Raw genomic sequence first — 143,262 nt, 5'->3', positions numbered from 1 at the left:
TTTATTTTATTATTTTACATTTACAATTTTTTTTTCCTGGGGACCCTGTGATACCCCATTGAAGAGCCGTAGGCTGGAACTCTTAAGATCTCACTGTTGGGTTTGTAAGGCCATGTTACTCCTAAATTTCTATCTTGTTCAAAGAGAAGATATAAAACAAAGTTCTAAGCTAATCGAACTTAATGTTCTCCTTTTTTAAAAAAAAGAATCGATAAGAGAATCGATAAAGAATCGAATCGTTAAACAGAATTGAAAATGGAATCGGAATCATGAAAATCTTATCAATACCCATCCCTAGTTGTTGGTGTCAAAAAACTAAGATAGTACCACCACAGAAAACTTAGGATGATTCAGTGACTACGGGAGGGGCTACTGCAAGAAATATAACACAGACTGACACATGCAGCACACAGATTTTGTCCAGGGCAGCTATCCAGCCATAGTAATTGCTCCAGCTTGTGTTGTGCAGTGCTAACAGGAATGTGGACTAGTTGTTAAAAGGTAACAAAGACAAACTTGTTCTGCAACTGTGGAAAAGACGTCTACATATAGTTAGAGTGAGATGAGGTGACCAACCTTGGGAATGATCCAGTCTTTGCGTAGGGGTGTTGTGGTTTTGAACACACACTTTGTCCAGGCAGAAATGTTTCCTGTGCAGTAATAGGCGTCACCCTTAAACACCAGCTGGCCCTGGCACTCCTTACAGGCCTCGAGAGCACCAAAAGCCATACCATCGGCCAGGCTGTCAACCACCTGCAAGTCCAAAAACATTCGTCATCAAACAGAAGAACAGCAGCACTCCTCAGAAAATTTTAGCTTTAACTGTATTCATGAGCAGTAAATATAGCATCATCTCCTTTCCAATATGCTACGTTAGACACAAAATACAACAAGCTTCTCTTACATTGGTCTCTCCAGAGGGAACTTCCTGGCCATTTGCAATCAGCAGCTCCTTCATATCATTGGCTGAACAATGTTTTCGCAGCTTGTCCTTAATTCCCCAAATAAGCTGGCTTTGATTCTGCAGAGAAGTGCAGCCAAGACACACACAAAAACAAATTAATGCAACATCAGAAATGATCAAAGTTTACTCTAACATGTGAGAAATAACATTAAAAAGTACCTTTAACTGTTCTTCTAGCTTTTTCTTCTCATCGTCTTCTTCTCTCTTCTGTTTTTTTGACGCTCCATCAACATCATCAGTTTTCCGCTTTCTGTGAGGACAAACATAACATTTCTTTAAAACTTTTTTTCCCCAGTTAGTTCAACAAGGACAAAAGGAAGGTGAAAAAACATCCAAATTAGCTTCCTAAATGAGCCTCAGAGGAACACAGGATAGCAGTCAAGATGAGGAACAACAAGCCTGATTCTGACACCTTCAGTCATTAAGCAGATCCAATTGGGCCTAATCAGTTAATGGACACACACAAACGCAAGTTGGTACATGTCTGCACAGCCCCAGGTGTCAGTGTTGATATCGTGCATTCTGCTCTGACGAGGAAAATGCTTTTAGCATCCTGGGAGAGCAGACATGCACACGTGTTTCAGTTAATGACCATCCAAGTCTCAGACAAACCTCACTCATCAGACAACAGCTGAATCTATGGGGAGGAGGAGGACGGGGATGGGGCTGCATATAAATCAATGTGGTAATGCGTTTCAGCATGTTTGCTTTTTTTCTGAGTGAAGACAGCCAGTGAAAGAATAATACTGAAGAAGCTTTTAGATTCTCTGCTAAAATCATCGTAAACAGATCCGAGCTGCTGCAGATGGGTGAGTAATTTTCCTTCTTTAATGCATTTTATTACCACTCCAAGTTTGTTTTGCACCTTATTTCTCTTTTTAGGACAAACATGGAGGCCACCACAGCATTGTTCCAACTCTACACTTTCCAAAAAACAACAAGCAACTCCACCCATCTGTTGCCCCCTTTTCTAAAAGCTTTCCAGAACTTTTCATCTGCTTCCATTTCTAATGCCTCCTATTCAGCGTCGCCTCCACCTGAAGACTTGGTGATTTCCTCCAACGTGACATACATGGCGGCTGAGCTCGTCATTGCCTTTTTCTCCACTACAGGAAATCTACTGGTCTGTGTCGCTGTGGGCCTCAACCGCAAATTGCGCACCGTCACCAACTACTTCCTGGTCTCGCTCGCAATTGCTGACATTTGCGTGGGCGCAATCGCCATTCCCTGTGCCATCCTGACCGACATTGGCATGCCACGCCACAATCTCTACCTGTGTCTTCTCATGCTCAGCGTTTTAATCATGTTCACCCAGAGCTCCATCTTCAGCCTGCTGGCAGTGGCTGTGGAGCGCTACGTCGCCATCTTCATGCCGTTCCGATACCAGGTCCTGATGACGCCTCGCAACGCTGTGCTGGTGATCCTCGCCACATGGATTCTGGCGTTTCTCATCGGACTTGTGCCTCTGATGGGCTGGCACAAGACGCCGCCTGACACGGGCTACTGTTTCTTCGTCCTTGTGGTGGACATGACCTACATGGTCTACTTCAATTTCTTCGCTTGCGTGCTCACTCCTCTGGTGATCATGTTCCTCATCTACGCCCAAATCTTTGTCACAGTTAAGCAGCAAGTGCGGCGCATCACATCTGAGCAAAGCGGCAGAGGTGACGGACAAATCAGGACCGCGGCCAGCATGCGGCGAGAGATGAAGACGGCTACTTCTCTCTTTCTGGTTCTTTTCCTCTTTACAGTCTGCTGGATCCCACTTCACATAATCAACTGCTTCCTGCTTCTGTGTCCACGCTGCTATGTACCTCTTGAGCTTCTGCTCACAGCCATCATCTTGTCACACGCAAACTCGGCTGTCAACCCTTTCCTTTATGCCTACACCATGACGGCTTTCAGGGACACATTTAAAGCTATTTTTATGTGCTGCAGGACAGTGGTGGACAGAGAGGCTTTAACAGCAGGGATCAACGCTAGACCTGATCATAACTTTAATCCCAGGCTTCAAACCGAATAAATGATTTTGGCTCACCCCTCAGATTTGACAGCAGGGAGCCTCCTCTTGAGCTCTTCTTTGTCCTCTGCCCGCAGTGCATTGAATCCCTTCAGCTGAGCGGCGCTATACTCGGGCTTGAAAACCAGCTCCTCCCTGCGGCTCACGAAACACGCCGTGTGGTACCAGCGGTCAATAAGACCCAGCTGTGGCTTCTCTGGGTCCACAGTTTTCTTAGACACACGAATCTGATCCTGGAGGTTCAAATGGATCAAATATTTATGGGAAAATGACAAAGTTAACTCACCAGATAATTAAATAATTACATTTAAACAACAGTTTTCAGACAATAAAAGCAGTCCCAAACCTTTTCTATTTTCTGCTCACAGCCTTTGCATGTGCTGCGGTTTGACTTGGCGTATTCCACAGCAAAGTCATTCAGCGTCTTCTCGCCTTTAGCGCCACCCTTCTGGTCACCTTTACCTACGAGATCAAAAATTGAACATATATATCTTTTTATAGCTGGTTCAGTTATATGTAATAAAACATATATCATGATGAGTCTACAGATGTATAGATATATGTAAAGGGTAAATCTGAGTTATGTCAGACCAACTACAATTGAAATAGCTGTCAGTTGTTTTCATTCAAATGACCAACAGACTCAGTGTTCAGCTCTAAATAAGCCTACCAAAGCTTCACCTATAGTCTAGTCATCAGGAAACCATTTAAAATGTATAATACAGTCTTTGATTTTCTTTCCAAAGTCAACAACTACTATAAATCCTTGTGACTGAGCAGGTAATTATGTTATCCTCTCATGATAAGGGCATTTACACTAAAGAGTGAAATTACTTTATGATTTTTCTTTGCTGTTGCACTGATTGATTCTTTGATGAGGCAATGTTTAACCGCTGCTTAGTAACACTGTTACTCCTCTGATGGCCTATTATAACTAAAAGAAGCTTAAGATAACATTAATTAGGTCGTCCAACCATTTCCACGAGGGGTCACAGCCTAATAAAACTTAAGTACTGACCTCCTGCGGCGCCACCGCTTTCAATGGCCTTTTTCACCTTCTGTTGGTCATCCCAGCGGAGATCAGAAAAACCAGCGATATCAGCGGTGGACTGAGCTGATGCTCGCTGCCAGAAGCAGGAGAAGTGGTGCCAGTGGGGGACCTTCCCATCAAACATGGGAGACTGGAGAACAAAAAACAGATGTTTTACTTTACAGTGTAAAGCGTCTCTAATTGCTTCTTCCAGCTCGATGGTTATATGATGCCTCAGAAGGGTAATATTTTCCTGCCAGACTTATTTAATCATCTCTTTTCTTTACCAATGCCATGTTATGTGTAGGGCATTCAACCCATTTATTACATGACACAAAGATACTTTGGAACTACTCTTAAGTTAAATCCAGGTTGCGCAAAATTTTGACAAACAGCCCATGGCTTTGAGACATTTTTATGGACATCAGTATAAAAAAATAAGATGTAAACATGTTGTTTTCTAGCAATGTTAGTGCCTGGGCAGGTAACAAAAAAGACAGCATGTATAGCTATGAAAATTGAATAAAGATAAGATAAGATAAGACTTTATTGATCCCACAACGGGGAAATTTTTGCGTCACCTCAGCTCAGGTACAGATATATGAAGGAAATACAAAAATACAAATAAGTACAATCAATGAAAAAAAGTAAGATAATACACTATATACAATGGTAGCATACACAGTATGTGATTATGGATATAGTTGGAAATATGGAAGACAAACTAATAAATATTGTATATTTAGGACATAACACATTTTTTAAGGTTTATATACAAAGATTCAAAAAAAATATTTTTCTTCTTTTACTAAGGCATACTTTATACAATGTGTAAACTAAAGTGGCTCAAGAATAGAGCCCTGTGTGACCCCTACATTCATAAAAAAGGTGCATGAAGTGCATAAAAAGTACTTTACACTTTGCTGATTTGTATGAATTACACAGACTAAATGTGGCAGGTCTTTAGAGAGAAAAGTTGAGTGACCCGAGAATCCTGAGCTGTTCCCATCAACCATGAGTAAACAGGCAGCCACATAAGCAGCTCTCCGACTCTTTAAGTGATTACCTCTCTGTGGGGCAGCAGCGGTTTCCACGCAGTGGTATTTCTGCTTCTGTGTGCTGTGATTTTTTTTTCCCTATTATTTGTCTTCTGGGGTAGACAAACTCTGAATATCTGCAGCCTTCAAGTATAAATTAAATTAGCTCATGAACTGCAAGATGCATAATAGCCAGACAGAGACAAAAAGGATCCGCGGCTCTTTGTGATGGACAGGAGTGCACAGACAATGTCAGCCATTTAAATGCTAACGAGGGCCTGATTCGGCGCAACTGAAACCACACCATAAGCTGTATTTTCCTACTCTCCAGTCTGCTCCTACCCATCCACTACACCCGTACAACAGCCCGCATGCTTTACTCAGATAGCAGCACCCAAATAGCAAGCCAGTTAACGGAGCGGCTTTGCCTCCACGCGTCGCCACCTTACCTGCACCATGATAGCCATCCTCAGCGAGTCTTTAGCTATGTTTTCTTTGCATTTTTTGCACGACGCGCGGCCACTTTTGGCGTATTCTACCTTGTACAGCTTGTCCTCTTGTGAGTCTGCCATAGTTGATTTATTTCTTAAAATAAAACAGAACTACACAAATTCACCACGAGCCGAATAACTTTCTTCGGGTGACGAGAGACCGCAACAATCGACGCACTGGCAGAGAGATGCCCGCGTGCCTGCAGAGAGAAGAGTCACGTGGAGAGTTCTCACTCCGTCTCGGTTTCCCACCGCACCAGCGGCTCTCTCATCTGGGAAAACTACAGCTCTAAACTCGCAATCTCAATCCCATTCTTCCTGAGTGAGATATGAGCGAGTGAAGGTGACAGTATGCTGCACATGCATACATCTTTAAGTGTGATTTTTAAGATTTAGACATTGAAATTTGGAGTTTAGCCTCTGAAGTAGAGCCTGTGATGCATAGTAATGCAGATAATATCGGTAATAAAGAGGCTATATCATTTTTTAAATCACTGTGTATGCATACAAAATGTTTGCCCTGTGTAACATTAAGGCCTTCACTCCGGACCTGTGGTACCGGACCTGTGTGCTGTGGTACAATGATGTTTTCATTGTTTTCACACATGTTTTAAATCATTTATCCTGCAGTAATGTCCATTTTGGCATTAATAAAGTACCTACCTACACTAAAGACCAGAACTGAATTAAGATCTAAAGGAAAATAATTCAAAACTTTATCAAAATGACACAAAATCCATTAACACATACCTTAAAAATTTAATTACTAAAACATGCAATTGAATTGTGTAAAACTAAAAAACAACAGCAACAACAAAAAACAACAACAACAAACCCTTTACAGCTTTGCTTAGATTTGCATCTTGACTTAAGAAACACAGAAATTCTCTTCAGTACTATACAAAATCCAACAGATACATGAAAAACACTGTGACTATTAACATTATTATGATTAATGTATAGTATTATTATGTTTATTATATGATTATTATGATTATATTATTATTATATGATTATATTACTGTTATGCTTAAGGCTTTTATAAAGGCTTTTTATAGACCATATATTTATATTTGATTAATTTTAGAAAAAAATGTGAAAATATATTTCTGTCCTATGACAACAGTGAAGCAGCATTCAGAGAGATGATGTTACAGAAGGAAAGGAGTGTTAGATACTAGATGAGCTAACTTCTGTAGAGATTATGTTTATTCTTTTTCTGTGAACCTTCCGGGTGAACCATCTTTCAAAATAGAGCATCAGTGAGCCGGCAGCAGAATACCCGCGCTGGCTGCAGACAGAACTAATGGAGTCAAGAGCAATCGTCGTGACTATCAAAGAAAGGAAGACACACCTCCAAGAAGAATACACCTTGAAAAAAGAGTTTAATAAGAGTCTCGTGTCATTAACAATTATTAATACAGAGTTAAAAAATTAAAAGCACCCAGCTTTATGGCAACAATTGATTCTATTAGTGGAAACTGGACTGGTGTGAATGTTTTTGTAAAAATTATATTAAAAAAATGAAGTAAAAAGTTTTGCTGATACAGACGTACTATTCGCTGTGAACATTTCTATACTGTAACAACAATTAAACGTGTCTTTGTTATCTATTTAAAAACTGCACAAAGTCCCATAGAGGAGCTTAACATTAATATTTAAAGTTAAAAGACAAACAAAATAAAGACTGGCGTGAATTTGTGTCAGTTTGAATCAGACCTACAATGTAAAACATTCCTACATCTACACCTACATTCCGCATCTTTGTTTGATTTTGATTTTAATAAATGATCAAGGTAAAAAAAAAAAAAAAAAAAAAAAAAAAAGTACACCATTTTACATATCTGGACATAATCACTCTGGTTCTTAGTTAGGACCGAAACTTAGGCTGAACAACAAAATAACATCAACATATGACATATTACACAGTGTCGTCCACAAAAACTAAGCCAAAGTGCAGAAGCTGAGTGTGAAAAACTAAGTGCACTCTTACTGTTTCCATAGGAATTAACAGAGTAAGTAGCAGACAGGTCCTGCTAATTAAATGCACTTAATTAATTGATTGTCAGTGAGTATGAGCACCTATAAAGAAGTAGAACTTTTGGCAGTTTGATGGTCTGCTGCATTCAGGTGTGTGTTAATGCCAAGGAGCAAAGCAAAGGCTGCCTATCAGTCCGGAAAAGTTTATAAAGAAACTTACAAACAATTTGATGTCCATCATTATATAGTGAGAAAGCTTATTCTCACTATTATAATATCTTTTGCTATAATGCACACCATCATATTTGGTGAATACATAGCATATCAGCACATGCACCTCATACTAGCTCTCAAGCACGGTGGTGGAATTGTAATACTCTGGGCTTGTTTTGCAGCAACAGGACCTTGCAGTCATTCCTCTGTATACCAAAGTATTCTAGAGTCACATGTGAAGCCACCTTTGTGACAGGGAAAAATTGTTATTGACTCATTGAACAGAAAAATGATCCCAAGCACAGAAGCAAATCTGCAACAGAATGGTTGAAAAAAAAGAAAAGAATCAAGAAGTTGCAATGGCTCGGTCAAAGACCAGACCTTAACTGACTGAAATGCTGAAAGAGAGCTGTGCATAAATAAACATGGGACTCTCCACCAATTGATCTTAGAAATGAAGAAGCTTCACGGATGAGAGGTGAAACTTAAAGGAGTCCACTCGCTTTTCTTTCCAAGCCCCTTGGATTACCACGACCTGGATGACTGAGGACCTTCACATAGATAAAGTTTTACAGAAAACATTTACATCAAGTTATTGCTGCTAAATGTGGTTCTACAAGTTACGGAGGTGGACTTAGTGTACTTTCACACACTGCTTCTACATGTGGTGTTCTACATCCGAGGTTGTATTTCAATGCTTTTAAGATCTTGTAAGGATGAAATTATATTTTTTTAGGTCCTAACACAAAGAACCTTAGTACTGACAGAGGTTGTGCTTTCTTTTTTTACCATGACAGTAAGAGGGTTACAGTGATATGTGAGGTGTTTTTGGCATTAAAACTGTTTCAGTGTTCCTCTTCTGAATCTCATAAATTCAGAACAACACTGACTCTGACAAGACAGAAAACAAGAAATAGTGGCTCAGTGGAAACTATGCAAATACAGTATTTACAAAAGTAAACCAAGCAGCAATCACTTTATAAATAAAGGGATTTTCTTTCTTTTTGGATTATGTTGCATGAGTGAATTATACTGACCAAAATCTCTTTAACGCATATAAAATTATTGGATATAAAGTAGAAATAATGCTTGACTTCACAACATAAATGTACTAATTAAGATAATACAAACAAACAAACAAACAAACACCATTCTATATTGGCCATTTGTAGTCTAGGAGAATTTGTACTGAGAGGTAGTGTTTTGCTTGGAGGTCTGGAGTCTTGCTGATGTGTTATCCCAGCAAACATAAAGACATGTTGGCTCTTTCTTTCTTTCTTTCTTTCTTTCTTTCTTTCTTTCAAAACAACCTTAAAATCAGTGCTTATAGTGTGATATAGATATGGCAATAATAGTGATGAAAAAGCACTTTGCACTGCTTACAACATATTTGTGAAATGTAAGAGGCCAGAACTTTGATTAAATAGCACAGTTAACTCCTAACCAACTAAAATTCAGACCACATACCACTCGGTGTGTCATGCAAAGATGAACATATGGGTCCAGAAGTCAAGAAATATGAGCATGGATGATTTCCTATAAATTCCTATTAACCTGTCCAAAATTTGCTTGAGATGCCAAAAAAGATGGGCATGATGCAGTCTTGGAAGAAATAAGAATAAAGGCTTAAACAGGATTGGGCTCCTGCCACAGGTAGCTCAGTATTTTGTCTGTGAAGCTAATTCAGTTATGGCAAAGCATTAAAGGAATATGGCTGCAGTGTGTCCTGGCCTACGTGCAGCCATTTGACCCTGACAGTCTCCTCAGCGCTGCAGTCTGGAGGGAGTCCGGTTGAACCTCCCGTTGCCCTCTCTCATCTTCTCCTTGTGTCTGGCCTGGACGAGACTGAACACCACCTCTGCCAGCGTCATGCGTCCTCCTGTCTGCCCTGCCAGGCGGCCATCTGTCATCTTACTGCGCATGGTCCTGATGAAATAGGTGCGGACTTTCCCCTGGTGCTCACTTACCTACAATGAAAAACATAGATCAAAAAGTGAAGATGTGTATATTGTCACAGTTAGGCTAAACACAGAGGTTATTTTACAAAATTTGTATGATAATGAAGACTTTCTCAACATAAATTCGCTGCTGGCAACATGTTTTTATGCTTGCTGGATAACTGAGATGGTTTATCGAACAGAAACCTCTAGAGCAGCTAGTAGGATCCAGCCAAAGCAACACATTATGAATCACCTGAAACTCTGAGGTTTTTGTATAAAATGCTTCTCCCACACTTAAAAAATGCAACATAATAAAATCAAAATGAGATCAAATAATTCCCCCCCTTCTGGAAGTCAGAATAAAGTTCCTAACTCCGAAGATGTCATTCATTGATTTAAGAGCCATACCTTATAGTCCACAATGCTGTGGCATTTTAAAAATAAACAACACTTGTTTAAGCTTAACTACTCTTCATAGTCAGTCTCCACGCACCCCTTTGACAAATATTTCTCCACGCAGCTCCAGGACGAAGCCCCAATTTGTCAGGATCCTTCGGGTGGCTTCGGGTACTTGGATGCGTCCGCTCACACCTGTGCTGTCCATGCGGCTGGCTAAGTTCACTGTGGAGCCCCAGATATCGTACTGCGGTTTGGTGGCACCGATCACCCCAGCGACCACGGGCCCATGAGCAATGCCTGTATGAGTCCAAACCCAGACAATAATTTCAGATATTTGCTACAACACTAGAAATCGCATGTGTGTGCTTTTGTGGGGCTGTGGCAGGGCAGCTTCTTACCCACACGCAGCTGAAAGCGTTGAGTAGAGTTCCTAATAATCTCTTTCAAGGTCTCCTGCATCGCCAATGCAAACAAAACCAGCTCGCTCAGGTGGTTCCATTCATCCATCAATTTCTGGAGGAGACAAAGATAAACATACAGTTTCATGCAAGGAGATAATATCATAACAAGTACCACAAATCAAAGCAAAGCTAATAAGACAAAAGGAAATAAGACCACATACAGAAAAATCTCCCACCTGTTTATCTGGAGCTAAACCTGATGCCGCCATGTAGCAGCTCCCAATTGTCTTAATCTTCTCCACATGGTGAAAATACGGCTCCTCAAACAGCTTGTTAGAAGATACGATTAAATTACACATCAAGTTTAGCAGCTGACTTATGCAATTAGAGGCTATCCTATTTATCAAATCAGGACTTGTGTCAACCCACAGCCTGGATTGAACTACACTGTCTCTGTTTTGTTTTAACTGATAAATAATTGGTCCAAAAGGGATAATCCATAAATAAACCACTGTCATATGATCATTTTGAGTCCAACACTCACCTCATCAAAGCAGGCAATTATCTCATTGAGTAGGCGGAGGCATTCCACTCCTTCATGCTTGAACTCTTTCTCCTCGAAGTACTCATCGAACCCAGTGATGGAGGCAAACATGACGCCCACTTCATCATAGGATTGGGAGTAAAGATCCTAAAAGAAGAGTCATGATGGGTGATTTCTTAAAATCCTCTTTGTTTGAGTCAGGTAAGGTACTGTGCAAAAGTCTTGAGCCACCCAACGTTATAAAACCACATCCTTTGTTCCAATTTGTTTAGTTGAATTGATGAAAAATGCAAAGTATAACACAGTTTTACAGTCATAAAATAGTATTTTTGCACCAAGAACGCATGCATGTGCATGATGTGTCTTAAAACTGGACAACTGGACGACAAAAGAAGAAACAGGACCTGAGAGATGCACCTGGCCCTCAGTGGATCCATCTACTGTTCACTGAAGCCTGATCAAAAATGGTGTCAGTGGAAGGGTAGCTGTCAAAAAGCTATTAATAAGTAAGGGAAACAGGGAGGAAAGTAACTGAATATCCATGGCAACGAGTCTTATAAAGTGGTGAATCCAAATGTGAAATTATGTTAAAATCACCGTCGCTATGTACTGAGGAGGTAAAGCGGTATAACATTGAGTGTCTACAGCCATGTGTAAAACATGGTGGAGGTTCTGTCATGGTTTGGGGCTGCATATCACCCAGTGGGGTTGGAGATCTTTTAAAAAATGATCGGATTATAAATAAAGCAAAGTGCCAGATTTTAAAAAGTACTACATAACGTTAATTTTAATTGTACAATTTCAATATAAGGAAACCCGTAGACAGAGGTTGCAATTCATTGGTCCAATCAGTATTTTCAAAGCACTGATGGTCACTCAGACTGATTCTGCTGTGGACCAGACTATGAGTCAAAAGAAGTGAGGCTAAAGGTTTTGGGGTGTTTCAGCTACCTCGTCATGCTTGCTCCGGTCCAAGAAATGTTGAGCTACATGAACTGGTAGGATGTTGTATAGCAGACACTCATTGTGTTCCCGCAACTCCCTCATGTCTGCCACCTCCTGCTGGGCCTGCAGACGCCACAGGAAGTCCAGTCTGGCAGTAGCCTCCCACTGGATAGAAAAGATACAGCGAGATAGAACATCATCTACCTGCAACACAGTCCTGTGTGACAGAAAACAGTTTTAGTTTCAATAACACAGACCAGAAAGTGTTGCTATAGTGACAGGATCATCTATAAGTTCAATCTGGGAAAATGAAGTGTATGAGCACCTGACGTCCATTATAGAAGACGGCAACAATAAACATGGCCATGAGAAGGAAGGAAATTCCATTTCTTCTGACATAGTGAGACCTGTAACAAAGTATATTAGGAAAATCGATACACTCTGTGGGCAAAAATATACCTACACATTACACTTAAAGGAGATGCTCAGCTTTGGAACACATGGCATGAAGCTCCCAGTGCACAGTTTTTGTGCTGATGTTAATGTAGGATGAGGTTGGCTCAACTAACTGGTGTGGCCCAAAACTTTTGATCATAAATTGTGTATAGAGGTGAATATTTAAATATAGCACTGTGTAGTAAAACTACAGCAGCTGTGCAGTTTGTATGCTGCTCGCTGCTCATACACTGACCTGTGCAGCGTATCGTGGCGCGTGAGTGAGACAAAGGTGAGGTGGCTGAGGTAGGAGTAGACAGCCACTGCTAGCAGCAGCATTGCCAGCTTCAGCAGGGAGTTCAGACGCAAAAACACCGCACACGTCACCATGGCAATCACCCCGCTCAACACGAAAATCTAAAGGGAACAAATTGGGAAAGATGAAACAAGCAGTAATGACCTCATTTTATTGAAATGAGATTTATTGTGATTTATTGTTAGTATTTTTAATACAAGACAGACATTTGGATAAATCAACAGGAAATCACATAAAATCTCTATAATAATTGTCCCAAATTTAAACTACTGTTTGCTTGCCTCAGGGTAAGTGCAGACAGTGAGTGGACGTGAGCCTGTGCCAGTCTTCTCAGTTATGTCAGCCTCTCCTGTGTTCATGAGGATGCACCACACCTGCAAGCAGTACAAAATGTTCCAACCTGGTTCTGCATCATAGAGCATAAAAAATATAAACCGGCAGTCAAACTTTCTTAAAACTGGCGATTTAAAACCTTTAATGAGGTTTTGCTTAATTTTGTGCTTTTTTCTAATAAAAAGAAGGTTTACTAAATAATTTTATCACTGCAAAAGAACCCCTCTACCTTCTTATATTTAAATAGGCTTTTTACATCACACGAAAGACCCCTGTGCTTACTTCATTTTTTTAACTTGTTGCACTCCTCTGTCCTGTTTGCATGTCAGGTGTTCTATAAATATCAGCAGGGAAGTGCAACTTTCTTCTTTTTGCATATGCATTTCAGAGAAGATTATGCAAATTAATGTGCATTTGGTTTACAAGGGTCAGTTACCAGGTGTAATACTGCAGACATACAAAGGAAAAAGTTATGTTGAAGAACATGGCAGTTTATGTAAATTACTCTTCTCTTGTGTTATTCAGACTCTCACCATGTCAGTAGAGGCCAACCCAAAGTTGATGAAGATCGCTATGAGGGTAAACAGGTTACGGGCACTGTTGTTTTCATGAATCCAACAACAGAAGTGCTGCAGTGATGAAGGAGTCCACTTGAACTCTTCGGCAAGGGCAACCAGTAGCAGCAGCACGTGGGCAAGCAGAAAGACTGAAAACTGGAGGACAGCAGGGAACAGTCTACGATTGGGGAGGGAAGAGGGGGTTAAGAAGAAGAAGAAAGTGAGTGAAGTCATGAATATTAATAATATTAATACAGTGTAGAACAGAAAAAAACAAGTTCAGGTGTCCAGTGTGACTGCATGGGTCAGTGCATTCTTTTAAATACCAGCAGGTGGCGGCAAAGTAAAGAAAAACAAAAACTTAAGCACAATAGCAGTAAAGTCTGGCAAAAACACTACAGGGAGCTCTTTTTATAATACTGGTTATACTGATGTGGAATTGATATTTATTTAAAACGCTATAAGCTGAATTGAAGTACAAAATGACTTAATTGAATCATAATAAGTGGAATTAACAGTGAGGACTGATTGTAACATATTGGAGTTTCCTACCTGGGGGCAGGGATGAGGGCCTGGGCAGCCATGAGAAACAGAAGCAAGATGAAGGAGCAGACCAGATTGGAGTTGAACATTTCATCTCTCATCTGGGAGAACTGGATGGGCCAAAAGCGAGAAAAATAAGTGTCACTTTTAGCTACGTCTTTAAAAATCAGCTATGGATCTCTCTTTTCTTTACAGTCTACCTTGTCCTCGATGTTTGTGTCCTTGAAGACAAGGGTCAGTGGTGTGATGTGCTCTCTGTGCATACGCTCACTACTTCGAAGCTCGATGGCATGCTTGATGCGTTTGTTAATCTCTCTCGAGTTGGACTGCCAAAGGGTGGGCATTGAGCCATTTGTAAAAGCAGCTAGAATCTAAAAGAAAAGAATAGAAATGACTGATTAGGGTGAGTGCAGGTGAGTCTCAGATGTGCCGAGCTCTTCAGATAATACGATTCAAATTCTTCACCACCTGACCAAAGGCACCAAATTCAGCACCTTCCTTTCTGTTTGGTATTTGCGCACTTACGCTGTTCATGTCAACGACAGTCTTAAAAGGTATGTCCGGACTCCATGTTTGAATTGGTTTTTGAACTTTGGGGGGCTCGATGTGGTTAACTTTGTCTCTGTCCTGCTGAGGGCAGATGAGGAAGGTGTCAATATTATATTTTCGTAGGAAAGCATTCCTATCACGACCATGGCCCTCTTCTGTCTTGTAGGTGCCTTCTAGACAATCGAGAGTTGCCCTTGAGATGTGGATGCGTCTGTTTCAGGGAGAAAGCAAAATTCATGCAGAAAGAAATTAAAAAATATTGTGGATGATGTAAGACAAGAGATCATCATTAATGCATCACCAGATGAAAATATATACCCCCTCCAAATGTACCTATTAAGAAATTAAATAGCATGTTTTTTATTCTTTTCTTAAATATTATCTTACAGAAAGCCTGGAAACATCAGGCACATCTTTGTCAGGTAACATACTTGACAGGAGTTTCTCTAATGGTTGCTGGTGCTCACCCAGGTATGCCCCCCGCTTCCAGCATGTTGGCGATGCCCACGTCCCAGGACCAGACATCAAAGTGCCATTTCTGCAGACCCAATACCCCACAGAGGACAGAGCCCGAGTGGATGCCGATCCTCATGTCCATGTCGAAGTTCAGCTGCTTCCGTACATACCTGGTGATTTTGTGAGGTAAAGTGATCGTGTCTTACAAACAAAAATAGGATCTTACACTCTCATATGGATACCTATAGACCCATATGAAAAAGAAGGGGGACCCTTTTTCAAGGTTGAAGCAGAAGCATTGTGTTACACAATCTATTGATACACACCTGAATGCTGCACACCAGCAAACTGCCCAGACCTCTGCTTTTACTGAGGTGCTCACAGTTGTTGATCATCAATTAATCAAGTGCACTTAATTAGCAGGATCTGGATGCTACTTACCTGCTTAATTCATGTGGAAGCAGTAAAGGAGTACTTAAAATGTTCACACAGTGCTTCTGCATTTCAGCTTTGTTTTTTGTTAATCTTTTGTTATTTAGCTGAGGTTATATTTACATAATTTTAAAACCACGTGAATTTTTTTTTTTTTTTTTTATTAACTTGTGTTTGTGTCTTTAGATATGATGACTGACCGTATAGTGTTGATCATAGCCAGACCCATCTCAACACAATAACGGGCATGGGCACGCTGGGGCTCGGGAACCCCTGACACACAGTAGTAACAGTCTCCTAGTATCTTTATCCGCAAGCAGTGGTGTTCCTGTTATAAAAGAAGAAGAAGAAGGACATTAGAAGCTGGAAGATGTTTTACATCAACCAAAAAGGACTCGCTCAGGCCCTCACCTCTGCCAGTCGGTCAAAACGTCCAAAGAGCTCATTGAGGGTTCGAACCAGATCCTGGGCTGACAGGTTCATAGACAACAAAGTGAAGCCCTTGATGTCTGCAAAAAGGATGCTACAAGAAGGAGAGAAGGATTAAAAAGTCTGAAATGACATAGCAAACACTTACTAATGGCATTAGGTTTGCCTGCAACTTGATAATCAGAGTGAAACCCACTTGGCTTATAAATCTTACGAGTCAAGGTTACAAATTTACTAATATACTAACTCGTGCATGTATACCTGACATCTTTGTACTGGTGGATATAGATCTTGTGAAACTCTTGAGGGTTTAGATCATCTTCCATAGCACTCATGTCAGCAATCATCTCTAAGGCAACAAAGCGAGGCAGGATCGAAAAAACTAGGCGGTCCTGTGAAGAAGTGTACCAATGTGAGAGTCAAGGAAGTGAGTTAATACAACCAAAGCTTTCATCATAACACAGATAATTATCTGGCTTTAAATTTCAGGACAGCTCCCATCTTCATTGTACCTGTCTTTGATTCTCTTGCTCTAATTTGAGGCGTCCTTCAATGCAACGTCGGGTCTCCAGAAAAACCTGGCGCTGGGCGTGGTCTGTCAGGTAGTGGATGAACAAGCCAGCTGTGTTCATCCCCAGGTACAGCAGGCATTTGGCAAACACCTGCATCGAAAGAGTGTGAATACTACATTAATTCATAGAAAAAAGCTTTAAAAAAAGTTTGACGGGGAAATTGGGGAAACAGTACTGGACTGAAGCTTGGGGGGAGGGTTTCTAATTCCTTATTACTTGTTGATTAATATGTCAATAGAGACCCATGAGCTTTCAAGAAGTACAATGAAGATTCATGCCGTAGGTGACAAGATTAAAAAATAATAATAACGAGATCATAGTGTGCTTTAAAGCCAGGGTAGGTAATGTGTTACTGAAATTCAAGTGAACTGAGTGACTTACATAAGCGGTCATCGGCTTAGCTTTTTGAAACCACACATACCAAGCAAAGGCTGGATCCTACTAAAAAACTTACAACAGTGTTTGCTTTCAAATTTCAACATTTCTTTTGTAGATTTGTGCCTAACACTGATGTAAAGTCTAAGAAATCAAACTTTCCATAAGCCTTAACAGTGTATCACTGATTTATCGGCATGATACACATTTTAAAAATGTAACAGTAGGAAAGGAAATTCAAAGGGGATTTTTTTTTTCACCTTTCTCAGAAGCAAAGCATCAGTGTAGCAGCATACTATCTCTACCAGAATGTGCAGTATTGAGGACAGGGTGCCCGCACATATGGCCCACAGCAGAGGTAATGGCAGCAGTGTGTATGTTGCGAACAAAGTGAACAAAAGGTACCACGATGGGTCTTTTTCTAGTCCGTACACCAGACCCCCCAGCACCTGTGTGGTCTGTGACAACCAGCTGGCGAGGCCAGCGTAGTGAAGCCACTGTGGGGACACGGAGTCTTTGTGGGTTAACACTATGACGCACAGAACTGTTGCTAACACCATGAACATGCCCGTCAGGCAGCCACGCAAAGTGTCTGTGGAAGCTTCCGGTGCCAATGCCAGGTACAGAACCAACATGTGCAGCTTGGCCACCACGTCTATCACGTTGGTGATGGCCAGAGAATTACGTCTTTGGGTGGAAGAGTGCTGCTGGTAGAGTTTCTCCAGGTCGTGGGACTTGAAGGTGTGCAATAGCGTGGGTATGTAGACACCACAGACAGTTCGACCCCAGTGGACGAAGAAGTCAGCGTCGCTGGAGTAGTCGTTAAAAGCAGCCCCGGTGCTGGTGGAATCGCGAACCAAGGGATGGACTCTGAACGTGGAAGAACGGCGCTTTGTTACCCCACGTGAGGCTTTGCTGCGGATTTGCCTGTTGATCTCCTCTATGTAGGTATCTGTCACAAAGATTTTGCGTGCTGGTTCAACACCCAACTGTCAAAGGATAAAAACAGGATCCTTCATTCAAAAAAGTTACAAGGCTATTATATCTTATTTGGCAAATCAGGGTAGACAAGATTCAGCATGCAAAAATAACAATTACACTTACATGGATAGTCTAAAAACAGCCACATTCACACACAAAGAGGATTAATTAGTCAGCAGCCACTCTTACTGGCATTTAAAACCGAGGTCACTGGCATCAGGCCAATGCCAAGGTAAATGCAGCGCTCACTTATTTAGCCAAGTCAACAAATCCTTTTGAAGCAGGAGAAACATTAATTCATTGCATATCTTTCTAATACTCTTTTACTTTTACCCCTATTATGATGTAGAAATAATAATAAAACAGCAGTGCTGCTTCATGCCTTTGGGCCGCTGGTTACTAAAGTATCTGTCTGTGAAATTAAGAGGCACAGGGTTGAGACACTCCTTTCAAACCATGCACAGGTTAAAAAAAAAAAAAACAAGGCCTAAAAGGCAAAGCAAGGTTGAGTCTGAAAGCAAGGAAGCTGAATCTTCCCCCACTTGGCAGCAGGACCCCGAGGTGCTTCAGCAAACAAAAAAGGCAAAAAATGCTAAAAACCTAAATCCAATTGTTTCTGAGTAGGTGTACAAAGCTGCTACACACCTGTCTCTTTTCACTTGTAACTTTCTTTATTTTGCTTTCGTCTCTTATTTGCCACATGGGGATAGAATGAGTCTGTGTGCAAAAGCATAACAGCAAGCAAGCCAAAATGAAGAAGTGTTACCTTTATGGATGCTGAATGTTGAGACTTGCTTCTAGAAGGATCTTGTGAGGCTTGCTTTATTATCACATGTCTATTGTAAATGTGAATCATTTTTGAAATATAAATGCCAAAACCATTTCAACACACGTTAGATATGCATAATGGTAAGAGCGCATTAGATTGTAATGGTAAGAGTAATAGCTTTTATTTTGAAAAGAAACATAAATTTCATGTGTGCTTTATAGCCATTAGTGAGGTACACTTTTGAATGCAGTATAAAAAGTGCATCATAAGGCCAGAGCTCCACACAGACAGACACAGCCTAAAAAACAACAATCTAAAACTCAATCACCTGGGCACTGAGCTCCTGCTGCATAATGATGTGTTTTACTGCGTTTTGCCACAGCATCTTTTTCCGCCGCAGGCCAGGGGACATGGTGGGGGTTACACAGGGCAGGTCACACAGCCCCATGGGGGAGACCTGTGTTGTGTTAGCGAAGGTCACCATGGTGGTGACCTCAGCTGACCTCAGCTGTTGGTATTGGATCAGGAGCAGGTAGGATCCTGGAACGTGAAGGGAAAAGGGGAGTCAGTAAGGACCAGATTTGGTGTTATTGCTTAAAAAAACAGAGTTCATCAGTAAGTTTTATAATAATAATAATAATTACAACTTTATTTATATAGCAGATTTGGAAGCTGTTTTGACAGACAAGTCAAAGTAGAAAACTAAATTCAAACAGATAACTGGACATTATGGCCAGTAATTAACATGTAAAGTAAACCCACTTTAATTCATTTTCACTTTCATCTTTCATCTACCTAATTTTGCCTAATATGAATTTGTCTTACAGAAACATTTCACTATGAATGACCTGCAATGTGAGTATTTGTTTGAATAAATGAGGAAAAGGGAATTTGATCGATAGACTTTTATACAGAGGAACTTTGTGTGGCTTACTGTACCAAAGCCACTGATGCATCTACTATCATAAAATGCTAAATATAAAGGATTTTTACAGTTTGATGCATCTGAATACCCCGCGTGAAGGATTTAATAATCAAAGGTCTTTATGCACTATATATATTGAGTAACAAATCTGTCTGAGTTCCTAATTCTTTTAGATAAAATTTGTTATGCTGCACACATTCAACCACGCCAGAAAGGGCCACCTGGTCGGCTCCATGTGTTTACACAGTGTGTGCCAGAAGAAAGGCAGCTTTCCAACGAATTATCTGGCCAGATTTAGACCTGAGCTGGTTAATGCTCAGAGTTAAACTCCTCCAGGTCCTTCTGGCTCTGGATGCTGTTGTCCCACCCACTCGCAGTCTACTGCCACCGGGCTGATTCTCACCAAGATCATGTATCTGCACAGAACAGACTGGATATGCTGAAACACATCATATTAGATGAGTAATAAGGTATAGTATTAAGTGTGCATCTTTATTTGTTTTTGAACATTACAAACATTACAGTTTCTGGGATGCAGAAGAATCCCTTTGACATTCCTCTTTCAGCAGTTTCAGCTGTCCCAAGCGGACAATAAGCTCCCCGTAAGCTACAATCTGTCAAAGGACCCCCCCCCCCCCAAAAAAAAAAGCAAAAGGATTGTAAACCACACAACTGACCTGTAACGTTTCCCGTATAGTGCATCCACTGACAATACCTAGTTTCTGCCATTGTATACGTGCATCCAGCTCATCATAATCCATTTTTGTTGATTTCATTGGCTTTGATATTTAAGACACAACCTATAAAAGGAAAACTGAAACTTGAAGCAGCCCTCGTTGCAATGCCATATCCAACACTGATGCGGACAGCGACATACAGGCCTGGCGAGACTCATGGAGTTGTTCTTTCAGGACTGCAGGTCACCATCTGGACTGTTTTGAAATGATGTCAAGAACTGCCACAAAGCAGAGCTGCAGGAGTGAAGAGTGCAAAGAGGATTAATTAGTCAGCGGCCACTCTTACTGGCCTGTAAAACCGAGGTCACTGGCACCAGGATAACACCAAGGTAAAGGCAGCGCGCTCTCATTTGGTCAAGTCAACAAATCTTATTGAAGCAGGGGAAACATTAATGCATTGATACATAGCACTTTAATACACTCTTTGTTTTACTTCTGGTAATGTGCAAAAAAATAATAATAAAACAGCAGTGCTGCCTCATGCCTTTGGGCTTCTGGTTACTAAACTACCTGTCTGTGAAATTACAGACACGGGGGTGACAAATTCCTTTCATACGGTGCACAGGCAAAAACAATGCCTAAAAGGCAAAGCGAGGTTGAATGCGAGAGCAAGGAAACTGAATCATCTCCCACCTGGCAGCAGGAGCCCAAGGTGCTTCAGCAAATAAAAGGCAATGAAGCTGCCTTTGCTAAACATTTTAATCCAAGTGTTTCTGAGTAGGTGTACAAAGTCACTCCACATCTGTCTAAATACAAATTTCAAGGCTCTTCTTTGTTTTTAACATTTTATTTGTAAGGTTCAGATTTTCATAACAAAACGCAAACATACAAATTTCATGTTATTATCTTATGAATTACCAAAATTACCCATTTGAACTTAAAGAACAAGTTCTAGCTTTTAATACAAAATCATCAAATACTGTTTCCCATGATAACACAAATTCTGGTTGCTATGCGTGTGTCTGTGTGAAGATGAGTCATTTCCACATTTAATGCTGAAGCTCAGTGTTGGAAATACAGAGCTCTCTAGTTACCATTTGTTTTCTAACCCTGAATTACTGACAATGCTTCTATATAAATACAATATTTCTTACAAACACTCCATCTGGTAAGACTTCAGTCAGCAAATCTTCTGTTCTTTTTCATTCTTATGAAGTAAATTGTTAAATTATATTCTGATGGATGAACACATTGCTCCAAGAGCAATACCAACATAATATTTTGCTTGGATTTCTTATGTATTATCATATATGAGGTTGGTTATTGTTACACAATAGAAAGACTTGTTTTTTCACAATTCAATTCAGTTTTATTTATATAGCACCAATTCACAGCAACAGTTGCCTCAAGGTGCTTTATATTGTAAAACCTATAATATTAGAAAGAAAAAAGAAACAATTACACAACCGCCTGTGAAGAAACATTTGGCAACAGAGGGAAGGAAAAACTCCCTTTTAATAGAAAGACACCTTCAGCAGGGTCAGCATTGTGCCAAAAAGTGATCAACTGTCATAAGCTAATTTCTGGTATTTCTGAAAAACTGCCTGTATTTAAACTGTTGTAAATACTTGTTAGCTTATAAGTTGTCAAACATATGTCAAATGTATCTCTCATGAATAATATCGAGACATTTTGAGTCAGAAAGAATATCCCTATCGCAAATTAGAAGCTGCAAAGAGATTTTGGCAAAGTCAGTTGTAAATATCCTTTATTTACCTGGCTAAAAAGACATTAAACATGTGTTTTTTAAGAGAGAGATGCCCAAGAGGGCAGAAGAAACTGCAACATATACAACACAAAAGGACCGGATTGATTATAATGTTGATACAATAATGCAGAGTCGTACGGATATGGATATATTTATTGCTTTTAACAGGTTTCATGGTAACATCCACACAAACTGTACAGGGTAATACTGAGTGTGCAATAGGTTAAAGAAGCAAAGAAAAGCACGAGATCTGTGATGATTGAATCCCTTACTGGGTTGATGTCTCCAGCTGGCTTATGGTCATTATTGTTGTAAGCTGGTTAAAGTTTTTCAGACTTGCTTTGCTAATTGTTTCCAGGCAACATGCAAAACCCCTAAGACCGATGTAATGAGTCTCCATCTGTCCCACTGTGACGCTGTGGCTCAGACCTTTCTTGCTGATTATGGTACAACTAAAAATAGCTGCCAGGTCTAAGGCAATTAGTACTGCTTTAACTGCTCAACAAAGCTCTCTGACACTTGAAATAAGGCACCTTTAAGTATGTTTGCTCCTAAAATGTCACAACAAACAACAAGGGGGAAGGAGTAAAGTGAAGATGAGTGCAGATCACCTTGTAATGACCCAGCCTTTGATATTCTGTATATACAAATGTCTGTGATTGTTAATCTACTTTACCTGTTCAGTCTGTGGTTTTCTTTTGTGACTCTGATTGAATTGAACAGTAAACTTGTTTACACCTAACTAGGAGTTAGTCCACTATGGGCAAAACCTCAGAATATAATTAGCATTACGACTAACATTTCTGGCTACACACTAATGAGATAACTAAAGCTAAACCAGCAACAGAACCAGAACACCAGAACAGACCTAACAGCCTGACTGTGTGCCAAGGATCGCGCATATGTTGTACACTGAGCTATTTCTGTCCGTTGAAGTGTAGCTCTGACACGTGTGTGAAGTTCTGGCAGTTGTACAAACCTCTTTAACGTAAGGAAGTGTACAGGTCAGCAGGGGTCAAAGCATTACAGAGAGTACTCTAAAGTAGCATTTCACTGACATTTTACAATTTTCATCAACCACAGAAATCTGTTGAGAACATAGCCTGCTTCTCAGAGTACTGTTTGTCTCCAACTAAGACGCCTCATATCCAGAAACTGAGGCATCATCATCCCAAGCCCTTAACTCAAGTCCTTGAATTCTCTCTATGGTGGTGAAAAGTTCAAATGTTTTAGTATTTTATTAGGAATTTTATCTAAAATACACTAATTACTATTAGTTACAAGTACTTACTGAAATGGCAACTTCATGAACCCATTTCGTTTTGGCGTCAGGATAAGTATACCTACTGCCCACTCACAAACAGCAGCCTGAAAACAAACAGATGTCAAACAATACTTTGAGAAGGCGGCCCCTTTTCTCAATGGATCTCCCCACCCCCAAAGATTGAGGGCCCATATGGCATAGCAAACCCAGTTCCTTATTACAAGTACCTGAATGTTTCACCTATAAGGTGAAAACAGTTGTCATCAGCAGGCAGCATAGGACCTCAGCACACACACTGCTTCAGGTAAGCCACCAGTATTTGCATCGATTTCCCATGCTGTTTACAGAGGCTTCCATGCTCAGACCTCAAGGCTCGCTTCAAAAGCTGTACAAGCACCTAATCAAACTGTTTGGACTCATAACCTGCACTATGGCCATATATTGCAGAGCATTTGAATAATTAAATGTAATTAAATTCATTTAAATGTTATTCAAAACTAACACCACATGAAACACTGATGGCACAGTAGGGCTAAAAGATCCTGAGGAGTGAATGGCAGCACCAAGTTTTGACAAGGTGCCAGATAAAGTAACGTGTTTAATGTTCACTTCCTAATATTTGTAATGCAATGTTAAACTTAAAGTGAAAGAGTGATTATGGACGATAACAAGCTTTAAAATGTCAAAAAAAAAAAAACTTTACTCAGTGGTTCCACCAACTGGTAGAATGAAAGACTATTGGAAAGCAGGATGCCCCATCCGCAGCTGGAAAATGCATCAAACACATAGCATCCACATTTCATTTCTTTAAAAGATTTTTTCTATATGTAAACGGAAAAGGTAAGATTAGGGAGCCTTTATCAGTCCCACTGTTTGTAAATTGACAAAAATTTACAAGGGAATTGCACAAGAAATAAGAAAGGTAGTGTATCATCCAGTGGAGTCCAGCGCTGAATAGAAAACCTTTTTAAGAGTTGATTTAAACACTATATGGCGTTTGAATTTGTATTCAGATTATTTGTATTGGCATCTTCTCTGGAGACAAAAAGCCAATATTTGTCATGTATAATGACTACCAGTGTACTCTTGACTTTTATAATCTTACCAGCTGCTTTGCAACATCAGTAACATTCACTAGACTAAATTAAATTAGGTTATTAGATTAAGTAACTTTACGCCTAGTACTGTATTTTTTCTGTACTCCAATAAATCTGTATTATTTCTTATAATGTTTTCAGAATCTTACCCTTTGTTTAAATATCATGTTTTTCCCTCTCAGTATTTATCCAGTGATTCAAAGACAGGGGCAGGTCCTGTCTGAATTGTACATGCTCTAACATGACTAAAGGCTCAATCGAGTGGTGGGCTGTCACCATATTTACGGCTAGCCAGGAGCAACTGCTCTGCTAGCCGTCTGGCTAAGTAAATGATGTCCCGGCGTAGCTAAACTTTAGTTAAGTTGTCCACCGTTACCTGTCCGCATGCCTCATACTTTTGGGATTTAACTGTTTTTTAATTCATGGTAAGCAAAAACTGTTTTCCGACATTAATAAATAACGGGGGGCTATAGATATAGTTAGCCACGTTAACGTTAGCATACTTCGCTAGGAGCTATGCCTACATTTGAATCGTAGAGTTAGGCTTGTTACACCTAGTAGAGACAAGTTTGTGTCTAAACTTAAAAGAAATCAAGGAAATGTACTGGAGTGCTGTAGAAGAAAATGGTTGTTCAATGGGAATGCTAACGTGTTATTATTTAACCGGTAACTCTTGATTTCGCATTTCTGTCCAGATGCTGGAGGATAATTTCACCATATTCTTGTCACTGGCTAGGAAAACGATGAGGGAAAATTATAGGTTTGGAAATACTCGGTGTTAGCAGTATATATTAGTGCTTCCGCTAATTTGGGCATTCCAACTTCAGCAGGCCGAAGACAATCCAGCGGCTTTCCTGATTTTCGAAGCAGTGGTGGAGACTCAACTCAGGACTTAAGTACCACCCATCTGCCCTTGTCTTGGATCCTGGAAAAGCAACGCCTCCTTGTGACTGATATTCAGCATGTCAGGTGCGTTAACGGCAAGCTATTTTACACCTGCTCCATCACTGCCGAGAGTAATAAATCATGTCCTCCACATGAAGTTGAACCAAAAAAAGGAGCCCAAAATGCATACACAAATAAACATACACTCCACGATGAACCATTGCTATCAGATAGAAGGAAAGTTTTTGTTATAGAAGCTTCCCATTGTTGTTTCTCGGCTGGATGATCTATCTGGTCCTGCAGCCAAGTGTGTGAACTTGCACCAAAAATCCCCTGCAGACCTTTTGCCCGTGCTGGCATCCATAGCTGACATCCATGGCTGCATTCCTTGAATCTCAAGCCCACTCACTGAATGGCTATCCCACAGTGCCCCTTTTGCCCTGCTTCTCTCCACCCTACTCTTTCTTTCTCCCTCTCTCGCCCAGCGAGCAGTCCTGGCTGGATAGTGGGGTCCATTGTGTCAGTGAGATGTTTATTAATGAGAGGGATGCACACGGAGCAGAGCTGCTATAGAAGGACTAATCACTAATCTCTTCGTTAATGCGGACAACCTGTGTATGCAGCGGCATACATTACAAGGAAGCTGTGTGACAAGGACATACAAGTTGGTGTTCAGCGGGGTGTCTTGGTGAATTTTAGTTTTATTTTAAAGTTTTTGGAGAAGTTTTGTTTCTAGGCTTGAGTGTTTGTGTTGGGATGGAAGTTTAGCTTTTATGTGTAGGAGCAGAAACCAAGTTCTGTTAAACAAGAAACCAAGTTTTGTTTATATTATATACGTTTGGATTTAGGAAGAAAGGTTTTTGTATCTATGAAAGGAGTAGTGTTTGTCTGAGTGTGTGTGTCTGTTGCCTACCATGCCTTTGCCTCCGCCTGATGTCCCGGCCACTCAGAGGCTGGCACTGGACTGTCGTACCCTTCTGGACCATCGCGTTGGCAAGGGTAAGTGACAACATCACCTCCCCTGTGGTCTTTGGGACCCTGCTTAGTGTCACTGAATAGCTGTTTTTTTTTTTTTTACCATACTTCCCAAATTCACATTACTTAAAAATAAGTCATTGTGAAAATGGAAACTATTATTTGGGGTCTGCCTCTCTCAAAGTTGCTTGAGATTGTTCACAGTTAATAATACAAGGTGCTGCTAAACAGTGTTGCCCAGTTACCAAGGCAGATTTTATTTATTACTACAATCAATTTATTGCCAACCTCAATTAATTGTACAACTGCTGATTTCATTGGCAATCAATGGTGCACTTTTGGGAATTGCAGAACTGAGCTTGATTGATGGATCTTTGCATTCTAAAACCCTGTGAGATGCTACTATTTCACATAAGAGAGAAACATCTAACATGTTGTTATTTTAGATGTTTAGTTCATTATAAGATCGTCTTAGAAGACTGTGAAAACTGCGAACCAGAGAGACTGAGCACCTAATACATAATAAGTGCGCATTTGAGCTATTATGAGTGCACTGCAGTATTGTGAGGTTTCTGATCAAACCGCTGCAAATTTGTGCATTAGAACAAATTACATGATGATCGTATCTCTTTTTAATGACTTTGTGGTAATAGTTATAAAAAGGTAGGATTCATTTAAAAGTTCTGCTTTTGTGGCGCATTCATGTTGATGAGCTTTGCCATTCGTGAGATGGAAGCGAGCACTGTTGCATAGAGCAGGGCGATATGACCAAAAATATTTATCACGATATACATTAGAAAATTTGCGATAACGATATAACTGACGATATAATTGACACTAGACAAATTACTTTACAACTCCACAACTTTATTAGTGCAAAAACAACCCCATCAATGCATTTTCATTTAAACAAGCCGCTGTTTTTTATGTGCATTAAAGTTATATAAAAAATTTAACAGTGCAAATGCTAATTCCTTGCTGACAGTTTAATCAAAAGGCATTTCCAGTGGAAATTGGCCGACATATCCTCAGCATAACCATGTGTAATCTCCGCAAAACTTAAAAAGAGGTTATACACACACAATGCGGTAATATTATGTTGAAGCACAGTACGCATCACTCCGCGAGGCTCCTGACTATGGTAGCCATAATGCTCCGACAATCCATCAAGCGGTGCGGGTTTGTAGCTTAGCAAAGTCGTACTAAAGCATTTGACCGATTTTTGAGCACCGTGTACCACATAAAATAGTTTCAAGGTCAGTAAACACAACCAGAATTCATACGTAAGGCACATGGGATTATAAGGGGCACTGTAAATTTTCAGAAAAATCAAAGGATCGATTTTAAGTGTGCCGTATTTTCCAGACAACACGGTAATAACGACGGGCCGCTAGCATGCTCTACCAAAAATAGTGCTTTGGTGTGTATCTGATGGACAAAAGCTAAACCAGTTCCACACCACTGAAGTTGCAGCATTTTTACAAACCAATTCTGGTTCATCCGTTTCATTCAATGATCCGCTTTTGCCCTTCTCATTCTCTGTCGCCGCCGTGCTTTTTCCGCCATGTGCGTATGAAAACAAAGGCACTGCGCATGCGTGTTTTACCCATATTCAATCGCAATATTTCATTTTCTTTCCGTTGCCCAGCATTATACCGGTATTACCATAAATGGTATGATATGGCCCAGCCCTACTGTTGAATTTATCTGCTGTTTTTTTTTTTTTTTTTTTTTTTTTAGAGAATGAAACCTGGAAGAGAAAACGTAAACTGTCACTTCATTAAAAGGAATGGTTATTTGCTTTTGTTTATGCAAATATCAGTACACATGGTTATGTAATCGCACATTTCCTACTGTAAGGAAGTATGGCAGAAGGTTGCATAAGTGCAGAAGCAAAAGCTGAATTTAAGTAAAGTGGAAAAGAGGGGAAGATTAATGATGAGAGGAGGGCAAGAGTGATGCTGGCAGGGGGTGGAGAGAGGGAGACGAGAGGGTTGTGTGGGAAGGAGGTATTCTCCCTTTTCATCTTTGTGGTGCACATTTCGCTCTTATTCTGTCAGTCCTTGCCTTTTTTCCCCTCTGCAATTGAAAGCTAGATTATAAGTGAGTTTGGTGTGCTTGTATGCACGCTTGCATGTCAAAATCTGCACTGCCCCCTTTAAGAAGGAGCACTGTTGCAGAAGAATGGGAAAATCCAAGGTCATCACGGCACGCTTTCCTCTGACGTTGCCTCTCAGCCCCTTTTTGTGCGCAAGTGTGTGAATGACTGTGTGTGTGCCTGCATGGCAAGGAGACTGTGCGTGTGTAACTCATAGCAGCGAGCCAGCCTCTGCACCAATCACGGTGCACATTCATATGCCTTTTAGCTCCAAGCACACGTGCAGGCATTTATCCCAGGCTGAGCGGTGCGTGTGTTTGTGTGCATTTTCAGTGCCTCTAGGCACAGCAGTGTGTCTGCATGAGGAACTGAAGCTGCATTAAGAAAACATAAACGGCCGTAGTGAGCGACTTCCACATCACGACTAATGTACGGTAAGGTTAACAATCCTTTTTCCATTGCGTATTGGTCTGTGCATTCTGGGCTGTATAAACATGTGAGTAATATCAGGCATCCGCTGTTTAGCCTGTTTTCCTACATTCTACAAAGATGTTTCCTTCTCGGCTTCCTTGCGATAAAAAGCAGTTCTGACTAGAGTGTAGCAGCTCCTGAAAGCGCGTTATGAGAACTTGGACACTTAAAAGGATACTCACTGTTACATTACAGTAATAGATTACACGGGGACTGCTTTGAAGATGTTTATGTTTGGTAATAGACACTTATTTACTCCTAACTATCACTGATAATGATTCCTTCTGTTATAGTTGGTGTTAACAGGGTGTGTTCTCTGTCAGTGTATTATGTATTTTCTAACTCTGGTTAACTTTGGGTGTTTGTGTTATAACCTTGTGTTCATATATTTATGATTCTTCAGTATTTTAGATACTATGTGTTAAATTATGTTTCTTTAAAAACAGAAAAGCTCTGATAAGATCATTTTTAGATTTGATAAAATCTCCCAGATGGTTTTTGACATTTATTTTGGCTCTGATGTTACTGGGGCATGTTGATATATAGTTAATTGATTAGTGTTAATTAAAAATGTAGCCAGCTTTGCTTTGAATTGCAGACTGTTGATGGAGTAAGGTTTTGGTTTGGAGTGAATTTTTAACACAAGCGCTTCAAACTGAAGGCTGTACAGTGTGCTCAGCTTATAGCGTCTGTGCAGGTTTAAGGGATTCATAGTGTGTTGGACCAGGCTTGTGTTATAAAGATTTGTTGGCAGCGGGGTCTAGGCATCAGTGTGTTGGTCGGATTACACCAGCCATGTTTCCTTCCACCCACACTGATCGAATGTGTGCTGTGAATCTGGCTCTTGGCTTAATTGGCTGAAAAACTGATGTATATGATGTTTTCCTTATGAAATTCCATATTTTCCAGTACCTCAAACATACCTAAGCGATATGGTGGGCAGGTATGGTGGAGTGTTATGGTTATATATAAGCAGGACATTTGAGTAGTTTTCATGTCATCCCCAAATATTTTTATTCCCTGTCACACTTCCCAAAAGGCTGTCACCCTCTTCTCTATGATATGTACTTTGCTCCTCTCCTCATCTGCTGTACAGTATTCCCAAACTCAGTGACAGCGTTTGTGCATACTGGTTAGCTGTTGAAAGGGGCTTGCTCATTATTTGTTATTTGCTTACGCTCTCCTTGTTTCTCGTTTGCTCTCCGTGTTGCCAGATTCTGCTGTGTGCTTGCATTTCTTTGTGTGAGTACAACGTTTGAAGATGTTTGCTGATGTAAAAATAGCAGGACTTTGTCTCTCTCCCCCCTCCCTCTTATGTAATGACACCCCTGAAGGGCAGCTTGCTTTGTAACCCTCATGAGAAGTGATGTGTTTCTTGGGGAAGTATGTATATTTACAGCAAGGTCACTGTATGCCTGTGTGTCAGCGTTGGCCTTCGAAACCACCGCTTTGCATGACCCTAGGTGAAGGTGAGGTCTGAATGTGCACCTGCAGTTCTGTTTCCCAAGTATACGCACACCTCCATACACACAGGCAGATATTAAGTGTGTTAAATATTGTTGTTGCTGGGTGTCAGGACTGTTTTTATTCTCTCTTATCCGCCATGTGACTTCAGGCACAACAGAGCAGATTTGGGACAGCAGGTGCAGATGACGCTGCAAGATGCGTAAAGCGTCATGCACCACCTTGTGCATTCACATGTATGTTTTTGTAGCATCCTTTGAGATAATTCCTGTTATTTATTTATTTTTTATTTAGCACTAGTGTCTACAGCTGATACGTGGGACCCACAGTGCAGTTATTAACACCTCATGGTGTTTGTGTAAGTGGGTGGAGGATTTTTTTCCTTTTTTCTGTTTTATTTTCAAAAATTTTTATTATCATGCAAAAACATGTCTTCTGTAGCTATGTATTTTTGCTTGCCTTTATTTTTCTCACTTCCACGTGCAGTTTTGTCCTCCCTTCTCTCCATTTCTCTCTCACCGTAATGTGGAAATGTTAAGCTGATATCCTGGCGGAAATGGAGAGTGTAATCTGTTAATGTACCGGCCCATTGTTACGAGGATAAAAATAGATTGCGATTGGCTGGCTTCTTCCTGTGGCGATTTGAAGGATGGTGACCCCCCACCCTTACAGGTGTCTATATATCTACTCATAACTTCATGCTGGAAGATTGTGTAGCTTAACATCCAATTAGTAGCGATAGATTGTATTAGTGTTAGAGCTACAAGTGATTTATTGTTCCTGTGTTTCAAGCTCGTCAGTGTGTTGCTCACAGTGTTTGCTGTGTAGGTTTTATTCCTTATTTGAGTCTGTGTGGAGGAGCTCGGTGTCCAGCCCATAAATGTGTTGTCACCTTGCAGCGCAGAGTGGGTGGATGTCGTGAGACCCCCTGCTTTGTGCTTTTCACCACTGTCGAGCATATCATTGTGCACCCACTTTGTTTTGCCTTCTAAGTTTTTTTTCTCCCTAACTTAACCCATCATTAGCAGAAGCACAAAACAGCCCTCATTCCTTATAACAGAAACTGAACACAACTTTGAAACATCACAGGAATTTCTGTGCCAGCGAATCAGCTGGAGAAATTTCCTCAGAGAAGTGGTATTGCAGTACACACATTACAATTAGAGTGCAAGCAGAATATGTAAATGTTTTAAATGGCGGTAGTTTAATTTTGTGTTATAAAGACCTGTGGGTGTAATTGGCCCCTTTGAGCCAATTTCATCAAGTTTTTTGAGTTGTAGAAACAAATATGCTGTTTGGTGTTGTTACAAAAAACTGTTCAGCTGTCAGTTGATCTAACACTGAAGTAAAGAGAACTGGTTACATTTTTTTAAAAAGGAGGGAAAAGGCAGGATATATCCAAATGCTGCACCACAAGTGTGTGAAATAGCATGCAAATATATTACATAATTTAGTTTATTTAGAAATGACTTTCCCCAAAAATTTTTTATGTGCAGCTGACAGAGAGGACAGGACAGATTTGTCCTGGACAGAGCAGATGCAATAAGTAGCACTAATCTGTGACTCATTCAGCACATCTCATTTCACCTCCCCCATCACACTCCCATCTCTGTATATGTCTTTCTCTCATTCTCCTGCCCATTCTCTGTCTGTCCGGTACCCTTTCTTCTGGAGACTGGGGACCCACTGTATTTTTTTTAATTCAGTGTTGACTCCTACACTCATGCCCTGAGCCAATACAGCAAGGATGTGAACAGGAGGTGGATGGAGTTTAGGTGGGTGCAGGAAGGGAGGGAGAGTTGCAGAGGCCTCATTAGTGTTTGAAGTGATAAAGGAAAGAAGAAGTGCTACGAGTAGACTCACACTTCCCTGAGATGAGCACAGGGATGACAACTCCTACCGAGTTCAACATAGCTTTTAGAGAGCACACATGAGTCTTGAAAAACGTGCTTTTAGTACTCAAAGTGATAACTTTATTAAAAGGTCTTTTAGGGACATCTTATCTGTTCTTGCAGCTGCCTTGCCAGGCGTGGGTCACTGATGATGTAGCAGAAGGCTACTAAATGTTGATACACAGCCTTGTTGCTTGGTCTAAATGACGATCTCTATAGCAGCAGTGCTCAGAAGTCTAAATAGTCTCAACACTCATTTTCTTTCTTTCTTTCTTTTTTTTTTAAATACTGGGAATTAATTTAAAATGTTAAATGTGTGGGCCAAAAAAGCAAGATAAGACAAAGTGTGTGAAAATATTTTGTTTTTAATTTTTCTGTTGTTATACTATATGACTTTGATATGTTTGTGCTTTGAAAAAAAAAAACCCTCATGCATGCACTTCTCTTGGGAATAAATCATTTTCCACCCAAAACTTTGCTTTTGTCTTGAGAAGGGACTCAGCGTTAGGGATAGCATCAGTGACTCAGGTGCATTGGCTGATGTTTGTTTCCTTGATTTTTACAGTTTGATGATTTATTCTTGAGGGTGGACTGTGCATTTTGTTATTTTTGCCACCTGTTGTGCCAATTAAGTGCTAGATTGGATAGTCCTGTTTCTGTGGGAGTACAGGTGTCTTACATTTCAGGCTTGAAAGGTGTCCATTTATAATTAACTTTGGTAATGCATGACCTCTTCTCACACATATTTGACTTCCAACAACTTCTTGTGATGGGAAGTTTTTCAAGCAGCAACACATGTCCCAATGAAGACGATTGCTTACACAATTAGGTATCATTTCCTGTCATGATTGTACTAACAAAGACACTAGGGATGAGGGAAAAAATTGATACAACATGGTATTGCGATATCTTGTGTGGTTATATTGTGGGTGTTACACACTCATGGTTTGATATTTACCAAGTAATATCTTAATACGTTATTATACAGATATGACTCGTTATGAACAAATATTTCCCGTCTTTGTCTTAATAGATACGTTGCTAACACCAATGCATGGTGATTATAATCACTTACCATTTATTTAACAAGGGGAAATGTTGTCACGTCCAAATAAATAGGCTTTTTTGCAAGTCATATTTGTCAGTTCTGGCATAGCGTGAGCAGTGTTGATGATGGTGTTGTTTGAAGAACAGAAAATAGCTTTTTTGGTAGTAGTTTAAAAAAAAATGTATTGACTTGGTGTTGAGTTGGGAGATGGTCTATAAATGGAATGGAGGCCATTATTGCAAAGGTGTAGCAAATAGACCGCTAATAATGTTGTCTGTGTGCTCAGAATGTTTTTTTTACTGCCGTTTCATGAGACGTTGCTCAGTCTTTGTAACAGCAGCAACAATAATGATTAATAAACCACTTTTTAATTTAAGTTAAGAAAAGGGAAGAAGATGACGTTGGGAGAAAGGAAGGGCAGATGAAAATCTTTCTTAGTGCACTGATTTTCTTTTCTTTTAATAAACGGTAAATACCTCCTGTCTCTATTTGTGTCAGAGAACCATTCATTACTTGCCTGCAATGCTGACTGCATTATGACCTACTTTTTTCGTCTAGCTTTATGACTCTAAAACTCACACGGTGAGTTTAAAGGAAGTAAGATGGGGGGAAAAATGCACGTATGCTTCAAAGGTAAAAGCGTAATTTGGGAATTTTGGAGGGTGTCCCTTTTTCATTTTCACAGGGTCTCCCTTATGACTCATCACTGCTGAATTCCCTCAACCAATCATGTCAGCTCTCTGCCTCTCTGCCTGGCTTGCTTTCTCCTCAGTGCAAAGTCAGAAAAAAATCACTGTTCACAGTTCGTACTTCGTGCTGCATCATTCTCTTTAAGGCTGTCTTGACTGAGAGAAAGCGAGGTGTGTGTGTGCGTGTGTGTGCCTGTTTCATCTCAGTGGCATTGCTGTCACTGTAATTGTCTGGTGACCACATTCCTTCCATATGTTGGTGTCCTGAAGTGTTTTTGCACAGAATCGCCTTAATTTGACATGTGTTTTGTGACATAAAGTTTCGGTTTGATAAATCTTTTTAATGCTAAAAACAAAAGCTTGAGTGATTATGTCATACCTGTACCGCATGACGCAGGCGTAATGTGTGTATAGGAATTTCTTTAAAAGCTGACATGAAGTCACCTTCTATTGTACACATTTTTTTTATTTGTCTCAGGCTATATGCATTTGTAAGTTCATGCGTTTATATTTATGTATGCTGCTAAATGAATGATATTACGGCCTGATTATTGTCAGCTGACAAAAATGAACAAATCCATTTTGTCCATTTTCCTGGCTGCATTTGTGTTTTTTTTCTTGCTGACAGGTCAGTTTGACTTCTGTTAAAGTTGATGTTTATTTTCTGTAACTTATTTTTCTCCAGCTTTCAACCATTACTTCTGTTGTGAGAGCAATAATGTGAAGTCATTAGTTGCTGAACTGGAATGACTTTTTTATTGCCCATTTGTTGCAGTGTTCATTGAATCGGTACCGAAATGTGGCTGATTTGAGACTACCTCATTACTTTGGCTGACAGAGTGCAGACTAATACTACTACCAGAAAGAGAAAAAAGGAAAAAGACCTGATTTATTGTATTTCTATCAGTCATACTGCACAAGCCTAATTGAGCACTTCTCTCTTGTTTTTGTTTTTCCTCTCCATTTTCTCCTTCCTCAGGGGTTTGTGGCTGTTGCGGGGCACTCAGGCCTCGGTACAAGAGACTGGTAGACAACATCTTCCCAGAAGATCCAGAGGTGAGAAGTGACTCTTTCTGTTTTTTTTTTTTATTAATACCTCATGTTGTTCTCTTTCATGTTCAAAGTCAAATACCATTCTTCTACATAGTGTAGAGTTACATATAGAAATCACTTGGTGCTTTCGTAGCTGTGGATAAAAAATAACTGGGGTCATTGTACATTAAGGATAAAAATTGAGCTTTGCCAGGTTTAGCTGGTAGGATCCATCTATGGTCGCTTTGCTTGCAAATATAAATAGTTATGACAATTTATATTTAGGAGGATTTATATTGAGCTACATAACTGCCTTCTTCAAAGCTCATCTTTCCTACCATTTTTCTGATTTACTGAGATCTGATGCAGATGACTCATAAAGGGAATTAATCTGGGCTGAGACGAAGAAGCTGATTTGCTCTTCATTACTGCCTCAATGCTGCTGCAGTAACCCACTTTACCTTTTAGATCTATGGTCTGCAGTACAGTGGCATAGTTATACTTAACTCTTTTTTCCCCCCTCCTTTTTGTCTCTGTGCACCTGCTTATTGTGCTCCAAAATGAAACCTGCAGTGGCTGAGTCTGTAACTAATGGTGCTCCAGCAGATTAGGCATAATTAAGGCGTCCGATGATGTTGACTCGAAATTGTGTCACATCGTGTGAGCATGTGAATGTGTGTATATATGCATTTATTGAAATACTTGATGGTAAAGAAGTTAAATATAGCAATGTATTCTTAGGTTTGTATGTATTTGTTTTCTTTTTTGCTTGTCTTCGCTAAAAAATAAATTTGGAAAAGAATTGAGGTCCTATTTAATTTGTAAATGTGCAGTGGCTGGGTAGTGAAACTGGAAAATTCTGAAATGTAGCGACCAAAAAAAGGTACTAATTTCACTGGTGCTTTTTCTGTCTTGTCTTAAAAATTGTGTTGATGGTTTGGATGAGAAGCCATGTTTGTAGCTAAACTTAACAGTCAAACTGGTTATTGGTCATTAAACTAATTTCTAGAAGATGGTAGTTGGTAGCGCCTTCTCCGTACGCAGGTATGACAGCAGATGTGCTCTCTTAGATTGAATTTAGATATATAAAAACAATGACTGCATCCTGTTTTTGTGCATGCTGTGACATTACCACTTAGGCACTTACATTAAAAGGGGCATTGTTATTGTTCATCCTGATAAAATGTGTCCCTTGGTTAGAGACACATCCCCAGCTAACTGTGAGTGAGTTGTTTTGAACATATTTTGATGTGCTATTTTTTTGTGCGTGTAAATGGCAAATTATATGCATAACTTATAACAATAAAAGGAACATTTATGTACAGGATGCTTGGATTGTATAAGTAGTTCCGCTGGTGCTCATGTCTTCATCACAAGATTTATCATTTTACAGAGAGTTACCCATTTTCATTTATACAGTGTCTATGAAAGTAACTTTTCTTTCTGTTAATGTGGGTACAATATTGAGAAAAACGAAGTACACCTTCTTCCAGTTCTAAGGTTTTATGTATCTTCCACATAAAACCTTAGAACTTCTTCTTTGGCTCTCGGAGGAGGCGGACGCACTTTTCTCCTCTCCCTTATCTTCCCTGCTTATGTCCTTGTCTAGTCTCGTGGGTTTTTTTTGTATTTTCCCTGGAACATTCTCTCACAGTCTGTTCTCTAAAACCTAAAAGAGGAATTATGGATTGGATCAACTGGTCCCTAAATGCAATTGACACCCCTTTCTCAACGAGAAGTTTGGGCTTGGGTGAGCCTGAGTGCTGAAGATATCTACCTATTCGGAACCATGGTAACAGGGTTCTGGCGGATCGGAGCTGGCTTGGCCCTGACTTATCGAAGAATTAAGAAAGCGGAACCGGCTGTTCAAACCCCCACAAGGCTGCCCGCTGGGATTGGAACGATGGGAGAGGCGTGAGTTTCTCAAAATGGGCTCATTGAGTCAGCACGGATAAGATCTTGGAGAGGCTACGGCTGCTGTGAATACTCAGAATAAGATCTCTGACTGCAGACTGGATTACATCTCGGAAGGGCTAGCCCGGAATAACATCTCTGGGCGCAAAATTGGATGACATCTCGGGGAGGCACACTGCCGTGAGTTCTCAGAAATCGGCTCCTTGAGCACAAGAAATGACAACATCACAGAAAGCAAGTATGGCGAAGCTCGCGGCTCTCCAATGGGACCAGTGTTGGACTGTAGAACTGCTTTGAAATTCATATGAGCTGTTCGCACTAAAGTAAAAAAATAACATCACTTATGCGGATACCCTCTCGGCGCCAGCTACAAGGCCGGAGCTGAACAAAACACCCTGATAACGACTGTGTTTAGTCTGTTCCTTCCCATTCCATGCAAGGCCACCTGGGTTGGCTGGAAGACTGTTTACTTAGCCTGGCAGGGCGAAGGACACTGTCTCAGCTGAACTATCGACACGCACACACATACATGTACTGATACTGATAAGCACTCACTGACGCATCACCCTCCCTACCCCGGATCCAACGCCACCTCCAACGCTTACCTCCCCTCTGATGTGGACATCGGGTCAGTTGGAGGCGCAGTCGAAAGATTGCAGCGGTCCCAGATCAGATGTACACACTGGAACTCTTTCCCATGTTGCTTGTCTGTGTTTATTGTGCTATGGTGTGTTGATATCTGTGCATTCCTATATTATCCTTTTGTGTTACACATTTCGATGTTTTTTTTCCTCGCTACCTAGCCTGACCTGTCTCCCCAATGTGATGTTTGTGTATTGTATGTACGGTCGGCAAGGTCTGTCATCTCGGTTGTGGGCAAAAGACCTGCAACTGACAAATAAAGGCTATCTCATCTCATCTCTCATCATCTCATCAAGACAATAAAATCATGTTGTCTTAAGTTTTGGAAATTTGCTAACACAAAGCAAAGAAAGAAAGACACCAGCAATTACCTTGGAGAAGTAATGAGAATGAAGCCATTTGCCAACAGTTGGAACTTCATCATTCTACAGGGAGAAAGATTATTCGCAAGTGGAAAGCTTTCAGGGTGGTTTCCAAACTTCTCAGCAGTGGATATCCTATCATCTCAAAGTCAGACTGTCAGACCCCCCTCCCGCAAACTCCCCCCGACATCTCAGACTCTAGCAAATTTAAATGTTAAAGTTCATGACAGTACAATTAGTAAAAGGTTGAACAAGTATGGCTTGTTTGGCAGGGTTACCAGGAAAACGCTTGGTAACCCTCTCTAAAAAGGACATGATAGAACAGCTTATGTTTGCGGAACTGAATCTGAACAAACCATGAGACTTCTGGGACATGACCTTTGGACAGACAAGACCAAAATCAAGCACAAACACCTCATAACAACTATCAAGTGCAGTGGTGGAGGGGTGAAGATTTTGGCTTGTTTTGCAGCCAAAGGACCTCTGCAGCAGTCATTGAGTCAACCATGAACTATAGTATAGCAAGTATTCTAGAGTCGAATATGAGGCCATATGTCTGACAGCTAAAGCTTGCATAAAACTGGGTCGTTCATCAGGACAATACTCTCAAGCACAGCAGCAAATCTGCAGCAGAATGGAGGAAAAGGAAAAGAATCAAGGTGTTGCAGTAGCCCAGTATAAGTTCAAAGCTCAACCTGATTGAAATGTTTTGATAGGACCATAACAGATCTGTACTTTTATAATGACAAGTGGGCCAAAATTCTTCCATAACGTTGTCAGAGACTAAAAACAGTTTTGACTTTTAAAAGCTACAGAAACATGGAGTGTACTCTTTTTTTTTTTTTTTTTTTTTCTTTTTTGTAACACACCGCTCGTGTCTCGTCTTGTCCGGATGTGTAAAACCTTCAAATTTTATTTCATTCACTTCTTTCTTTTTCTTTTTCTTTTTTCTTTCTTTTTTTTTTTTGGTCTTGTCCGAATGTGAGATCTCAGAGGACTGTTGGTGTTTTTAGCTCTGTCTTCCCCCAGACCAAACTGAAGAGCAGTAAAGTAGGTCAAGGGGAAAAGTAGGAGTTAAAACGATGATCTAGTTATACTCGTTGATTTGGGTTTTTTAGAAATGAATAGATTTATATTTGTCACTAAACACACACAGTTGCATTACAGAAATATTTCTGGAACAACAATTTTATAAATTATTATCCCCATTGACATAAAAAAAAGCTGTAAAAGTAAACCGAGCCAAAGCCTGTTAGTGAACATTAACCCATGTATATATATCCCATCTGACAACTTTTTTTTTTTTTTTTTTTTTTTAAATTCTGGGTTAACTGATCCTTTGGATTATTGCAAAGTGTCCCACTTTTGCCGTCTCCCTCTGTCACCCACCTAGGATGGTCTGGTCAAGGCCAACATGGAAAAGCTGACATTCTACGCCTTGTCAGCTCCAGAGAAGCTAGACCGTATCGGAGCCTACCTGTCTGAGAGACTGTCAAGGGATGTGGCTCGGCATAGATACGGGTGAGCTTCAACTGTAGTCTCTTAAACATTTGCTGTTTGTGCATCTTTTGTGTTTATTCTTTGCCACATATCAGTTTATTTAAATCTAGCACAACTGAAGCTGTAACATAAAAATTCTGGGAAGATTTTGAGGTGACTTGGCTGTTGGTAATAGGAAAACTGGTGCTTGTAATATCCTTTCATCAAAGAGATTTGTTCTGATCTCTGCACAAGATCTGAGCTTATCAAAGCGCTTAAGATTGTGCTGTAAAAATCCTTCTTTGTATTCTGTGTGCGTGTTCTTGACCCTGTTTTCTCGTTACATTCGAAACTCACTGTCACTATGTTTGCAATATAACCAACAAGACATGGAGGAAAATGGGTCTGTTTTTTAATAAAAAGAACACTATTGGTTTGGGTTATGCGTTGTGATGTGTTTGTTCAGTCTGCACTTACTTTATATTCCAGTGAAGTTGTTTTTCTCTGAGCACCCTGCAATGATTCTCACAAATGCAAACAGCCTGTACAGATTATATTTACACTTGGCAGAGTCCAGCTGAATATGCTCAGTATGCCTGTCTACAGAGTTTGTCTGGGAAAGCTTATCTTATTTTGATTTCTTGCAGGCACAGACTACATTTATCTGCAGGGTTAAATTGACTCTCTATTCTCTCTTTTGCCATTCCAGGTATGTGTGCATAGCCATGGAAGCCCTGGACCAGCTGCTGATGGCATGTCACTGCCAAAGCATCAACCTGTTTGTGGAGAGCTTTCTGAAGATGGTGCGCAAGCTTCTGGAGTCAGACAAACCCAGCCTGCAGATCCTAGGAACCAACTCAGTGAGTTTCCAGGATTTCACTATTGCATTATATCAGTTTGATGACTCCCATTGTTTATAATGAACCACCAAAAACAAACAAGCAATCAAAAAAAAGAAGACTGGTAGCTGCATTTCTCTGTCAATTTTGCTTTGTGGAAAAATAGGTTTGCATACTTGTCTTATATCTACAACAGTGCCTGTAGTATAAAATAGTAAAAGTATGGAAAACAAATCAAGGGGTGCAATGTTGCTGGATGTTACTCCTTGCATTCAGATTATATTATTGGATTTTAAACATAGACATTTCTTTAGTTGATTCACAATTTAATAATCAAGAAAACTTGCCCAGCTATAATGTGTTCTATCTTTTCAGACACAAGTGGGCTGTTTTAGTGATATAAATTTACAGAAATGCTCTCACACCCAAGCTGTTGGCTGTTAATATGTCTTAGTTTCTAAGCTTTCCTGCTACAGCAAATACTGCCCATTTGAGTGGATTTAGAGGTATTATCTGAAATTGACAGGGTGCATTTACTTTCCTGACGTGATGGTAAAAGGCGAGAGAATACTGTGTTGAGAAAGATCAGAGCTCAGGGACGGAGTGGTAGGCAGAGAGAAGTGATGAGTATCTTCTGATGTGGGAAGCAGCTATCAGTCTGTCTGCTGGGTCAGGAGAGGACACGTAAAGGAAATCAGATTAGCTTTAGACTATACGGCTGCTGCTCTGCAGTCATCTGTGCAGGCTGATGAGACATGCTAGCTTCTCGCTGTCATTCTGTCTTGCACACATTTAGAAACCCAAAACACAAATACAAAGCCTGATACATTCAGCAAGTAGAAGAAATTTATATACACACACAAAATAAAATGATATAATGTGTGTGTGTGTGTGTGTGTATGTAGAGCACATGCCTATATGGGACAAAATCAGGCCCTTCTTAAAATTTAATCTGGCTATCAGGTTGTAGCTGTGACCTGCATAGCCCTGTGCACATGACAAACTAAACAGACCTCCTCTGCACCCGCAAGTTAAAAAGCTGCATATGATAGAATGTAATAAAATGGAAAATTGAATCTAAAGACAGTTTCAAGTGAGGCCAGAGACTGAGTAGCTTAATTCTTTACTGAGTTTAAAAAGGCCCGTGTATTAATTTACAGTGAGACAATTTCTGTTACCAAATAATATAATTTGCAATGTTATTTGATGTTTGAATTCACACACCAGCAAACACATGAAGAACAGAGGCTTCAAAAAGTCACTGAACTGGAAAGTGCTTTGAAACTCCTCCATGATATGTTTTGAGTACAATCTCAAAGTGATGAGGCTTGAAAGGGAAGTCTAAACTGTATGGTGCAGGTAAACTGTGCAATCAAAGATATTTTCTTTGTTATTTTAATTAAACTTCCTATCCATCTGTCAAGCTGTGGTGTTCAGACCTGTGAACTAGGCTAGGTAAGACTTCCTGACATATGTGCAAAAACAAAATTAAAGTTTTATTGCATCAGGATGTATTTTCTTGAATTAAATGTGCTCAGTACTGCCAGTAGGTGTCAAATTCAGGCTTGTGAAACAGGTTGTTGTTAGTTGGCTGTATGGTACCGTTCTTATAGAGCCATAAAGCTGCGTGCACACTCATCACACAAGGCTTTGTGACTAAAGGCTGGTCAATTGTGGACATTCCTGGTTCTGGTTGCCGAGGTATCTATAATTTATTTACTACGAGGTCATATGTCACTCATTGGTAGCTGCTTCAGTCACTCCTCTGGGAAATAAAAATGTTTATCTCTGTGCCCCCTTCTTTTCACACACACACACACACACACACACATGCTTTGCATCTCCCGGGTTGTTTTGCCTGTAGTTGCTTAAAGTCGCCAAATGCCCTTGGCTTTCTGGTGACGCCTCCAGTGTGGACATTGCTTGAGATCTTCAGTTGTTCATTCAAGACTATATTTCAGTACATAAATGACGCTATACCTCTGCATGGTATACTAAGCACGAGGGCCCCGAGCATGTAAAAGTTCCTGCCCTAGTTCTGTGTGAATCACACAGAAGTGACACCATGTGTACAAACTGTAAACTACATTGAATTGACATAAATTACACAAATATTAAGACCAGCCAAAACCATGAGCAGCTGCCATACAGCTTCTGACTGTCTTTGTGTGCACAGTGTAGCTCATCAGAAGCAGGTCAGAGTCAGAGAGAAATAAATTAAAAGGAAGATTAAAGAGGTTATTACAACAGAACTCAAACTTGGCCAGATATTGTTGCACTCTGTTTCTCTGACTAAAACCTTCACTAAACCTTGTACTCCTGAGAAATCTCTAACACAGCCCTGAGCACCAGACCTATTGATTGTGTCAGCCTGCTTTTATTTCTTTGGAATCTGTGATTGAGATGAGGGAGGTTTTCTCTGTTTTCTATTGCCTCTGGTTTTGGACACTATGCTGTATCAACTATGCTGAAACTCTTCTATAACTAACTGAAAGCAATAAGAAGAGTTTCAGCATAGTTGATACATTAATACCTGGAAGCTGCCCATCATTACTGCCAGTAACACTGGGCAGCTTCCAGGAATCAACTGTGGCAGTAAATTGCTGCAGCAGCTGAGCGGCTTCACAGGAACTGTTATCTGCTCGCTTCATTTAATTTGAAGCGAGGATACTTCAAGGATACTTCATTAAATTTCAAAAACCACTCCATGCACTCATTCTCTACACAGGAAATGATTCAGCAAGGACGTCATTAGATGCTAATTTTCTTTGTGGGCACTACACTTCTGTGTTACTTTGCATGGCGTAATTATGATTTTCTGTATTGACTTTTTATAGTGTAATTCTTGATTCACATAGTATCATGATGTGGCTTGATTCTAAAGAAATTCACTTCATAATCTATTAATTGGAGAGTCGTGTAAAGCTAAATGTCAGCCTGTTTACTTGGTGACATTTTCTAGCCCAGTGGGAAAGCCTCCCTCTGTGTTTTTCACTTTTAATCCTGTGTTAAGAGAGCTCTAGTTTGGCTTTAATTTAGCAGATATGCACCACTCAGATCTCAGGTTATTGGGCTTGGGCTTTTTAAGGAATGGGCGTATTATTGTAAATCTTGAAGTGTCTCTGTATGCGATTAAAACTGGATGTCTTTTCCCCCCCCCCCGTCTTACCTTCTTCTGTTGTTAGTTTGTAAAATTTGCCAACATAGAAGAAGATACACCATCGTACCACCGCAGTTATGACTTTTTCGTGTCCCGCTTCAGTGAGATGTGCCATTCAGGCTATGAGGACCCAGACATCCGCACCAAGTACGTAACAGAGACGCTCGACTGCAGTAGAGATGGAGTTGTTAAATAAGTGCTATTCTTAGTCTACATGGGTAGTGTTTATTTTTAGTTTTTATTCCTTTTTTGGACATTTTCTTTTGTACACTTAAAAAAAATAAAATAAATCTTAAGTCATTGCTTTCTATTGCTGAAAATAGACTATAAAATCGTTTGACAAATCAAATATAGCTTTGACATGGAAAAAAAAAGAGAATAAAAAACAGAGCAATTCAAACAACAAAGCTAGGTGCAAATATAATTTCCTAAATATGGTTACCTATTTATAGACCGAGTAACCAGTCAGATGATTTCTGTGTGCGTGTGTGATTGTTGCTGTAAGGATCCGCATGGCAGGTATCAAGGGTCTGCAGGGTGTGGTGAGAAAGACAGTCAATGATGAACTGCAGGCCAATATCTGGGACCCTCAGCACATGGACAAGATTGTCCCCTCTCTGCTTTTCAACCTGCAGAGTGGAGAGCGTACCGAGAGGTGAGTGCAAACAATAAAATGCAAATGTGGATTACATATGCAGCAGAGTAGATGTGCTCCATTAGCTTTTCAGTGTAACATATTATATTAAACATTAACCATTAACCTCCTAGTACCTGGCGTCCACATATGTGGACATCACATTTTGGGTTATTTAGACCAAAATACTCAATTTTGCTCTACAAGGGCCTGATATCCACTTACGACGACATTATACTGCTACTGTTCTATCGAAATTTTAAACGAATATGTGGCTCTCATTTTTCTTAGAAACAAAAATTAGGTAAAAAAATATATCTAGTAATTCTTTGTTTTTACATTCATCAGGACCCAATCAGCCCAAATATCAAAGAGAAATTAAAAATGCATGCTGTGGTATAATAACTACAGATGAGGCTTTTCATAGTGCTTAACTGGACATGTGGACTTCAGTGTAAGTGTTTCATAAAAATCATCTGGTCTATATCACTTCTGAAAATTGAGTATATGCAACCTCAGATGAACAATAATATATGACATATTACAGTGTGCTATTGTTTATTTAATACAAATTAAGCCAAAAAGCAGAAGCATTGTGTGAAAAGCACCCTTATTGCTTTCATAACAGTTAAGAGGGTAAGTAGCAACTAGCTCCTGCTAATAAATTTGATTAATTGCTCATCGGTGAATTTGAGAACCTCTATGAAGGCAGTGGTTTTGACAGTCTGCAGGACTGAAGCGTTTGGCCAAGAGGGGAAGTTTTTAGCAGTGATCTTAGATAAGTAATTGCTGCCACTCATCAATAAGGCCATATCCAATCAATTTGAAGTCTGTCCTTCCACAGTGAGAAAGATTATTCACAAGTGGAAAACATTTGAGGACAGTGGCAAATCGTCCCAGCAGTGGATCTCCCACCAATTTATTCAGCCAAGCTCAGAAAATCTGCAAAAAAACCTAAAGCTTAAATGTTGAAGTTCATGACAGTGTAAGGGTTACCAGGAGAAAGTCTTTTCTGTCTAAGTTGCTCACAAAGGAGCTTAAACACACCATTTAACGTGTGGAGAGAAATTTGTTGCGTTAACAGCAGCTAGTGTTGACCTGCCTGCCTTGGATAACACAATCCAGATACACGATAGCCAACTGGTGTTGTTTGTCTCACATTAGGCCATATTTGTCCTGGCTGTCTAGCCAGCCATCACCCATGTCATTCATCATCACTGTCATCACCGACAGCTCTGTTTCCCCTTTTGGACATCTGGTAACCCACCCAGAGCAGCCAAGTACAAGGAAACCAAGACACGTGATTCAGATTCCAAAGAGAAAAGGAGTGAATGTGAAAGGAGGAAAAAGCATGCACAGAAATATCGCAATGGGTGAAGAATTAGAGCTCACAAACACAGAGGTAGAGGATGCCAGCAGCAGTCTGGAGTTTCTCTCTGTTGGCTGTATTACACATACTCAAATTCACTTTGACGTCAATGCCGAGATCTGAAAGTTAGGAAAGCAAAGAGGGAGGGCAGCAAAAAGAACATTGGGAGATCTGGTTAAGGATAGATAATGGAAATTAGAGTGATAGAAATGGGAGAGTTATTCAAAGACGGAGACAGACAGATTTATTGCAACAGGGAGTCACATTTCATTCTCAGCTTCTCTCTGCTCTGTGTGTTATCCCCCTGCTGTGCATCCTCATTTCCTCTCACACTGGGTCTAGCTTGTCATTACCCACAGCAATCAGTACAGAGCCTAATTACCTTACAGATGGTGCATTTTCAAATCACGTAAAGATCAGCTTTAGTCAACCTTCTGACAGCTGGGACTTAGTTTGGAAAGTTTATTGATGCAGATGACAGAAGCTCTCTGGACTTTGTTTTGTGTTTAAACTTCAAGAACACATGAGGATTGTTTTTAATGTATGTAGTTGCCTAAAAAAAAGAAGCTTGTTGTTCATCTGAGGTATTTTTACATAGACTCATAAACAGCACATCTGAGATCAGTTAGCTATAGCTAAGTTCACTTTTTCAAATACTGGTGATGCAAATTTGTCCTCACAGCAGATGTTTACTTGAGAGAGATTGCGCGGGATGAAACAACCTTTTTCTGCCACGATGCTTTGTAACCACTGAACAAATAAAGAAACTTTAAACAGCATGATATTTTTTTTTTTTTTCTGCAGCTGACAGAAAATATCACTGAAATAACTCACTGACATCAGCTTGTGTGCTCCTGCTAGTTTAGTTTAGTGTGTTTTACTTTATTCAATTTTTTTTAAAATTTTTGCGTATTTTAGTTTTGAATACAAAAGATGGGGCAGCAACTCACATTTGCTCCACGGAAACAGCAGGCAAGATGAAAGAGTTAGGCTTTTAATAAATAATGTTATCATTGGTGGACTACCCGAGGCTAGTCAAGACCAAGATGGAGCTATGGCGGATGTTTTTAACTATGCATGAGAATGAAAAAGGGCTGGACACGAGAGCGAGAGACCACACGATTGACATGAAACGTGTACAAATTTGGACACAGACACGCAGTACGTAAATGCGTACAAACTGCAGTCAAACTGCAGACAAACTGCAGAGGGTAAAGTCAGCTCAGAAGCACAGCTGCAGAGATTCAGCCGTACAAACTGTGTTTGTGTAAGAAATAGAGCATTTGTTGAAATGTTATTATATTAAGTTAATTTCAGTGCCTTGCCTGTTCTCTGTTCTCTCTCTCTCTGTCTGCACCCTCCCAATTTGCCTTCCTCTGCCTCTCTCTGCTCGTCTCCTCCCTGCTTCCCCCCCCCTCTCCTCTCCTTTTCTGCTTCCTCACCCTCATCGCTCCCTGCCAGCCGCTCTCCCTCTCCGCTGCAGGCATCAGAGAAGGAGAAGGAAAGCCCGGTGGAGCTGACGGAGCGCTGCTTCAGGGAGCTGCTTGGACGAGCCGCCTATGGCAACATCAAGAATGCCGTCACGCCCGTGCTGATGTGAGACAACCAAACAGTCGTATTCATAAGAAATAGCCTCTGTTTGTGATGTGTTCCTGCATGCGGTTGTGTGGTTTGGTTTTTTTGTTTTGTTTTTTTAAACATAGTGAGTAAACTTGAAGACAACGCTGCATGTCAGGGTTCTGTTGGCTATCTTAATCTTTACACTAATGGGCGCGTGGGGCTGTGACAAGGTCAATGCAAGGTTATGGAGTTGTTCTTGAATCGATGTGACTGCATGATTTGCAGATGGGACATTTAAATTCTATATTACTGCACTTATTTTTGATCTTATTTAAGTTTTTCTTCTTTGTTCTACCAGTACATTTCTGATTTTTTTTTTGTATTTGAATTTATCCAACTTGGTTGTTCCTCCTGAAATTAAATATTTTATCTGTCTTAGCCTTTTCCTGTCCCCACATTTGCCCGTGTGCAGGGGCTGTGCAGGGGTGTTTTGGAAGTTGTGGCTGACTTTTTATTTGGCAGGTACATAAGTTAATAGATTGGATATAACAGTATGAATATTTCAGGCCTTTGCAAATAGAGGTAAATGTTGACTACATTATGGGTTTTAAAAATGCCCAGTTTTAGGTACTTTGTAGTGCCTCAATGCCTTATTCTTCATTTCTGTTCCCATGTCCTACACACATTTTCCTTGCACAGTTATATTTTACATTTATATTGTTAAGCAAATCCGTTTTGAGTTATCTGTCAGTTTTAGTCTCAGCAGTCGTGTGCTCAGCTTAATTGCACATTTTCCGCGTTCTATCAATGTCAGATTGAGAGAATCTTTTTAAGTATTTAATTACTTACTGTAAAGTGAACCGTATGTCATAGTAAGTATTTATCTGTGCACTACTAACTCCTTTTTTCAGTTTTACATTCATTCTTAAACCCAGACATGATGTATGCTGTCTGGACTAAATGCGGTCTTTATGCCTTACTGCTCTCCATCATCCCTACTGCTGTGTTATTACATCCTGTGTATCCAACCTGTTTCTCTTCCTCTGTTCATAACCCCACAGGCACTTAGATAACCACTCTCTATGGGAGGGAAAGACCTTTGCAGTGCGTTGCTTCAAGATCATAATGTACTCCATTCAGGTGAGTGATACACTGCCATGATATCCTTCACAGCCTTACCCTCGCCTCTTTTCTCTGTCTCACACTCTGATGACTTCATTACTAGGTCAAAATGAAATCTGGAAACATTTTGTATGAATTTTTGACCACAATGTTTTTTTTATCTTTGCAAGTGGTTATTGCACATTTTAGTGGTGCAAAGAAGAAATGTGCTTCAATATTCATGAAGTTCTCACTGATTTCAATTTTTGTTTCAGCCTATTTGCTCACAGCTGTGGTTCATTTTGGGCCTGAATGAAAAATGCAAAAGGAGTAATGCACTTTATCACCAATATCCAGCTTTTAGTTTGCCATTTAATTAAGTGTATTACTTCAATACAACAGTTTTCTGTCACTTTCTCTCTCACTCTTTTTTCTTTTCTGTATTTTTCTTTTTTTCAAGACGGGTCAATAATTTCCTCTGTTCTTTGTTTTTTTTTCTTTCCTTTCAGTCCCAGCACTCGCACTTGGTAATCCAGCAACTTCTCGGTCACCTGGATGCAAACAGCAAGAATTCAGCCACGGTGCGAGCTGGGATAGTGGAAGTCTTGCTGGAAGCAGCTGCCATTGCAGCCAGTGGTTCTGTAGGTAAGTTGCAATCCTCCAAGGTCATGTAAAGTCATAAACACATAGAGATGTGAATTTTTTTTTTTAACTTATAAACTGTGTATTTGCAGGTCCCACAGTGCTAGAGGTGTTCAACACCCTGTTGCGGCAACTTCGTCTGAGTGTAGACTACGAGCTAACCGGCTCATATGACGGCAGCACCAACATTGGCACGAAGATCATCAAAGCTCACGAGGAGAGGCAGCTGCAGGAGGCTGTAATCAGGACCATTGGTGAGTCTGAGTGCTTTGTATTTGCTAGTGAGGGAGTGTTTAGTAGATGTATGTGCAAGTAGTAATTGTTATTACCAGGTATGTGTGTGGATTGCTGCAGATGCTATTTGGCAACAGAATACTAGTTGGTTATATTATTATTCAACTAGTATTTTCCCATGCTCCAGCATGGTTTGGCCTGTTTTTGCTGTTATTAAATGATAGGATGCTTTTATAATGCGTTGTGTGTAGGTGCATTAAAGCAAAAAAACAAAAAAATTACAGCCAATTTTAGCCTGTTGTTGCATGGTTGCCAGGCAACCTTATAGCATCATAATATATCACACATAGTTTCTGGATATAAACTAGATGTTACTGCTGTAAAATAAAAATGATGTAATACTTTTAAAAGTTGTTACAGGAGCATAAATGCTAAGAACAGGTCAGGCTGCATGGTGGTTGATGCATGCTCACTGAGTTTCAAATAATCTGATATTGTGTGCATGGATTGTTCTGGTTGGCTACACATTTCAGTGACATTTAGAGTGCGTCTCGATTATTGGAGTGACTAACAGTTTCAAATGGTGTTTAAATTACCTAGGTAATATTTGTATAGGCAGTGTTTAATGTCGCCTATTTAATTAAACTCACTTTGAACTCTTCTGAGTGTTTTCCTATATCCAGGCTACTCCACTAGTCTTGTTCTTTTTCTCCTGTTTAAACAAATAGTAAATGAGTCCCTTGGAGAATTCCTAATTACTAATATAGATTTTTTTCTTTTCTTTTTTCTTTTGTTGAACATTTTATTTCATTTGGTACGAACTGTCTGGTTCTGTCCCTTTCAGGTTCATTTGCCAACACTCTGCCAACTTACCAGAGATCAGAGGTCATGCTCTTCATTATGGGAAAGATCCCTGTTCCTGGAATTCACCTTACTTTGCCCTCCTCGGACTCTGGGTAAGTTGACTCAAACAGTATTCACCTGTATGTTGGTAAACTTAAGGGCACAGTCTTTATTTGCTGTTTGTAATTCCAGGCCTGAGGGTACCAGGATGATTCAGGTTATGTTACTCAAGTCCTTGGTCCAGGTAAGTTATCATTTCTCAATGATTTAATTTTTAAGAAACTTGTGGATCTTCATGAATTTATTTATAAAGACTGACACGAAATGCTATCAAACCGCATGATTGTAAAATTAGTGGCCTTGTTAGGCTTTATGGGCAAGTTCTTGATCTTTGCTAATGAAAGTCTCACAAGTGTCACTTAAACTAAGATAGTTTGTGACATTGTCACAGCATAAGAGTCTCTCAAGTTATTGCTAACTTGTGAAATTATAACCACACTGCAGTCACCTTAATGTTCCAGTGCATGTTCAGTTTTGTAAACTATGTGTGGGATTTGATCATCCCCCTCATAGGTAACGGCAGGTTTCCAGACTACCAACATGCTGACAGCGCTGCCCAGCTCTTTCTTGGAGCCCCTGCTGTCCTTCTCTCTAACCGAGGATCCAGAGGTCCGTCTGTTGGTGCTCCAAATCCTCCTCAGTCTCATCGACAGGCATGAAAACAGGCCCAAGTTTGCCAATATGAGGTGTGTGATTGTGTATGCAGGAAGATTGAAGGGCTGAAGTGTTTTTGTACTTCCCTTATAAACCCATACTTCAGTTACAGTTTGTGTCTCTTTGGTCTTCTTTCTGTGTAGCAGCATCTCGGACATCTCTGTGCTGAAGCTCAAAGTTGACAAGTGCTCCAGGCAGGACAATTTATTCATGAAGAAGGTAATTTTTTTAAATTTATTTAGTTGACAACCTGTTCCGCCTGCTGAACAACATCCCTGTAAATTATGTAAATTCACATAAATGTTAAATATTTATTTTAAAATAATTTTGACAATAAATCTTTACACCAATGTATCTGTACTAGACATTTCGAGTTCCATTTACCCTGCGTTTCATCCATTCACAGCATGGCCAGCAGCTATATCGCCACATCTACCTGGGCTGCAAGGAGGAGAGCAGTGGCCGGGAGCACTACGAGACCCTCTTTGCCCTGTTAGGTCTTCTCAGTGTAGAGCTGGCCAATGAAGAGGTGGTGGTGGACCTGATTCGCCTCGCACTTGCCTTGCAGGTATAAATGTAGAGTTTTAAGTAGGCTGTTTATTCCCCGAGCTGCATTTATCTACTACATTTGTACTACAAGATGAAAAATATCCTAATCGCGGCTTAGAAAGCGTCAGTTTCACATGTATCATTTCACAAATTACACTGACCATCAGCTGTAACACTGGGACAGTGTCATAGCTGATGGTTTAAAATCAAAAACAAATAAAACGACCAAACATTACAAGATGAGAACAAATCCCTCCATCCTTCTGAGGTAGGGTGTTTCACAGTGCGGTGTCTCTCTGTTTCCTTTCCAGGATCTGGCTCTGTCCACCGACGAGGCTCTGCCTGTTTATAACCGCTGTGCTGTTCATGCCCTTGTCGCCGCCTACCTCAACCTCATTTGCCAGCTCACCACCGTCCCAGCCTTCTGCCAGCACATTCACGAGGTGTGTGTCTGACCCTCTTTGCGTGTCTGTGTTTTAATGCTAACTGTTTGTTTATGCCCTGACTCTCTGCCTTTCAGGTAATTGAGGTGAGACAGAAAGAAAGTCCTTACCTTTTGCCCGAGGCCGTCTTTGTTGACAGTCCAAAGTATGTACCAGCAATGTACTGCAACCCACAAAGTGTTTAATTTGATATTCAGATACACAGTGATTATTTAAATTCCTGCTATTGAATGCAGTTTATTTTTATTCCTAGATTGCATTCTTCACTGGACAAAGTAGAAGGAAGTGTTTTGTTCCTCCAGTCAAAGATCACAGAGAGCCTTGGAGGAAGTGGTTATAATACCGAGAGACTCGCCACACCTTATGTCCCTCAGTATACTGGTAAGGAGTCTAAAACTAGTCGTTCGGATGCAAAGGTCTTAATTTCTCTGTTTTTTTTGTTGTTGTTTATATTTCCTCTTTTTTTCATGTCACTGTGCCAGTAGCAGCTGAGATTGTGAGCATTTTGTTTTCAGGTTGATGATGAATTATCTTTCCATTTGTTCATCCCTTCTATTCTTGAGAAAATTGCTTTAAAATTTGGTTGTCAAAGTTATCTGCTTGGACTTGAACATGGACCCAATACATTCTGGTGGTTCCTGAGGTTCACTGTGACATTCACATTCACATTCACAAAGATGTCAGAAGTCATGGCATTTTTTATTCTAAAGGTCAGCCTTACTATAATATAATACTCTTCTATTATTTAAGAAAAGGGGAGATTGTTACCATATTTCATATTTGGTCAGATGGTCTGAGTTGGTGCCATCAATCCTCTGTACCCACCTTGAAGCTGTATTAACACTGTGCAGAGTATGGACACCATGACTCGGGCGGTTTGCAGAGGCATATGAACATGGGGTGAAAAAAGTTATTGAAAAAACTCAATAAATTTTCTGCACTCTGCTTCCAGATGAGGACCGTCTGTCCAAGAGAAAGAGCATTGGTGAGACCATCTCACTTCAGGTGGAGGTTGAGTCCCGAAATAGCCCAGAGAAGGAAGAGGTAAAAAAAAAGACTTCACAACCTTGTACCCTGTACCCTCAAATGTACACTGTACAAAGAAGTTTAACATAGATTCTTGTTCTGGTCTGCAGAGGACTCCAGCAGAGGAGATCACATTTGAAACCCTGAAAAATGCCATTGGTAAATCCACTCTCTTCATTTGCAAAGCCCTTTTTATTAGTTTACAATGATGGATTGATGTTCTAAATGTTGACGTAATTTACCAAAGCATGACAGCAGGGAACAAATGCAAACTACTTTTGTATAAAGTGTCAGTGAACTTTGCCTTGATGTTTTCACTTTGAGGCACACGCTACATTATATTGCTTTTTGTCTCCCTCTAGTGGACAGTGTTGGTATGGAGGAGCAGGAGAGGGAGCGGAGGAGACAAGTGGTGGAGAAGTTCCAGAAGGCCCCCTTTGAGGAGATAGCTGCCCACTGTGGTGCCAGGGTATAGACCCCTACCCCGTTGGAAAAATTAAAAAAAAAAACTGCTTGTGTGTGTGTGTGTGTGGGTTTTTTTTTTGTTGGTTTTTTTTAAAGAAGGTCTTAAATGTATTGTTTTTGATGTCTTCTGTCCCTTATAGGCCACACAACTGCAGAGCAAACTAAATCAAATCTTTGAGATCACAATCAGGTAAGGGACAGAGCTTTGGGATGGGAGTAGTCAATAATAATATGGATGGCAGTCATTCTGACTAACAGGAGAATACCTGCATTTTTAAGTTTCGGAACTAACAGCTTTGTTTTCTTCCTCTTTCTGTTCAGACCCCCTCCCAGCCCATCTGGAACCATTTCATCAGGTTACGGCCAAAGCCAGAGTCGATCTGTACCCATTTACGAGATGAAGTTTCCTGACCTATGTGTTTACTAAACCACAAAGTCTTCAGCAACGTAAGCGTACAGTAGAGCCTTCAAGGACAGAAAAGATTTGAAAGGGCAACCGATCCTCACTGTAAAATCGTCTTGACCGTGGAATCAAACAGCCACAGTGCACGTGGGACAAACTCAGCTGTAACTAAAGAACACCTCTTAGCTGTCTGAGATTTTATTTTAGCCTCTGATTGCAACAAAAACAAGCTCACCAGTGTCTATATTGAGCAGGAAAACAAACGTATTTCACTCACTTCTACTGCATCAGTTACTCATCCCTAGAGACTGGTTAGGGACCCCTGGCAGCCACCGGCCTATTGGGAATGATATGCAATCCCCGATCGGTTGGCGAGTGGTTGCTGGAAATTGATGGCACTTGCCTGGTGAAATTGGTTGCAAAGAGAGTTCACCTTCAAATAAACGTTGTGCCTATGCGCTGAAGCCAACATGTTTCAAAAGGTGCAGCTTTTACTTTGAAGACAATTTCATAGCTGCTTAGTAAGTAGTTGGCGAGTGTTTGCAGATAAGCTGGTGTCTTCTGTGCAAACTAAAGACAACCTCCTGCATCTGCCACCAACTACTTGCTGGCAGTTTGCTGGCATATTCATTTCTCCCTAGCAGCCGGTGGTCTCCAGGTGGTCTCAAGATGGTCTCCAGGTGGTCTCCAACCAGTCTCTAGGCCTGTGTGACTGGGGACTGGGATGTCTGTAGAAACTCCACTGGTTGGATTTTCAAATTAGAAATTGTCAAGAACTGTGAGGGGAAAACTTGACCGACTGGATGTTATTTATTGTCTTGAGAATGAGTTGAGTAGTCGCATGCCTGCGACTGGAAACTTTTTGATAGCACTATTATTCTTGTGCATTTTTTTAAAACTTGTTTGTCCCTTCCAGGGTGCCATACTACCTTTGATCACAAAATTAGATTGCTAGACTGCTTATTAATATTATTATTATTTTTATTTTTTTCAATTGTTTTTATGACCAGAAAGAGTGTTTGTGGAAACTGAAACATTTTAATTTACTTGATTGTATTTGTGTGTATGTCTGATTGTTGTATAGATATAAAGGTAATTATCCTCATCTCCCATGCCACTTAGCTGCTGAGCATCCATCTTTTAGGCTTTATTGTAGCTTGGTTTTGCCTTCTTAGTGTTACCCAGAAGTGCTTTTTCGCCTCTTTCTGTTTCTTTTACCTAAATATTAATCTATTTAGTTAAAACACATTGCACCAGTCATGACCACACTAAAGGATTTACAGCAATGTTTACCAGATCAAATGCTAAAAAAAACGTTTATTTTTCTCCCCTTTCCATATAAATGTGTACATACAGAGGAATATATAAATCTTTAAGCTGATGTACAGCATAAGGATGTTAATGTGCGTGTGTATATATACTGTATATTCTAATTTTAGACTGCCTCTGCACTGGTTGTGTTCATAGATAAAAGAGAAATCCACTTAGTATTCAGATAGACAACGTTAAAATCTCCAATAAGTAACCAGCAGCACGTGAAATCCTAACATCTGAGCAGCCCACAGGAGAAATTTGCATCATCTCAAGGCCAGTATGTCACAGCGACTAATAAAGGGTTACCGAGGCAATGCTGGAAAAAAATAATTTTCAGCTTTACTCAAACTGGTTTCATTACCATCACCCTGACCTGCATTGTTACCATTTACATTCTCAGTCCTGCTGGAATGAGTTTGCACTATGATTTTTTTTTTACTATACCGCAGCTTTTTCAGCTGCATGTCTCAGCAAGATTCAAAAACATCCAAAAGCCCAGTGTGTGCACAAACACACACACAGGTATAACAACAAGTATGATGGCAATAATTTGTCAAGAGTCTGGCTAACACGGTCCAACTGTAGGTAGCAGATCATGTTTGTGCGTTTTTAAATTGTGCCTGCTGTTGTTGTGGTGCTGTGATAGTTCAATTTTGTGACATTTTTAAGAGAACGCCCCTCACTCTCTCTCCCTCTGTGCTGCTTCTGTGAGTGAACCACACCCGTTCCAGCCGTTTTGCTACCATCTTGTTCAGGACAGAAGACGGTGTCTAGTTCATCCCTGTCATGAGTATTTCGACTGGCTCTTCTTTTGTTTTTTCTGTTTTTAGATGTCATGTCCTGTGTATATCCGTGTCAGCACATGCCAGTGTATGTGAGCCTCTGTTCACGTTTACCCCTTTTTGATCAGTGCGTGAGTGAGCGTATTTATGTGTCTGTGCTAACGCTCGTACAGGTGTGTGCGTGTCTGTGTCATCATTACCGAAGACCAAGCTCTCCAGACGTGGTTTACAGTTCTGTCCAGTGACTCTTTCCACCACGTTAATGCAGAAAAAGCTACTTAAGAGCCGTGTGCAGCTGTCTAAACCTTCCAGTTACACCTTGTAAAATTGTGTTTTCAGCATCTTGAACTTGGCAGTGAAGACCTGTAAATCTATCAGTCCGCGTGTCGTCATTGCATCGCGTAATGTAATATTAACTGACGGTAATCCAAACTTACTTTTTGTCATTACATGTCTGGTTAATAGCTCTGTTTTACAATTTAGTGCTGTAGGTCAAATCTATTCTGTGAACTTTGCACTTTAAAAACTGGAATACCTAGTGAGAAAGGCAGCTTTTACTTGGAGAAAATGCCTTATGCGTGTCATACCTGACTTTGCATGCTAGTGGATGTTACCGTGTTGTAGAATAAATTTATCTCTAACCATGAAAAGTCTGTCCTCGTTTTAATTTGCCTGCTAATGGAAACTCTCTGAGACGAAGAAGGGGATCATCGTTTGGTAAAAACCACATCGACTCATTAAATCCGGCACCACTGTTCACCGAGTCGCAGTGTTCAAAGTAATGTTTAATTCAATTACCTCCTGTTGAGGTAATCTGAGTACGTGATCCATCTCCCAGCACATGAGTAGCACATTTTTCCTATACTGTAGCATTTTCAAGGATCTGAACTCACAAGCTCAAATTCACGTCACACTATTATGTATTCTGAGCCTGATGTCACAGTCAGCTATGAAATTAAATGGTCTGAGAATTAAGAATCAATTAAGCAGCTGAAGCTCAGTCGTGCTGATTTTCTGTGGTTATGCTTCAGGTCCAGTGGGTGGCAGTCTAAGTCTGGCTGCATTTTCATTAAACTTATGTACAATCATTCATGGACTCTTTAAGTCCTAAAAAAATAAGAAATTATTTATCTCATTCTATTATAATGGGTTAATGCAGATGGTATGAAGGATTTCATGCATCCATACTGGTGACAGTGGAGCTGAATGAGTCTGGTAGACAAAGTGCTCCACTGCTGTCCAGTAAAAGATGCTCAAATCATTACCTCTGAATAAAGGATACTCCACCATACCCACAAGTTTAAAAGAAACTCAAACTCACCTTGTTGTTAAAAACGTTTAAATCCTGTTTCTGTTGTATTTTATAAGTCTTAATATTCAGAATTTTGTCCATTCCGCTTCCCCTAAATTCTCAGATTTGTCTAAAGACACAGTACTGGGTAAAAGTATTGAGTCACCCCTCATGTCCTCATAGTTTGTTTGTTTGTTTTTAATTGACCTTGAGCAACATTTCTCCATGCGTTCAAATCTTATTTATTTATTTATTTATTTATTATGTTTTCCTTGTTAAATTGGGTTCCAGTTAGTTCAATGTATTAAAAATGCCCTATAACGCAGTTTGACAGACATAACAACTCACACTTGATGAGAGCTCACAACTTGTCAGCTGTCATCAAGGTTTTGCTTAATAAATGACCTTAGGCAGAAGATTCCATGTATTATTTGCCACAAACAGGATCTTTAATATTATTTTTTATTTACATAAAGACATGACTTTTTAAAAACTGTCTCAATAATTTATTTCCTTACAGTCACCTTTGACCTCGCTGTGACGGTCACTGTTCAGCTTGATTCTTCATAAAGTTAAGATGAGTATGCTCTCAGAATGCTTTGGATTTGAGGCCAAGAAGTTGAAGGCAGTCAGTGGGTGCGTCAGTGTTTTTATTCAGCACAACACTGCCTAGCTTAGGTTTTAATGAGAGAAACTTTGGCCCGTGAAAGACATTCAATAACATGCTAAAAGATAGCAACGAGTTTGTGTAATTTAAAATTAAGACATGTGGTTACTAACATGCAATGGCTATTTGACTCTCTGAGCTATCCGCCTCCCCTGCTGAATCTTCCATTTATCCCATTATTCTCTTCACATCTTTAAAATGTTCCTGAAGAACTTGGCCAGCTGCCCCTGAGGTTTCTCCTCCCACGGCTTCATAAAGCCGCCGTTACGTTTGGATGCAGGTGGGCTGCCCCATCTGAAGTGACTCATCTTATAGGTCCTATCTTTCCTCTCCTGCAAGCTCAAGGGGCGTTGTGATTTGGAGCTGTCCCTGGCCCTCAGCAATCCCTGATTTTCATTACTTCCCCCATCACTGTCCCCCTCCGCTTCATCAACGCTACTGCTCAGCTGTCTGCGAGCCTGAAAGGGAAAACGGCCCTCAGAGGAGCTTCCTCCTTCCAGAGAAGAGGCAAAGACTTTAACAGGTCGGCGTTTACGGCCGGAGGGCTTCCCCCAGCGGAAGTGCTCCATTGAATAGGAGCGTCTCTCGTCACTGCGGGCCTTCAGCTTTGGCTCTCGCATCTTAAGTCCTGCTGGTTTGCCCCAGCGGAAGTGCTCCATTCTGTAGGAGCGCCGTGCGTCGCTGCGGGCTTTCAGATCTGACTTGGATATTTTGTCATGGGAAGCCAGTGTGGCTAGAATAACTCTGAGTAAGAGGTCATCTTCATCATCATAATCATCACCACCACCACCACCACCACTATCACCAGCATCAGCATCACTGTCAACCTTCAGGGCCAATGCACTGAGCTCTGGGATTTCAGTCTGGATCACAGACATGCAGAGGTCAACACAGTCCTGTGTGGAAGAAATGGCAAAGATAATGTCATACAGAGCAGAAAGACTTGAAGTTCCCTGACAGCTGCTGGTGAAGTCATAAGACTTGGCATGATAGGAAAAAATCCCCAAAACCAACAACATACAAACAAACAAAAATTCCCTTTATTGCTTACGGGAGTCAAAAATTACAGATGGCTTTTCTAGGTTTTAAATTTAGTGTTGCATTGATAAAATAACTGCAGCTTGTTCTGTATCCAAACACACCCACTTAAGGCTATTATCACATGGACAACTCAAGAAACAAGAAATTCCTTACATTTAAGGACTGTGTTGACTAATCTTTTCAGCTTTCACATCAACTTATTTGTCAAAGAAAGAAATTGTTCACTATCACCACAGATCTCCTGGCTTTGCCGGGGGGAAAGGAAGTAATGTTGTATTTTCTAAGTACTTCTAAGTACTCATCACCTTGACACTAACAAAAGGAAGCGATAATTTTGATTAAAATGTAAGGGTTACTTACATTTAATTTGATCAGATTCCATTAAATATAATATTTTACATTGCACTTACGGATGAGATGAAAATGTGCAACATAGGGCTCCGATAAGTTTTCTTGGCCAGTGATGACGATCTAAAAGAAGAGGCAGGGCTGTTCGACCTACCAGTATCCTCGCCTTGTTGCTCAGGTCCTTGCAGATGGAGTTGTCCCAGCATACTGACTCAAACCCGGGGATGCACACAAATGCCATCACCGCCACCAACAACCAGCACTGGCACACCATCTTCAGCCCGGTGCACAGGACACCAACTCGACTGGGGTGGAGCTGCAGAAGTGAAGCCACAGTGGGGAAAACTTTGAGTCTCAGCAGACAAAAATATTCATTAGTCATCTTGAAATGTTATTTTGTGAAGAAATACAGTAGGTGTCTCTTAATAATTGCGCTTGCGTAACACTTTCCGCCCGTCCTTATGTAACGTGACGTGTTTCAACACTACCTTTGAAATAGCCAGAGAGCCGAGCTTTTGTAGCTGGTGTGTCATGAACTTAAACACGTGAACTTAAACACCAATGGTCTCTTTTTGGTGTTTGTTTATCAGGAGCACATGCATTTTATTTTGAAGGTGTCAAACATGTGGCAGTATTTTTATTTTTCAAAGGATGAACCTTCAGCACCGAGGACTGTGTGAAAATGATCAGCAGGACTGATGAGGTTCAAAACAGAGGAGGGACAGGGCAGGGTCTTTTGTTCCTTTAATGGGTTCATTTCATGTGAGATTTAGACTGAAAATATATGAAGATAATAGATTTGAAGATTTCATAAATGATTTAATTTATCTACAGCTAAGGCCTTGTCTGAAAAAGTAATTGCCCCTAATCTTAATAACTGGTGTACCACCCTTGGCAGCAAGCGAAGCATGAACTAGCAATGATCCTTTCACATAACTATGGAGGACTTTTGGTCCACTCTTCTTTGCGGAATTGTTTTAAATCAGACACATTAGAGGGTTTGAGCCTAAACAGTCTGTTTAAGGTTATGCCAAAGCATCCTAGTCTGATTTAAGTCCAGGCACCGACTAGGCCACCCAAAAACCCTTCCTTTAGGTTTTTTTCAGAGGTGGACTTGCTTGTGTGTTTAACTCAAGTGTGGTTGGGCTTCAAGACATGAACTGATGGCCTGAAATTCACCTTCAGGATTTTATGTTCGGGAAGCAGAATTCATGGTTCTATCAATTATCCAGATCTTGAAGTAGCAAAAACCATCACGCTACCACCACCATGTTTGTCTGTTGATAGGATTTTCTTTTTATTTAATGTTGTGTTAGTTTTACACCGCACATAACGGGACTCTAACCTTCCAAAAAAAAAGTATTTTCAGTCCACAAAATATTTCCCCAGAATTCTTTGGGATCAGCAAGATGTTTTTGGGGAAACAATGCATTTTTATATTAGTGTGGGTTATATTAGTCCAATATTAAAAAAATATGTGATGTTGTGAAAGTGTGACAAATATGCAAAACAAAAAGCTGAATGAAAACAAAAACCGCCAGGGGGGCAAATACTTTTTCAGAGCACTGTGCACTGTTCTCTGTGTGCAGAGAGCAACCAGCTGGGATCTTGATGTCACTGTCTACTGCTGCTTGTGTTCAGGGACAGCCAAAGGAAATGTTCATAATTCTGATAAAGGACTTCCTTTCAGACATAAATTTCTAGCAGGGATTTCAAAATAGACCCTAAAATTCTTTCATTTTCTGAGCTCAGAGTTGTTTTCCTGCCTGGAAACCAAGCAGGAAAAAAATGAATCTAATTGTCTCAATAAAACTTACAAAAATACATAACAATGACAACAATAAGTACTTTTTGAAGTGCGCTACTTTATTGAAAATGAACAATTTGGTTATTCAAGTTATGAGGATGAATATCCTCTCATGCTTCTTATTGCTTTTTCTCTTTTCTATACTCTCCTATTTCCAATCAGTCTCGAGGACAGCTTTCTTATTATAAAAAGGTAACATCTATAATATGAAACCGAAGTGCAGTATATAAACCCCATGTTCACTGCTTTTGGTTAAATCCGACACACTGCCAGTCATCTGATGCTTCACAGATGTTGAGAAAAATCCTGTCTCACTTGTAAAACTTTTCCCTGGGTGCGTTAACCCTTTAAAGATGTAAACAAAATTTTTTCTTTTCTTCGCCGGGGTATTGGATTTTTCTCGCTTCCTCCTTCATTATTCTAAAGAGTGAGTCCTCGGTGAGCCATTGTCTTTGCGAGTCTGGCAGAGACTCGTCTTCCTACTGAATGACTCACAGCTGAGCTGTGCTCTCCACAGACAGACACCGATAAAAGAGGCATGAGCGCTGCAATCAAAATAAATTCAAAATTGTACGTGTGAAATGATTTCTACTGTTATGTAAGTTAGATCACCTTTTGTTTGCATTAAAGGAAAGCTGAATTCATCATAACTGTGTATCCTTTGCTGCAAGCACATCATATAAAATAGTAGAAATTCCCAAATCCATGAATAAGGGAGTTTAGCAAATAAGTTAATTTGAGCTCATCCAACAAGTCACGCCAAACAAGCAAGTTAAAAAAAAAAAATCATATAAATATATTTGTTACCTTTTTCAGATGCTTTCCCTCCTCTTGCTTTTGTCACTCCTTTTGTCCACAGATCCTCCAGACTGGTGACTCTAAACTGTGGTCCCTCTCCTCCTCTCCTGCTTTCTCTCTGCTCTTTGAGAAATGCTCAGTAGGAGAGGGTCTGCTGTTGCTTACTTAAGGGAGGAAAGCTCTTTTTATAGACATGTGAAGTAAAGCGTCTCAAGGCCTCGGGGTGTGATTGAGGTAAAGGGTCTCCTGCTCCTTCTCTTGATGGGGAGGAGTCGTGCATTTGTGGAGTTTTGCGTATGGTATGTTTAAAGGCTTCCCACACACTTTTTAATCAGTAGCGCGGTTGGCTTCATCAGGCGGGTGATGAGGCTGTGGTTAACTGGTTAACTTTCCCCCCCCTCTTTGTAATCCTCCTCTGATTGCGACAGTCTTGAAACCCTACAAGTATCCTGGATTTCTTGAAAGCATGTTTACGTTATCGTATACTGATTAAAAAGAAACACAACTGCTGTTCATTAGCGGACCCATGTCCACGCTTTAAATCCCTCAAAGGTCAGCCCTAATCGCTGACATCATTACCCTCTGAGCAACAGTGAAGGGTGCCAATCGATTTGATTGATTGGATCGTTTCTCTGTGGTTCTCGTTTTGACAAGGCGTGCATGTATCCCTGCGTGAAAACTTCATTATGAGGACCTGACTCACTGTTTGGACGTCACGAGTGGGGCTCAAGTGCGGATGATACATACAAACAAAGAAATAAACACACATGGTGCTTGTAAAACGGAAATATTGTGCAGCTGAAGCTTTAGTGCCATTGCCAAACACATTCTGCAGGATTAGGTGCACAAGGACAAGCCACACAGAACAGCACAAGTGGAGAACAAGCGCCCATTGTAAGAGATATAGAACACTTTCCTTTCATAAACCGGCCTATCTCCAGCTATTTGTTAGTATTTTATAGCTGGAAGGACACAGTGAGTGAAAAATGAAACAGAAGAAGCTCATATGATTTAAAAAAAAAAGGTCTATTATATTGAATTACAGATGCATGTGGGTCAGGTTGCTGTGCTCAATGTCAGAGATATGTGCCTGAATTGACCGTATTGAGAATACCTCCTCTGACTGCCATCATACAAAGCAAGAGTAGAAAAAAAAATGCACATATCGTGACCTAATTATGTCTTTGGCTATTCTTAATATAAGCATCCACACTACTCATCAATGAGCAACAGTCTTTTCTGACTACCTGCAAACATGTGAACTATTACTTTATGGTACAGTTAAAACAGAAAAATCAGCCCAAATGACCTTAAAATGATACTTATGTTGACTACCTAAAGTAAGTTTTGCCACCTTTTCATTGGAGGTTCATCAGATATACCTGTTCACCTTCTCGTTGACACAAATATCTAATGAGTGATGCACATACAAAGATGTGTTGTGTTACGTGTTATGCATTCATGTCAGACACCACCAGTCTGAACAGATACCAGGCAGGATGGATCCATGTGTTCGTGTTGTTTACACCGATTTGTGACCAAAACTTTCAAATGTTGCAGCAGAGACTGAGACTCGTGACACCAGAAAACATTTTTCCTATTTTCTATTGTTCAGTTTTAGTGAGCACGTGTGAGTTGTAGCCTTAATTCCCGCTGTTAGCTAACAGGAGAGGAGAGGTATGGCCATTCTCCTCTTACCTCTGGCATAATTTTCCCCCAAAGAATCACAGCTCGCTGGATATTTTCTCTTTTTTGGCCATTCTCTGTAAACCCTAGCAGCCTGCCCATCACCAAAAACCATGCCACATTCAAAGTCACTTAAATCCCCTTTTATGCAGATTCTTAGTTTGCTTAGTTTGAACTTCAGTAGCTCGTCTTGATCATCTCTGCATGCATAATGCAAAGATTTGCTGCCATGTGACTGGTAGATTAGATATATGCATGAACAAACTGCTAATAACGTGGTTGGTAAACGTATATACCAACTAAACCCAAAATTGTGAGACTGCTTGTGAAGATATTTTAGCATCTGTTTTGAATTTAATCTTTTTTTTTCACGGAGGATAGTTCATTCTCTCCCTGCCCCTCACTTTCTGAAAATCATCCAAAGAGCTTCGTGTCATGTCAGGAATTCCTGGCTTTCTCTGTTGTTACATGTTAAATAGGGCTGAAGTGACTGTATAGAAAAGTCATTCAGAGTCAGCGCTTCTTGGTCTGCTTTGTTTTTCTCATATTGCCAGTAAAGCTTTGAAGCTTCTAATGATGCAGTTGATCCGGTGGAGTTTTCCAACTCTGGAGAAGCAAAACACCCCCAGACATGAATCTTCCCACCTCGGTGCTTCACTGTGGGTTTGATACACTGTGGTGTCATTATTTCTCCTGCTCATCTCCTTTACATACTATTTTCTGATACTCCCACTAATCTCCTAATGGATTGATCAGCAAATAGCTAAATTTTCCATCCTTTACTGTGAAATACGAGGACACACCGACACTGAAACTGCAGTCTTCTTGTGAAAGAACCTCTGCTGATTGCAGTCTTGCTTTCTTTATTTAGAAAATTTTGTAGCTTCAGTCTCTAGGAGCACAGTGTATTGATCTTCCCTTTGGGTCCGCCTGGACGTGCTTTGACCACAGCTTATCCCGTTTTCACAAAGTGTTTTAGAGAGCCATGCACTGCCACACTTGCAAAATAGAAAATTTGATCAGTAACAAATAGAAAAACAAAGAAATTATTACAGTAATCATATTAAGGCTGAATTGTGAATTAAGCATAAAATTAAAAATGCTGATTATTTAACCACTTATACAAGAATCAATCTTTAAAATATCTTAGCCCCCCTCAGATAAACCTTTAAATACTCTAATATTGCATTAATACACCTAAATGTAAAATCAATATCTCTACTTTATATACAGCATTTTCACACAAAATATTACCTCTGTTTTTAGGTAATGATGCTTAGTTTCCATGAATATCACCGATACACACCAAAGGCTGAAAGGCTACTAGTTACTTAGATGAATGTGTTTCCTGGCAGCCTTTAGTTACATCACAAATCTCAGTCATTACTGTCGGCAGGAAGAGAAAAAGATAAAACCTTCCAGATCCCAACTCTCCTGAACCACCTAAGGCTCGGATAATCATCAGTGATAAGGAAGTATAACTCTTTGGTTATATTTAGGGGTATGATGTTTGTAGCTCGAAGGCGAGACAGGAAGTGGCATTCTGAAGTGGGAGCTATTCTCTCCTCTCTCTGCAGTTTTAACCTGCTTAACCTCCATGTGGCCCTGCTCTGCAGGTGGTGTTTGTTCTGGACAGCGCCTGCTTGTGAATTTGAGTCATTACTGGATGCGAATGCTAAAACAGAAAGGACATGCTTGCTAAGCCTCCTCTTCAGTGGAGAAATAAAGGTTATAACAAACAGAGATGATGCATTCCTACAGCACTTAGGAGTGTAATTCAGCTCCCTGCTGATGTTGATTGCTTCCACTATTTAATAACACTGCAACCCCAAGGCAGGTCTGTGCAGGATGTGAATCACCACCAAATAATAACTCCATTTAAGTATTATCATCTCATTAATCCATTTTAGGTTTTAGAAGTGTTAAAGATGGTGGTGGAGAAGAAACATGACTTGTTCCTTCATTAAACTGTACAGCTTCACAATGAATGAGTGTTCATAACCAGCATATATGAGTGATGTCATGCACATTATTTAAAGTGTCCACACACTAATTCAGTATATGTGTAGTATTTCAGCTATTTTTAGGAATGTACTCTAGTCAGTCTCCCACTCATGATATAGCATCAGCAGCATCTGTCTCCTCCTGTGGCCCCCTGCTTATTGCCGTTGGGTTTCTAATGGCTAGTGGGCATTAGTTACATGGATCTGATTCTTACCATTGAGTTGGTTTCTAAGCACCTGTCCTTTGCAATGTAGCATCATTTTATTGCAATGAGAATAGTTATTGCTTTAGTGGATTCCTAAATATAATTACAGTCATCGTGAGTACTATAAGGATATAGGAATTATTATTTTGACAGAAAACCTGACCCTGTTTGTGAGATACGGTACTGCGTCTTGAGCTAACCATCATTTCTTGTTATTTTTGCAAGGAAAATGAGAGGCTGGTGTGGAAGTTTAGGCTTCATTTTTGGATCAAGGCTTTCTGTTTAGACAATTCTAGCCACTTCAGTAATGATGAGGTCCAGATTCTGAGGAGGCTACTCCACAATTTACTTCTTCTGTCTTCCACCTGCAGAGTTTCCTCTGTTATTTTAAGGACATGCTGCACACCATGTCATGGTCTGGTTGAGTGGCTGTGTGTTTCCTCCAGGCTCTGGTCTCTGCCCTTGAGTGGAGCCTCGTCAGCCTTTTCATTGCCTAAACCTGCTACTAATCTCCGTGGCTGTATACAGGGATGTAATTTCCAGGGAGGTTAGGGGGGTTATGACCCCCCAATTATCAGACCCAACCAATATACTCCCCCCCCCCAATAAAATTATGAATTATCTTGCATAAATAGGCTGTTGATTTTCTTTACTCTTTTCAGGTATTACCAGCAAAACAGTTGCCTGTTTAATCATCTGGGAATTTACCCAGATTTATTTATTTAGACAGAGATCTTGACATCTTAGATTTCTTTTCATTTAGATCTTAGATTTAGACAGAGACAGAGCTCGTCCTCTCGCTTCGCCTGCTTGCCTCCCTGCCTTGTCACTCACTGGACCTCTGGAGTTCGTGTCAAGATCTCTGTCTAAATAAATAAATCTGGGTAAATTCCCAGATGATTAAACATGCAACTATTTTGCTGGTAATACCTGAAATGAGTAAAGAAAATCAACAGCAGTGAATTGAAGACGAGTGAAAAAGCAACCAACGAACCACTGGATATAAACAGAGACTAGCAGGTTTACTATGTTCACCAAAGACTTCCCAGCCCCCCAACAGCACACAGGACCTGATTAGATGAACTCCACAAGGTGGGAATGCCATATTCCTGTCTGTATTATAGTTGCTGTCACATCCCAGGCTGATGTCCATGAGCTATAGATGTCTGGATTTGTATTAATGTGTTTAAATGTTTAGTTTTTTGATACAAACAAGTATAAAAAGTACACCTTTTGCTTTTTTTTTAGGAGTACATTTTCCATTATAGTACCTATAACAGTTATACTAGAATGATTCATTTCCGGTTATGAAGCCAGTCGGGGGAGGAGGATGTTATGACGCAGAAGCTAACCGTTCATGGAAAAGGCTGACGTTAAACAAGTTTAACACAGCTCTGACAAAACCACTCAGCCCACCGGTAACTTTGAGCTTTCACCTGTATCATATAGTTTAAATGAGTGGATTGTCAAATGTTATGCAAAATGGATTAACACACAGGGAACATAAACTTTTGCACACAAGGACACTTATTGCTTAAAGACCTTTGTGGTTTCTTCTGTTTGGCTGGTTTTCTGAGTTAACAGTAATTCCTGTGCTAACTGCACTGTAAACCTAATCCCACAGGAGTCCTGGCAATTAGGTAATAATGTTTTCCTCGTGCCCTCTCTCCTGCATAACAGTAGGTTCCAGTCCCTGGAGGTTTTCTCCAGTTATTTAAATCCTCATTGACTGTCTGCAAACCTCTAACCCAGATATTGATTGTTGGCCAGCATCACTTTGAATGTGTCAGCTGTTTGAATGCATTTTAAATCAAAGCCAACGTTTGCTCTTGCAGACTTCAACTGACATTTTCAAAAAAAAAAAAAGGTTCACGGGGTCTCTGATGAGAAAGCTCTTCCACTGATGTTTTCCATCCTACAAAGAATCACTGATCTGCAGTGAGTCTGTGTTAAGTACAGGGATACAGAAATCCAATACAAAGGGTGCTTGAATGCCCGATTTCTAAAGGGATACAACACCTTACCTGTCTCCTTATAAGGTGTCATATGAGTCATTATTGCATTCTTATATATTAACTAGAGATACGTTTCTTATGGGTTTTGTGTTTTTTTTTCATGTTGAGAAGGTATCTCTAAAAACCAAAGAATATATTTTGAATTTTGTGACAACGCTTAATGGTTAGGGATTCTAGAGGATCATCCTACAAAGTACTTATTTCCTTCAAAGTAGTCTTTAGTTTCTTTACAGCAGGACTCTTTATACATCCAATTCAGTTCTATTCAGCTGTATTTCTATAGTGCTAAATCACACCAAGTTGCCTCAAGGCCCTTTATATTGTAAGAAAATATCCTATAATTAAACATAAAATAGCCAAAACCCCAGATGACCCTCTATGAGCAACTGCTTCGGTGACAGTGGGAAGGAAAAACTCCCTTTAAACAGGAAGAAACTTCAGGCAGAACCAGGGAGGGGCAGCCATCTGCTGCGACCAGTTGGGGTCAAAAAACCAAACATAAAGGTTTTCATAGGACTGTGCAGTCCTGTGAAATATGAAGTGCACGCTTATTGCTTCCATAGGAGCCAAGTTGTGCTAATCAAATGCACTTGATTAACTGATCCTCAGCAAGTGTGAGCACCTCTATAAAAAAATAACTTTGCTGGTCTGAAGCATTCAGGTCTACATTAACACAATTGCAACTATCCAGAGGGGTCATCCCAGCAAATTTCCAACAAGGTCGGAGCATGCAATGCTCTGAGAAACTGGAAAAACAAACCAAGAGTTAGATGTTTAGACTCTTATTTAGTGTGTTAAATATTAAAGCTCATGACAGTACAAATAGAAAAATACTGAACAAGTGTGGTTTACTTTGAAGGGTTGCCACAGAGAAAGCTTCTCTCTAAAAAGAACATGGCAGGATGGTTTAGGTTTGAAGAGATGAATCGAACCAATGACAAAACATCTGGAAAAATGTCTTCGACACATGAGATGTTGGCCATAATGCACAGCACCACGTTAGGTGAAAATATCAAACACAGCTTATCAGTACAAAACTGTGAAGCACGGTGGTTGAGGGGTTGACTCCACCACCTTGTGGACAACCTTGTGCACTAAAGTAAGGTTAAGACAATGAGCACAGCCTGTAAATCACACCAGAATGGCTGAAAAAGAAAAGAATCAAGGTGTTACAATGATCCGGCCTGAATGAAATATTGTGGTGGGACCTTAAAATAGCTGTGCATAAACAAATGCTCGCAATTTCTTAAAGGCAATATGATTAAGAGGAGTGGGCACAAATTCCTCCACAATGACGTGAGAGACTGATAAAACTAGCCAGCAAAGCAATTACGTCAAGTTATTTTAAATTATTGCTTTTAAAGGTTGTGCAAGGGGCCTATGGGAGTCCTGAAACCTTCCTTTTTTATATAGGACTACATTATTTCTGATACCACATTAGGGATTTTCACACAGTGAGAGCAAAGCTTCTCACAGGTTTTCAGTCGGTGACATTAAAAACAAACCAACAAACAAAAAATCTATTTGATATTTTGTGTTTGATTTTGTTTAACGTGTCCTTCCTTTTGTCCTCACAGGTTCCCGTGTAGGAAGTAGAAAGCATGTGGTCACTCTAAGTTTGATTGTGGATGGTGAAAGAAAAACGAAAGCCATGTCTACACAAAGGATGTGACCATATTTTTACACCTTGGAGTTATTTGGAGGGTGTGATTTATATAATAAGTGAATCATAAAAAAAATGTCATGCCACATTTTTATTAGTCAGCTAGGCGTCTTGTTCCTTTCCAAGCATCTCAGCTCAGTCATAGTGACTTATTTATTTCCCCACCAAGCAGCAGAGTAGGCTATTACATCAAATATTAAGGCTACCTATTCTAGAGCCGAATAGATTGACTGTGCCTGTAAACTTTTACAAACTAATTATAGACTTTAGGTAAATATTTGCCACTTTCTGACTGTCCAGAGCAATTCATGAAAGCCGAATGTCAGGCTGTGCAGCTGTGCGTCATGACCAGGCAGATGTCACTTCAAGGTATAAAAAAGATTAAGTAGGGATGTCCCATATGGAAAATGCGACTCGCTTTCATTCCTTCCTTGCGTCACGGGGGAAGGAAGCTGAGGTTAGAGCAAACAGACTCAAGTAAAGGAAAGTGAGAAGCCCTGTTTACATGCAGCAAAAGGTTAGAAAGGTCAGATTTTTCAAAAGCTACATTTTCTATAACTACTGTGGAGATGTTTTTAAAGTTATCCCCTTTCAAGGTGGGTCTTTTCTGGGTGGGAAACGCACATCTCTGAAAAAGCAAGACAGAGCGATAGAACGTGCGTTTTCAAAAGTATTCATTTATGTGGCCATGGCCTCAGCAAGTAAATAAAATATACCTCTTGTCATGGATCAGGGCTTTAAAGGCCATACTGGCGAATACTTAAACTACTTAAGCTACAGGTTAAAGAAAGTTTAACAAAACGCCTACAAGGTTCTTTATCCCAGGATGAACTTTTTTCACACCATCAAATCCCATAACATAAGCTTCAGAGAAAAACTACTCTGGCTTTAAGCCAGGCATGAGCTTGCCTCAGGCAAAGCGATGGACCCTGGTTCATCACACAGCAGGCGAGCACAGCTCGAGAGTGGTGTAGACGTGTGCATTAGAATTTAGCTTATAAAGATATAAACATGCTGTCTGCGAGTCCCAGACCTTTAGAGAGTTTTCTTTTTATTATAGCTTAGTTGACACATTTATTACTCAGATGATTATTATGATTTGACTCATAAATGACTGCCATGCTTTTCTGGCATTCGCTAATCCTTTGTCATGTCTCCAGCTGTTCAGCAAATTCTTTTCACATTTGTTTTTGTGAGGGGGCTTCTTTTTTTCTGCCGTGAATTCTTTGTTCTCAAACTGTGAGTAATATGTATTTTCATTTGAAGAATTTTATATCTCATAAAAACAGCAGATGCATAAAGTTATAATATTTGGATTGGGTTGATGAGTGGATGTTTATGTATACTCATCAAGGAAATAAATTTCATGACAAATATGGGAATTGTTCTTTTTCCAGGGGTCAGTGGTTGTGCAGCATACATCTTTAATGACTTTTAAAAGCAAGAATTGGTGCACAAGTTTAAACTTGTTTAGGATTTTCCTGTAACTCACACTCTGTGAAAGTTAACACAAACTTGCAGCAGAGGTAGCACAGTATATAGAATATTTTCCCCATCATCAGAAGGTTGGAAAGTTGGGAGTTCAAATCCATCGAACAGCTACCCTTGAGCAAGTTACTGCCTCTACACACTGCTCAACGGGCACTGGATTGGTAGCTGCCCACTGCTTCGCTGAATGAATGGGTTAAATGCAGAGGACTAAGCCATTTCCCACGGTATTAATAAAGTATGCATTATTATTATTAAACTGTCCGCAGTGAAGTGAGTTTTACATTACCATGAAGGTGAAGGTGCCAATCAAAAAGAAGCTCATACTCCAAAATCAACATCTTCATCCTTGACTGAAATATGCAGCTGCCAACAGGAACCAACCTAATGCCTTCTGAAGAAAGGTTTTATGATCAGATGTGACACAAATGGAGTTTTTTGGCCGCAATCAATCCAGAAGCATGTTTGGAGGAGTAGAGGTGAGGCTTTCAAAACTCAGAACACTGTACCAAATGACAGTCCAAAGACATGCAGTTAGAGGGGTTGGTGGGGTTCGGTTAATTGGTGATTCTAAATTGCCGATAGGTGTGAATGTGAGTGCGAATGGTTGTCTGTCTCTATGTGTTAGCCCTGGCGACCTATCCAGGGTGTACCCTGCCTCTCTCCAGCTGGGATAGGCTTTGTTTGATGTGTGTAGCGGCAATTTTCTGACCTTTTGCCGCTTCTGCATGAAGTTTCTGACTCCTCCTTTTTAGGAGGAAGCTAGATCAAGATCAAACATGATGAATAACACAAATTAGAGATTAAATTAAACATGGCTCAACATATTCAAGTGAAATATTGGCCTGAGTTCTCCACGGCTCTAATAGAGTGAAAACACACTGATGTCCAGTCCATTTATGGGTTTATCGATCCAACATGGCAAGGGTGCAGTCTTGAAAGGTCACATAAGATTGGATGGGTCTACAGGTGACCCTCAGCAGAATGAAAACTGATGTTTTTCAGCCCCACGTGTTTCCTTTTACGATAAGATACATATATTTATAATTTAATTCAATAAAGTAAACTTTCATATACTGCTGTGGTGTTACTGAAGCCCAGGCTGCTTTGATTGAGACCTGTCTGTATTTTGGGGTCAGGTGTTCCTCATTTTCCCATACCTCACAGCTTCCAAGTCCATCTGGAAAAAGAAATCAACATTGCGAACAAGCTTGTCTGCTGATGGAAGCATGAAGTCCTGGTAGCTGTGTTGACTTTAGATTTGATAAAACGTGGCTTCCCAAATCATCACAGAGAGTGTGAACACACTGGACTTCTGCTTGTCTCTGCTTTTCCTTCAGACTCTAAGACCTTTAATTTCTTTTTTTTCTTCTTTTTTTTTATTTAAAAAGAGGTTTTGGACCACACTGTCAAGTCAGCCGTCTTCCTCGTGACTGTGGTTGCAGGTACAGAATTAGACCAAGAGAGGCTGGATTACTGAAATTCTTTCTTTCTTTTTTATATGTATTTTGTTTTTTTGTTTTTTTGCATTTATTTGATTGTACAGTGGAGAGAATACAGGTTAGCTGGGAAAAAAACGTGGGGACCAGGTGCAGGAAATTGCCTCAGAGTAAATTCAAACCCAGGCCTATGCATTATTCTGGTTGCATATGGGCCACCTGCTTGATTCAGTGACCTAAACTAGTCCCCCGGGTATTACTGGGCATTAAATGGATTGGCACCTTCATACCTCTCCGACCTTTTCCACCTTTATGTTCCATCCTGTGCTCTACAATCTCAGGACTCTGGCCTGCTAAAAGTTCCTAGAACCAGAAAAAAGACAGTTGGAGAGCGTGCTTTTTCTTTTCGTGCCCCATTCTTGTGGAACAACCTCCCTCAAGATATTAGGCAGGCATGCTCTGTGGAGGTTTTTTTTAAAAAGTTGAAGACACATTTGTTCACCCTATCTTACATGTCTTAATTCTATGGCTTTTAGTTTTTAAATTCTTACTGTTTTTAACTTGTATTGTGTTTTTACTTGTACTGCTATTTATCGCTTTTATTTATTCATCTTTTTAGTTTCAAATAGCTGTACAGCACTTTGTTTGAAAGCACTTTATAAATAAAGTTATTATTATTATTATTATTATTATTATTATTATTACTGAATTCTGATTTTCATGAGCTGTGAGCCAAAATTTGAAAAAAAGGCTACAAATGTTTTAGTTTACATGTAATGAATATAGGAAATACACAATCTATATTTTATATCTTTTCAAATTAAATTATGAACCAAAATATACTTTCACAATGAAACTTTGGTTTCAGACGTTCTCATTTCTTCCATCAAGTTGCATTTTGAGTTTATTTGAAAGAAAAATAAACTGGCAGTAATCAGAATTACACATTTCTTGACTCTTAGCATTACTGCGGAAGTGAAAATCTGATATTCTGAAGTATCTAAACAAGTTTATTATGTGGCGTTCTTTCCACATTGTACACGTGGTTCGGATTTTCTTTGATTCTAATCTCGTTCTCTGGCTCAACATTTTTCTGAACTTGAGACAAGATGCTCTCCATTGAACCCAGCAAGGAATTTAATTTTCTGCATTTAACTCATGCCTAGAACCACAGCAGTGGGAAGCCTGTGCAGTGAATTAACATGGCATGTTTTGATGGCAACCAGTGTTTACGGATTTTATTCATAGGTAATACTGAAACAGAAATAATTAACTCAGGTAAGGGCAGCTCAACAGGAATATGACAGGGGATTCTTTCTGCAGGAGAGGGGTACAAGAAGGGATCCTGGTAAGTTAAATGGCAAAAGTTAAATCAAGTTAAATGGGTGGAACAGAATTTTAGAAACGTAACTCCACAATTGCGTTATACATGTACAATGATAATGAAAGATTCCTTTTCCAAACCAAGGATTCCAGCCAGTGTGAAGAACGCAGTCCTTTTTGATGAGATCTTCTAGGAGAGATCTTACTGAATAAACCAGCTTCAGTTAACTAAAGGGCAAACAAGAGAATCAGATTACTGATAGCATATTCTAAACAGGAGAAATGAGTTCAGCACAGGGCCTGATTACCCCCATTGGTGACAATGATTTGATGAGGAATGTATGTACCAGCCAGTCCTTAAATGCTGCCTTAAAATCCAACAGAAAATCCAACCCACCACTAACACTGAGACTGAGACAGATGAAAAAAGGAGCAAACTCTCCAGGGCCAGCTGGGACCATGACACTTCCCCGCTGTAGGGCAACAGCGCTGACCTAAGAGTAGCAGTTGAGGAGCATCAGACATAAATAGAAATAGAAAAAAATCTAGGAAAGACTTGACACGGGACTTGAGAGATACACCTGACCCTTCAGTTGATCCATTTAATGTTCTCTGAAGCCTCATCAGAAATACTACAACAATTCTGCTGAATTCAGGAGTGTTTCAAAGTGTAGCATGGAATGAAGCAGTGATAGTATTTCGCGCTCCCAAGGCATCTCCCGAAGGAAATCTCGGGAAGTAAAAGGCAAGCCCTTTCCCCCAAAATGCCTGAAATAGAAAATAAAGAACATATTGTTTCACTTGGAGCTCTTGAAGCTGCAGCGTCCTTTTTAAAGGCCTGTTGGAAACTCTTACACTTGAACTGTTCAGTGCTTCAATAATTTTAGACCTTTTTGTTGTTGTTGGAATGCATGGACATGTTTAATTTTTCCTTCAAACGATGTTGTTGTTTTCAAGAATCTCTTTTATCAGCTTGTTGATCATCAGAACTCGGCTGAGATCATCGTACTGAATTTTTCTCACATGATAGAGAAACAGTCCCAGCAGAGCATTTCCAGTTTTTTTCTTTAATTTGATATTCCAAAGAACTTTGTTAATAATTCCTCATCTACTTTAATAACATTTCAGTGTAAGTCTTAGGGCTTGTGATTTTTTTAAAATGTTTTTTTCTTGCTTGTATCTATAAAGTTTGAGAAGTTGGCAGTGGGATATTTCATCTGTCGTTCCAAAAACAAAATGCATCTACTGCTAATAATTACACCCCCACGATACCATAGTTTATGATTATTGCTTGGAAGAATAGATGTTTAATATATATAATATATATAAAGCAGGAGAAGGATGGAGGATGGAATTTGGACCTCAAAGCAACAGCTTACCCCTCCTGTTATGTTGGTTTCCAGGAACACCAATTATGCTCCTGGATTAATTTGACCTGGGGCAAATTTACTCATCCAAAAGTGTCAGAAACACTGGCATTGATTATTTTACAATTTTCTTTTATAATTTTGATTTTTTTTTTCATTTTCTGTAGTGATACAGATGTCATGTGACATCTCTTCTGTTCTGGGTCAATCTGACCCGCAACATAACAGGAGGGTTAAACTGTCAGGTTTCTCAGTAGAAATATTTCCTACATAATTCTTAAATGCAGGGGTTTTGCTACGCTGCACATTCAAAGCTGTCCATCCCACAAAACTGCAGTTGCTGCACGCATAAAGTGGTAGGCTGTTAAATGCCACAGGTGTAACACAATATTTGCACTGAAGCAATAATTAATTTCAACTTACTGGAAGTTCCAAAGGCTGGGTTTAGGATTAAAGATGATCGGTTTCAATATGTCAATCAAAATCAACACATATATCAAAATTAGAGTCAGTTTTATTACGACTACTTGTCAGATAGACAAGGACAAGGTCATGTCCTTATTTTCTTAGCTTACCTTTTTCACTTATTTCAAATTCTTTGAATGATTTAACTAGTATTAACCAAGATCCCGGTTCTCTGCTCCTGCTTGCTGTGAATCGAATTTGAGCCACAAGAGGCTGCAATTTGGTCATAAATAAGATGGCTTGTGCTACCTTTGAATTAGTGCTAATTTTTGCCCTACAAATAAGCCCTATTTTAGTTTAGAGTAAATAAAAAAAGCAGAGAATTTCACTTCTTTTATGTGAAAACAATATTTTGAGGTGACTCTACTGCACTTTGATTGCTCTTACTGAGCCTCAGATCTTCCCAAAGAGCTCAGCTGAATGCCTCTTTAATAAAGGTGATGAAAGGGATGTTAATAATGAATCTGCACTTTTTTTTGTTTTGTTTGTTTTTTTTAAGTATGTTTGCTCTCCTGTGGTATAATGAAATATTCCGCAGTGGTGTGCTTGTAGGATGCAAAGACTTATCATCAGCAGTGATATTTATGGAGGTTGCTTTGAAATGGTCACTCGGGCTTGTAACGGCATGAAGCTAGTGGGTGAGGCATATTAAACAAGATATATTCTTGCTTTATAATATCCTCAAAGTCACTTGCAGTTTGTTATGCAGGCAGTCGTTGCTCTATACATTACTGTATAATTGTAAGTCTGTCAGTCTTAGGTCAAAACAGTTGTTTATATTTAATGAAATCTGAATATAGTCGACATGCATTTGAAAAAAAAAAAGAGGCTGTAACTCAAAAGATCTGACATAAATAAGTGAGGGGACTCCTTTGTTCGACATTTAGTCACCTCTGTCCCCCCTGGAAAACCATTAAACGAAGAGGACTTCTCCCAGGAGCCCGGCATTCCTCACATTCCTCAGGTCTGATGTCAGAGTAGAGGGGGGCGGCGTTCAGGAGGGGACGGCGCTGTTGCGTTCAGGTCCTCTTTGAGAGTGCGACCTCTCAGGTGTGTATGTGTGTGTGTATGTGTGGGAGGGGGGGGGGGGGGGGTGCTAACGAGCGGAGAAAACGGCACGTCCAGTCTCATAGCCCAGTTGTCTCGTGTTTTTTTCCCCCAGCCTACTGTATATGACGCAAGATGGCCATTTACTCAAGCAAGAGCAGTAATAATTTAACAATGCGAAGACCCTCCAAAACTTTTAAACTCTATAAGTAAAATAATTCATTTTCGATGCTTTGTATTATTGTGTTTATTCAAAATTAGATTAGATTATTTTGTCCTATCTTATTTTAATGTAAGAAAGCCTGCCCCAGATTAGGCTACTGCAGTCTATCCAAGCAATTGTATTCTAAACGTAAAACTGCAATTTTTCACCAACTTACTGAGACTTATTTTAATTAAAGCTTTCACAAAGGTCGTGGGCAATCACTGCAATCCACTAAGACTGTATTAAGTGTCATAATTACAAGCAGGCCTACCACCTTACTGCTTCTGAGTACATTTAGATAAATTCAGTGCACGAGTCTTTCCTTCGATTTCTTAATTTGAAAAATGTTATAAATAAATTAATTAAAAGGAGAAATACTCACATATGATTAAAAAAATAACAAATACTCTCAATAAAAAGAAAAACTTTAATTTGACAATTAATTGATACGTTTTTTCTTTTGGACCCTTTATCGCGAACTTCAGCCTCTTGGGACGTTCAACGTTAAGCTCATTTTTCCGATGCAGTCTTCAGCTTTTGAACGTAGCTGCAGCAAGCGCCTCTCTCCGCCTGTCCTGAACGCCTCCATTGGACTAGAGGGACCACTATAAACATACGAAGAGTCCCAGCGAGAGAAGACCACGTCGCTTTATCCAAGTCGGGCAACTTTTTGTGACTGTTTGTGTTCCCTAGAAAAAAAAGGCAACAAAACTGCGAGAAAAAGGAGGCTCAGGATTTGGTCTGCCTCTGCGACTTTTGTGGTTGTTGTAAAGGTTGAGCTCATTTTGATGTGAGAAGACGCAGATTTTTCTTGTTCACGCCGGATTTTTATACTTTTTTTTTTAAATATATTTTTTAAAGTTAGTTAAATAACTTAAGGTGGATTATCTGTTTGCCGTCAGTTCCAAACCTCGACAAGCAAAGAAGAGTTTACTCAGCTGGGAGAAGAAATCGGCATGTAGCGCAGGATCAGGGGTGAGTTCTCTTGCATGGGGGGGAAAAAAGCGAAAATCTACCTCAGTCAAAAAGAGTTCAGTTTTGCTGTTCATGGTTTCCTGCAGATCTGGAAGTAGATCCAAACTCTTGTAAAGTCCACAGTAGGAGTGCTTAGATTTAGGCCAAATGCCTTGGCCACGTAGGGCAAAAAGGAGATCCAAACTATTTTAATGCCCCCCTTTCTCCTGCACATAAACATGCATCACCATCACAGACAGAGCCTCTAAATCCCCCTCTACATCTAATAAGATGGGAGTCTGTGCGATTCCAGAGAAAACTGGGAAGTTAGAGAACCTGTGTGTGGCTGGAAAACCGCTGAAAGATTCCCCGGAGTTAATAAAGTAATCATGAAATCACACGACTGAACAGGGCTTTGGAGACCTGAGAGCCCTCTGTAAGACCCAGTTTGGGTTTGGGCAGTGGGCTCATGCCATATGGAGTGCGCAACACCTGGAATATCTAGCCCTTCCTCATTTATTTCTATTTTTTGCATGTGTACATTACATTTCCATAATCGCTGAGAGAGAGTGCGTCTGTAAATTCACCTCGTTTAATTGTATTAAACAAGCTTGGTGGCTGAATGGTGTGTTTGAGTATGAGCAGCCTTCCTTTATAAGATGATGATGGACTGATGTCCTCACACCCTGGCTGCAAACTGTGTACATGTTTGTGTAAAAAAGAAAAATGTGTTTGAACATGCACCTTGGACAACTAGCATTACTGTAAAAGGGGAGTAAAGGCAACACAGCATAGCTGCTGGAGGCGTAGGGTGTACACACACACACACACACACACACACACACACACACACACACACACACACACACACACACACACACACACACACATCTGGCTGTCTTTATAAGCTCAAAGGCATGCTGCGTAAATTACATGGTGCCCGAGCAAGTGGCTTGGGTGTACACAGCAGTTTTAAAACACTGGTGGAGATTTTTAAAGGACTCAAAGGCAGAGTAGAAACCTCCATCCATGCTTCTCTTTTGTGCAGTAGAGAGTCACAAATCTAATTTGTCTTTCAGTGCCATTTTTGGCACTCTATTTCCTGCTTTTTATTCAAGGAAAGTTGCTGAAATGTTAATTCCCAAAAGGGGTGTTTTGTTGAAGGTCAGCCCGGTAAGATCATAATAGGTGTTTACTGCTTAATGTGAGCTTGCGTCTAAAAGGAAAAGTGGCTATTGTTTGTGTAGCCAATGGTCATTTGAGTCTAGAGGCCATTTGATTACGGTGTGGTGCAAACATACCTGTAATTTTGGTCAAGTGCTCACACTGCACCACAGGAAGAGAGGAGGAAAACAGGCAGCAGTAGCAGTTATTGTAGTTATTGTTATAACATTTTAACCAAAGTGGAAGAAATGCATAGAATTCCTTCGTAGTCAGCTTGTGGTTCACTTGTTATTTTACACCATACCTGCACTGCAGTAGAAAATGGAAGGGGTGAAGAAGGCTATGACGTCTTTTTTGTGATTAAAGTGATTACATGTCCAAGGCATTGAATTAAATACAGATGAAACTAATCTGCAATGACAATAGTTGTTAATCTGCTGATAGCTTCTTTGGCCATACCCAGTATAAAACACTCACATGTGCAACCAAAAGTCTCACATCTAATAGTAATGACACTGTAGTGTATTTTACATAAATCAAGTGTTTCAGTGTGTAAATAATAGTCCCCTATATCACCTTACATGCTGATACTCTACCTTTAAATATACTTTTGTGTTGGAAAAATTGATGTTTAGCAGTTATTTCTTGTCCTTGCAATGCCTTTAGTTGTATACAAAGACTGTATTTAAATGATGGATGTAAGCACCTCTATGCCACCCTTCACTCTGTGAAGTCCTGTTTTGAAGCCTCGATGCTAGTCATTTGCCTTTGACTATGTTGCCGTTTTGGTGTGAGAAGTGACCGTATTTGGATGATTAGGTGAAGCTCTGACTTTTTAGATGGGTTGTTATGGTTCTTTTAAGCCCACACAGAAAATTATGTTGCATTGTTTCACTTCAGCTGGTCGTACACTTCTCGATTTCTGTAAACTGTGTTGAAGACACAAGCGTACAATCGTGTCAGCTTTTAACACCATTTTAATGACGTATCACTACAGTAGCTCCAACATACGGATATACATTGGGAGATGTTGGAGCAGTTTGGAAAAACAAGACTTTTTGGGGAAAAAAGCTAAAGAAAACAAGACGTTTCTAATCCTGAATTTACAATAGCTAATGGATTCTGCACACGGCAGGTGTGAGGGGAGTTTATTCCACAAATGACCCGCACTAAATCCTGCCTCATCTTGTTTTCTTCTATTCCTGGGAATGTCAAGTAAACCTGTTGCTAAGAGGCCCAGAAGCCTCATACCCCTCAAGTAGGTCAGCAATATATTTATGCTTTATAAACCATTAGCAGAATTCTAAAATCAATCCTTTTACACACAGGAGGCCAATGGAACGAGTTCAAAATTGATGTAATATGATCCATTTTCAGCATTTTGAAATAGCTGCAGCTGATTAATTGATATTTTATTAAGACCAGTAAAAACTCCATTACAGTAATCTAGCCTACTGAAAACAAATGCATGAATAAGCTTTTCAGTTTCTTTCTTTGCCACAAGACCCTTGGTGAATTAGTGAAGTGTGAATCTATTCCCACAAGGTGCCAGCAGCAACAGCAGCATTAAAGCAGAGATGCAATATAACATCGAGTGACACAGCATAAGTCAAATGTATGCACAAAAAGGTAATGTTTTCCTGCAAATTATAAGTAGAAGTAGTACGTGACTGGTTAACACTTCACTTTAACAAGAATTAAAGTAACTTAACCGTGCACCTTTTCAGGATTTTGCACAATACTGTCATTGTCAACATTTGTTTACATTTGGGTTGCACATCACTGGCTGCTGGCATCTCCTCCTTTGTAGCCTGCTTGTATTAGATGTCATGTTTTTTGCCTCATGTGGGGGAGCAAGTTTGTTGTCTTCATCTTTAGCGGGAGCAGTTTTTTTTCCACGTAGCTTCTAAAGAGCTTTGTTTGCAATTTGTGAAGTAGCTCCTTTTAAGGTACCTGGGCTTGGATAACATAAAAACGTATACAGTCTTTATCGCGAATGATATGATCATTAAAATGATCATGCCTCTAACTTTGAGCCCCAAAAAAGTGAGAGGCATGATCTTGTAGTGAAGGATGAGATGTGCAATAGAGACCAAAACTGTTTCTTCTACGAGGCTGTAAACATGTTTATTTCTGCTGTAAAGTTGGACATTATAACATATGAGCCTATGGGGATTTGCAGGCTTTTAAAGAATGCCTCAAGTGGCCACTCGAGGAACTGCACTTTTTATAACCTCCCGTGGCGGTACTACCAAGCTAGTTCTAAAGAAGTATTAAAGTTTTACCAATCAGCTGTGCTGGGTCGGTATCAGTAACAATACTGAACTTCTACCTAGGAGCAGAAACGCTCACGAATGAACATAAATCACTTACTTAGCTAGAAAGCAGCCGTTGTTTAAAACATTTCTATAAAAAGCTAACAAAAGTGATGTTACTGTGAAGTAATAATATAATGGCTGGCTGTAGGTGCAGCGTATGACTGTGAGGAGTATCTCTTGTGCATGTGGTGAGTGTATTCAGTCATGCACGGATGCTTTTGTCAGATTTGTGCTCTCTGTGAGCGCTCTGTTCTCTCAGCCCAGCAGACAACAACAGAGTAGAGAGCGTGCTGCGACCTGTCCAACTCTCCCACACTCCACCAGGTGTTTTTCGTGCTAGGTGTCAGTCACTGCTAGCCCTGCCGCCCACACTTAACAGGTTTGACCCCCGCTACCTCTGAACAGCCCAGAATTTAAAAACATGTGATTCTTCCTGTGATGTGGGACTCACTGTTCACAAAGTGGTTTGTGAGGAGGTTTGAGCATCAACGGGTGAAATTTTCCATTTGATCCTTCGTTTAAAATGTGACTTTTCCTTCCTTTGAGGCCGTTATGGGTCTTAGATACAGCCGGATGTCAACACGAGCAAAACCAAAGTGTTTCTGCTTTCATAGGCCTGTAAACTCAGTGCTACTGACGTCCCCGTTGGCTCCTGGGGGCTCAGCCATGAGAAAATACTGAGTGGCTTTTGGGTGATTGAGCTTGTGTGTGTGTGTGGAGTCGTATTTGTGTGTATGGTTGTGAGACCGTGATGTGGTTCCCAGGAGGAGATGAGAGGAGGGGGTTATGGAAAATGTGAAGAGCATCGCGGTTTGGCTGCTGCAGACTCGGTGGCTGACGATTGATGGTCCTGTGTTTTTGTTGTTGTGGCTGGGAGCCGCCTGCTATCAGTTCCACTGTCCATGTTTACGCACTCCTTCCTTTCTCGCCATCCTCACCAACTGAACCAACACGATAAGAGCCTGAGAATCACCAGCATTGTGTCTCCTCTTTCCTTTCTGCTGCCTTTTCCATATCCTTGCTTATCTAAAGCCTTTGTTTTCTCATTCAGGTGCTGGGAATGACTTATATGTGAATTTTGAGGGCACATGTATACACACAATCCAACTCTGTGCCTCTCAGTTAAATATCCAAGTCTGCCTGCATGACATCAGTTCTCCGGTTTGCCTCCTGGAATATGAGTCGGCAGAGGAGCGTCATTGCTGGTTTGGAAAACCAGCATACGGACAGTGTAAAGCATCTGCCTTTGATCCTCCTCCTCCTCGTCATGTTTTAGTGACACTGTTTAGATTTCAGTGCCAGTGGGAAACATTGGGCATTCCCTATCTGTGACTGTCACTACTGCTACTGTAACTTCTATTGTTTTCCTGCACTTTTCCTTTGTTTCTATGGTATTTCCGGTCGTCACAAGCTAAATATAAGCAGTTTGGCATCTTATTTGAATTCCAGTTCCGGAAAGTGACGTTATTTTGAGTTTTTTGTGATTGTGATAGTTGTTAGTGCTCACTGGCATGTCTTCTTCACTTGTTTTAAGGTAATGAGTAGCAGCTGAATTAATCTGTTGATTGAAAAGATACACTGGACAAAATTTGCTGATTGCTTAAAAAAAACTTTTTATAGACATATCTTTGTTTGGGGTGATTCAAAGAATTAGATAAAAGCGCACAAATGTATGTACGAAACTTTGAATCTAAGCTTTGTTTTGAAGGTTTGCCAGTGCGGTGATCCTTTCAGAGCAGTTCTGTGAATTTAAAAACAGGGCCTGATGTCTCCTTCGCTAATAGCAACGGGTATGTAAACAATGTAATTGGCGAGAGTCTGCTCTCACTTAGTGTAACAATTTTCTTCACCCATTTAAGTCCAGGTTGAAGCGAGATAAAGCTGCGCGCGCGTGTGTGTGTGTGGGAAGCTGCAGACATGGCCCCTTCGCTGTCTGCACGTCACAACTGTGCGAACGCTTTGCACTGTGTTTGTGTCACTCTCGCCGCCGTATCCTCAAGTGTGTTATTTGTGGGTGTGTTTGTCTCGGAGAGATGGAGCTGGAGGAGTTAAAAAAAAAAAAAAGAGAGAGCTGGAAAGTGAGAAAGCAGATGCGCTTGTTAGAAACACAGTCTGGTGGCCTGCCTCCACCATCTGTTTGTAGCTGCTAGTGTTTGTGTGAGATATACAGTATGTTTGTGTCTGTGCAGGGTGAGTGAGTGGAGCCTGTGTGCGGGGAAGAAAAAGGAGATACACATATATATTTTATATTTCATATAATTTTTCTCTTTTTAATAAAGTATTTTTTTAGGCGTAAAGTGAGCACACACACACACACACACACACACATCCTCTGGGTCAGACAAACACACACATAGCCAGAGTGTCAGATGACAAAGAGGGGCCTGATCCACAGTGCCAATGTCCCTGAGACGTGTCTGGAGAATAATCTCTGTAGTGCTGTGCTTTCTTCAAATGTCAGTGACAGGGCATTAGAGCCACATTAAGAAAACACATGACTGCTCATTAGGAGTAATAAAGTCAAAGTTTTGAGCAAAAAGTCAAAATATTCTTTTAGAATAAAGTCAAAGTTCAATTCAATTCAGTTCAATTAATTTTTATTTATATAGCGCCAAATCACAACAACAGTTGCCTCAAGGCGCCTTATATTGTACGGTAGACCCTACAATAATACATACAGCGAAAAAACCCAACAATCATATGACCCCCTATGAGGAAGCGACAGTGGGAGGGAAAAACTCCCTTTTAACAGGAAGAAACCTCCGGCAGAACCAGGCTCACGGAGGGGCAGGGCCATCTGCTGCGACCGGTTGGGGTGAGACAAGGAAGACAGGATAAAAGACATGCTGTGGAAGAGAGCCAGAGATTAATAACAAGTGTGATTCAATGCAGAGAGGTCTATTAACACTTTTAGTGAGAAAGGTGACTGAAAAGAAAATACTCAATGCATCATGGGACTCCTTTAGCAGTCTACACCTATTACAGCATAACTATAAACCGTGGAAATTGACGTTGCTTTACCCTCTATAAAATGCCTTGTGTAGATGACTTAGTGAAGTTTTACTAGAATCAGTTTTAGTAATAAGTAAACTACAAAGAAAATTACAATGTAACATTTTTTTTCTTAATGTGGCCTTAATACTCATTGGTAAATATCAAAAGATGGCAAAGTTTATGTTTTAGTCCTGTACAGATTGTCCAGTCTGTACAGCAAAGGCCAGTCAGACAAATACTGCACGTGTCTCTCTACATGAATGGAATGAGTACAGAGCTTTTTCAGATTTCGACATCTGCATACATGTCTTGACATCACCACTGCAATAATGAGGTGTTAGTGATGATACAGCAACATGGGCTACTTTGGTGCATTTTTAATCCACACATGAAACGAGCAGCAGCGGTGAATGTAAATGACGTTAGTCTAGTTTTAGTCAACGGGGAGCATGGGAGCTAGCTGTATGCAGTACTGTTTCCTGGGGGCATATCATATGCGTGTCTAACCTTACACCACAAGAAAGTTACTTCTGATTGGATAGCTGCCAAACTTGTCGCACCTTTCTACACAGCTTAATTAGATCTGATTACATCTCGTGTCATATTAGTTTTTATTTAGTTATCATCTTGTTTTTGTCAGGAGGAAAAAGGCGGTACCAAGAGGATCGTGTGTGTGGCTAATAAACAGAAAAACACCTGAGGAGCAGCACTAATATTAACTGGGGCAGCTGGACAAACAACTGAAAATTCACCTTGTAGTAGCTGTTTAGGTTGATATTACCACCAGAGAATGAACCTTATGTCGCGAGAACCATTATTTTTAATTGTTGACCTGAAAAATTCTTGCAGTGTTCATGTGTTGGAACTTTTTTTGTGGTTGTTTATTTGGGTTCAAATCACAGATCTTCCCCGAATGCCTCACAAACTGACCAAAATGCACATCAGAACAACTTCAAATTCAGTGCTGCTTATCATTAGGTCTCCAGTGATAGTGTGAAGTAGATCGGATAAGCGCTCGTCGAGAAAAGTGAAGGGCACCTGGACACACACACACACACACACACACCTTCATTCACTGCTAAGATAATGCTCTGTCCAGGGTCGGCTAATACTCAGACAGACTTTGGTTGAATGTTTCCAGGAGTGTGTGTGGACTTACAGGTGTGTTTTCCCCCAAAACATTTCACTACTGAACTCAACTTTAAGTTAGTGGGCCACAAGAGGATCAGAGTCTTAAGAAGATTTTAGAAATATCAGACGAAATCTGGCAGTATTTCCAAATTCTTTTGATTTAGCTGTGCTTGGAGTAGCAGTTCGCTGGGTTACCAGATAGGACAATACAGCAAGTTCACATATAAAAATAATTTAGGTTAAGTAGGTCTTTGTTGTGACTGTTAACTGTCTGAGCGCTCAAACTATTTGTGAGTTTAGCTGCTGAAAAATGCAAGTGTGTGCTTGTTTTAGCCTTCTATGAAACACTCTATTTGTATTAATTATATAAAAAAACAACAACCAGCAGTTCCATATTTCTTGATTTACGAAAACCACATGCTTTAATTAGTTGTAAAAACGTGAATTCTGAGCACAAGTTAGCTGATTTACACTCCAGCTATTCGGTTTAGGTTCACAGACCAAATAGTAAAACGACTGCGCAGGAGGAAGTGTAATTACGAGCTGTGAAGCACCCATTTGTTTTGCTACAGTGCTTGTGTATAACAGGAGGGTAGCTGGGGGTGTTGGGAGGGCAGCGTTGGTATTTCAGACAGAGACAAGCAACAGAGATGAGATTGATTGAGTTACGCACGCTACACTTGCTTCCTCGCCTCGCGGCGGCCTGCATCTAATAGTCTTAGCAGTAGGTGACAAAGTGCTGTTTTGTTCCCGCTATTGTGTGGAGGTGAATGGAGCAAAGCGACGCAGGGGCTGGCATGAACCAGAGCAGAGGGGGAGCACGCACGTTAGCAGCTCTGCTCCTGAGAAGACGTTATGTTTAAAATGAGTCTTTGTGATGGTAATGTAAAAGAAATGGACCTCGCAATTATGCCTGTTTTGATTGTTTTGATTCTAAGTTAGCAGCTTTAACCAGCACTTTTTTTTGCCCTGTAAGTCACAGCATGTTTTGATTTGGTAAATTTTTAGGTGGCCCCAGAATCTATCCCTGAGTGGGTAGAGAGGTGACTGGCAGGAAAACATTGCAGCCTGAGGCAAGCTGAGGTTTCTGCAGAAAATAAATCAGTCGAGTTGGGGACAATGCAAGTAAAGGAACATCTACTGGTTTTCTGCAGAAATTCCCCAGCTGAGGAAACCCATGTCAGCATTTCTTAGAAGAACACCAACTCATTTTAAATCCATCTTTTGTCAGCTGCTGACCTGTAGCTGGTTTTCAAATCCCGCCCACTTTAGCAACAGTTTTTACACCTGTCAAGCTTTCTGTTCCAGCTCAATACAAAGGATCTCACTTGAAATTATTTGGAAATGGTCTCAGTTTTTGCATGCAGGACTTTTCTTTTGTTGGAGATTATGTATCAGAATTTCAGGAGCAGGACCACGCCTCCAAACACGCTCCTTCCGGTTGTCATCTATATAGGTTCCCCCAGTTCTGCAAGCTGTTCAATCTTGTTTACATGCCCCACCCTCCCTACCTCCTTGTTCTCAATTCTTTAACTTCTTCATTTCTATTTAGTGCATGGGGATCTGCCAGGCCCGGGAGTCATCGCCAGTCCCCTTCGAGGCCTTCCCTAAGCCGCAGCTCAATTCATGTCAAAGCATTCACTTTTACCTACTAAAACGCTGTCAAACCTAAAATGAGGATGTGGGCCCAGCTAGTGAAATGAGTATTTCCTGCTGTGCCTTTGTTTTGATTGTTGGCCTTAAAGGATGGAGAACAGGACAGGTATCTTAGAAGACAATTAGTTCACAAGCTGATGAGACTCACGGCAGCTTCACGATGATAAAAACAAATTTTCATGGCTTTGGTATGTGCTTAAATGTTGCTGATGCTGAAGTTGCCCGTCCCAGACTAAAAGTCACCATTCTCGCCTTTAACACTGTTTAAACTGTACTGGACTGCTTTTTTTTCTGACACTGCGTCATGCAATCTCGCTGAAGTTGCTGAATTGTTGAGCCCAAACTCAGACGTAGAATCCTGAACCAGTTTAAATACTGCAAAAAGGGAAACTCCACAAACAAATTTACTTTACTCACTTAGTTAAAATTGGTTAGTTAATGCAAGAATCTGCTTTATTTTTTCTTTCTGAGCATAATTGTGTGTGTCCAATTGTTTTGACATCCACAGAGTATGAAAAAAGAAGATCTCAATTCGTTTCTAAAGGAGCATCTATTTCATTCAAGCCTTTGTCAGATAACTTCACACAATGCTTAGTAACCCTATTAGCGGCAGGCATATCTCTTTGCATTCACGTTTATTTAGGGTTTTATACAACAACCCACAGTCTGTCAGCGCTGGTCTCAGCTTTTCCAACTCCACTCTCTTGTCTCCCGCCTCACTAAAAAGGGGAAAAACACCGTCATCAGTCCAAACGCCACCTACTGTGTTCTCATCTGCCTCCCCGGCACCACCCTGTTGAGCTCACTGCACCACACCTCCACCACAGTATAGAAATCCACAGATCCATCCATCCTTCCATCCTGGGTGACCATCCCTTGACCACTACTTTCACTTTTTTTGTGGAGAAACTCGAGGCACTACTAAGCCAACCAAGGGACCAAATTTGTGCAGACACCTCCGAGGGTGCTTTCTCAGCACCACAACTGACCGGTACAGCCTCTGCATCTCTGCTGACCCCACACCAGTCTGTCTCTCAACCCGTTGCTTCCATCTTCCTTCACCCTGGAGCAAAACCATGAGATACTTAAACTCCTTAACTTGGGGCAGCAACTCCTTCGAGTAGGTCCCCTTTCAGACTTGTCACAGTTGGCTGCAAATATCCAATATCCATTATATTTTAATGCATTTCAGTGTTCCTGTGCTGTAACTCCCATGTGTTGCATGATGTTAATCTTCCACAGAGATCTTTCAGGTAACAAGTTAATCACGAGGGGATCAAATCATAATTAAGTGATCAGTAAGGGAAAACCAAGATATGAAAAGGAAACCCTGACCAAAAAACGGACCTATGGTTTTCTGGAGAGCTGTTACACCTCTGATATTGTGTAGTGACAAAAGCAGATTGAAGCGTGATGGTAAAAAAAAACAAAAACGTAGGACGCTTAAAACATTTTTAATTGAATACTCTCATTGCTAAAGGAGGAAGACACAACTCGTGCACTGCAGCGTCAAATGAGTAGTGTTGATTCTTTGACGCACAAGCACAAAAATGCTCGATTGAAGATGTATCTGACACCAACCTGACAGAGAAAATGCAGACGTTTGTTTGCCATGGTGCTCAGTTAAAAGCATGCAAGACTAAAAGGTCAAATTTCTTCTCGTTTGCTCTTTTCGGCTAGCTACCGCATAATCGTTTTTATCATGATTGATGTAAATGTGTGTAAAAATGTCATCCCACAATGCGTCTTTCAAAAAAACCCTATATACTTGAGTGGTAATGTGGTTTCTGGTCTAAGCACGCACATTAGAGGGGAAAAAAAGCTACTTGATTCCAACTTTTTAACCCCTGTGCAATATCAGTTGTGGGGTAATATAAAAAAACAACAACAACAACAACAAAAAAAACATAACAAAAGATGGGAATGGTTTCACATATATTTAGAAAGAGCTCACCCCTCTCAAAAAGAAAAACAAGCCTCTTTCCTCAGTTTTCCCTCTCGTTTCGTCTGTGCCACAAAATTACAATGTGCAAATTCATAAACGTATATGGTGTTTTTGCACGCTGGAAATAAACACGACGGTCAGGAGAAAAAGTCACTGGAGCAGAACTGAAGCAGGGCATTTTTGTTTTGTTTTGGTTTTTTTTCATCAAGGAGTGGGTTAGAGCCCAAACTATTGTCTGTCTTTCTGTCTGGCTTTACTCTACCACACACTCCTAACCAAGCCACTGATTACTAGTTTAGAGTTGCACCAACTGCTGTCTGGTCCTTTGGCTAACCTCTGAGGAACCTGGTGAAGGGGTGTGTGTGTGTTTGAGAGAGATCTTGTGTATATGTTTGCGGTGTGCCCTGTTGATGCTTGTCTATGTTTGTACACTACACAGTGAAAGTATGCGTCTTTATTTGTGTCTTTGTGTGTTTGTCTGTGTACTTGTTGACAGTGATCTTGGAGGCCTGGGTGCTCGGGAAACACTCTTGAGTCATTTTGGGAAGGTTTTACTGTCAGCCTGTGATGTCACTTACCCTAAGCAGGAGACAGTGGGGAGGGTCGCAGGGTCTGTGGTTAAGGGTCATGTCACGACTGGGGTCAGCGTGCACATATATCCTTAAGCGAAGCTGATTTACTCAACCGATGTAACCCAGTTAGTCACTCGTTGAGGCTTTCTCGCTCTGCACGTATGTGTTAGTGCAAACGGCCATTTAAAAAGAAAGAAAGAAAGAAAGAAAGAAAACAACAACACACGAAGAAGATGATGCCACATTACCGTCTCAGAAGGACTCAGGAGTAAGGAATGTGTTACGGCTCCCAAAGGGGCAAGGCCATTACAAAAGATGAGCGTGAAGCAAGTGCAATTAAAATTGTAGCAAACAACCCGACTCTGTAGCTTCTTGCCCTCTTTCATTCAAGCCTGCCTCCCCTGTGTCTTTTTCTCCTGCTCACTCAGCCTTGTTATACACACACACACGCACGCACGCACACACACACACACACACACACACACACACACACACACACACACACACACACACTTTTCCTTCCTTGTGGTGCATACTTGTGTCAGGTGTGCTCTGTTTTTCCAGTCAGGGTAGAGAGGAATCTGGGCCAGGGTCCAAGCTGACTATCAGCAGCACATAGCCAGAGCCCAGGACAAGAAGCAACACATCCACTCCATCTTTACTCCACCTCCTTCTCACTTGCTCCTCACCTAATCGTTGGAACATTGCCTTGTCATGTTTTTGCTCTTTTCCCCTCACATTCATGCATGTGTGTATTTATTTTAATTTTTGTAATAATTCTCCTTGCTGTCTTTTGTAGTGTTCAATTTCGGGTCTCTTTGGTTTGTCTGTGTTTTAAGGAGTAGTTTTTTTTCCCCCTTCTTTCAAGGTTTGGAGCTTTTTTTTTTTTAAGTTTTGTAATCTAGTTTCTGTCTAACAAGGCTACAAAGTAGCCACCACCCTTAAAATGACACTGCTTTAACTATTTAAATTTAATCCCATTGATATTAGCGGGATTATTTGAAAATCCTTAGCGATTGCTGGCTAACAGCTCAGTTTAAAGCGTACTTTTTAAAATATGATTGAGTATGTGCGATATACAGAGTACACTCCTACAGGATGTACTCTGTTCCGCCTTTATATCTGTCGTGCTCATTTTCAAAGCACTTTCCTCATTACAGACATGAAAGCTATGAACTGATGAGCACCCCAGTTGCATTCAAAGTCATTCCCAAACACCTAGCTCAACCTTTTAAACTTCCCCGTGTGTGTTCTCTTGTTTACCTCACGAGTTCACACTTCTGTTTCTTATTAACAACAAAGATGTGGGTTTTTTTTGTTGTTGTTTGGTTTTGTGTCAGTAGCTGGCAAAAAGTGTTTCTGTGGCAACATATGGGCCACCACCGCAGGCGTGTGATCTTACACACACCGCTGCACTGTACTCCACAATGTCTGGCACTGTGCTGCTGTCGAGCAGAGAGAGCAGAGATAAAAAGGAAAGGAAGGGCCTCCCACACAGGCAGATAGAAGCTCCATTAGTTCCTCAAAGCCAGCTGCCGGGTTCAGATGGATGTCTGCGCACGGCCGTTTGATGTCTGTTCATCCATAGCCTCACATCTCTGACTCTGTCTCCCAGCTTTGCCCGACGCCGGGCCTCATGGGAGTCCAGAGAGCGCAGCTGCCCGAACTATAGGATAAAGCTGTCTGGCTGCTGCCGTACCATTCCTGTGCTGTGCTAATGCTCTTGCACCACAACTACTCCTTTTTTATCTGCTTTAGTTTCTGCTTGTTTATGGAAGGTGGGAGGGATTATTTGAAACAATATTCACTGATTAGAAAACCATCTTCGTTCTTAGAAAAGGGAATGTATCCATAAAACTCTAAATAGTTTTTTAAGCCAGTTATGTGTTTGACTGACCCTCCTCTCTTATCTCTCTTTGCAGCACCCGTTTGTACTCCTTCTCCTCCTCATCTTCCTCCTCCTCTCTGGACACCTTTGGGAATGGGCCAGCGCCTTGCCAGGTTGCATCTCTCCGCCCGGTGGTGTGGCTGGCGTCGTGCGAGAGTGAGGAGGGCAGCAGCCAGGTCATAGAGCCCGCCCACCCCTCTCTCTGTTGGCTTGCTCTCGAGTGACATTTGACCTCTGACTCTGCCACGACCTTGCCTTGACCTCCTGCCAGCCATGCCCTTCCGGCTGAAGCTGCGGCGCACAAGGCGCTACAATGTCCTGAGCAAGAACTACTTTGTGACGCGTATCCGCCTGCTGGACAGCCATGTGATTGAATGCACGCTGTCAGTGGAGAGTACGGGACAGGAATGTCTGGAGGCGGTGGCCCAAAGGCTGGAGCTGCGGGAGGTTAGTGTTGTGACACATGTGCACGTTAGTTTGAGATAGTATGACGTGTGATAGGTTTCTGACACATTTGTCTTATCTGAGCTTGCAAGTGTTATAAATTGTCTGCCGTTGGCAGCTACAGGATGTAATTAATGGGGAGTTGGAGTGGGCATTTGTTTTTACTCTGAGTTTGGCTGTGTGTCTGCCACGCGTCTCTCCCCACACCCTGTGCATGTCTCCCTGCCCTCTGCTGCGTCTCTCCTTCACTGTCTTTGTTTGTCTCTAATGAAGCGTGCTTACGTCTGTCCTCTCTTCACTGCAGAAGAAAGACATACTGCTCGTCCTCTTGTCTCCCCTACCCCGTGGGTCCCTCTCATTCCTCTACTTCTATTTCCCATTATTGTCAGTGCTTTTTTTCTACCAGCAGGTGGACTTCTGATTATTTTTTCCTTTCCTGTTCTTACACCGTAAAACACAAAGTAAACGAATTGTCTGTAAAAAGCATGGTTTGTCTAGGTCAAAGATCACATGACGATTGTGTGCGTGTTTGGCTCGAGGGTGATTAAATTTGATGAACATGTGTGCTCAAGAGTGTGTCTGCACCTGCTGGAGCTGCTGACAGAGCGCAGAAGAGCGAGGGGCAATGTAGTGTACTCACACAGAGTTGTGGTATTTGCTGGGTGTCAGTGATGTTATAAATGAGGCGATGAAGCACCCCAGCTGTAGCGGCTGTCTGCCCCTCGTGTGCACACACCGTCTCAGGATTATGCGTGCGTCAGAGTGTGTGTGTTGTTTTGGTCTTCGCTGTTAAATCTGAGGTCTGAAGCGTGTGCCCGTATGCACGCATGAATGTGTGCGCGCCGTTTCAGTTACCAGCTTTATGACTTTCTCTCTGACTTTTTACTGGCCAAATCTGTGTGCTCAACCTTTTATGAAACCTGTGAAAAATGCACAAATACACAAAATAACCAAACATTAAAAACATGACATTTAAATGACATGTTCTGCCAAATGTACTGCGTGAGATAAAACGGTGGAAAAAAAGTTCACGACATCTTTACGCAGAGACAAACCCGTGCCACTAGTATGTTGTGTTTTTACAAAAGTCAATGGATTGTGAGCTGATGTGTGTGTTTTCATTATGCATGGATTTCCTGACAACATGGTGGCATCTCATATCAACAATTTCTTATCAGAAACATCATACGTGACGGGAGAAATAAACTGGTCTGGTCTATTCTTGCTTTTTGTGTTTCACTTTCAGTATAAATATGTTCGTTTTGTTTGGATAAGAAGACTAATGACTTTCACTGGATTTAGTGAGCCAATGATATTGTAATGATTCCACTTTAATTTTAATAGTGTTATGCTGCTGACGTCAAAGGTTTTGTCGGATTTTAAGGAGAAATGTGTGCTTTTAATTCAGGCGCTTAATCTCTCAATACTTTTCAGTGTATTTCTCAACTCATTTACCATTTCTCTCTTGAGAAATCCCATCTAAAGATGCACCGACTCCAGGTTTCTTGGCTGATTCCAATTTCTGTTTTTTTTTTCTATGCGCGACCTGCAGATTTAGATTTTTGCTGATTCTTTGCTCACTGAAAAAACTGAAAAGAAAGTGAAAATAAAGATGTAAAAATAATTGAAAATGAATTGCTGTACACCCACTTTTACCTGACATATTTTACTCAGTTGGTATATCTCTACAGCCTCTCTCATTAGTGCTTTGCTTCCACTATTGCGAATTCATTTATTTGGCTCTTTTATACTCCTTTTGGCTTACACAACTTATTTTTGTTTCTTCACCCCCTGTATTTAGACACATTACTTTGGACTGTGGTTCCAAGGGAAGACCCAGACCCCGGAAAAACGTTGGGTGGAACTCGAGAAACCCCTCAAGAAGCAGCTGGACAAGTTTGGCAATGAGCCACTGCTCTTCTTTGGAGTCATGTTCTATGTTCCCAATGTTTCCCGGCTGGAGCAAGAAGCCACCAGGTAAAGAATCTTCAAATGGTAACTGTGAGACAGTTACGCAAGTCACTGAGAAAGCCACATAATCAGAATGCAGATGTGCTTTAGCTTTATATAGAGAATTGCAGTAGTAACAGTGCTTTCCAAACGCTGCCATAACACTGCAAAATCGTCTTCTCATGACTCTCATCACTAATTGTCAATATTGGTTGACGTTTCAGTGTTTCTGGCTACAAAGAAGTCAAATGTGATCAGTCTCCTAAAGTAGATGATTACTGTCCCATAACTCTTCATTATTTAGCATGCCAGGAGCTTAAAAGCAGTCACTTTGAAAATGTGGAGAAATAAAAATGTAATTTTACATTTAAACACCAGCTGGTTTTGAAAGTCTGCTTGGCCTTCATGGAGCTTTTGACTTATTTCATGGTGCCTTTTGGAAGTTTTTTAATGAAATTATCAGACAAATAATAATGGCTTCCTGTGTAGTTAATTAGACTGACTGTCAGTTTTAGTAAATTACATTCTACTTTTTATATACTTTTTATGTTTATTAACAAGCTGCAATACAACCATAAAGATTATAGATGGATCTAGCTATCCAGTCTTATTATTCTTAGCCGATAACTTCCACGGCCAACTGCTACCCATCCTTGTGAGTAATTATGGTCGTTAAAATTCAAGCTAATGTTGAAATTAACAAACAACTATGGCGTTGACCATCCTTTATATACAGTCTCTTGCAAAGATTTTGGGGAAGGTTAGCCTGTGTCTATCATAAGGTAAAATATATCCATAAAAAGCAGCATAAACCCCTAGTAATTTCAAAGTTATATCATTTGATAGGAAAACAAAAAGTGGAGAATGTTTTGTACTTAGCGGGATTATGCATCTTCTATCTTCAGATAGAGCCAGTTTATTTTTTCTCTGTTAACAATCTCAGGCCTCAGTCTCAGACTGGTCAGCGACCATCTGATAATCAGTACCTCCCTGGTTATATAAACCCTGCTCACTTAGGCAAGGTGTGTATTTTGCGACCGGCTGCTGTAGGTTGCTGGCTAGCGTGAAATACACGATGCTGCACTGAACGGTGCACCTTTTCCTTGGATGGTGAACATTCTCTTTTTCTCATTTTCAAATTTCACCACAGCTTGGTGAGTAAATGGCAAGCGTTTGCAAACAAGTTGCCTTCTTCCATACAAAATGTACAGATGACTGTGGCAATCTGCTAGCAACCAAAGCAAACATAAGGAGGTTTTAGGTGTAGCATCCTTGTTGGGCTGATTTCACCAATTGCCATCCGGTCCCGGGAATACAATCATCTTTACCTCTTGACCAGAGGTTGCCAGTGGTTTGCCAACCTGTCTCTAAGCCTCTGTGAATGAGGGCTAACTGGTAAGCCATCCTAACTTCTCCTGGCTTTAGCTTCATAGTTAGCATACCAATATGAAGGGGAAGCTGATCAGCAGCTAATTCCCAGGAAGACGGTGAATCAGAGTTTTCCAGAAACTTCAAAGAAACTTCCTTTAACATCTCTTTGATGACATAGATAATGGCATCAGCGGCATCCAGTCTTTCCTTGTGCCACTGTGTGTGTGTGTGTGTGTGTTTGAATGAGTGTGTGAATGAGCATGTTGGGTATCTGTGAAGAGTGCAGGCAAGGGTCAGTGTGTAATGGACAGTCTGCCGTCTCATATTCCTTCACACACTCTCACACACACTGACGCGCCGAACTCTGCAGGTCTGCCTCACACTGAGCTGGTGAATTTGTGGCTTCTGCTTCTCTGGAAGTGGGAAAGGTTGATTGCAGGTCACAGCTTGACATTTTCACACTAGAGTTAGTTTTAAGGTGTGTGTGTTTTTGCCAGCGTGTTAACCCTTTTATAGTAATTCTGAGAACCATGCACGCACTTAGCCTGTTTTGAAAGTGGTGAAGTAATTTATTTGTGAGCAATCTGACAGAGGAGAGTAAATTGTCTAGAGAGAGTGTGTCTGCAGGTTTATTATACAGAAGCCAGGATCTGCTCTGGTAAAGGGATGGTATTCATGGAATCCCCTGAGGGCTTTTATGATGTGTGTGTATGTGTGTGTGTGCATGTGTGTGTGTGTGTACACAGGGGTTATAGGGTTGAGGGGGTTATGATGGGGGCTTAGGGGCAATTTAGGAAACAATGGTCGTCTTTTTTTTTTCAAACCCCCCTTTCTCTTCCTTGCAATCCCTGTACATGGTGTCACCCGTCTACTTTTTATCAAGAGCAGATCAGTTTAGTCCTACATTTTTGCTCTTTCTCAGTGTTCCTGTGTCTCCTTCACTTTTCTCTTTTCTTTTTTTTCATCTGTTAGTCAGGAATGTTGGCACGACCGTCCAGCGTAGGAGGCGGACCACACATTCCTTGCAGCAGAAGTGCGGGGGGTAAAGGGGATAGAGAGAAGAGAGAAGGGGTGGGGGGTGGGGGGGGGGTGGGGGGTCTGGTTTACAAAACATATGCACACACACACCTCAAACAATCCCCCAAGAATCCTCTCAGAAGCCAGCTGCAGCCCTGTCAGAAGTTACAATACACCACATTGTGAGAGCGTACGCATACCCACGAGGCAGACTTTTCCAAAAGACCCATCCTTTAAAAAAAAAAAAAAAAAAAAAAAAAAAATATATATATATATATATATATATATATATTTATATCGAGCTCTAATTGATCTCCTCAACTCTCAAAACATATTTATTATCCAATACGCCTTATGATGGATTTTACTAAATTCAAATCGCTCTGTCCTTTGAGAAATCAGCCAGTCAGCATGGGAATAGGCACAGTCACAGCTCCCTTTTTAAAAAAATACACGACATTTATTGTCTGAAGGTTGATCGGGATCAGATCCAGGAAGGCACATCCCTGTCGTTGCTTCTACGCACTAGAGGTGGGAATCACCATACATCCCACGATACGATATTATCACAATACTTAACACATGATACGATATTATTGCAATTTTTTAAAATATTTTGCGATATTCAGATTCTGTACATAAAGGTAAACTTTATCAATATTCATTTTATCTAATAACAAAGTCTCACACTCAGTCTTTCTCTCATTTTAGTTTTATTGTTGACAAACGGTTTGTATTACAGTCTAGTCCAACTTAACTGAATGCAACCATCTGGTACAATTATAGCTATTCTGAACTATGCAGTTTATGAAAACTATGCAGCCCATTCAGCAACTGAAGAATTTGAAAGTAAATTAAAACAAAATATAATTTTACATTAAATAAAAACGTTTTAAACTTAATTAAAATAAAACATGTTTATTGCTGCCAAAAAAAAAGTTAAACACATTTGGACAGTGAAGGAATGTCAGGATTCTTGCTCAGAAAAAGGATCAACATGCTCTGAAGTCGGAGCACAAAAACCTTTTTTGTAACAAAATATCGATTTCTGCTGTCCCTGTATCGATACATTATTAGCAAACAAAATATCACGATACTACACAGTATCGATTTTTTCCCCCACCCCTACTACGCACCTGGTCTGATGAGGGTGAGGTGGGTGGGAGAATGACAAAGGCAAAGAGGAAGAACAAGTGGGGGCAGCAGAACTTGGCAGCAGAACTTGGCAGCAGAACTTGGCAGCAGAACTCTTATTTATGCGGTTTGAGCTGTCTGCCTGCGTGTATTTATTGCAAGACCTTATACATATTTATGTGTCCACGTGGTAAAGTCTGTTTGTTTGGGAAAACCGTGTGAGACAGAGTAGATCTGGCTTTTTAGGTGTTGGTGCTTTGAATTAGTTTTATTTCGCAAAACCATTATTGAGAAAAGTTCATTTAAAGGTCAAAAAAGGTTATTATTTTAAATGCATGCTAACTCCAGCACACCTACACGGGTATTTGTGAAAACGCAGCTGTTTTGTTCACATGTAAACAGCGTTTCGAATCACCGAAAACTGAGATTTTTTAAAACTCCTTTTTTGCGTTTACGTGTGGACGAGGAATACAGAGTTGGCCACGCAACGTCAAAGGTATGTGCCTTTTTTCACGTCACGTTGTGCGCCACGTTATTGTTTACATGAGATGAGTTGCAGAATGACAGATAGAGACAAAATACTGTTAATCTGACTATCTTCAGGTTTTACACGCTTACATATACACACGCAGTTACTGTCCCTCCATTTACAAAGGCAGAGGCGTCACGGTGTGATTATTTTACGTGTAGTTTTTTTTTTCATGTGTAATAATATTCAACATTGCTATCAATACATTTTTCAAAAAAATGCCTCTCTGTGCAAAATGGGTTTAAAAACATAAACAACTGTAGGATACTGTTTGTCTGTGATTTGAACAGCCCAGCGCTCCCGACACAGGGAAAACCAATTCTGCAGGGGAGACCTACCTCGGCACTTGTGCAGGTGAAACCAAAGGGGAAGATATGCTTCACCATATGTTCTAGTCTTTGGCTTAGAATGAAGTTGGTTTGGAAACATATTCAGCGATGCTTCATCTCCTGCTTTGCGTTTCTGTGGGCGCCCGTGCTAGCAGTGTCCAAGCATTTTGGACACTGCTAGCCCCCCCCCCCCCCCCGTTTCTTTTCCGTGCCCCCCCTGCAATGGCTCTGCGCCCCCCCCTAGGGGGCGGGCCCCACACTTTGGGAAGGTCTGCACTAAGGCAAGATGTGATGCATTTTTGGTGCATTTTAACAGCAATTTAGCAATACGAAAACATTAAAAAAGAACAAGTACAAATGAGATGGGCAAGACATTTGTAGACGTTATCTCTTCTGAGAAGGTAATGTATGATGTGGTCAGGGCTTTGATGTTCAGTATTTGGCTGATATGTAGCCTGATATTGGATCTCCCGCTCTTCCCATCCGTAGAGTCATCTGTTTCTTCCTCCCTCGCTTCCTTTCTCTGCAGCGGCAAAAATGAGTCAGAGCAGGGGAAGCTGGGGTCTCTGCATCCATTACTGTATATACTTACAAATTCACCATGCAGAGTTCTCCACTATACCCTATAGTCATAATATTTAAATGTTTGGTCACTCCTACTTCAGTTTGTAAAAACACAGACTCTTTGTGCTTGTGTGATGAAATAGCTGTTATAATGTTTTTCTAGGTGTCTATCCAAATTCTTGTCGGATATATATATTTATTTTAATATCTTGGGGGCATTTCTTCAAATGTGTCCACTTTCACTTGGAACGAAGGTTGAACCCAATAGATTTTGGTTACAGCTCTCTGTGATCTCACTAAACAATTAAAACATTTCACACTTAGTCAGATACTAAATTGGTGATAATTATCTTTGATTTGCTCTTGTTAAATTCCCCATGAGCGTTAATTTTTATATATTATCCTTAAATGACGTGGATGTCAACAGTACAGTTACTAGGCAGCAGTTACAGATATACTGTACAACTCACTTGTAAATAGAGCACTTTTACCTGTTGTCAACAAAAACACATCTTACACTCTTGCATCTTACACTCTTGAGGAGGTTAAAGCCTTCTGCTACTTGTATGTTTCTGATAGAAAGGAGAGAAAAGCTGCCTCGCAGACTGAAAATGAGGAACCTGAACGAAGAGCCGTTGACTGGAGCATGGCCAGCTGGCCGCAGCAGCCCCTAAGGCTAACAGCACCAATAGCCTTGAAATCCTAGCTTTGTTCAGCTAGTTATCACCAGCACACACACACACACACACACACACACACACACACACACACACACACACACACACACACACACACACACACACACACACACACACACAGCTGTACTCGGTGGTGCCCCTTGCTGATTCAACACATTTCAAAGTGATATTCTCCTGCCTCCCACACAAACCGTCTGGACGCATCCTGGGGGCTGAGGGGGTGGTCACCTTACCACCACCAGAGGTGGTCGAGATGGAGGAGGGGCTGAAACATATGTACACACATACTCACATTCATGCATGCAAACATGCGCATATGCTCTCAGGCCTGTTGTCCAGACTGCTTGGACATCTGGCAGCATGTCTTGAGCAGGGTTTGAACATGCGTGGGCATATAAAGGGCTCTTTGTGCCTGCGAGGCTGCCTGGACTGCCAGCAGAGCACTCTGCCATAGTGGAAGTCCCATGAAAAGCCCTAGTAAGGAAAGCGCTACCTCACGTCCATCTATGTATATTCACCTGCTGTTACAGCATTGTGATGTCATTCTGACATACATGCCAGGTGCGTGCTACAATAAGGGTTTCTTTGTGCACAAGTATGTGCAAGCATGCAAGTTGAACGTCATAAAATGTTTTTCTCCTGCTAGCAATTTTATGTGATGTTTGTCTTGTTCTATGAAAACATAATGAGCTGATTTTACCACAAATTTGCTCCCTTTTACTACAATTCCAGCAGTAGTTTATTCCCCTATTTAAAAACTGGTATCATTAAATGCAGTTGAGTGTTTTAACTCTTCATTGAAGCTCCTACATTTTATACTTGTTTAGTAACCTTGGAAGTTTCTGGATCTGATTCTAAAATCATTTTGTGGTGAGTTTTGCATGTATTATTTTGTAATTTAGCTAACAGTTAACTGCCATTCAAAGACAGTGCCTGCAAAATAGTAACATTTGAGGACTGTTGTATTTATTTTAATAAAGATGACTATTTCAAATTTGTTTAAAAACCCTCTTGAAATGGCACAACCTGGGTCATTAACATAGTTTTTTAGTACTTGCTGTCTGATGGTTTTGCTGCAGTTCGTTTCAGGTTTTATTTCAGAGCAACATTTTCAGCTCTGCAGAGGAAAATGCACCCGGGGCTATTAATGAGGAATTTAATTTCATGCCATACTTGAGTCAGAAGATCTAAAAGCACTGAAGCATGAAAATGAAAAACAGTGAAAAAAAATACAGCTGTCAAAATATGCATGAAAAAAGATTTAAGCTAGTTAGGACTGATGAGACAAACTCATAAAGTGACCTAAAGGCAGATGTTTGTATATGAATATGCAAACTCTATAGGCAAGGAACAAGATTTGTGGAAGCCTTCTGGTTCTTCTTATCTGTTTGGTCATTAAAACCCAGACTACAATCGAGTTTAAGCAGGTTGTAGATTAGGATGGAAGACATCAGTGGAAATGAAATCTGGAAATCACTGGCTATCCTTTGAATACACCGAAGCTTTTTATTAGCTTTTGAAAATTAATCTGCATTCTTAAAGAGTGACACGGCATCTTGGCTTAGATATGCGTTGGATACACCAAAAGCCCCCGCCCCCCCCCAAATTCTCTAATGTACTTTTAGAAATGTACCAGTAGTTTTCTATCTTTGAAAACTGGAAAATCCAAACCCCTCCTTAAAAAGCCAAGACACATGGCCTAAAAGCCCACTTTGAGTGAAGAGCTTCCAGAAAATGCTGGAGATGCCTCATCTGTCCAATTGTGGTTGGTCTCAAAACACTGGAAGGATGTTCTCTTTCTAGAATAACCGTACTGTAATAACCACAAGCATAAGACTGTGATTAATGAAAAGTGCTGTATGACTCGTATGGGTTTTATTATTTGTGCAGAATCACGTTGTAATTATAAAACGGGTCAGTCTCTACACTTCTTAGACTCTCTGTAGGTTTATTAATGAATAAACGGTTCCGAATTTTAATACTTGGCAAAAAATATTATTGTGCTTATTGTCACTATTACACTCTTAAAAGATTAAAAGCCATCTGATTTTAATAATTCCCTTAATCTGACTTAATCAGTTACAAAAAACTGCACTTGGTAGTTAGAAGCTTATCTCTACATAAAGGGTAACTAATTTTGGCTTTTTTTTGAGGGAGGGGGTCAGTTTTTGTCAACCTGTAGAGGTTTGATTTCAAGGCCAGAAGCCAAAAATACAGGAAACCACAGCTCCATAAGATGTGGCTGCGTTTGTGGCTGTTCTGTGTAAAGTGGACTCTCCCATGAGGGATGCTCTGAGACTTTTACTGTCACGCTTCCACTTGTTCAGAGTTATTTCAACAGTTTACTGTCCGCCTCACCACTGCTGGCTTCGCGTATGTATAAACACCATCATGTTGTTACCATTGAACCTCAGAATGAGAACCAACCTCTGTTGACCTCAGCGTTCCTCCAGACCCCATACAGCGATTGCTGGGAAAACATAGAGAGTTTTTAAAAGCAAAGTCCACAATCATTTGAAGGGTTTTGTGTCCCGCTTGGCTCCTCCCCTCTAAACCGCATCAGACTCCGCCTCTCGCTGCAGCCACTGTGGTTGGGGTTGGCTAATTAGAGGGTTGCCACGGGAACGGAATGGCAGCTTAGCCAACGGGTGTAATGACAGGGTGAGGGAGGAGGGCGGGGTCAGATTATAGGCCCAGGAGTATGCTGAGAGGAGCTCAAAAAAGAAGGGAGAAGTGGGGAAAAGAATGCCAAAGAGAATATGAATCATGAAATATGTGAGGAGATAATGGCAGGCATGAAAATGAAACTGGGGGGTGAATAAAAAGATAGGTGGGAGCTAATGTGCAGGCGAGGAGTGAAACCAAGTTTTGCAAAGAAAATGAACTAAAACTTGGGAAGAAGAAAAGTGGGTGAATGACTAAGCATGTAACTTAGTGGTTTCCACATAGACGTTTGGTTACTCTGGCATGGACTTACATACTCTTTCTGACTGTGTGTGTGTGTGCACATCAGAAAAGGTGTCTCACAGCTTATACTCGGTCTGTGGTCGCCATGGCAGCCAACAGGAAACGGCGTGTGAGTTTTTATGCGGCTGAGCCCGGTCACCCTGACAGTTCTCTCTTTCCTCTTGTGTGGCCACTCCATTCTTCAAAAGACAAACATCCAGCTGGACCACGACTAAAAGTGGACAAAAGGAGCACAGAAACTTTAGGAGCTTGGTGTATTTCAGCCTCTCGGTTTTGGGACTTTTACCACATTTTGTGAACGCAATCTGAGCTGTGTCATCATATCAGCTTACGCTTGGCAAAGCTACCACTGCCTAAAACCACGGTGAAATGACTCCCAGTTTGCCTCACATTTGCACTGCAATTATAATGGTCCACTTTTGTCAAGCTTGCGTTGCTCCTGCTGAAGATTAAACCCCGAGTTAGTTGCGTCAGCCCCGTGTAACATGCCTTTTATAAAATCATATTGTGCAGCCCCGTTGGCATACATTTGGCATTCCACTCAAGTCAAAAATGACTCACTGCTGTTTCAAATAGAGGTGATTCACTCATTCCTCACTTCAGCAACAGGCTTACTGATATTGTTTTGAGCAGCTAATGCCGTTGCCAATACTTTCTTGACACATACTTTCAGTTGCACAGACCAGAAGCAGAGGAATACATCTCTGTGGTGTCTCAGCAGATGTTGGCCATCTTTCAGTTGTTAATGTGCAGCGCCTTGAGCACAGCTCCTCTTACTTTCTTTGGACAAATGTGTCAAACTGGAACCCATCATGTTTTCCAACTCAATTTTATATAAGTGGTGTTTGGAGACACTGTGGCTTATATGAAAAAAAAAAAAAAAAAAAGGTACTAACCAAAGAGTTTTTGAAAGCAAACAACAGTGCCAATGCTGCCACCCACTTAGTCAGTGTTTTGTGCAGTTTGGCTATAAAATGCATACAGATGCAGTCTGATTTAAAAAAGTTATGGTCTGTATGCTTTCTAGCAACTCTGCAAGGCTTTGAGCTAAAAGCGGGCATGCTTACTTTTTAGCAGGTATGGCAGTTTTACCATGTTTACAATCACAGTTTGCTAATTACCATAAAATAACATGGGGTCACTCCCAGTTTAGAAATCTGTGAGAAAAAGATCATAATTTTCACTTGGTCTGTGACTTTAGTATAATTTTTCCAAATGATTTTTATGGTCTCAATTTAGTTTTTCCTAGATTCAAAGCTTCCACATGGTTTTCCACAAAGTGCAGTTTATCCTCATTGGAATTAGCTTTGAAGGTATTGAGCTCAAAAGTGACCACTCTTATTTTTTTTTCAAGGGCTCTAGAAGTGAATTTGCCATTCATTTGCTCCACTGATATTTCAGAAAATCCTTATATTGGATTTTGCAGTCAACTGACCGCCAATCATGTAAAGTTAACTTGTCTTCTATTTTGAACATGTGACTATGCAGCCAAGTGAATAAGCCTGCAGTCACACAGGCCTAGGCCTGATTGCTAGCAGAATACTGTGGTTGTTTATAGTTTGCATTAAAGACGTTGAGTTGTCTGCAAACACTTCCCAACTACTTTCCAAGTGATAGCAAAATAGTGAAATGTGCAGCACACAGCAGAAATGGAGACTTTCAAATCAAAAGCTGCACATTTTGATATGTGTTGGGTACAGTGCTGAAACACAGCTTTTATTTTGAAGTTTAACATCCTCCGTTTTCCGGTTTGCATTGCTACGATCATGTACGGACCTTTTTCCCCGACTGCAATCACTGCTCAGGTGGTTTCTCGACCTGAAGTCCGCAGGTTTAAAGATTCCCATGGTAACAGCATCTTTGATGTTGCTGTTTCAGTTTAGCTTTATGTGTCGAGTTTTTGTCAACGATCGCATATGTAACGAAACTGACATTATATAGTCGTGTGGTTTCAATAGGAGTACATACCATTTTGTATTTAGCTTGAAGTAAGTCTACTTTGGATGGTTACTACATAATAGCTCATTAATAAAATCCCTATGGAGATAAATAAATCATAAATCAATGCATTGGACAAATTAAAAATTTTACTTAACACGGTTTAGGTATCTTTTTATCCCTGTTGTGTGTTTTTTTTTTTACCTTCCTTTCCTGTTTTTTTCTGTAGGTATCAGTATTACCTGCAGGTAAAGAAGGAGGTGTTGGATGGACGTCTACAGTGCCTTGTAGAGCAGGGGATCAGGCTCGCTGGCCTGGCAGTACAAGGTAAGACTACACGAACAAGTCTCCCAATGAAAGACAGACAGCGCAAGAGAGTGAGAGTGAGCACAAACTCACACTTTCTCAGGTCATCTTGACTTCACTACCTTATATGGCTGCATACCACAGGGAGAACCCAGTCCACTTGAGTTCCTATGGTATCAGTCCTAACACATGTACATACACACACACACCCACCCTCGCTCCATCCTTTCAGTTCCTGGGTGCTGTCTGTGTCCCAGGGGAATGTAAACAGACAGCTTGCTTATCAGCTGCTCCAAGGTTAGCTGTAGCAGCATCAGGAAGGCTCTTATCTGTCGGGAGGTGAGGATCCTGTGCTAGACCTCCTTTTGCCCGGCAAACAGCAGAAAGCTTTTAGGTACTTAGTACAAGCAATATCAGGAGGACTGTACATGTTATAGAGATTGTGCAGGTGGTTTTGTTTCTGTTATGTAGATATTTGTTTTTGTTATTTTTAATAGTATTGCACAGTACACAAGTTCAGAAATATTTCCATCTAATAAAACAAGAGACACTCAGGGACACTTTACGACTCAATGGACATGTCCACAGCCTGAAGAGCACATTTGCCGCAGGTAGCTTCATGTGAGTTTCCCTGGGTAACCATGACAACAGCATGACAAAGCATCTACATGGATGAAACCTGCATTGCTTTGACCATTGTGGATGCAGTTCAGTTGAAATGACAGTTGAGCTAAAACAGACTTTTTTCTAATGTTAAGCATTTGCTTTTCTAGCCTAGAGGAGTAATTTTGCAAAGCGAGCTAGCAGAATATAACAGGTATTTGGACAAATGAAATTGCCTTAGTTTTAACTGGAAAATCTGTATTTATCCCAACGTTTTGTCCTATTGGGTTAGCACCTTCATAACATAAATTTATTTTATTTTTAAATCAGTAGTTTTTTTTCTTACTAGGGAAACTGTATAGATCGAAGAGAAAGGCCAACAGGATGGATCCATCGATGCATGTTCAATTCAGGGTCGTGGTTGTGCTGGAGCCTATCCCAACTGTCATGGGGTGCGAGGCTGGGTATGGACTAGACGGGATGCCAGTCTCTGACAAATATTTGTGCTCAGATTTATACCGGTGGCCAATTAATAATCTCCAGTTAACCAAACATGTTTGTTTAGATGATGGGAGGAAACCAGGATACCTATTGAGAACCCACGCAAGAAGTGTTGCAGCATGAACACAGTGAGTCCATATTGGACTGTACCGATTCCTTTTTTCTACTCTACTTGACCACTCAGAACTTACAATTGGCACGCTCTGATTAATGCATCAGTTCAGTATCTTGCCCAAGGATACTGAGCCAGTGCTAGGGATCAAACCACCATCCTCCCTATTAGTAGATGGCCTGTTCTCCTCCCTCTGTTACAAGTTCCCAGCTGACCTGCGAACCCAGAACCTTCTCGCTGTGAGGTGGCGCTAACCGTCATGCACCATCATGCCACCTCAATTGAACAATATCAAACACAATAACAAACTCCCAGTCAGTTTATAGTGTAAAGGCTGCTCATTACAGTGTAAAAATGAAATTCATTGTTTTTGTGTAAATAAATGTGAACATCTGTGTTTGTAATTTTTAGCTGACTTTGGAGACTTCACTCAATTCCTGTCTCAGGACTTCCTCAGGGAGTACGTGCTTTTCCCAGTGGTGAGTCCTCGAGCCTTTACCGTTCAAATACTAGCAGTGTTTTGTGTGTGTCTGTGTGTGTGTGAGAGAGAGAGAGAGGCAGAGAAAGTCTGTGTTTGTGTGTTTTTCTGTGTATGTGCTGCCTGAAGGCACACATTCCTGTGACATCTGTGTACCTCCTCCCTCTGCATACCTGACTGACAGGCAAAAAGCAAAAAGAATAAAGAAGAATTTGAGTTTGAGGATGGGATGGAATTAATATGAACTGATTACCAAATAGAAACAAAATATTAAATTATGGAGCATTATTTTATTTTTTTTAAACATTCTCAACAATATGATGTTCACTTAAACCTATAGTCATAGGTTGCTTTTCCACAGCTTCCTTGTTCATTGCTCTTATTTGCTGAATAATGTATTTTCTCTCAGAACTGGCGTAATGGAGAAGACGCGCTAGAAGAGTGGACCCAGAAAGTTGCTGAGGAGCACAAGAGTCACTGGTACTGTTAGCTACTTTGTATACTGTATGCACATATATGCATGTGTCACCAAGACAAAGTAAAATAGAGACAATAAGATTCTTGGTACCATTCTGTGTTTTCCAGTCGAATGCAGGCCGCTGAAGCAGAACTGCTGTACATCAAGGAGGTAGAAAAACTGGATGGGTTTGGCCAGGAGAGCTTTCCAGCTAAGGTAGATACATTACATCACCCTCAACCTCTCAATCAGTATCCTTTGAGAGATTTTAAATGAGTTCTTGTGTAATACTTTCTTCCACAGGACAACTATACCAATGACATATTCATCGGTGTGTCTTTCATTGGAGTGTTTGTTAAACACAGAAATGGCAGATCCATCATGCTCCACAAGTAAGTTTCTCCTTTCAAAAAAAGAAAGAAAGAATTGTCATAATTTCCTGTACTCATGAGGAACCGTTGTTCCTTTTTTTTTTAAACATTTGTTTGCATCTGTGTGTTATAAAGGTGGAAGGACATTGGTACCATTGCACACAACAAGTCGGCCATCACAGTGGAGATAACGAGCAGAGACGACACCATCGTCTTTCACATGGTGAGTGTTGTGTCTGCAGACACAGAGGTTTATAGTGGGAGGTTAAACACGCAGGAAAAGTATGCGTCCACAAAATACCTGCAGAGTGACAAACAAACTGGGGAGAGTTGATTCTTGACTTCACAGAAATACTCCTTTTCTGTTCACCTTAAATTTTCGGTGTTATTATTTCTTTTTTTTCTCTGTTTGTGTCTGCAGGAGGATATGGAAATGGCCAAGTACATCGCCCGCCTTTTCACAGCCAGACACAAATTCTACAAACAGAACAAGATCTGTGCAGAGTGAGTTTCAAGGCCACACAGAGAGGCCAGCTGAAGGCCATTAAAACACTAAGATATCAATTGTCTGTCATTTATTTTTTTAATGGGTATTTCAACAACCTATTGAAGGTTATGCAAAAAAAAAAAAAAAAAAACCCAACAAAACATATGCTATAAAAGACTGTGTAGCATTCACTGACCTTATAGTACATGACCTAGTTGCATTTAATAAAATACTAATTTGTCACATAATGTGTCTGTTTCTTTGTAGGCCCACTCACTCACCTGCACCAATGAGGAGGAGACCCACCTGGACTCATCGCCTGTCTCTGGTATGTTGACAAGCATTTGTATGTTTTGAAGTGATTTGATACAGCTATTTAATATTGCCTCTGGTCAATATAAAAGAGACGAGAATGGAGGACAGAGGGGGAACACAGAAACGTCCACAATTAGCAACCTGATCCCGCTCCCCCACTCAGGGAAGCTCTTAATCGTCTAGAATACAGACTAATAGTGCCTTCCACTCCAAAACTTTAACTCTTTACCCTCTGAAAGCCTATTAGGAGTAACTCTGAGATGTTTCTGTCATATTCAGGTCCAGAGCAAAACGAATGGGTTTGCATCAGAGGTTTATGAGGGTGGTCTATGCCTATGCAGCTACCCTCGAAACTGTTGCAGTAGTCATCAAACCACTGAGGTGTCAAAGCCCATCAATTAAGGGTACTAGGGTGGTCATTTAATGTCGTCTTCATGAGGAAAGAGTTTAAGGGGAAAAAGGAGAACACTGTGACACCATCAGAATAAATACTTGTGTACAAACGTGTACATTTCCACAATAAGTTGCTGCCAGGTAGATTCCAATACTAGAAAGCATTCTACACAATAGCAAAACCACTTAGAAACATACTATGTATATGTGAAAAGGCTGTATATGAAATATCACACGAAAGAAGCATGTAATCCCCCAAAACAAAACAAAAAACAGCTTTAGTTTCTAATTCCAGCCTTCAGGGCTTTCTGTATGTAGTGCATGAATCCAATGTGAAATGATACCTCTTCTTAAAAGAGGCGTCGATCGAAAGATTGTTGCTATAAAGGGAATACTACTGGATTCATGCACTACAAACAGAAAGCCCTGAAGGCTCAAATGAAGAACTACTGTTAAGTTGTTAGCGCATGTCTGCTACTTTTGGCACGGTTTTCTATGCAGATGTTTTTCATCATGCAGTTGGAGCTCTGCTTTCTGATTGTTGGAAATTGGAATTTCACACTGATTTTTATTGTGATTGTTGTTTTTCTTAAATTGTGCCGATGGCGGTTTATTACTGAATCATGCATCTTTTTGCCCTTCAATAAATATAAAGAAGCATTTTTTTTGAGAGTTCTGGCGTTTTCCTTCTATTCTATAAGCTCTTAATTGTGCCATGGAGCCTTGGTTTTAGCATGCGTTGGTGGTGTGGTGGGTGTTGTTGGAAAGTTAGAAAGGGTGTTGCTTGCTCTGATTTCCGGTGCGACAGCGAAGGCTGTGATTTCTACGTCTCCCTCCCTGCTGGCCAGACAATGGTGAGGCTAAATGTGGCACAATAGATGTTCAGTCAGACCACTGGAGTGCTCAGATGACTGTCTGGGGTACCGCAAACTTTGTCCGATGGCAGATCCGCAGCACTAGCTTCAATCTGGCTTGGTCACAGTCAGCCATTGTGTTTGATGTGTTAAGACAGAGAAGTAAAGTGATGGTTTCATGTGTGATGTAAAGAAACTGAAATATCACTTTGAGGATCAGGAGATCTTACAATGTCACACTTTTTAACCGTTTTACAATTTCTTCATTTAGCCACGGCCACAGTCCTGTAACTTCCAGTCAGTGCATTCCCAGTTTGGAGACCATTATCAGGACACACAGAGCTCTCAAGGTAGGTGTTACTGTTTTAGAGTGGCTTTCCTCCCCCTGCTTTAACCACAGTGTGATTTAAGATTTTTGCCTCCCTGACAATAACTCAAAACAACAGTCCTCCTAATTGTGTCTTTCCCATCAGACGTGTGACTCACAGCCCATTCGCATTTTAACAGTCTCCCAGCCAATTAGAGCCCAACGTTTGGGGTGCAGAGCGGTGACCTCATTTATGCTTCACTCTTTCATCGACGTGTTCACACACTCAGCCTGCCTTATAATCCGAAGAACTTCACTCATGTCAGCTTGACAATAAAAAGCGAGCGAGTGGAAAAACATTCTGGGTGTGCTACTGCGTGTGGGCGTGAGATCGGTCTCGAGTGTGACCTCAGGCATCATACTCCGATTGTGCGGACAGAGATTATGCTTGTCTTCCTTCTCCTTGTGAACACGAGATAGTTTCACACGGGAGAGCGCTTTGCTCAGCGGGAAGGAATAACATGACATATTTTTCTGTGGTGGTTGGTGCAGCTGTGAAACCAACAAAACAGCAGTGATCATTTTTGCCACCTTCGGGATGCCACAAAGGGTGTTTATTTCAGCTTCTTTATAACAGCTTAGACAGTTAAACTGCAAGACTGGAAAACCCCCAGTACCACCTTCACCATACCACTGGCAAGATTACAGGAACATTTGGTCTCCCTTCATTTTTTTTCTTTAAATTTCTGAATGTTCCTTTTTCATTTTCTTTCTTTTAAGGTCCAACACTGTTCATTGTGCAAAGCATGTGTTCTTTTAAGTTTTTATATGAAATACTGAGGTACCAAGTATTTGAACAGTCATAGAGATCAATAAAATCGTTGTTTGATTAAGTTTAGTTTTAGTGCACAAATTGCTTAAAGATGTTTGCAGCTCAGATTTTCTTGTGATCCTCTTTACACATTTTTCCATGCCTCCTTTGCTGTGCAGACAGTATCTTCCATGATGACCCGTATTACAAGTCAGAGAGCAGCCTGGATCGCTGTACAGTGGACTTTACCTACCGAAACGGTAACGTGCCAAACGGAAGCATGTACAGCAGCCCCAGCCTGAGCTCCCTCAATCGTTCCCAGAATTTTGTCCCACCCTCGCCCATGTCCTCCAACCTCAGCATCCCTGGCAGTGAGCTCATGCGGCCTGACTACATCCCCAGCCACCGTCACAGTGCCATCATTGCACCATCCTATCGGCCCACGCCTGAGTACGATGCTGTCATGCGGCAGAAGCGGTGCATGCTCCCTGCTCACCATGACCTTCACAGCCAGTCGCTACGCAGTCTCAACATCAGCAATGCTTGTGCCTACCGGCAGCCTGAGCCTCTAGTGTACAGCCAGCCAGAGATGCGAGAGAGGGGCCCTTATCATGGTGTGGCACCCAGCCCTGCTCCGTATACACCACAGGTAAGGGTTAGGATGCTCTGAGATTATTATTTAATTAATTGTATTTAGCTTCCTAGTTCAATGCATCTGTTTGCGACTGTTCATCTTGCAGATCACATATAGTAAGCCGGTGTCCCATGGCCCTCATCAGGGAGGACCAGCCAACAGCCAGGGTCCGTGCCATTCACCCCATGTTAACGAAAGTGGAGGCAGCAGCGGTGGAGGTGGAGGAAGCTCCATCTCCCATACAGTCAGCACACCCGAGCTGGCAAATACCAAACAACAGGGGAACAGCATGGGAAACTATGCAGCTACAGCCAACATGCTGAGGAACCACATGTCGCGGCCTCCTCCACCTTACCCTTCCAGCTCCTTTCGCCCAGCCACCAGCACGCCAGACCTAGCGAGCCATCGGCATCGTATTGGCGGCAGTAGCCCAGAACTGGTTACCCGCATGGTGCAGCTGTCAGTCAAAACCTTCCAGCCCGACAGCTCAGCTGTGGTGCACCAGTCCCTGCAGGAGGTCAGCGAACCATTAACTGCAGCTGCTAAGCACCGGTCCACGCTGGGCAAGAGACACAGCATGGAGGTTATAAGCAGCATGAGAGGAGCGATGGAAGGCCTTGTGATGAAAGGAATGAATGCTCCTCTTCATCGGCGGAATACTCTGAGAGAACATGTGATGCCATCTCAGCCTCAGTCCATTCCACAGCCCCAGCCTCAAAACTCTCAGTCACAACCTCAGCTGCAACCTCAACCGCAGCCTCCACCTCAGCAGCCAAAAGAGTTGCCCATGAAGCCTGCCAAGAATGCACCTGATGCAGTGACTTATCAGCACCAAAAGACTCTTTCTAATGCTACCATGCTCATACACAGCAGTGAAAGTGAAGAAGAGGAAGAGGAAGAAGAGGAGCGGCCTGAACTGGACGTTCAAATTCCAGGTCTCAACGAGGACATTAGCATCAGTGCACAGCTCCAGGCTGCTCTGGCCAAACTTCCCAATAAACCCCCTCCAGAATACCCAGGCCCTCCTAGACCTGCAAGCAATGCTCAAGCTCGCACCCACACCCACAATCACAACAACACCCACCACACCAACCATAATCAAGGACCACAGGGCAACCAGGGACCAGTGGACCCAAGCCAAGGCCATGGCTGCGCCCTAAAGACTGGACAGAGCCAGGGTGTTAGTGGGCCTGGGGTTGGTGGTGGTGGGACACTGACCCGGGGGGATCAGAGTGTTGTGAATGGAGCAGTTTTAGGTCCATCCATTTCAGAACCGGACTTGACCAGTGTGAAGGAGAGGGTGAGGAAGGAGCCGGTCAAAGAGAGGCCAGTATCAGAGATGTTTTCCTTGGAAGACAGCATAGTGGAGAGGGAAATCGCTCAAAGGGTAAGATACTCACTCACTCACATCTTCACAGCCGTTCCCTCAAATTTTAGAACTAACACATTTTTACATTTTTGTAACAATTTTTTTTTACGTAAAGCAATGTAATGCATTTATTACTTAATATTACAATATAACACATTTACTCAATAATACAATTTAACACATTTTTACTTCAATATAATAATACTTTTTTTGACTTAATAATACAATGATGTTAAATATGATGTCAAATTTTATCTATGTTTATAACATTCACAATTTTTTTCTATTACTTTTCCATATGGAATAAAAATGTTTAGCATTAAATTATTAAATATAATGTCAGTGCTTGACACCTCTGAAGCCATTGTACTGGTATAGTTTTAAATATTACAGTCTGTTGTCTGCTCACTAGTTTCAAAGCTCCTGATTAGCAGTAATCTGGAGTTCAGCACCTAAAAGGGCAGCACTGGACTCTGAATTCCCCGAGGCAGCTAAAAGCCTTACTAAGCCTTCCTATTATTCTTCGAGTTGGGTGTTTTTGTGTCGGTGGGCTTTCTGTTAATATGCAAACATCTGACCCAGCACCAGTCCAGTCATAAATAATTGCCTCCTAGAGATAAACCTGTCTGTCTGTGATTGCAGGTGTGTGTGATTTTAGCCAATAAAACTTAAAGAATGTTTTCTTCTCACTGCTGTCCAAAGCTGCTAAAGCCCTTTTATGCCAGCTGCTTTATCTTACGCATAGAGGGTACCCCTTATGACCCCCAAGCTGTTGTTTTGACTGCCCCATGGGGGATCAAGGAGGTGGAAAGGGGAAGGGCGGCGCTGTCCTGGAGGTTTAATAGCATCAGAGATTAGGAGAGATAATCCTTCGAGGAAGGAGACGGTGCAATGTGGGTCAGTGTTTGGAAGCGAGAAAGAGAGTCAGGATGACAGAGAGTGTGTTGTAATCAAACAGAAGCTGAAGTGGTAGGTGGGAATAAACAAAGATGAAACAATTAATAACATGTAAGAAGGACAAACGAGGACGAAGGCAACCAGATGGATAAGAACTCTTTCTTAATAGGCTTTGTGTAGTGGGCTTCCTGTTTCTCACCTTTGGACTTATTACAAGGTGATTGGTACGGGCAGTTTATGCACATGCATGTGAAATTCTCCCCACCCACTACTGCTCATGCACATCTGCGTGAACACTGTACTCGTGCAATGGCAGTTCAGTCAGTCTTGCAAACCTGCTGGTGCCTGTAAGCATGACAACAGGATTTCTCTCTTTCTTGAAGACGCTGGAGAGACAGAAGATGTCTGTGGACTCCATGAAGAGGCCGCTGATGATGGCCGCACTCAACGGGCTCTACGTCGCCCGAATGCCTGTCCCCGAGAGTCCAGGGGAGGAAGGCGCCAAGGCGGCTACTGATGAAAGGGTAGGATGCTTGCTTTTTGTACAACATATACATTATTATGGTTAAAGTTTAAGGGTTTCATGACTGTAACCTTGTATTATTCTGTATATTTTGTAACATATAGTAAAAAAGTCCTGCTAATTTACAGACAACCTTTAAAAAATATGCTGCTGGGAATTCATTTTACTCATCTGTTTTGTTGCTACTTTATTACTACATTTACTATACCCAAAACCTTTGGGATTTACTGACATGTATGTAATTGGAAACTTATCATATTAAAGATAGAAAAGGCTTTTTAAGCTCTTAAAAAAATCACAATTACTAAAACGAGTATTTAAAGAACTGATATCAAGAATAACATACCAGAGTTGATGTTCAGGATTAGGTCTCATTTAAGCTTATTTAAACTGAATAATCATAAAAGCTTCATAAATCATAAATCTCCCCAAAAAGTTTGTTTGGTCATCGTCACACCAAAACTCTCAGTCACAGTCTCTATTAATCCCATCATTTTAATGAATTCCACTGTCCAAGTAGATCCCCAGTGTGTTTGGCTCCCTTTTGAGTGCGGAGGTGTGAATCCCAGTCTTTGTCCCAACTGTTGCTAAGCTAATGGGGGCAAACTCTAAGTGGGCTGTGGAACGTGTGGCACGGTAGTGCTTATCGCCTCTGGGCCTGCTGGTATGTTAAGAATGTGACCTGAGAGAGAGCGAGCCAGCCACAGAGAAAGAGAGACAGAAAGAGATTCTGGCCTCTCAGACATGACTGGCCTAATAAACACCACTGCTGCTGTGTATTCGGCTCTTTCCCGACTATATTGATTCAGTATGAATACTTGTGAGCATCATGAGGAGACTGATGAGAATTTAAAAACGTGAGTGTTATACAATAACAGTGTTGGATTCGAATGCCTTTGTCGGGGTGTAATGTAAATGAATGAGTGCCTTTTTGGGGACTGAAAGAGAGACTTCTGAATAATAAACACCCTCTACTTTTTCTCTCCCTCTCTCTCTCTAGTGTAAGACCTTGGAGTTGAAGCTAGAAGAAGAGCGGGTCTTTACAGAGTATGAGCAGGTGCCCAAGAAGAGGGCAGACTGTATTCTCACAACAGCAACTCTGCCCGAAAATGCAGAGCGCAACCGTTTCCGTGATGTTGTTCCTTATGAGGAGAATCGAGTTGAGCTTGTACCCAACAAGGAGAACAACACGGGCTACATAAATGCCTCGCATATCAAGGTATACACAGCCGTGCTTATCTGTGTGTGATCCAGGCTTTTGCAGTACTGTTCAAAAGTCTTGAGTTTCCCTTTCCTATACTCTTCAATAATACTTCTCCATGTTCCTTAATGGATATTCAGAGGTATATATATATATATATATATATATATATGTCAGGTTTTTCTTACTGATTAGGCTTCCTTAAGAACAGTGTTTCCTCATTTTTTTTAAGGTCACACTACACATTACACCAAGATAGCCAAAGTATTTGGCTAAGAGGTGTTTGGGAACCACCTTCCTGTTGAAAAATTACTCAAACGGAAACAGAAAATATATGAAAACTGTGGAAGTTATCTTTGTCATGTTTCATAGATTTAAATATATATCGATATCTATACTATATATCTATATATCTGTATCTATATACATCTATATATCTTTTTTTATATACACACAAAAAAGAACAAAAAAGACGAGTACTTCATGACTCCATGACTTATGCACAGTGCTGAGTTTGACAGATTTAATGCCTTCTGTGTCTGCCCATTAAATTTGTGCATTTTGAAGAGTGATGTCCAAAGAAAAGCACAATACAAATTTAAGAAGCTAAACTCATCAATCAAGATGTCTTTATCCAAACCAAAATCCGAAGCACGTGTTTTTCATTGGACAGCGATGATAAGAGATATTACCCCAACTAATGTAGCTGTGGCTTTCTTCGGGTGGCTCAAATACTGTCAGCTCTGCAACTGTGACTTGATTGCTGGTTGGTTTCAATTTAAGAAGAAATACTTGAGTAATAAAATATATCACAAGTTGTTTTACAATACTTAGGTTTATCTACATGGCTCTTAAACAGAATTGCTGTCTCAAAGTGCTTTGCAACACCCACATCATACAGCCTAAATGAAAACAGAGGATAAGGTTGATGCTTTCAGTTTTGTTCTAGTCTTTGTTGTGGTCATTGCTAAGCAGGGAATGGCTCGGAGGAAAGGATGAAAGGCAGCTATTGAAGGCTGTTTGTGCCTTTAAGCTCCCAGAGCTTGTGGAATTCCCAAAGAATGTTGTCCAAACTCCAAAACCCTCTTAAACAACCTGAGTCGCTCTCACTGGCTCTTTATTCATGTTTAGTTGCAAACAGTATGTGTATGCAAGCTTGTGCATACGCGTGTGTCTGCATGCCATGTGTACGTTGTGCACCAAAGCAGCACTGAGTCGCTGCCTACCACAGTGTAACCCTCTTACTCCCCTGTCATTTAAGGTGGTTGCCGCAGAACAAAAAGACCTTGTTTATTCCCCATCCGTCTCTTAATACAGTGTTTATAGTCACGAGGTGGCCTGAGAAATCAGCTGAGACATGCCCTTTATGTAATAGTACTCAAGTTTCTTTGGTCGGAGTGAGCTAAAGATTGGACGTATTTAAGTGCTATTTGTGGTCTTGTGGTTATCAGGAAGGGGACATGGAAGAAAACTAGAGATAAGGAGTTAATAGAGTTATAAATGAAAGAAAAGCGATCCCGCTGTGGATAAAAGTAACAGGTGTTTACACTGCCCTCCAGTGGTTGTGAATATTATAGATGTCTGTAGGTGAGCTGAACTTCTGTGAGGAGCCAGCACTATTTTTTATTTATCGTTTATATACAGTCATTGACTTTAATACATTGGTTTCTGCCAGTTCTGTTCTGCCCTGTAAGACAGACTTTAAACCTGACCTGGACTCCTTTTAGCTTGCCAGTTACTCTGAGCAATCGCATCAGTATGCCATTTATTATTTACGATAAACTGCGTTAGCTGTTTATCAATGAGAACCGTCTTTTCAGCCATTAGCTTTCATCAGTTATTTTTACTTCCAGCAGTCTTATCAGTCTAACATTTTCAACAGTTAAACTTTACTTATACTCAGCAATTTTAAACGCTGGCTGTACTTTTATAAATAAATAAAGTTTTCACTAGACTCTATACAATTCTGTTATATTCTAAGTACATCCCATGATTCAGTAGCTTGTAGAACGAATGTAATGATTTTCTGTATGATTTTAATTAGTTGCTCAGCTGCTTCAGTTCATTCAGGGTTGTGTGCATTCATTTATTCACAGTTCTTTGAAGGTCTTACTGCAGCACTTTAGTCGGTTTGAGTCTGGACTTGACTTGATTCTTTCCTTTTTCAGCCATTTGATTGTAGATTTGCTGCTTTGGCTTTTTGTCACATTTGACCCAGTTTTTGGCCAAGCTTTAGCTGCCAAACAGACTTCAGATTTGACTCTAGAATACTTCTTGTCGTGTGGCTGCAAAATAAACCCAAATCATCACCTCTCCTCCACCGTGCTTGACAGTGCGTGGTGTTTGTGCTGGAGGTGTTGGTGCATTAGGGCCAAACATCTCCACTGTGGTCTCATCTGTCCAACTTTGCAAACCTAAGCCATGCTTCCACATTATTATTTTTTTTAGAGAGATGAGGGTCTCTCCTATCATTCCTTCCAAACAAGCCATACTTATTCAGTCTTTTTCTAATTGTACTGTTTTGAACTTTAACATTTAACATGCTAACTAAGGCCTTTAGAGTCTGAGATGTAATTCTTGGACTTGATGATAATTTAATGAAGTGCATTTGATTAGCAGCACCTGGCTGCAACTTTCCCATTTTTAATCCTACTGAAGCAGTGTTGGTGTGCTTAGTATTTTACATGACTGTATGTTGAATATCTAAACTGCCAGTCATTTACTTTTAGCTATATAATATGACATTGTTCATTACTAGACTTGCTCCTGTGTTTGTTTTCTTTCATTTGGCTTAATTTCTTGATAAACAAAAAAGCGTTTGTCTGTATATTTGAGGCTGATTGCATATGCACTGCATACTGTAATATCCACTAATTGATTCTAAATGTCTTCCCAGGTCATGATCAGAGGGGAGGCATGGCACTACATTGCTACCCAGGGTCCACTAGCCAACACCTGTGCTGACTTCTGGCAGATGGTCTGGGAGCAGGGGGTCAACGTTATCGCCATGGTTACTGCCGAGGAGGTACACTGACACACACATACACACAGATGTGGATTTTTTTTAAGCTTCCTGTCTGTGAGAGAAATGACACTGTGGTGAGTGTGTGTCACTGTGACTTTAGGTTTATTTCTAAGGGCCAGAACTCGTTGTTGACATCTATTTTGCCTCATCTGCTTCTTTTCTTCATTCCCATCACCCACGAATCACTTCTCATCTGGCGCTTGTCTTCCTTTCATCTAGGAGGGCGGCAGGTCCAAGAGTCACCGCTATTGGCCTAAACTGGGCTCCAAACACAACTCAGCCACTCACGGCAAGTTCAAGGTGACCACCAAATTTCGCACGGACTCAGGGTGCTACGCCACTACGGGGCTGAAGGTTAAACACCTGCTGTCTGGCCAGGAGAGGACGGTCTGGCATCTGCAATACACAGACTGGCCTGAGCAGGGCTGTCCTGAATATGTACTGGGATTTCTCTGTAAGTACGACCGCCCCGTCATTTATTAGAAATATGCTTTATCAGATATGTGTAAGGACAGAGCCAGCATAAAGACTAAACATGACATCAATCTGACTTTTCTTTTCTGCAGCATATCTGGAGGAGATCCAGTCTGTGAGGAGACACACTAACTCTATGCTGGACACCTCAAAGAGCCTCAATCCACCTGTGGTGGTGCACTGTAGCGCCGGCGTAGGTCGTACTGGAGTGGTCATCCTAACTGAGCTCATGATCAGGTGTTTGGAGCACAATGAGGTGTGTGGATGATTTCCTTAAAGGGCTGCAAATTTAAAATTTAGTGAAGGTATAGAACATTTTTGGAGTCCCTGACTTTCTTTGACAGTCGCAGGATACATGCATCCCTTAGAAGCAGGTTTTTTACTTGGTAAATTAGGATATTTTACATGCAAGATATACATAATCCCGCTTTTATCTAATTTTATTTCTACATGAAGTTACACCTCAATCAAAAACATTTGACCGGCTCTCACTGTTGTCCTTTTCTTTCTTTTTTCTTCTCTCCCCTTCAGCCCGTGGAGGTTCCCACAATGCTATCAGAGCTGAGGCAGCAGAGGATGCTAATGGTACAGACCATATCCCAGTATAAGTTTGTCCACCAGGTTCTTATCCAGTTTCTCAAGAACTCCCGCCTTATTTGAACCCGAGCACCTATCGGCTGATCCGGAGTACTTAAAGTCAGCATGAGGACAGTACAACAAACACAGTATACTGGTAGCTGGAGGGAAGGAAGAACAGAGATTCGTGTTTTCTGTGTGGCACTTCATCTGTATGTAAATTCTAACCCAAAACTCACCTCAAGGGAGGAACGGATCTGGTGGGCTTGTATAGAAACTGACAGCCATTTCTCCTAATCGGTGTATTTCACATTTTGTTCCTTCTCCCCCTTTGATCTTGGACTTTTTGTGTGAAACATGCATATTCCTTCAGGTTTTTTCAGCTTCAGGTTTCTTAAGAAGTATCTAGAGAAATTAAATCTCAGTTTCAATTAGGAGAGATCGCACGACTCGTACATTTCTCATTTAGCCATCATTAGAAATGGCATTATGCTGCATGAACAGTAGGTGGCAGCAGTATTATTGCTATACTCTGAAAGAGTTTGCCAAACAAAAGTATTCTTAAATCGCTGTTCTAAAATGATCCTATTCCTGTATTGATTTAATACAGCAAGTATTTACTTCAAATTTGTAAGAAATGTTTTTATTTATTTCTATAAAGGCTGTGGTCACCTTTGCCATGGCAACCATGTTGATCTTTTGAACTCTTTTTAAGTTTTTGGAAAAACCCCAATGTGTTTTTGTGAGGAGGCATTTCTATTAAGCTCCTTTCAGGCAGACAAACAAAGTACACTTTAGCAATTCTTTATCATCTAAAGAATAATACATTTTATATATATATATATATATATATATATTAGGGGTGCAACGATACACAAAATTCACGGTTCGGTTCGGTTCGATACTTTGGTGTCACGGTTCGATATTTTTTCGATACAAAAAAAAAAGTTCATGCCTTTTTAATTTGTCATTTATTAAATTTTCACGGCACATTCTGCACCACATCTCTGTGCGTTCATCATTTGTTTGAAGCCAGCTCACCTCCTGCAACCACTTTTCAGAGAATACACGCTTCTTTTGTGGTTCGGACTCCTTCTGACATTTCTTTGGAGGCGGAGGTACATCACAGTAATTGCTTAAAGGAGCTTCTTCGACATCTTTAAGAGTTCTAAACAAATGTCTGTCCTCCTCCTGAAAATCTTATATACGCAAACAGGAGTTGCAACTTCTTATCTTGTGCGCGTTTTTTATTTTGACAGCGAATGCGCACCTGCGGACCACTTATGTGCAGCCCTGGTTATTTAGCTCGTCATATTGCAGCCACAGAAATTCGTTTGTCCATGAAACCATAAAGCTGCACTTTCTTTTTGCCTTATAGTCTGATTTGTCATAACTTGTGGTAAGCTTTTCTTTGGCTGTCACTGCTTCACCCTGACCTGTCTTATTTGGCTCAGCAGAACTAAAATATGTATCCTGCTGCTTTTACACACGCACTCACTTAATGCTCAGCGATTCTCTGCGCGATCAACCTCTCACATGTTTAAGCTGCGGGAGATTTCACTTGTCATGTTTGCATAGTAAGCTAATGATTGATAAGACGATGTCAGAGGAATTGGTGCGCAAATTATCATCACTCACCAATCAGTGCTGTCGCTCTCTATACACAGTTCACGCGATTGCAAAGTGAAAGCAAAAAACAAGCGCAAATTAAAACGCGATTTCAATATGTCACATTGACAGTGGCTCACCGATGCCAATGACATAATTGCCCAGCTACATTTCCGAAAGAATGCAAAAGCATTGACATAGATTTTTCCTTCCTACGATAGGCCGACGGGCAGGGCAGAGAGATTTTGGTAGCCCGACTGGAAAAATCGCTAGCGATTTTGCAAGCCCTGTATCTGATTGAGGAATCACTCATCTTTGGAAAAGAGAGTTTATTACAGAGAAATGGCTCTTTCCAAAATAAAAGCTATACTATACGCTTCTTCTGGGCTATATTCTCAGCAGCATATTAAACATATCAGGTCCCCATAAGGAGAATCATGTGCTAACGGCTGTCTAAATGACTCGGGTAAAGTTTGTAGCATGCCTGCTTGTTGTTTTTCTCTGCTTCCACTTGTCTTTGCACTAGGATGATGTCGGCATAAATGTGCAGTCATATTTGTTGTGTTCCCACTAGTGCTGTCAGCGTAAATCTCGTTGAAATGACGTTAACGCCACAACACGGCAAATCTCCGTTAACGAGCTACCGCGGATCGCCCCGTGCGTGGGGCTGGACGGCCAACACGTTAACGAGCTAACTGCGCTAACACACTAGTTCCCACCAATGTAATTGAGCATTGCCTGGCACATCCAACATACTGTTTTACTTTAGTCCATGACACGCTTACCTTCAGGGTCATACATCACATGAAAACCAAGATAGTTCCAAACGCCAGATCTGAATGAGGGTGGGGGAGGTTCAATTTGCCATGTTGCAAGGAGAGCTTAACTTCTGTCTCGCTAGCTTGCCCTGCGCTCAGTGAATCTGCATTCGACTACTCCGCCTAGGCTGCACTGTCGAGCGCAGATCCACTGAGCGCTCAACACAGACAGCACCGTCAGAAGGAAAGTTGATAAAATAAATTAAAAATTTTGTATTGTTCGATATATATGCGTACCGAACCGAAAGCACTGTATCGAACGGTTCAATATCGATACGAGTATCGTTGCACCCCTAATATATATATATATATATATATATATATATATATATATGTATATGTGTGTATCATTTATCATCATAAACATTTCAAAACTCTGGAATTGGTGATACAACTTTGTCAATATGCAGCAAGTTCTGTGTATGATGTGTCATTGTGCCTTATTGTAGTAATATGTAACTACGGGGAGAAGCTGATTGGCTGATACACTCTTTGTTCTGATTAGGTTTTTGGCTAAATTCATTACTTTTTAGGTTTCATTGTAGAAAGAAATTCTAGTAATCGTATCCAAACCAGCTGAAGAAAAATGTGTTGCCATGTCCTGTTTGTAAAATTGCATTCTGAATGATTATGTAATATGTTTTCCTGCTTCTCTGAATTGTAATGCAAAGCCAGCCATGTCCAGCATAACTCTGTACATAATGGGCATTTGAAAAAAGATTTCTGCAAGTGTTTTTATAGAGTTTCCTTTCTCGACTTGGTACCCTTAAAATACCGCAACATAGTAAACTATGCATGGATTAAAATTTTTGTTTCAATGTATATATTCTCTGATAAATATAAGCTTCATGCTCTCTTGACATTTAAGTGTTTTATTGCACTCCTGTTCTCTTTGACAGTATTTTCTCACACAGCATTCCACTGTTTGTTAATATTTAATTTTTCCCCTCAAGTTTTCTTTTTTAAATTTTTTTGGCAGAACTTCTAAATACATTTCAATATGTGTACATATGTTTTGTATATGCATTTTTCAGTTTTCTCTCCCCAGACATGTTTGAAGCTGTTGTACTTGCTCATTATGCAATAAAGCCTTATTTTCTTTAAAAGTGCAGCATCGAGATCACAGTGAAACAACATCAGATAGAAGGAGTTCTAGGAGGTGCTGAAGCATCCGCCATCACAGGGATACATTAATTTTATTTAACAGGCCCCATATGGTGATGCAGCTCTCCTGATTGGATGATGCATTGATCCTCCTATTTGCGTACCTCCATAAACAACTCAACTCTTGGATTACAAAGTATAGCTGTAGTCTCAAGCCAAATCAAAGTTATTTACTTGATTAAAAAAAAAAATACACCATCCACAAAGTCACATTTTCATGCAAATTCCACAATAAATGCCTGCTTGTTGCAAAAGTATCCTGCGTCTAACTGATAGAAAGATGTAGGATAAATAACCGTGAAGACATACAGTGGGGCAAAAAAGTATTTAGTCAGCCACCGATTGTGCAAGTTCCCCCACTTAAAATGATGACAGAGGTCAGTAATTTGCACCAGAGGTACACTTCAACTGTGAGAGACAGAATGTGAAAAAAAAATCCATGAATTCACATGGTAGGATTTGTAAAGAATTTATTCGTAAATCAGGGTGGAAAATAAGTATTTGGTCAATAACAAAAATACAACTCAATACTTTGTAACATAACCTTTGTTGGCAATAACAGAGGTCAAATGTTTACTATAGGTCTTTACCAGGTTTGCACACACAGTAGCTGGTATTTTGGCCCATTCCTCCATGCAGATCTTCTCAAGAGCAGTGATGTTTTGGGGCTGTCGCTGAGCAACACGGACTTTCAACTCCCGCCACAGATTTTCTATGGGGTTGAGGTCTGGAGACTGGCTAGGCCACTCCAGGACTTTCAAATGCTTCTTACGGAGCCACTCCTTTGTTGCCCGGGCGGTGTGTTTTGGATCATTGTCATGTTGGAAGACCCAGCCTCGTTTCATCTTCAAAGTTCTCACTGATGGAAGGAGGTTTTGGCTCAAAATCTCACGATACTTGGCCCCATTCATTCTGTCCTTAACACGGATCAGTCGTCCTGTCCCCTTGGCAGAAAAACAGCCCCATAGCATGATGTTTCCACCCCCATGCTTCACAGTAGGTATGGTGTTCTTGGGATGCAACTCAGTATTCTTCTTCCTCCAAACACAACGAGTTGAGTTTATACCAAAAAGTTCTACTTTGGTTTCATCTGACCACATGACATTCTCCCAATCCTCTGCTGTATCATCCATGTGCTCTCTGGCAAACTTCAGACGGGCCTGGACATGCACTGGCTTCAGCAGCGGAACACGTCTGGCACTGCGGGATTTGATTCCCTGCCGTTGTAGTGTGTTACTGATGGTGACCTTTGTTACTTTGGTCCCAGCTCTCTGCAGGTCATTCACCAGGTCCCCCCGTGTGGTTCTGGGATCTTTGCTCACCGTTCTCATGATCATTTTGACCCCACGGGATGAGATCTTGCGTGGAGCCCCAGATCGAGGGAGATTATCAGTGGTCTTGTATGTCTTCCATTTTCTGATGATTGCTCCCACAGTTGATTTTTTCACACCAAGCTGCTTGCCTATTGTAGATTCACTCTTCCCAGTCTGGTGCAGGTCTACAATTCTTTTCCTGGTGTCCTTCGAAAGCTCTTTGGTCTTGGCCATGGCGGAGTTTGGAGTCTGACTGGTTGAGGCTGTGGACAGGTGTCTTTTATACAGATGATGAGGTCAAACAGGTGCCATTCATACAGGTAACGAGTGGGGGACAGAAAAGCTTCTTACAGAAGACGTTACAGGTCTGTGAGAGCCAGGGATTTTCCTTGTTTGAGGTGACCAAATACTTATTTTCCACCCTGATTTACGAATAAATTCTTTACAAATCCTACCATGTGAATTCATGGATTTTTTTTTCACATTCTGTCTCTCACAGTTGAAGTGTACCTCTGGTGCAAATTACTGACCTCTGTCATCATTTTAAGTGGGGGAACTTGCACAATCGGTGGCTGACTAAATACTTTTTTGCCCCACTGTACTCCTGAAAAAACCAAGATAAATTATTTGGATAAGACAAAGTTTGGAAAGTGTATGCAGTCTGGATCAGTCTTGGTTCTTTCTTGTTCTCTTTATTTTTGTGCTATCATTTTACGCAGCTCTTCAATGTAAAAGTGATCCTTCCCATGAGCCACCTCCATTATAGCCATTGCCTGTAGAAATGCAAGTAAATTTATTATTAATTAACATCACACAATTGCTGTATGTATGTTATTATGTTATTTCAATGTGTAGGTATACTAAAGGTGAACACTTTTCTATATTCAGGTAGTCAGCTGACCTCATTTTTTGGGCACATAATATCTGACCAACTCAAGTAAACCCAGATCCTAACACTGCCCCCCACAGGCTTGTACTGTAGGGACTAGCCATAATGTGTGCATCACTTCATCTGCTTCTTTTCTTATCCTGATGCCTCATTACTGTGGAACAGGGTAAAGCCAGACTCATAAGACCTTTATCCATTGTTCCAGATCCAATCTTTTCTAATTAACCAATTGTGAGTGGTTTCCTTAGGCCTACACAGCTGTTTGATTCCTGTTTCTCTCTTCACATTGTGAATGTAGAAATGCGCTTGATTTTACTATTAAACATAATTATACATTTTCGACCTGGTTGTTTTAAGAAATAAGAGTTAGTTAGGGTTAGCCTAGACCTTTCAATCACTTCAAGTAATTATACAGAGATAAGTGCTTATCTGTTTAAGTTTAGTTAAATCTAGCTGGTGACTTTTATTTGGCCAGGCAGTGTAATAGAAAAAATATTGCTATTACCTTATTAATAGTTGTTCACTGGTTAGTATTTATTTCGTATTTAGACAGTCTAATGTAAAACCTCAGCAGGTCATATTACCTTTTTGAGAGCGCTGGTGCACGCTGATTGCCTCTCTAGTCCCAAGTACAATTGGCCCAGTTTCAGGTAGACGGATGACACATTAAGGGAGTAAGGTGGATAGAGATGACTGCATTGGACCAAGATCACATAAGCAAATGAAAGAAAAAAAAGACACATCTAAGATAACACCGATCTTTTTAGTCGCAGTACAGTTAGTAAAAAAAACACACACAAAAAAACCCCAAACTCCAAACACAAGCTTTTGGGAGATTGGGATAAAAATACTACTTAAAAAATGCTTTTAAACATGAGCTAATATCATAACGGTTGATAAATTGCAGCGATTTGAAAAAGGCTGATTTTAAGCTGAAATTATGTATTTATGTATGGTGGCTTATTGGTTTTAGTTGAGCATAATTCATTCATATTTAGATTTTTCTGATGTAAACAAATAGAAGATTAAGGCACAAATAAACTTAGATGAACACATTACCCAGAATAAAGAAACCTACAGGAATACAGTCTGTAATAGATTAGTTTTAAGTACCCAAAAAACAACAACAACCCCCACCCTCCAAAACAAAACAAACAACAAAAACACAGCAACAACAAATACATTTGGAAAGAACAGCAGAGGGGGGTGGGGGGTGGGGGGTGGGGGGGAGACGGGACATGTTTTTATGTTAATACCTGTAAGGTTTGAGAAGCTTCTCGCCATATCTGATAGCTCCATCTAGATCTTGCATGTACATGCAAATCCCCATGGCTTGGTACATCATGTGGAGCATGTACACATTGGAGTCATCAAAGACGGCTCCCATTTCCTCCAGGCTCTGCTCGCACATCTCCAGCAACTCACTAGGGGGTGACACTGAGTCAAGGCTACAAGCTCATAGTTGGCAAAGGATTCAAATGGGCTTCTGTGGGACAGAAGAATTCCACCTCAGAAGGTCACAACTCAGTACTTGTGTAAATCTCCAATCCTCATTTTGTTCCCAGTTAAACGCTTGTTAACTTTTGTGACTTTATCTTTGATATCAGGGTTTATCTTTACGGCAAACAGTCATATAAACGTGTTAAGGTACAGAAATGTGTTGTTGTTGTAGTTCCCGTCGGTCATGGTGTTGCTGCTGGTAGAAATGTGTAGTAGCTAAATAAATTATTTAAAAATTATAAATGTCAAGCAGCTATTTCATCTGTAAGACAATAATTATAATATACTGACTGGAATAAAGCAGGAAAATGTGGAACTTAGGCTTGAATGCTGAACTATTGCTGATATGTTTCAACTTGTTGACAGTACTCTGACAGTTCTCTTCACCTTTTGGTCCTTATGAAGTTTACGATAAAATGTAGAAGGCACAAGACGATATCTATTGATACTGAAGGATATTCTTTGTGCGTTTGAATTCCCGGAACTCTCTGATAGTTTTCCGGGCGTAGCGAACCATGTTGTTGATGACATCTGGCTCAGTGGAATCCCTCTGCTTACGTACTTTTAACTTTGCCTTGTCCTATAGATGAAGACAGGAGAGAGAGTGTGAGAGTCAAAACAATGCTTTCCAAATTCCTAAATTATACTCTCACTGTCCACTTTGTTAAGTACACCTCTTCACCTGCTTGTTAAAGCAGATATCTTAATGATCCAAGCACATAGCAGTAACTGAGTGCATTTAGGCAAGTAGACATGGTCAAGATGCCCAGCTGAAGTTCAAACTGAGCATCAGAATGGGGAAGAAAGGACTTCATTTTGATCTACTGGGATTTTCCTCACACATCCATCTCTAAGGTTTATAGAGAATTGTGTGAAATGGAGCAGTGCTCTAGGTGAAAATGCCTTGTTGATGGAAAATTGAAAAATGTTGCCTGGTTCATTTAGATGTTTTTGTCAGAAATTAGTCTAAACAACATGAAAGTAATGGTTCAATGGTTCAGGCTGCTGGTGGTCTGATGGTGTGGGGGGTAGTTTCTTGGCACACTTCAGTCCCCTTAGTACCAACTGAGCATTGTTGCTGATCATCTCCATCCCTTCATTACCACAGTATACCCGTCTTCTGATGGGTGCTTACAGCAGGAAAATGTACCATGTCACAAAGCTTAAATAAATCCAAACTAGTTTCTTGAACATGCAAATGAGTTCCCTGTATTCAAATGGCCTCCACAATCATCAATATCAGTCTAACAGATCACCTTGTGACATGTGGTGGAGCAGGATATTTGTATCAAGGATGTGCAGTGGACAAATCTGCAGAAACTGTGTGTTGCCATCATGTCAATATGGACCAAAATCTCTGAGGAGTTTCCAGCACGTTGTTATGGCACAAGGAATTGAGGCACTTCTGAGGGAAAAAGGAGATTTAATCCAGTACTAGCCAGGTGTATCTAATAAAGTGGCCGGTGAGAGTACATACCTTGTGGCATGTAGCATTTCCCAGTCCTTACAAGTGCACCCATCCAAATGATGCATATTATTAATTTTTGGCTTTAATCTCCATTCTACATTTTACCAGGTCTTACCTTTGACTTGCTTTTACATTCCTGGCAGTCACAGATAAAGTAATAGGACTCTCTCAGCCTGTTATTGCGGTCATCTGTTGGGTAGAGGAGGTCTATGTAGCTGATAAGCACCTATAAGGGGATTTAACACACACATTCAAAATAAAGCACACTCTCTGTCATTGACATTGTTTTTTCTCTTCTTTGCTGCCACATAGCTCCTAAGACGCAGGGCAAAAGTTTTGCTAAAAATAACCTGGCTGAAATCCGCTGCTGCATCCCTCCTTCAAACCAGATCTCCTGCTTCTCTTGACACACTGACCTATCACTGACATGGTGCTTTTCATTAGCGATGTTGCTGTTCTCTACCCTTCCCTTAACAATTTTTAGACTGGTGTCTCAATCACATTGTTCTTCTTCTTTTATCTTTTTTTTAGTAATGTACTTGTAACTTGTCATTCTAAGAGTTTTACGCTGATAAAACAAACAAGATGAGCTCAGTTGAAATAAACTTTATTATTATAATTGTACCTTTTCATCTTTGCCAGGCTAGCTCTTTTCCCTGTTTCTAGCATTGATGTTAAGTGATTATAATAAAGTTGTGATTGCACAGTTTAATTTTTAACATAAAAAAAATCATTTTTTTTTTACCAACATAAAAGCTGTTCAGTCGATCTTCCATTGACAAATAACTCTGACATAACTAGCATGTGCTGCCCTAGCATAGGAAGGCCAGCCAACTCCTCCACACACACTTAAAAGAAAAAAAGATCAAAACCCAACCCCCTCTAATAGCAGCTGTCTCTTTTCCTCACTTCATCTCCAGGTTTCATGTCCTGCACCGCCCGAACTTCAGCCGATGTCCCTTTGTACGTGACTATGACGCTGGGAAGGCAGCTGTGGTTTATCAGGGCCATGCTGTGCAGAGAGAAAGATATCAAAAGAAAGAAAGTGATTTAATCAAAAGCGAACCCTTCTTACTATGGATAAGGAGGGAAAACTGAGGCTTAGTATTACTCCTAGCATTTGCATAATCACTCACTATTTTTAAGTGGTATTACTACAACGCTAAAACTGTGCTTGCACAGAGCTCTTGCATGACACTGACATATGTTATTACCAGGGCTGCATGCTGGAAAAACATATAGCAATAATCAATAATCTAGCTATTCATCAGTTTCATGAGCAACAACTGCAGTCAGAAGTCAGGGCAACAGACACATTTTTTTAAGCCTGTGCCACAAACTCCCACCATCTTTTTCAAATAGGTTACCACAAGCCAAAAACAGATTTAGCTTGCTAAAGTAAAATAAGGACAACTGCAATGTCTGTAAGCATGGAACAAACCAGAGAAGCCCATAAACCGCAGGTCCTTGCAGACTGACTGGATGAAGTCACCGTACCAAAGAAGCCCCATCCTGGAATTCCCCATTCAGCAATCATTTCCAATTGACCAGCTTCCTCATGTATTACATATGCGCATATTACAGTACGAGTGTTCAACATGTGGTAACAATATTTAAAATCCTTTACAAAAAACACAAATTACACGCCCATCAGAACGTCATCTTTTGGGTCTTGCACTCAGCAAAGTCACTGACAACCCTGCTCAAATGAAAAGTCCTGGCGGTATACTCATCGTCTTCTCTTCTCTCCTCTCCTTCTAGCATCACATTTTTATGCTGATTTGGTTTTCCGAAGCTAATTTACATATTTTGGGGATTTAAGCTTTTATCCTATAGACATTAGAGAGAGGACAGGTAAACTGGGAGAAAGACAATAAGAAAATGGCTTTAGTGGTGGATTCAAACCCAGGCCTCTGCATTATTCTTATGGCATATTGGTTGCCTGCTCAATCCAGTGAGCTAAACCAGCACCACTCTTTGCTAATCCTAATTTTTAAGGCAGCTACACTGATGAACTACTTTGCAGTATAAGTAACATGCACATTGCTGCCTGTGGACAGTTAGGCCTTTGGTGACTTCAACCAAATTGCCCTTTAAAGCTAAATAAAAAAGTCTGACATCCATAGAAGTCATTAGAAAACACAAAGTGCAGGAAATCAAAAACAAAACAAAACAAAACACTGAGACACAACAGTAGGTAGAGTTATGTAAGGAGGCAATTTACAGTATATGTGCTGCTGAAACCTTACGTGTGTTCATAAAACCTTTCATGGTGTGGGGGTTGTATTTAAGTCAATTCCTGTTTTTAAGGAAATCCCAAAATCAGTTTCACTTAGCTCTTCTACTTCCTGTGTTCGCTTTTCCCCTCCAGTTGTCAGCACTCGCTGTTGTAACGCTGTCTCTTCGGACTTTAAAGCTCATTTCAATTCATTTCATAGTTTGATTACTTCCATATGACCTTTGAGCCAGTCTCTTGGACTTTTGCTTTCCCTTCCTATTGTCATATATTATTGTTTTATGAAGAAAGGTTCTGCCCATGCCTTTGGGTCATCGATCAAAAAGGGCTCATATGCACGTGTGTGACATTTCTTTCTTACTCTGGATAGACTGCAGTACCCAAGTGGGAAAGTTCATCATCCTCTATAGTGAAACCATTGCAGCCAACCTATTGTTTAAGACAAAGAGAAGAACAGAGAAGAGTTATGATGAAAATTAGACTACAACTGTGTGTGCTGGCTTGGCTTAGCTATCAACTAGCTGGCGTTTGACACGTCACCCAGAAGTCAGTAAAATCCAGTTTGGATCAACAGACCGTATTGATTCCTTCCTATACTGATGCAGAGGTAACACAAGTGACTGTGGAGAATGGTTGTGGGTAATTAATGGGTCCTTACCACCCTCTGCACCACTTTTATAACACCCGTTTCAGCTCAGTGGCCACAAGGACAGATACAGAAAACTTTTACCACTTCATACCACAATACCTGCATTTATTTTTTATATTTAAGGTCTTCACTGTATCAAAATTACATGGTATAACAAAGCATTACCTGGGAGAAGAGCGTGAGTAGCTCTTTGTGGTCCGGCACATCCAAATGTTTGGAGTAAAAGCGATGCAATCTGGCAATGTCTGCCTCGGTCATCTCTCTTTTCTCATTATCTTCATCCTCTGTGTCTGTTACAATAAAATAATTTGGTTTCATTTAAAATAATTTATTGTTTCACTGGTTTCACGGTGCTGTGCTTTTTTCACCCTAAGATTTTCTTTTTTGTTTGGTTATACTTGTTGATGGGTCTAAAGAGGTCTAAAGTGTTTTGTAAATTGAGTTTTGGATTCCTGTTATTTTCCTGTCTTATCAGTAATGTCGAGGCTTAAGTCTATTATATTTTTGAGCTCTGGTTACAGTTGAGTTTTTATTAAATATTTCTTTGAACTCTGAACTAATGTTCAGCCCAGTCCTTGTACCAGACCATTTTTTTTGTTTGTTAAGCCACTAAAACTGATCCACTTGTACTGAACTCTATTTGCGTTTACATGATTTATTTGGATTTTCACATAAATGAACTAAATGCATTTTTTAATGGTTTGCACTGTACTAAGAACTATAAGTTTCTTCTTGTTAACTTGGTCAAACATCATTTGACTTGAGAGACACTTATGCAATCTGCACTGTGTGCCCAAGAGCTCCTATTTCACGTTCAAGCATTTACACTTGTTATGTAGTCTGGACACCACTTGACCCACATCTATAGGGTATATATAGATGTGGTTGAGGGTGTTTCTCAGTGGATTTTTCTCTGAGATATCTTGAGGGTATCTAGGGATCTCTTGGACTGACTTGTAGAGTGTTTTTGCACAGATACTACACAGGTGGCTAGATAAGTGTAGTTCATAAAGAGCAACCACAGCCAAGCCACCATCAAGAAATCATGTATGTTTTTTCTCCTTGTGTTGTAAAGAAATAAGTACTCACGTGATTGCATCTCTCCTATGAGCATCATCTTCTCACAAACGCATCGTTCTTTCTGCATTTTCTGCAGAAAATAGACATGGTTAGCAGAAATGACCTTAAGAAACTCTGGACAGCGATTCAAAAAGAGATTATTGTATTTTATGTATTATTAACTACCCAACCTTCTTTGCAAGGATTCGCGCCACCAGCCTGGATATCTCTGACGGGCACCAGTTCTCTCCAAAAGCAACCATTGCTGAACACTCCAGCTTGTGCATGGCCCAGTCCCCTTTCTAAGGAGCGCGTAAATGCAATAATAGCATAAAAAAAAAAAAAAAGCATCTATTTACTTTATGGCCAAGTGAAATGTGAGTACATTCAATTCAGTGAACTATTGACAGTTTATGTCCCACTACAACAGAAGGCCTAACAGTTGGCAACCCCTAAGCGACACCACCAGCTGTGGCATTAAGCTGTAGCATGGTGGCATGCTGGCACTCTGTTAATCTAATGTTACCCTTGCTTCTTCACTCCTCCAACATGGAATGGTCCACTCAATTATCTGCTTAGTCCCCAACTCTATAAACAACACTGCATAGAACAACCAAGTTCAGCTAAGCTGTACATCTGCTGAGACTACATTAGAAGACACATGAATGATATATTTATGTCACTGGACACTGGATATGAAAACTAAATTCTAATGTGATAGGTCTGAGAGAGAACTAGACCAGTACACCTGCTCTGGGATCTGTTTTCAGGCTAAAATAATTGAGCAAATGTTGGGAGACTTTGGCCAATAGCAGGTCTTTTGAGATATTTAAATAAAGATCATAGAAATCATTTCAAGATGTAAGCTAAGCTCTCATGGTGCCATGAGTTAAGCTGATGACTTTCACCAAGGAGAATCGGGTTTCAATCTTACATAAAATCAAATGTTATAACTGACTTACTTTGTTTATATGTGCACATGAAGCATCTGCAAATGCTTGCACTTGTCTGCTGGGAGGAACATTGAGAGCAGAGCTACAAGAGCAGGGTAATTTGATTTTATCACTTATTGTCAACTGTACCTTTAGTAGTACTGAAGCAGAAATATAGAGCTTAGCTTGAGGATGTGTCGCCACTTGTTTGTCCTCTCTACAGTCGCACATTTTTTTTTTGTCATTTTACACTTCTTAGGATTTACATTTGAAGAGCCTAAAGACATTGATTAGATGTCATGTTTACCCATAAAATAATGATGAGATATATAACGTAGTAGTGAATGCAGTGCATGGAACAGTGGTTAGCAAAGCGAGAGGGTTCTGGGTTCAAATCGAATGATTCAAAGAGGCCCCATGCCTGTGTAGGTTTCTTCCCACGGTCCAACTGGTAGATCTATTTTGGCTGTAAGTATGAGATGTGAGGGTTTGTGCTTGTGGGTTTGTGCTTTCTCCATGTGTTGGCCCCTTTGGTGGACAGGCGACCTGTCAGCGATATACCCTGGCTTTATGACTACTGGAATAGACTTTTTAAGCTCCAAGTTTTAATATAGATGTGTTTTTTTTTTAATTATTGCGCAGTGCACTTTAAAGAATTCACACAAGAGCTGTAACTTTGCAAGATGTTTTCTTACCTGACATTTCACATTGCAGTAGAAGGCTTTCTTGCACTTCCCACATCTTGCCAAATGCTGTGTCCTATAAATTACAAAAAAAGTTGTGGTTTTTTATTACCCTGCGGATGGCACTGAGTTGATATAAAAGAAATCACCCTGAGACCGTACACATCTTTGCACCATTTATTTTCAAAGGGCCAACATATCCACAAGAATGCAGCTGGTTATGTAATACTGAATTGTAGTAGCATAATAGTATTCAGTTGTGCATGTATAGACATTTAAATGTTTGCTCCATAACTTTGACACATGAAATAGCAGTTGCTAGTAGCTTGTTGTAACTGATAGCAATGGAGGGCTTTAAAACCTACTGTGGTATTAATAGAGCAGACCCTCTGACAGGCCAGCTGTCTTTTTAACACACTGAATCAGTAAAGCTGCCAAAAAGTTCACCAGTATAATTCTGAGGCTCTTACCATCCGCAGTCACACTAGGTTTACATAAGGCACTTACGGGCCGGAGCAACCAGTGGGAAAACATGACACACTAAAATTACCTATTGCAAAGAGCAACTGTAACTCAGGGGTCAACTTACCACTGAACTGTGTAAAGTTGAGCAGGTCACAAAGGACGTTGTGTCTGGGATGGTGTCTCTTGCTCAATTGTTGAGTTAATGCAAGCTTTACACAACTGATTTTAATGGTTCTTGATCAACGATGATCTTTCAGTATGTCGAACCAATTTATGAACAGATCTGCCTTCACAGGTTCTGTTTCCAAACTGAAAGTTAATTAAAAGCCTTTCCAAACTTCTACTTCTACTTTTCTGCTAGAATATGTCACACATATCTTAGATTGACATGGTTAAAGCCCGGACACTGTGATAACATATTACCAGACTAGCAAATTTGTGGAACAGGCTATGTATAATGTGGCATACCTTTACTCTTGCTACTTTACAATTTTAAGTGCCAAAAGCTAAAGTTAAAGGACTTCCCGTGTTACAAGAAGTTTGACAGACTTTCAAAATAAAATTCAAGAAATAGTAAAAATATATTTTTAATTCCTAAAACACTTGACAACTGACCAACAGTCTCTACATTTTGTTAGCCAAATCTTACTAGACTTTCAAAATAAACAAATATTAAACCTGCCTCTTGGGGCTTACATGAGATGCTGGCTTTTGAATATGGCATAACAGATTCTGGTGGTTGATTCAGGGTCTCTATTTATGACAATTATTGTGTAAATAGGATGTTAAAATGGCCATTTAACATCTGTTTTTAACTGTGAAGCTAACTTTTATGATCAAGCTACATTTTCTCCCCAATACTTCTTGCAACCTGGCAGCTCAGAAGATGCACTGGCAGTCATTTATTCAAATTTCTTGCATGCAGAAACAAAAATGTCAGACAGCACAAGCACCGATATTTGTGTTTAAATATGCAGAATTTATATGATCCTGCAGGAAAAATTCACAAGCAGTGCATTAGTTACAATTCACATCGTCCTAACTACTAATAAGCACATTTCCAGTAAAAAACAAAACAAAACAAAACATCACAGTGGCTTTGCAATTTCCTAAGAGAATGCGCTTATATATGTATACATTTAATGAGGTGAGGAAAAGATGCACTGCCAAAGTGTTAACCTGGTGAAGCAGAACTCGCAGTAGCAGCCTCTCTCTTTCACTGACAGCACGTGGGAATAGGCTGGGCAGGAAAACAGGAGCTCTCCAACTTTAAATGGTCTGGTTACCCGGAGCCCTCGTCCCTTCCCCGGGCTGTCAAACCTCTCGAGTCCTTTGATGCTGCCCGTCATTGTGCCTTCTGCCCGGGGTGTCTTCTCTCAGAATGAGCCCAGAGACTTGGAAGAGAAGGGGGATGTGGCATCAAGTGTTAGGGCGTTACCATCCCATTAATAGTTCACAGTGGCATCCAGGCACAGAATGGACTCAGCAAACAAGCAGCCGATGGGTTTTCGGAGCTACACAGCGATTTTACAGCTATTAAAGTGTTAAGCCTCTTGGCAAAAGTCACTCATGCCCTCACAAGTGTAAATGTCTTCATCACTGAACTTGTCCACCCCATCCCCCCAAGTTTTTGAAAGATATGTGGAGCAACCAAAAATGAGTGCAACATCGCCCCTAGTGGACACGGAGTTAAAAGAGTAACAATCGACAATCAACAATCAACATTACAACACCCAACAGGAAATTAGTATGATTAACGTGAAACATTCCGCATTCCTGCAGGTGTGATGTTGAGCTCTTCATCTCCGTGAAAGGTATGGATTCTCTTTGGCGTCAAGTAATGTTTTACAAATTCACCGATACATTTCTCTCTGATACATCTTCAGTGCCGTTGAGCTTTCTTTAACCCCAGCGTTGCTAAGTTGCTGGAAACATTTCTCACAGATTTTTGTCCCACGTTTCTTGTTCTGGTGTTTGTGGAGAGCATCTGAGTATGCCAGGGAAAATGTCGCCCACATCTTTACAGCACTACCATGAGGCTGAGGCGTTAACAAAGGGCAGGATACACCACATTCTTCTTTTGTCCAATTTTGGTGAGCCTGTGCCAATTATAGCCTCAGTTTCCTCTTCTTAGCTGGCAGGAGTATCATCCAGTGTAGTCTTCTACTGCTGTAGCTCATTTGCCTTGTTGTGCATTCACTGATGCTCTTCTGCATACCTTGGTTGTAACAGTTGGTGTGGCCTTCCTTTCAGCTCAGAGCAGTCTGGTCTTCTCTGCCCTCTGACATCATCTTGTGTTGATGAATTGTTGAAGTGAAGTGACCGGTGTGCGTAGATCAGTTATTTACTTAACTTTAAATTTATAAGTGACAATCATAACCAATTTATTTTTAATTTAGTTATCAGAGTGATTTGGCTCCTTCTGAAAGTAAAAGGTAAAGTAATGTTTCATTTATGTATCACCTTTCAGTATAAATGGCACAAATACTACAGAGTCAAAAGTTCTTAAGCTCAGTGGGAGAGATGCTGCACAGCCTGCAGGCCCCAATCACATGATCTCAGGGACCTGCTGGGTACGTATGAATATAAAATTTCTCTCATGCGTACTGGTGTGTGTTCCTGCGGAACCCTAAAAGTCAAAACTAAGATCTTAATGATCCCCCTGAAGTGAATGGGGAGCCAGTGCAGCTAAATTAGCACCAGTGTGCCATGTTGATACATAGTTGACTTTGTTAGAAGCCTCGCACCGATACTATGAGCAACCTGCATTTCTGGTAGGTTTTATAAGGACAAGTGAAAATCTATTACAATAATTCAGGTGTGATAAAATGCAATGTAAAGTTCAGAGTGTGGCACAGTGATAAGTAATACAAAAAAAAGCTTCATCAAAAGTCACCCAGGAAGTTCCTGATAGAAGATTTAGTAAATGTAGCAGGATTACCGAGTTTCTATTACCTAAGGCACAAATCTGTTGGGACCACAAACAAGGACTTCGGTTTTCTCTTCATTAAGTTTGTTAAGTCTCGTTTAATTTTGTTTTATTAAAAATATTATATTGGTCAGTGTTTATTTTCTTTTAAGTTTTTATTTTTGATTATCTAATTATTTGAGCTTAGTTTTAGTTAACTATATAATAACCACGACTGGTTGTTCAGTCACCTGTGCAGAAGGTGTTGCTTTTAAGAGTTTCTTAATCCTTTTAATTTGTGGTATAGCTAATCATTGTATTGGAACAATAACCAGTTCTCTTATTTTCAGTTATTTCACTATTTCAGTTTTATTTTTTTCCTGTGCTGAATACACAAGAAAAGGTGTAAGACATATGTATGGCCTGCAGTAGATCCACAGTGTTATGTTCTTTTAAAGTGCAATTCAACAAGGCCATCTGGTGGTAAAGGCCAGGAAGGTCTTGACACTCGATGCTCACGCTGTGGTACAGGTTAAGTCGTTGAGTTGTGGGCGCTGTTTTTTGAAGTTACCATAAAAATAATAAAGTTAAACATTTAGCTATAATAATATTTGATTACTTTGTGTAATAAAAGTGGGACATTATTCATCTTGGAGATCATGAATGCCCAGATTAAGAGAGAGAGAGTTTTCCTTTTCTATCTGGCATCCACATTTGTCACATTGTGCCATCATGTGGTGCTTTATTGTAAGCACAGCCTCAAGTGATTGAGAACCCATTCAGGAAGCATCACAGTCCACAAGCCACCTTAGATACAGACAGATTATCTGATTGGACAACTAGGACTCCTGTGGGTTTTGTTTTTTTTTTTCCGGGGGAGGTTGTTTTGTTTTTTCCCCACCAGTGCAGACAAGCTCAGGTCAGGTACTTGATCTTGAGCAAATTGAAATATTTCATAACCAACCATGCCCAAACATTACAGTACATGTGCGCGTGCCTGCTCGCTTTCTCGTACACATGCGCGCACATAGAAGCACAAACCACTGTGAAGATTTGCCCCTCATCTGTATCTGAAGGCTTTATCCAACCTTGCCCCAGATTCCCCCGATTTATTATAATTCCATTTTTCCAGTCTTTCAATCTAAAGATTTGTTCCTCCTCATTTTTTAATAACGTGGCAAGCAAGGGAAGCATGTCCCTGGGAGATTATGCGGTCGTCTCTGGCGTCTCGTCTTGATTACATCAGAGGAACCTGATTTGATTTGGAAGAAACCCCCTTGTTCCAGTACGATATCTCTTTAGACCTCCCCGTTGTGCTGATTTCTTGCTCTGTCAGAGGGGATGATCTTGATGAATATGATCTAAAAGAGAGGGAGGTAGTAAGAGATTAGGTGAATGGATTATAATTTTCCAATGATGAGGAACAATAAGAAACAATAAATCCTAAGTAGATTTAGTTCTCAAGAAAACCCTGTTAGGGCAAATCAAAAGACGAGACAGGACAGAGGTATTAAATAGATACAGTAGGTCTGACCTGTTTGGCCTAAAACAAGTTCAGTTCTTTTTATCTTGCTGTCAGGAATTTGATTGAACCCACTTTGAGATATTTTACTGATACTTTATGATAACCTGTCTCCTGGTTGTCTACCATCAATCTAATTTGTGTGAACGGGAGATCTCTTGAATGCATTTCTGGGATTTCACAACAAACTTCAATAAACTCAGTTTTGTGATCAAGGGCTGAAGGTGTTTATGACCCTGTGAAACACATTTTTGGCCTCAATTTGAGTATTTATTCAAATCATTCAAACAGCACTTGATTGATCATAGAACTGACCATGCATGTCTTTGGACTGTGGGAGAATATTGGAGAAAACCCCACACAGAAAAACACAGTCAGGGCTTAAACCACTGGCCTTCTTCCTGTGAGATTAGAGTGCTAACCATGGTACCATCCCATAAAGATGACATTTGTGACCTCCACTGTACCTTTAATGGTGAGTTTTGGTTTGATGACCATTAGAACAGGTTCTGGGTTTTTCCAAGGGTAGCCCTAGTAAACTGTAGAGGCAGAGATCACTCTCACTGACTCTCACTGTATGATACCCAATCATTTTGTTCTAGAAGCAGACCTGAAATATGACACAACTGCTGAGTTCAGAAAAGAAAAACAAGGGTTATCCCTACTGGTGTCCAAGGGGGGAAGAGTTAAAGTTAGAACAAGATGTTGTAGACTCAAGGCCTGTTTGGCCCAAAAGAAAGTCTTTTGTATAAACAGGTATATTTTTAGTCCTTGGGTTAAACCAGGGGTAGGGAACGTTGGTCCTCGAGAGCCGGTTTGAGAGCTCACCCTGGGTCACCACACCTGAATCAAATGATTAGTTCATTACCAGGCCTCTGGAGAACTTCAAGACATATTGAGGAGGTAGTTTAACATTTAAATCAGCTGTGTTGGATCAAGGACACATCTAAAACCTGCAGGACACCGGCTCTCGAGGCCTGGAGTTCCCTATTCCCTGGGTTTAACCCTAAAGAAAATAAAAAAAAGGCTGTTACTCAGCCTTCCCAGTTTAAACAAGACTGGGCCAGTGAATTAAAGAGTGTGTTTTCACGCTTTGGAGATGTGGACTAGGTAAGAATATGCAATTGTGTACAGTGTCAGTGCTGGTTTGTGTAGTTTTTTCCAACCTGATCAAACCAAAAAGCTTAGAACAAATCAGTTTTACCATCTTCATATCACCAGACCTCTTTTTCTCTCTCACTTCTTCTGTTGCTGTTTTCAGGCTCTTATAATTGTGGCCACACTATTAATGGAAATATGCAGTATATTGTCGCATTGTTGAGCTCGTAAAACAGCACCTGCTAATACCTCTTTACAGTGAGGTCGTGGAGGAGGGTTGTGTGTGAAATCCATTGTGGTTAAAGACCTTTCCTACTTTCGGATTTGGAGAGGCAGTGACTGAGCCCTCGTCACCTCGTACTCGTGACCTTGTCATCGCAAGCTGTTTCCAGGCTGCTGTGCTAACTACAGGTCAACAGCAGTGCACGGCTTGAGAGATGGACAGTGTTGTGTGTTTGCATGTAGTGGAGAGAAGTGAGGACAGAGTAATTGATAATTCCAGGCTGTGTTTTAGAAGTGGGTACATGCCAAGACCCTGTGTAATTGTCTCTATATTCCCCACAGCTGAGTTGAGGCAATTTACAGTAATTCCTCAGTCTTTCTGATGAACTCGTTGACTTGACTGAGACAGTGTCTTTCATCCTACTTTGTCCTTTGTCTTTCAGCTGGGGAGCCAAACCTAAAGCCTTAACCCCACTGTCTCCACTCCTGGATAGGGGGGGAATGCAGTCCCTGCTTGCCTACTCTGCCGTCTTAGCTCTGTAAGCTTTGCAGGCGCAGACCCTCATCTCCCGCTGTTTATCCATGTGTCTTTGCTTTGGCTCTTGCCTTACACTATAGACCCCCCCATGGGCTGATTGGGGTCTACTGCCCTGTGTCACCCACCTAAGCTCTGCTTTCACTGTAGGGCTTAGCGCCTCAGCCATCGGCTGCTTTATGAGCAGACAGCTGGGCTATTCTGTCTCAGTCTTCCTCTTCTTTTACCACTTGTGACAATGAGACCATTATTGTTTTTACCTTCTGAGCCTGTCCATCACTATGTGTGTGTGTGTGTGTGTGTGTATGTGTTTATCAGTAGCATCAAAACCATGCAAGACACAGTCAAAAAACTTTAAAGTCATCTGGTTTGTTCAAAAGCAAATCCAGGTATAGAGATGGGTGTTGCAGAGAGGTAAAAGTATAGAGGACAACAGACTTCCGGTCTCTTCCCACGTTACGCAAAACGTTTTTGTTGTAGCGTGCACAAATTTTATTTTATTTTCTCATAACTCTCACAAAGTTATCAAAGCTCAAAGCCATTACAGCATGTAGGTAAGTAAATAAAGTACTTAGTACTGTATATGCTAGTTGAACTCAAAGCAGAGGATCTCCCAGAGGCATAACCTCTGAGTTCATGGACTTTGAAGACAATGAAGATAAATATAGATAAGGTTAGATATTATGCAGATCAATTTAATCATTTTAATCTTATTTGAATTAAAAACCACTTTAGGTTACAGAACACAAAATTCATCCTAAACGGAAACGATTTAGGAGTTTTTGAATATTCCAATTTTATTTGTTTTTAAATACAAAATGGAGCTTTAAATGATGATTTCATTTATTAAAGGAAAAAAAGTTATCCAAACCTTCCCTCTCAAATAACCAAGTTCCTCACCCTGTCGCTAGTATTAATAATTTTCAGTCGGTCTTCCTGAAGTCTACAACCTATGGGCATTAACAAATACTGTGTTTCTTCCCTTGACATGCAACAAAATAATTTCTCATGTAAAGGAAATGACATCTTCTTCAGTTTCAAGGTGGTTTTCAGTTAATGAACACAAAACTGATTTGTCGACTGGAACTCCGTAATATGAATATCCTGTTCCACTACATACCAATTTCTGACCCAGCCTTCTGAATGTGGCGACAGAAATTGAGATTTATCACATCAGGCACATTTTGTCCAATCTTTTTTGTCCAGTTTTTGTGAGCCTTTGTGAATTGTAGCTTTAGTTTCCTGTTGGAGCGGCCCCCGATGTGGTCTTCTGCTACTATTACTGTTACCCTGCTTCAGCACGAAGCTGTCCAGCTATTCTCCTCTGACCTCTGGCATCAATAAGGCATAGTCACCCAGAGAACTGCCTCTCACTGGGTATTTTCTTCTTCTTTTTTTTTTGCTTTTCTTTTTTAGACCATTCTCTAGAGATGGTTGTGTGGGAAAATCCCAGTAGATCAGCAATTTCTGAAATTCTCAGACCAGCCTGTCTGGCACCAACAACCACACCACATTCAAAGTCACTTAAATGACCTTTCTTCCTCTCGTCCCCATTCTGATGCTTGGTTTGTCTTCACTAGATCGTCATACCCATGTCTAAATGCTTAAATGTTGCTGTGATTGACTGATTAGATATTTGGTTCAACATTCAACCGAACATGTGTACCTACTTGTAACTTTTTTTTAGTTTTTGTATTCTCTCATCTTTCCGTAATTCAGGCTTTAAATCAAGCTTGAGTTGGTGTTTAAACTTCAGTATTTAATGTTAATTCAAAACACTACTGTCTCGGGTTTATTGAGCCCATATGCTCTGGATGCAGTATTCAATTTAACCTTGGCAAGCAGCTTTTGTGTTGCTACAGAATTTCCACTGGCAATGCAAATGCAAGAAAAAAGCACTTGAAGGTTACTTAGTTAGTTACTGCGGAGCTCCGAAGTTTGTAGGGAATCCACAAAACTGTTTGGTTCAAAACTGTCTTCAGTTCCTCCCTATCTTCTTTCTGTCCTCCATCTTTCCCGACCCTATTCCTATCCTCTTCCTCCTTCCCTCCTCCTTCTTCTCTTCGCCGTCCTCTTCAGCCGTCCAGCTAAACTTAGAAGTGACAACAGTTGCAGGGTGACAGCAAGGGCTAAATAAGACCAGAACAATAGCTTCTCCCCCTCTGCGCTTCGTCTCACCCCCTCATCTTCCCCTTTAATAGACTGCCATTGTTCTCTCCCTCCACTGTTGCTCTTTCAGGGAGTTTGTTAGCTATGCTAATGAAGGTTGGGCTTGTGTGGGTTTAGCGAGTGGGGATTTGATGCTCTTTAACTGGGCACTTTTAGAAAGGAGAGGCGATCATAAGTGTGGCTGGGCAGCTATTCACCGCCAGTCAAATGTCACAGGCGTGTTGATGTGACACAGCAGAGCAAGTACGTAAGAGATCTGTTACATTTCCTAAGCACTTGCTTCTAATTAATATCTGTGCACTGAAAGTGTCACAAAACTTAGTGAAAGAGGATGTATAAACAAATAAAAAGGGAGTATTATGGAAGAATATGTATCACTCATCCTCTAATGTACTTTATACTGTATTCATCACCAGTCCTTGCAGAAAAAAAAGAGTCACGTAAGACAAGATGCAGAGACTACAGTTAAGTATAGTGCAGTCAGTCATCCAATCAGTCAGTAAGTCTGTAAATAGCCTGTCCGATGGCTCCTTTGAGCTTTCCTCTAAGAGGAATTCTCTTTCTCCTTGGTGTATTAATAGTGCCTGTGCATTGTTTCCTACAGCAGCACTGCTGCAATCAAAGGAAGTTGGCCTGCCAAGTATACAGATATTTTCCTTTGTCCCTATGTTTAGCAGGCATGTAAGAGTCAGATATGTGTGTGTGAGAGACTCTGCCTGGATGAAGGTGCTGTGTGGCTGCAGAAGCAAGTGCATGCGTGCTGATGGGATTATGTTAGGATGTCTGTTTATTTATGTGTGTTATCATACATGTACGATGAGACATCCTGGAATGATTTGTGTTTGTCAGTTTGAGTGTGACACACTCAAACTGTGTGACCTTTTACTTGAGAATTCAGGTGCATTAAATGATTGTTGGGGTATTTCTGTTAGATGGACCACATTAATACATTTTACAACATGCTGTATTGGTCCACAGGTATGCGTTATAAACGGAGGAGATTGGGTACAGTGTGCATGGTAATTTAAAGTTTTGTTTTCACATTTCGTCTAACGTTCTTTGAGCTTTTCTGAATGGCTTTTAAGTGCTTCTTCTTGAAAATGAGATATTGGAGCCAACATTTCAATAAAGTAATTAGGTTTATTTGAATGGAAACCATTACATGCTAATGTTCTCTGTGGCCCTTTATTCATTTTTGTTGAGTGTCCAATCGAAATATGATTGTCTGATATTTTAAATGTCACAAGATTGAAGTCAGTAGTTCAAGACCGGTGTCTTTGCAGTAAATTCATTAAGTGTTCAGACATTTTCACTTTTTTCCCCAATTATTTTGTTAATTCAAAGGTAAATTAATAAAATTGCCACTTTTTGCCCCCCAAACTTTTCTCAAAAGTCAAACCTGTCATTTATAAAAATATTTAGACAATTTATCACAGC

General features: G+C 40.6%; 7 protein-coding genes across 13 annotated transcripts in view; 3 read left to right on the top strand and 4 right to left on the bottom strand.

Moving 5' to 3' along the window:
* Window positions 1–5,753, bottom strand: part of parp1 (poly (ADP-ribose) polymerase 1) — a 12,400-nt gene extending 6,647 nt beyond the window's left edge. Inside the window, exons 1-7 of the mRNA XM_085132827.1 lie at window positions 5,501–5,753; window positions 4,003–4,165; window positions 3,331–3,446; window positions 3,003–3,217; window positions 1,124–1,214; window positions 905–1,021; window positions 577–753 (exon numbers count right to left, since the gene is read on the bottom strand). Coding sequence (XP_084988953.1) covers window positions 577–753; window positions 905–1,021; window positions 1,124–1,214; window positions 3,003–3,217; window positions 3,331–3,446; window positions 4,003–4,165; window positions 5,501–5,623 — 1,002 coding nt within the window. The 5' untranslated portion in view covers window positions 5,624–5,753. The remainder of the gene's footprint in view (window positions 1–576; window positions 754–904; window positions 1,022–1,123; window positions 1,215–3,002; window positions 3,218–3,330; window positions 3,447–4,002; window positions 4,166–5,500) is intronic.
* On the top strand, window positions 1,413–3,285 carry adorb1a (adenosine receptor B1a). The gene has a single exon (XM_085132851.1). It carries the CDS (start codon window positions 1,854–1,856, stop codon window positions 2,985–2,987), a length of 1,134 nt encoding a protein of 377 aa, XP_084988977.1. The 5' UTR covers window positions 1,413–1,853; the 3' UTR covers window positions 2,988–3,285.
* A 1,879-nt stretch (window positions 5,754–7,632) lies between the features above and the next one.
* LOC146501632 (adenylate cyclase type 8) lies at window positions 7,633–24,599 on the bottom strand. The gene is made up of 21 exons (XM_085132920.1): window positions 20,314–24,599; window positions 19,040–19,251; window positions 17,222–17,950; window positions 16,527–16,676; window positions 16,276–16,406; window positions 15,997–16,108; window positions 15,786–15,913; window positions 15,165–15,323; window positions 14,674–14,908; window positions 14,349–14,519; window positions 14,158–14,258; window positions 13,582–13,783; window positions 12,997–13,089; window positions 12,656–12,816; window positions 12,290–12,371; window positions 11,971–12,129; window positions 11,020–11,166; window positions 10,712–10,804; window positions 10,473–10,587; window positions 10,169–10,371; window positions 7,633–9,702 (listed from the first exon to the last, which is right to left on the bottom strand). The coding sequence occupies exons 1-21, from the start codon at window positions 20,363–20,365 to the stop codon at window positions 9,499–9,501; spliced, it is 3,639 nt and encodes a 1,212-aa protein (XP_084989046.1). The 5' UTR covers window positions 20,366–24,599; the 3' UTR covers window positions 7,633–9,498.
* A 117-nt stretch (window positions 24,600–24,716) lies between these two features.
* On the top strand, window positions 24,717–56,121 carry LOC146501631 (protein EFR3 homolog B). 7 transcript variants are annotated; one of them, XM_085132924.1, is made up of 24 exons: window positions 24,717–24,867; window positions 25,270–25,411; window positions 34,944–35,020; window positions 39,308–39,435; window positions 40,103–40,253; window positions 43,418–43,539; window positions 43,898–44,047; window positions 46,857–46,991; window positions 48,017–48,095; window positions 48,566–48,701; window positions 48,791–48,952; window positions 49,777–49,888; window positions 49,968–50,019; window positions 50,349–50,521; window positions 50,633–50,708; window positions 50,896–51,057; window positions 51,350–51,481; window positions 51,559–51,626; window positions 51,735–51,862; window positions 52,434–52,525; window positions 52,618–52,666; window positions 52,870–52,976; window positions 53,113–53,162; window positions 53,294–56,121. In XM_085132924.1, the coding sequence occupies exons 2-24, from the start codon at window positions 25,405–25,407 to the stop codon at window positions 53,397–53,399; spliced, it is 2,454 nt and encodes an 817-aa protein (XP_084989050.1). In that variant the 5' UTR covers window positions 24,717–24,867; window positions 25,270–25,404; the 3' UTR covers window positions 53,400–56,121. The 7 variants fall into 7 exon arrangements, 6 of the variants coding, with proteins under 6 accessions (XP_084989050.1, XP_084989051.1, XP_084989048.1 ...); XM_085132925.1 differs by having other exon boundaries at window positions 24,732–24,867; window positions 25,138–25,411; XR_014869362.1 differs by lacking the exons at window positions 24,717–24,867; window positions 25,270–25,411 and adding an exon at window positions 25,960–26,326 and having other exon boundaries at window positions 53,294–55,612; window positions 55,645–56,121.
* Window positions 55,068–60,443, bottom strand: LOC146501630 (pro-opiomelanocortin-like). Its single transcript, XM_085132928.1, is given in 3 exon segments — window positions 55,068–57,626; window positions 57,629–58,325; window positions 58,973–60,443. Coding segments are annotated over 3 exon segments (954 nt in total). The 5' UTR covers window positions 59,201–60,443; the 3' UTR covers window positions 55,068–57,597.
* Window positions 60,444–76,894: 16,451 nt separating this feature from the next.
* Window positions 76,895–122,119, top strand: LOC146501629 (tyrosine-protein phosphatase non-receptor type 14-like). Its single transcript, XM_085132318.1, has 20 exons — window positions 76,895–77,305; window positions 90,987–91,399; window positions 93,198–93,373; window positions 104,123–104,220; window positions 105,827–105,894; window positions 106,303–106,373; window positions 106,479–106,566; window positions 106,654–106,742; window positions 106,857–106,944; window positions 107,143–107,225; window positions 107,476–107,536; window positions 109,042–109,120; window positions 110,068–110,537; window positions 110,629–111,909; window positions 113,172–113,312; window positions 114,312–114,530; window positions 117,409–117,537; window positions 117,757–117,991; window positions 118,104–118,267; window positions 118,543–122,119. Exons 2-20 carry the CDS (start codon window positions 91,226–91,228, stop codon window positions 118,669–118,671), a joined length of 3,843 nt encoding a protein of 1,280 aa, XP_084988444.1. The 5' UTR covers window positions 76,895–77,305; window positions 90,987–91,225; the 3' UTR covers window positions 118,672–122,119.
* A 1,976-nt stretch (window positions 122,120–124,095) lies between these two features.
* Window positions 124,096–135,727, bottom strand: LOC146501628 (N-lysine methyltransferase SMYD2-like). The gene is made up of 12 exons (XM_085132326.1): window positions 134,551–135,727; window positions 132,919–132,982; window positions 131,483–131,593; window positions 131,322–131,382; window positions 130,398–130,522; window positions 129,945–130,012; window positions 128,257–128,359; window positions 127,463–127,573; window positions 126,339–126,459; window positions 125,636–125,810; window positions 124,964–125,072; window positions 124,096–124,263 (listed from the first exon to the last, which is right to left on the bottom strand). Exons 1-12 carry the CDS (start codon window positions 134,718–134,720, stop codon window positions 124,183–124,185), a joined length of 1,299 nt encoding a protein of 432 aa, XP_084988452.1. The 5' UTR covers window positions 134,721–135,727; the 3' UTR covers window positions 124,096–124,182.
* Between the last annotated feature and the right edge of the window lie 7,535 nt (window positions 135,728–143,262).

This window comes from Neolamprologus multifasciatus, chromosome 15 (genome assembly GCF_963576455.1).
Source record: "Neolamprologus multifasciatus chromosome 15, fNeoMul1.2, whole genome shotgun sequence".
Classification (NCBI taxonomy): domain Eukaryota; kingdom Metazoa; phylum Chordata; class Actinopteri; order Cichliformes; family Cichlidae; genus Neolamprologus; species Neolamprologus multifasciatus.
The sequence above is the reverse complement of the archived record's forward strand: the minus strand, read 5'-3'. Positions and strand labels throughout refer to the sequence as shown.

What these genes read in the sequence shown, in the direction of transcription:
- adorb1a (XM_085132851.1), top strand. Translation starts at nt 1,854, where the DNA reads ATGGAGGCCACCACAGCATTGTTCCAACTCTACACTTTCCAAAAAACA.
- LOC146501632 (XM_085132920.1), bottom strand. Translation starts at nt 20,365, where the DNA reads ATGGCAGAAACTAGGTATTGTCAGTGGATGCACTATACGGGAAACGTT. An exon ending in GAAGCGGGGGGCATACCTGG is followed by an intron (nt 14,909 to 15,164) that starts GTGAGCACCAGC and finishes TCCCTGAAACAG; the next exon opens with ACGCATCCACATCTCAAGGG. An exon ending in GTTTAGCTCCAGATAAACAG is followed by an intron (nt 10,588 to 10,711) that starts GTGGGAGATTTT and finishes TGTCTCCTCCAG; the next exon opens with AAATTGATGGATGAATGGAA.
- LOC146501631 (XM_085132921.1), top strand. Translation starts at nt 26,242, where the DNA reads ATGCCTTTGCCTCCGCCTGATGTCCCGGCCACTCAGAGGCTGGCACTG. An exon ending in GTGGCTCGGCATAGATACGG is followed by an intron (nt 39,436 to 40,102) that starts GTGAGCTTCAAC and finishes TTGCCATTCCAG; the next exon opens with GTATGTGTGCATAGCCATGG. An exon ending in ATAGCCCAGAGAAGGAAGAG is followed by an intron (nt 52,526 to 52,617) that starts GTAAAAAAAAAG and finishes TCTGGTCTGCAG; the next exon opens with AGGACTCCAGCAGAGGAGAT.
- LOC146501629 (XM_085132318.1), top strand. Translation starts at nt 91,226, where the DNA reads ATGCCCTTCCGGCTGAAGCTGCGGCGCACAAGGCGCTACAATGTCCTG. An exon ending in AGGAGAGCTTTCCAGCTAAG is followed by an intron (nt 106,567 to 106,653) that starts GTAGATACATTA and finishes TTTCTTCCACAG; the next exon opens with GACAACTATACCAATGACAT. An exon ending in TAAATGCCTCGCATATCAAG is followed by an intron (nt 114,531 to 117,408) that starts GTATACACAGCC and finishes ATGTCTTCCCAG; the next exon opens with GTCATGATCAGAGGGGAGGC.
- LOC146501628 (XM_085132326.1), bottom strand. Translation starts at nt 134,720, where the DNA reads ATGACGGGCAGCATCAAAGGACTCGAGAGGTTTGACAGCCCGGGGAAG. An exon ending in TGCGAGTTCTGCTTCACCAG is followed by an intron (nt 132,983 to 134,550) that starts GTTAACACTTTG and finishes TGTAATTTATAG; the next exon opens with GACACAGCATTTGGCAAGAT. An exon ending in TACTCACGCTCTTCTCCCAG is followed by an intron (nt 130,013 to 130,397) that starts GTAATGCTTTGT and finishes CTTAAACAATAG; the next exon opens with GTTGGCTGCAATGGTTTCAC.